Genomic DNA, 143,536 nt, shown 5'->3' with positions numbered 1-143,536 from the left:
AATTATGCTACATAAAACATCTGCAGGAAACAAAAACAGCAGAAAGGCTGAATGAGAACGCAAATTGACTCTCAGAAGGTGGCGCTTATGGAACAGCAACGATAAAGTGTTTCCTGTACACAAAGCAGCACTGCGCTTGTAAACACTTTGCATCTTTGTTTGGTTGGAAGGTGTATTAAAACTAAAATCAATCACGAATTTGAAAACAAATTGTGCAAATTGTGCTGAAGGAGCACAATAAGTGTGGTTGTGTGAAATGACCCTGCAAAATTCCATAATTATTTGATTCCATAATTTATACCTGATTTTCTTCTACAGTTCACAAAAGATGATATTCTGAAGAATGCTGGTAAAGCACTTTTGGTGCATACTTGACGCTCTACAGAAAAAAAAATATATAAAAAATTAATTCATATAGGTTTGGAATGATGTGAAGGTAATCTATGACAGAACTTTAATTTTTGTGTTAAACATCCAATTTTCTCAGTAACAAAATCAACCCTTTAAAGGGGGGGGGGGGGGTGAAATGCTCGTTTTCACTCAATATCTTGTTAATCTTGAGTACCTATAGAGTAGTACTGCATCCTTCATAACTCCAAAAAGTCTTTAGTTTTATTATATTCATAAGAGAAAGATAGTTTGTACCGATTTTTCCCGGAAAAACACGACCGACTGGAGGCGTGACGAGTGGGCGGAGCTAAAGAATCACGAGCGCCAGTAGGCTTTTGTTGAGAGCATGTGGAAGCTGTGACATTACCCAGAGCCGTTGAAAATCATATTTAACGGCTCTGACATTACCTTGAGGAAAAAACCATGGCTAACAGTCAGATTCAGCCATTTATTTATGATCCAGAATCAGATCCCGAGGCTGAAACTGAACGAGAGCAGCAGCAGCAACGACTCGCTCCGAGTGGGGCTCGAACCCGGGTCTCCGGCATGGGAGGGGACGCACTAACAAGGAGGCAGAGATATTTGAAGCAGTTTTACTCACCGCCTACGGTTCCAACACACGATCCTGACCCTTTTTCGTTGGGATTGCATCATCCTTAAGAAATAAACAATGTGCAAATCCGTCGTCAAACTGGGCCATGTTTGTAAAACAAGCATCTTCGAAATGCAGGGAACAAACACAAACACTTGCACAACTCCGTTGATGCTCTGTAAAATAAACTCCATCCACTGGTCCCTTAATGCTGTTTTTTCTTTGGTAATCTGTGCAGGGTTGTCTTGCCCTGGGAACCAAAAACACACTCCTTTTGTGACATTTCGATACGGGAGCGCGCGCTCTTCCGGCAGACGTGCCCTAGGACCCATATAAGGAAATTCCGCTCCATCTAACGTCACACAGACCCATACTCGAAAATATATATATGGGAGTCTGCTGTTTCTGTGCTTACCTTGTGAACCAGTTCTGAGATTCATGTTACAATATCAGGTTCTATCAAAAACTCTTTTAACACACACACACACTTCAGATGCAAAATCAAACAACAAACCCTGACAGAGACCAGGAACAATGTACTTTCTTATCGTTCTCCTCTGAGCTTTGGAAACATAGCAGCTAATCCACAATAGAAAGATGAATTCAGCACTTTCGTTTATCACAAGAAGCAAGAGAGGTGTGCTAGTTTAGCAAAGAAGAGAGAGGGGCATTATAGAATCATCTTCTCTTGTCAGCTCCAGTCCCTTCAACAGGCTCTTTAAAGCTAGCACTGCGCTAATTCAACAGCAGCTCAGTAAATCAAACAAACAAAAAACAAAAGCATGAGGGTGCTTTCTGTGGGCATGCACACAAAAAAAAGTCACCGGGGGCCTCTTCTGAGGTAGCAAATTCGGGTCCCACAAAAGTTTTGCCCATTTGGGCCCCATAACGGTTTTCTGTGGGCAATATCCCCCATGATAACAGCAGAGCAGAGGACAGTTAAAACTTGTTTTATTTGTCAAACTTATGTTTACTTTTATACATATACCATGCCCTCTGTAAGTACAGTTATGACAAAATTGCTGTCTAATTATGATTAAATATGATTAAAAGTGACAACACATACAGTAGATGTTTTACCAAATAAAAAGTAAAGCACTTTTAAAGTTTCATTCCCTAACCTGATATGAGCATAAGTACTGGGACAGTTGAGCTTAAAGCAAATGTAAAAGTTTAGAAGCTAATATTGTTGCAAATCCCTTGTGTGCAATCACAGCAGTGAGTCTGCCAGCCATATTTCCTGACTCTTGGTTTCATCCACTGAAATGCTTTTCCCAGCCTTTAATACAAGCATTTTCAACTATTCCTTGGTTTGGGGAGTTCCTGCCCTTAGTCTGCTCTTTAGCTGGTAAAATTCAAGTTCAATAGGATTTAAATCTGGAGACTGACTTTGGCTATCACCATCATTCGTTAAGTCATCAATAAAGTCGTGAGAGCCTGTTCCAGAAGCAGATGAAGTTGTATGCTTAGGTAGGGCTGGGCGATATGGAGCAAAAAATATATCTCGATATACGATATATATCTCGATATCTTTACAGGAAAAATAACCCCCCAAAAACTACTGCAAAAACAAATATGGCAAATATTACATGTTAAGGGGCCTATGAAACATTTTATTTTTTTCTTCACCATATGTTTTATTGTTACCTAATTCTGTGTTTTAGCATGTGCAATTATTTAAATGCATAAAAACAACTTAATTAGTTAAAAACAATTCTTAAAATAGCCTTATGTGAAATGTTTTTTTCCCTTCAGAAATTCTGTGTATTTACATTTTTCTGATTATCAAATGAAGGCATAAAACATTCATTTAATTTATCTTTTAATTATTTAAAATTAAGCAAACTTTATTTTTTGGTAAACAAAGTGGATTCACTATTAACAATAAAACATGGGAGAAATGTTGTGTGATTATTCCTTATAAAATTATGTTCGTTTCATTTTAATAGTAGTAGTAGTGGGCTATCTACATTCTGCTGTACAATAGTAATAGATTTCTGTCAAATACTTTTATTTTGACGGGTTTACCTTTACAGTTCTGTGTATGTGATACCACAGTCTATGATGTGATATGAGCTAGTCTTACTCAAATCAAACGGTTAGATGCTCATGAAGTGACTCTCAGTGCAGTTCTGGAGATGTTCCTCATGTGTTCACGTCTTTATTTAGAGAGAGGAAAGACAATGAAATCAGCGCGAGCGTTACGCGAGCTTCCGTGTTTAATGAATGAAGACGCGCTTCTGCTCCATTTGTTCACGCAGAACATGCAGGATTCATATTTAAATAGACTTTTCCGGGTTAATATTTGCAGATATTAGTCCATTTCGCGATTTGATGTAAGTGCATGACCAACTTTTGATTAATTCATTTAAAATTTGACCAATTCCGTGACATTCCGCGTTAAACTGTAAATTCCATTTTTATGACTGTATTCCGCGATTCCGTCCGCGTTTCATTGGGTCCTACAGTAGACATTTGCCTGCCGTTCGCCCTACGCCTTAAAACTGAAGTATGTCCATATAATGGAGCCAGTTGTCTTTTTTTTTTTTTTGACTAGTTCTCTACACGCGAGGTGAGAGGGGACAAAAGCAAGGAGGCGGGGGGCGAGCGAGCGGGGGCGAGCACAGCACAGGGAAGGCAAACAAGCAAAGTGACGGAATGTGGATGTCTCCTGTGGACAGTTGATTGTCAGACCATCACTCCAGCTTTCTGGAGGTTGTTGGTGATTTTACAGACACTTATTTCAGGGTTCTTTTCACAGCTTTTATAATTTGTCCGTAATCAAATGCAAGACTCAGAATGCAGAAGCAATGGCTATAACTGATACAGCACACTTTTCCCTGCTTTTAATATCGACCCGTGAGTCAACTGTCCCAATACTTGTGCTCATGAATTTATTTGGCACAATAAAAGCATGTGAATAAACGGATAACTGATTGGTTAATTTACTGTTGACATTCATTGTTATTACTGGTATTCATTACTGATGTAATAAATCATTAATATTTCTGCAAGGAAAAAGTAATACTTAATACATTACATGGTGCGTCAGCTCTTCAGAACGGGATTAATTCTAGCCAATGAGACTGCTGGAACTCTGCATAAATCATACCCATTTTATTGGCTATTTTGATTATGAGTGCATAACTTGTCACTGGTTTAAATGACAAACTATTATAATGGCCAACGGGCTCCTTCAGATCCTTTTCTGGGGTATTATGTAATTTAAAATTGCATAGGAAATAATTTGGCTAGATTTTCGGCCCTAAGTGGGGCCACACGGGCCTCAAAGGGGCATGTTTGCTGGGTAGTACACATGAAGTAAATCTGGTGTGTTAGCATTTTTTGAGTGGTAAATCTATTGTAAGAGTTTTGTGTGACACTGTGTCCAAACCAAATGCAATGTGCTAAGATTATATTGATAAGAAATGTATCGGTCTACATCAGGTACAACATGGCTACAAGACGCTACAAAATCAATCACAATTTACAGCCAAGCAGAAGAGTGTGTGGGTGGGTTCTCTCTGCAAACGAGGTCTCTCTTTCTCTAACAAATCAGATAAGTACATAATCAAATTCATGAAAATGTAATCATTTTAATATTATTCAAAACACATACTGACTGACACAATTGTTTTTCCATCTAATACTTATTTACACAGGGTTCACAGTTTGAAGTTCTTTTCAACAACTGAGGGAAATTATCCATTGTTTCTTTAATTATGCATATTAAAAGTCATGCAGAAATGATATTCAAACTCAAACTAAACAGTTTTAATATTGTACAAAACAAACTTAAGATAATCACTGAGCCATCAAATGCTGTTTTGGCTAGTCAAGACAACTCGATCATGAAAAATTTACCTTTTACCCAATGATGTAGTGACACTTCTTGTCAGGACACAGTCAAGTAAATCTAGTTTGTTAGCATTAAATAAGTGAAACTACTGTAAAAGCATTATGCGTGGGAAACTGTATTAGCATTTTTTATGAGGTAATTATTTAAATACTGTGCTGTGAACTAGTGCATGTGTGGGTGAGCATAAAAGTAAAAAAAATGAGAGAAATTCACGAATGTGATGAGCAAGGCACCGTCCTAGACTCACACATACTTCTAATACTGGACTGAGCTGCGATTAAACCGTAACAGCTCTTTAGTCAAACACAAACACAGCTGCTAGCATTTAAAACAAGAAATGAGAACTGTGTGGAAATAAATGGTCATCAGGACACTTCTAGTGTCTAGTTTATCATAATCCACTGACAGAAACGAGAGAGTCTGTTTTTATTTTTTTGTTTTTTGCGAGAAGTGTCATCAGCAGCCAGTGCGCTACTCACTCACTCTGAGAAAGAAGAGAAAATGGCCAATGATGCGAACTGAAGGCTATGGAAAGGTGAGTTTAGGAAGTGGAAGTAAAGTGCATCAAGGTAACAAAGTGCATTTAAATTAAGACAGGACACGCACACCCAGAGAGTAAAAAAAACGTTAAGGCGCCAAAGTAAGCAGCAGATAGCCCCGCTGTGAGCAGTCTGCTGAGAGACGTTGGGATGCTGGATTTCATCCTGCAGGATATTCATACAAATATATGCATCTATGCGAGTGTGAGGAAAATAAAATAAAATAAAACAAAAGGTGGAAGATGAATGGCAGATGTCTCCTCTATAGCCAGCACAGTGCATAAATATTCCATATTCCCAATCTTAAACCCATAACACACAGATAGAGCAGATGGCAATGCCCTGTATTCCCTCATCCACATCACTCTGCAGACCTCTCATTACGGCTAATTATGGACTTTTCACAACTCATTCTTTACCGTGGGTGAACAATCTTGTTCCTTGTTCCATGTATTATAATGCTCCCACATTACCCTCGGTCAGTAGCTATTTAAAGAGCCAGTAAAATGAAAATTCTAAGCTTCCTATCACTGTTTATAAGTCCTGTACATTAGGTTTAAATCCATCCAAGGTTAAAAAACCACTGTCATTTTGTCAAAATATCATTTTAAAATGACCTCAATTCTCAGAGATCCCCAAACGGTTCGCGCGAAGCTGTTCAAAAGATTCAGTTTCCTTAAACCCCACCTTTCGGTAGCATACTGTGTTCTGATTGGTCAACTAACATAGTCAGGTTTGATTGGTTGTTCCGCCCACACCTCCACGGTAAACTATGCGTTAGCATCTGTTTGGGGTGAATTATGTCTTATTCCTCTCATCGCGAAGCAAACAGTAAAATAAAAAAACTTGAACAGTCTCGCTGCTTTTTCTTCTGTGTGGGTGTATTCAAACCGCGCGCTTCAGTTTGAATCTGAATAGCGATTTCAGCGCGGGGGCGTGGTCACAATAGATATAATGAAGGGAGACATGAAAAACAGACATCGTTTTGTTTTCATATGGATTACTTTCTCACAGAATATCTGTTTTCGGCAGCACTTGTTTAGTTTTAAAGTAGACATGTCAAGCTTTCTATAGATCTCTCTATCATGTCTCTTCGTTGAGTATTCACGGAGTTACACTTCATTTTAATGACGTGTTTGTACATGACGATCAGCGCAGACAGGCTGCAGACAGCACACATACTGATAAGATGCTCGGGAGAAAACAAACACATAACTTCATAATCATACTTCGCGTTGTGATTCGGAGATGCTCGTTGTTCTAAATAAAGTTGGTAATGAACCCTCTTTTATGGCCAAACGCTTTGAAAATCCCGCCTTGTACTCACTGAGATTAGAAAAGCAGTCATCAGTGAAATGTTGTGAACACAACAAAAGGGATTTGTTGTACTGCTCTGGTATTGTGGTGAAAATGGATTTTAGCCATTGGTTCTTCTGATTTTCATTCTTTGGCAGTGAAAATAAAACAAACTTTCCTTTACAATTAAAAACACACCGTCTCCTCGACATGATGCTCTCACACCAACCAGAGCGTGTGTGTGGGGGGGTGGTGCAGGTCAGAGTTCCGTTTCTCCCAGGACGGTAGGTCGTTTCAGCGATTCAGAGTCGACTCCTTACTTTAGAAGCCAATAACTTTATAAATCGTGTACTTTTTGGTTTAATTACTTTGCACATTGTTTACACTGATGGACTGCTACATCATACACTGTAATACAGCTCATTTTTGATTTCCCATCTGTGTGGCTCTTTAAAGGTAGTCATGTTTTTCATACTAAATGTGTGACCTCTGAGTTATTCGCATATTTACTACTACTAGTCATGTCACTTTTACTTAAAGCACTTTATACAATACAGATTGTTTTAAAGTAGTAATAAACTGGAAAAAATAATCAACTACGCAAAATTTAATAAACGAGGAAAATTGGTTCGTGGTTGTTAACAAGTGCCTAAATGTGGCTATGTGTAAGGATAAATACATTTTTGTTGGTCGCAGAGCTTATTTTCTGCAACAATCTAAATGCCAATAGAAAAATACGTCATCACTGCAGCATTTTATAATGTTCAGCAGGGGTGTCCAATCCTGCTCCTGGAGGGCCAACGAGCCAACAAAGTTTAGTTCCAGCCAACTTCAACACACAAAGCTGGAAGTTTCTAGTGAGTCTCAAGACCTTGATTAGCCGATTCAAGTGACTTCAATCAGGGCGATGCTAGCTAAAGAGCTACTGAATGAGTCATTTAACTAATCAACAAGCAATCCTGGTATTGCACTGTGTTTTTGATCAGGAACTGAGGAAGGATAGCAGCTTGGATGACACCAGAGCAGTTTTTGAAAACAGGTTAAAATTGGTTTGTTTCTTTAAAAACTACATGGTGTTAAAAGTGACTTAAACCTGGGGTTTACTCAAGACATTAGGCAGAGTTTAGCTGCAAGGTGAAAAGCTCTACTGCAACAATCATCTCAGTTCACACTAGGGATGGGCGATATATCGCATGCGATTGTCATGCACATTTCGTCAGTAAAGCCGGTTCCCTGATTAGCGGTAATTGTCCATCACCTGCTTTCAAATGGAACGTCATTTAATAGACAGAGCCCGTAGATCACTGACAAGCTACGCAATATCACGTTTATTATCAAAGGCAATTCATCTGGTATAATGAACGTGATATTGCGTAGCTTGTCAGTGATCTACGGCGATTTACCGCTAATCAGGGAACCGGCTTTACTGACAAAATACGCGTGACTATCGCATGCGATTTATCGCCCATCCCTAGTTCACACCAATTACTCCTGGAACATAACCATCATTACCAACACACACATTTATGTGGGGACAAAAAGTACGAAACAAAAGAAAAACATTTATTTCCAGGTTTATGGGCTCATTAGAGAGAAGCAGCTACTGTATTTGAACATGAAAATAATGGCATTTGCTGCAAGCAGTGCTGACTCATCATCCCCAGCCCACAGGCTGTTGAGCTTTATGTAAGAGGTCTTAAAGTGTCACCGCCAACTAAAACACATTAAACTTGATCAATATTAAAAGTCAAGTAGCTTTAAATATTATCTGTGTCAGTAAAAAAAAACAGTAATGCCTGCCTTAGCAAACAACTCTAATAGACATTTTCCAACTCCAATAGACACCTGTTCATTTAGGAACAGATCTCACACAGTAAGACAAATTTTGTGGTACATCAGGAAGAGTGAAAATCAAACTCTGCATTACATCAGTGGAAATCTGTAAAACCATTCTAAATAAATCAGCCAGTGACTATAACTCTCTAGAAATTATTATCATCCAAGATTGCAACCCATTGTAAGAAGATAATTATACCTGTGGAGAGCCTGGTTTGATTAAATATGCAACAGATTAAATGGACCAAAACTTTTCAATTTAAAAACAAACAATACAAAACCATTTCTGTTCATCTCCAACCGATGCACTACCATGAGAGAATACATCGGCAGAAGTAGCAAACATTAGAAGGTAGAGTATGTTTGCAAGTTTAAAGCATGAACACACACACACACACACACACACACACTCCTCTCACCTCTCTGATTTTGTCCCTCTTTTCCTTGGTGTCAGGATCCCCAGGGTCACCGTCACTGACCCCTACCAGTTTGGGCATAGGTACTGGAGGCAATGGTTTGGGTCCATCTTTCTTCTTCAGGTCCTCAGCTACCTTGGTCTTCTCTGTCTGGATCTCTGCCTTCAGCTCCTCTTTGGATTTGCGGAGCTTTTCCTTCGCTTCCTGCAGTGCACGCTCATGATCTGCACGGATCTTGTCACGAAGGCTCTCCTCTTCTTCCCTGCAGGCAAACAGTGAAATATATCAGTAAAGAGTAAATTTAATTGTTTTGTTTTTTTGCACGGACAATAATCACAGACTTTTACACTGCTCACAGCTTCTTTGATGAGGCAAACAATCTACAGCAAATGAAAAACAGAGCATCTCAACATCAGCTTACATAATGCCGCTGGACCTGTGTTTCTGCACCGCTGCTAAATCTACAGCACCAAAGCAAAGGAGATTATATTCATACATTATAAGCTTGCAGTCTAAATCAAATGTGATGGGTTAAAAAAGCCGGAGGCTGTGAAATAAAACAAGAGACAATAAACAGACATATACGTCTTTCAATTGCATTGACTTTGCTGACAGAAAACGTAAAAACAAACATGCAGATAACAAGTCAGGAAGTCATACAGTCAGAAAGACTCGAGATTTATTGGTTTAGATCATTCTAATGAACTGTATACGGAATCAGTAGTTTTTGAATAAACATTTGAACGCAAATCATTACATACATTCGTGTTCGACTTATAATGAACTAAGAGTACTTACCATACGTAATTGGGCTGTGTGACTTAATTACTAGCTTTTTTTCATAACTGTGTAGGTTATTCAGGAATCATTCCCAGAGTGCTTCGTAATAAATGCGACTAAAATGGGAGTAAAAGAATGCGTTTCAACAATATTTTCTTTAGTATGCGTGTAGTTAAGAGCAATTAAGTTGGCAGAGTGTGGGAGAAGGCACAAGAGACTCATCATATAACGCAAGCCACAAAGAAACATAATCTGATGCCAAACACAAATAAAGAAGAATAAGGGTGGGGACAGAAGATTTTTAGGTCCTGTGAATCAATGAAGCACACCAGACTAAAGAGAGAGCAGGAGGGGATTGTAAGGAAAAGAGGTCAGGTGGATACAGTGACACAGAGAGTGATATGCTGGGGCGACACGGGTTATCTCAGACTGGTTCTCTCATTGTTAGATACGGCCTGGAAACGTTCGCCAGGTGACAGTGAGGCTGAGTGTGGAAGACCGACAAAATACCTGCTAACCTATGCTGTCTTAACATCTATTTCAATGCATTACTTAATATTTAGCCACTATTTTGCATTATAGTGCTTCATTAGCTTAAAAGATATATGCGCCGGACACTAGTGTCATTGTATCGGAGGATAAGAGCTGTAATTACAGTAAAGCATTACTAAGTGCTGATGTGTGCATTTTTGATGTGCGGGGACGTGCATGAACTGGAAAAGTGTGGCACTAATGGCTCCTTGCGAGGGACATGAGAGCAAAGGACCTCGCTAATGAAAGTAAACACCAATAACACTCTGCATTGCATTAGAGACATCTAATGTCTATGGTAATGCTCCACTATAATGGATTTACCTACAAATCTCAGCCTGCAACCACTCGCCCCCTCTCACATAATTCTTCTGGATTTTTTATTTTTTTGGCTGCATCATCTCTCCCTCTTTGAAAGGCTTCTCAAAGCTACGTTAAGAGTCTAGGTGATTTGATGGAAGGCTTATGATGTCAAACATGCAATTAGGAGCATGTCAACATTTGTCTGAATCAATAACCCCAACTGAGACGAAATCAGTCCAGGGCAAATCAAAGTGGGGCTGCATTAACATGTTTAGCTCAATCCATTGTGCACGGTCTACTTTCCATGACAAATTCCATCATTTCCAGGCATTTATGTAAAACCACCTACAACGGTTCTCAACAAGCACTAGGGGGAATATTCTTAGTTTGGAACGTAAAGTTGTTATTATATGAGCTCCTTATAAAAGTGCTCCATGTATAAACATTTTGGTCCTGTTTGATAAATATAGTAAGCACATTTTACAATAATAGCTATTTGCTCTGAAATGACTTAAATGAAAAGGACCATAATTTCAACCATCGCAGTCAAGTAAATACTAAAATACAGAAAAATTATAGTTTTACGTACCCACCAATCGAGCTTCAAACCTCAACCGCTTCACTAGTGAGGGTACTTAAGGTAACATTCATTCACATACAGCACACTAATATGACAGTGGGCGAATGGATAAAGCACAGTATAGTTTGAAATCACGAGTTTAAAGTTTGTCGATCGTGCATTCTCCAGTCAAGCTGAACTCTCCTTCTGTCCGCATTAGATTTGCATGGACCGAATGTCAGTACACGCTATCGCAAGATCTCACAGCTTGATTCGATTAAGTCTGCAGGGTTTGTGAAATTAAATATTTATTAGACATTCAAAGATTTGTTTAAATTATATAAATGCGTATTTGCTGAATGCTGTCAGTAAACGAAAGTATTACAATGTTTGCTTTTCTTATACTATTAATATAAAAACAATAATTAAAATACTTTTATATACCTTTTAATTCCTTTGTTTAAGAGTTCTATGATTAATAGACAGACTTCTATCCGCATTAGACAGAACTGTTAAATGGCGACAGCAAACAATGAAGAGGGAGAATATGAGCTCTGTGTGCGCTCAGGTGCTGCAGTTATCAGCACAGTCAAAATAAAAGGCCTTTGAACACATTGGCCAAATAGAAAAACTAATCAGCTCATGCCGATATTTGAAAAATGACATATCCAATATATTGGCCTTGGCAAGATATCGGTCGACCACTAATCAGGATAAATTTTCTGAATTGCTCACATATTGAAATGGATACGAGTTAAATAAATATGTATCATCAAGGAGAGCTTGAAGTATTCAGCACGGTTATAAAAGGAACAAGAGGAACACATTGCTTAACTCGCCCACTGATGAACCAGCTGACTGTATGTGCTTTCCTTTAGTATTTAGTTTAGTACAGATCCACAGTGCCAGCAAATGTTTATGTGAAGGTACTTGCATGGAATCCCTTAGAGAATCCTCTAGAGATCGTCTCCAACAAAATATCACCTACACCTGCGGAGCCACGTGGCTACTGGCCCATTTCACAGAAATGAGAAAATAAGGTCAGCAACTCATATTTCCAATATCTAGTTCAGGAAGGGCTTTCTTCCACCATACCTCGCTTCCACGGCTTGTCTTGCCTTTCAAGAGTTCAAAAACACAACACTGTGTGGCGGTTTCTTAATGTATCAGTCTCAGCCTGAAGCTGCTCTGGGGAATAACAGCCTCCTGGTATCAAATGATGCATAGAGGTCCGACTACAAACTTTAAGTGGACAGCAATTGAGCGAAGCGGAGCTTCTCTTTATTCCTTCCTACATTTTTCATGTCTCTTTTTAAAAACAAATCTTCTTTCAGACTTCCATGTCTTCCGTTCCGGTCCTGTTTGATGTAAAGCTTCCTCATGAGGAAAGACAGCTGTGCACCGTGGACTCTCAGTCATTTTTAATCACTTTAAATGGAAAACCAAACCGGAAGCAAATGGGTGCGTCTTAATTAGCCTAGTTCAGTAGTCAGAGCATAAAATAATGCCACTCGAAATAAACACAGTGAGGTCATGTGACAATGTAACATTCTAGTGTTTGAAATATTCATCTTGGCATAATGTAGGCAGTATAATACAGATTTTGCCCTGCCAGCATTTTCAGTAGCCCATCACAAAAAAAAAGATACAATTGACTTTTAGCAATATATTGAGCTAGAATATATAGCTCATCACCCAAAGTATAGATTTGCACCGATTTATTGTGTAGGTTACATTTTGTTCCTTTGTGCAGTAGCTCTTTGTGAAGTTTTTTTTTTTTTTTTTTTTTAAGTATCAGCACATCTAGAGAACTGAAACTGAAAAATAAACCGTCAGGTTTTGGAGAAAGGGTCTGGTTTAGCTCAAGCCGAGCCCTGTCTTGCTTTCAGATGTTAGGTTGGACTCAATTAGTGCGAGTGACACACTTCGAGTACATGAGTCACGTCTACTAATCTTCCACAATGGCACAGGTCAACCGCATGGGGAAGTTCACACACTGATCAAGAGAGGATTCCTTGAGAGACCAAATTAAATGACAGACTCAAAACCGGAACACTTTCTGGAGGACATATGTACCAACCAGTAGTTTAGTTTCAGTTTCCCTGAGGAGGAGGTTTAGTAAACTTGTCTTTTGCAGATGTTCTTCATGTTTTCAATTTCGTCTGAACCAAATCTGGCTCTGTTTCTTCTTGCACAAAGCTCTGTAAATATTACAGAGTTGTTTGGTTAACTCGCTCCATCCTTTGAGAAATCTAATCCCATATGGTTATGAGGATCTTTTTCACAATGCTTCTCATTTCTTTTGAACTTTGTTGGATACCATGTCTAAAGCTAATTTTCCATTGTGCATAAATCTGCCTTATGCCCCTTCATTATGGATTCTGACATTTTTGCCAGCTTTATGGGTAAAATAGCTGTTGGTGGTTCATGAACTGCCTGCTGGCATCCCATCTGATGTTAAAGAGCATGATGTTGATGGTAAAAAAAAGAAGAAGAAAATGGCCACTGCACCAACAGGCAATATATTTATAATAACTAAAAATCAGCATATTAGAATGACTTCTGAAGGATCATGTGAAACTGAAAACTGGAGCAGTGGCTGCTGAATATATTGAAAGCTTTGCCATAGCAGGAAAAATTACTTTTATACAATATATTCAAATAGAAAATAGTTTGTTTAAATTGCAATAATATTTCCCAGTGTTTTTTTATCAAATAAATGCAGCCTTGGTGAGCATGATAGACTTTCAATATTCTTTCAAAAGCATTAAAATATCTTATTTTATTACATAATCATATGTGCATAAACAAATTTTTATTTCAATTGGGTTATTCATGCACTCAACCATAGGAAATGACTTTCTGCAACACCCACGTCCAAATCACTGCATTCGCAATAACAAAAAAATAAATAAATCACAATTCCACCACAAGCAGTGAATGAAATCACAGATGTTAGTAATTGTACTTTTCTAAACAAATGTTTGAGTTGCCCCAATTTAAACAGCATCAAAGACAAAGAATAAATGCCAACTACCAAAGAATAACTTCCAGTCTGCTACCAATTACACTGGTGGACTGGTGAAAACCAACAATGAGCAGGCCCAGGTTAACAAGGGTAAATATAGGCTGTTCTAGCATGGCAGACTGACAGGGATAACAGGACACTGGCTGACACAGATCACAGTGCCCCCGGGTGTAACAGACAGAGAGCTTGTGTTTGGCTTCAGTGCTCATGGCCAGGATGAACTCTTTGGGTCATGGGTGAAAGAAGTTGGGCCGCAGGTTCAAGAAGCATGAATAATTGTTCAGGTACAACTGTGAGCTTTTCAGATTTAGCAAGACTTAATTCGAGTTTAGCCCAATACAGATGGAGCATTACATAGAGTTTCTGGAATGATGATGTGTTTGCCAACTTCATGAGAGAAAGTAATGGCCGAACACAAACAGAACCCACTGTTAAATTCATGAAATCAAAGGGATCTATCTGAATATTTGCTTTAATATTCAAATCAAAAAGTTTAAGAACACAGCACTCCACTAATTGACTACAGTGTCAAACTGCTATTGTATGTGCCTGTGTAAAGGTCAAGCTGAATTGAAGTTTCATGATAACAGTACAGGGAATATGAACATACCTGTATGCAAGCATGAATTTATTACCATCACACTTGCCTGATGTCATCCAAGGATTTGCTAAGCATGATAAATAAATTCACCTAACTTTATATTGCCAGGTCCATCTACAATTCAGGCCAGGGAACACACAAAGCTAAATATATACTGTCATGATGAGATATGCCACACACATATGTACACAGCATCACATTAATCAGCACAGCAATCACGTGATCATCCTGAAGACTGAAAAACTGTGGCTGATCATGTGGTCCTGTGTATCTAGCCATTTGGACTACTGTCTGAGGACTAAAGCATGGAATACACTACACAATTTTTGCCCAGATTTTCCGCCGATGTACAGTCCGGAGAATTTGACGGTAGACTGAAAGTCAGAGCTAATCTGCAGATTTGAGTTGACACAATTCTATAGAAAATGGCATAGTTCATGATGGTAGTAACAGACTCAGATTTTTGCCATAATATGAATAATATGAATCCATAATATGATTACATCCAGTTGAGGGGGATACCGAACACGTTTGATATTTTCAGCCAATTTTAGAATACATGTTTTCATTTTACATGAATCTAGCAACAATTATTAATATTAATAAACTACAGTAAATAATTCATGTTGGATTCTTTATAGAATATGTAATCATGTAAAATGAATGTACGACAGACAGCTAGATAGAGATACAGTCAGAAATTAGGGCTGGGCGATATGGGAAGAAAAAAAAATCTATTTTTGGCTGATTTGGCTGATATATCTAATACATATCTGTAATTTAGATTTTGTATTTGGATTTAAAAGTCTGCATTTAATATCTATTTCACTTACATCCCAATGTTGCCCAACAAAACAATACATATTAAAGGCTATGAAAACAAAAAGTTAATGTAACCATGTTATTTATATTTTAATATAATATTTATATTATATTTATATATTATGTGCAAAAAAGGTTAAAAATAGAAAGGTTTCATTCTAATATTGTAACATTACAATCTAAAAACAAAAATAAGGATTTTAAAGCAGAAGTTAAATTCAGTAAACTAAAAATGAAAAGAAAACAAAACAAAAGCACAGAGGTGTGTTAGGCTGTTTTGATCATTCCATTGCAGTCTCTTTACAGTCAGTGCTATCATAAAAATAGACTTACTTGTGTGATTATAATTATAGCACTCATTTAACTGAGCTCTGTCTGTTTGGCGCGCATGCGCGAGACTGAGCTCGTTCACTTAAGTTTATTATTTATTATTATTTGTGACAAAATAACTTTATAATTGTATTAGTCTTACACACATTTAATCTGAGTCCTGCATTAATTTGAGTGCTGACAGCTATTATGGGAGTGGCTTGACGGAGCGCAGGAGAGGCAGATAACTTGATCTTGACCCTTAAAGGTGCTGTAGGGAACTTTTGTAAAAAATTTTTTTTTACATATTTATTAAACCTGTCATTATGTCCTGACAGTAGAATATGAGACAGATAATCTGTGAAAAAAAAAAATCAAGCTCCTCTGGCTCCTCCCAGTGGTCCTATTGCCATTTGCAGAAAGCCATGCGCTCCCAGTAAAAAACAACCAATCAGAGGTCCGGTAACTTTGTTTGTGTTCAAAATTTAGAAAAATGAAAATAATAAGCGAGTACACCATGAATCCATTTTCCAAACCGTGTTTTTAGCTTGTCCTGAATCACTAGGGTACACCTATAATAAGTGTTTATATTCGGACTATTTTAGATTGCTTCGGGGGTACCGCGGCGGAGTAACCCAGTGCCTTTGTGACTCTTCATAGACATAAACAGAGAGAAGTAGCTCCGGCTACAATGTTCTTCCGCAAGACGCAAAAGTTCCCTACCGCAGCTTTAAGTAACTTAATAATTATATATAAAAAAAATAAAATAAATACACATTATGTTGCCGTCTTGCCGCCAGCCAATCGCTGCACTGCTGATCCTGGTTTTGAGTATCGATACATCTGCCCTTTACAGGGAACACAGGAACGTGCAGTAATCTTAGACAACTTAATCCAGATATTTTAATCAAAAACCCAAGAACTGTAGGAACGGTAAAACGGAAAATGTTAGTGGTTGTGAAATCTTCAAATCACAGTATACTTTGAAAACAGTTATCGGCCCGTGCCTACTCATAAAAAAAGTATAAAGATCTGTTTTCTCTCTATTTTCTTAGAAAACTGTGAAGGGAGTGTCTGTTTGTGTGTAGGAGTACTGAGGTTCTTTTCCAAAGTGATCTTGGAGCACTTTTGGAGTGGTTTTATGCCTAATAAAAAAAATTGATATTCCTAAAGATTTCAGGCTCAGAGTCACTGTTCGCTGTCATGGATTGGGCATGAAAAAGCTTTCAGAGGTCACAGGGCAATTAAGAACATCTCAGACAATCTGTGAAGAGCCCATTCACACAGCTCACACCTACACGTGTGCTTGCTCTGAATAGAACATTTCTTCAATAGAACATTCCATGAAATTGCCATGAAACACTTTATGGTATGCGACTTTCCAATTACATGGTAAGATTAATAGTATTGACAGAAAGACAACATTTCACAATCTTTAAATGACCTCACCGCCTCTGATGTAACATTGGACACACAGGCTATTGGATGATGTTTACCAAAAAGCAATGATTTTAAGCATTTATTGTGCAACCCACATTCAGTTCTCACTCCAATGTGGTTTGTAAAACTCACTTTATATGGTCCAAGTATTTCCTGATGGATTCAAATCAAGACCTACAATTTTTGTTCTTTGAATAACCTCTTCCACTAGAAAACGTAAAAGTATTGAAGCAAAATTGTTTACCAGTAACAAGTCAATTTGACTTTAATGTGGCTGGTAAGTTAATCTTAACATATCAATTATACTGTGTACCATAATGTTAAATTGTTTGTAAAACCATGATGAACATTTAAACTATATGGGAAAGCAGTTCAGTTTGTTTTCTGAATAAATCATCACAGTAAAGACAATATACCATCTATTCCAGGGGTTCTCAGCTGTAGCCCTTAAGGTCCACCTCCCTGCAGAGTTTATGCTGCGCTCCATTTGCCTCGGATGTCGGAGCTGGGAATGATGTCACAACCAAGTTGACAATGTTCCAGTTCACAAGTTGGAAAACCAAGATGGACGTGCTCATTAATAACAATACCAGTCGATAAAAACACAAGAAAAGATGGCATTTTGTACAGAAAGCATCAGAGTATCATGTCCACAGATAGAGGTTGGACAGTACAGTAACTGAACTGCAGTATATTAGTACCGTTTCACTTCTGTTAATGCTCCGAGAAGCCATACTGGATTCTAAAGTCAGAATTGTTGCAAAAAAACCCAACTTGAGGGGGCATTTCAGTTAAAAGTTCCCACTGGGAACATGAAATTTCCAACTTTCCGAGTACAAATGGAATGCACTATTAGCTCCGACCTTGACTAACTTTTTAATAATCCTAAAGACCATGTTCAGATGTGTTTGGTTAGAATTGTACAGTTAGCTAAACACTGCAGGACAGTGGACCCCGAGGCCCGTGGTTGAGAAGCCCTGACCTATACACACAAACATGAAAACACAGGAAGTTTTTTATGAGATGAAGCCATCTCTGAGCTCTCACCTGTGCCGATGCTCGTCATGACCTCCCACGCCATGTATGACCTGTCTGCTGCTGTGCCTCGACTCCTTCTCTGATTCGATGTGCGGTATCAACACGTCCTCCAAACCAAAGTCAAAGCGCTTGTGTTTGGAATTGTCCGGGAGGAAAAAAAACGCTCCGAAGCACAAGGTGATGAAGGCACTGAGGATGAGGAGGAGGATGAACTTCTCTGAGAGCCTTAAGGTGGCTCTGTGATGGGGGAATGAGGAGGCACCTGGCGAGAGGGTAGGTATCCTACGTCCCGATAGCGGCAATAGAGCCGGCGTGGTCATATTTTAATAAAGAACTGAAATATGGTGGGATAAGGGTCAAGGTCGTTTTTTGCGTAAGCCGCACTATTATCTCATTGTGGAGCTTTACTGCCGAATGTCTGCTTATCTCTTAGAAATGGAGTTGTCCCGTAGATCACAGCTGATTCCACTTGCTCTGAAAACAAAGAAAGACATTTTCAGAGGTTCCTCTCACTAGCAAGCCAAAAAAAGAAAACGCAGAGCTGGATTCCAGCGATTACAGTAGCAGTTTTTGAAATTGTATACTGTCTAGTATGTGCTACAGTTGCTTTGAATGAAGGTTAATTTACAAACGTTAAAAAAAGCATGTTCTATATAGCACGAACGAATAAGGGTAGTATTAATGAAATACAAACACATTACATTCTCTACATTACAGTCACATGACCTACCAGCGACCGTTGTGTCACTTCACTGCCATTCACAACTCCTCTCCTGTGGCCTTATGGGATCATAGTGTTTATAAAATACACATTTTGAATCGCACCAGAAGTAGCAGTTCATATGGGTACTTTTCTTCTACCGTTAAATAAATAGTATGATTTCGGCAATACTCCTCTGTTCACATACTGCTTCTCACCTCTTATATAGCAGGGAACCCAGACAGAGCAAGTACGTCTACAAGATGTCTCCAGTGTACAAACATCTGACAGACGTCTCTTAGATGTCAGCTTTACATACATTCTAAATCATTCTAAATCTTAAAGACATCCTCTAAATGTCTATTGCAGATGTGCAAACACTCCAAAAAATACGTCTTGCTGACGTCAAACCGTGTTATATGTGTGTTAACAGGGAAATAGGCATATTCAGACACAGGGAGAGGCTTTGAGCCAGGAGGGGAAATCTGTGCCTCTCCGTTCCACTAAATATACCGACCCAGTCATCTGTGTTTTGCTTGATGACAGTTTGGTACTATTGTTTCATTGCTGGAAAATAAACACACTAATTGGTCAAACTTTGTATGAAACGGTTACTTTATACTTTAGTATAAAAACAACACTGCTAATGGTTCTGTTTGACAGAATATTATCAATGCGGTGATTCCTGCAGTATGGTGTAGCACTCCAGCTTGAGTGAAAAATTAGAGACTGAAAGAGGAATCTTAGCCTTATTCCATACCACACCACCACCCATAATATATATATATATATATATATATATATATATATATATATATATATATATATATATATATATATATATATATATATATATATATATAAATTGATAGCCTGAATGCACTGTAAGTCGCTTTGGATAAAGGCGTCCGCTAAATGCATTGTTTTGTTTTGTTTTTTTTATAGATTGATTGATTTAGCCTTACAAATGGTCTACACTTGAAGAACATTATAACGAGGACGTATGGTCCAAAACCATTTAAATGTTGTTTATTTGATGGTCTTAGATTTGGACTCGCGCTGGTAAAACACAGATAACGTTAGACTAGAGTGAAAGAAAATGCTGCTAAAACATGCATCGTCGCAGAGTGTCTAAGAGAGACTTTTAGCTTCGAGTATGACAATGTGACACCTGTACAAGTGTTTGCTCTTGATTACAGAGCCTCGTCAAGCGCTTCATGCTCAAAACGCCGGTCTTATCTTTAGCACCACGCAGTCTTTTTCACCAATATATATTGATGAAACAAATGTGTGCACATACCGTGAGGGTCTTGTCATCATTCTGATACATGATCCTCGCTTTGATCCGAAAGCTTCTCTGGGTCAGAACGGGTTGGGTCGAGTCGTTATCTTCACGTCCACCCTAACCTCCCGTTAGGCGAACTGTTTATCTTAAAATAGCAATACAATGATCTCTTATCGACAGGGGAAAGCAGTTTGATAAGAAAACAATATATGTAGACGTAAAGAAATATGGCCAAGCGGATGGTAAACACAATGTTACAGCACGAGGTGTGCTTTCGTTATCAGTGTTAACGATAAAAGTTCCCGTCTCATTAGTGCTCTTTGAACGGTAAATAATATCGCGAAGCTCGCCCGGAGGTTCAGCCCAGGCCTGATCCGCTTGATGCCGTGGCAGCGACTCTGAACCGGAGAGCCGATACAATAATGAAAGTAAACCACGGGTGTTTTCCAGCCGCTAGATGATCCTCTCTACATACTGTCTTATTTTAATAAAGGATCAAGCAGGCCCGCGCTGGACGTGTGCTGCGCCTTTTTCCTCCAGTAACGTAAAGGCATTCAGCTGGCAGCCGTGTAGCGGACTGATCCCGTCCTGCCGCTGCTGCATCACCTTGTCAGTGCCTCGGGATAAATCGGCGCCATAGACTATAAATCCACAATTAGTGCCAGAAAGTTGCCAAGTTCACGTTCATGTCTGTGAATCGTTTGCGACTACCACCGCCGCCTCCCTTACGTCTTGGGTCCTCCTTTATTTCTGCAGCCGTGTGCGCCGCCAGGCTCCAATATCCAGGATGTTGTTACTGCACCAGCTACTCCTCCTCTCAGTCCTCCAGCGTCCAGTCAGCAGCCGTTTGGTAAAACCAGGGAGCGTCGCGCAAGTACCAGTATTAACAGACAACGCAAAATGAATGGCAATCAGTAGAGAAATAAAAAAAAAAAACTTTAGTAGTTCCTACTATTATTGTACCTTCTCCCCTTTTTGTTTTTTGTTTTTCTGTTTGTGATTTCTTTTCTCAATCTGTGCTCATTTGATGTTTTTGAAATTTTGATTAGCCATTAATTGTTTATATATCTGAACGTTACTAGTTAACTAAAACTGTATCAAAAATGAGAAAATATGACAAAACATAATAACAATAAGAAAATAAAAATGACAAAAACACACAAATACAATTAGCCTACTTTGAGTAAAATCTAAATGAAAACTGACAATAAAAAATGTAATTTTATTCAAAATAAAAACTATTGTAGTAGGCCTATATCAATGATACTAAAATAACATTGCTTCAAAATAAGGTTTTTTAATTTAATTTACATACAATTAAATTTAAGTAAATTTTTGGTGAAGCAAACTTAGGGATGATTTACGTAATCAAATGTTAAACCTAAGATGGGATCATCGTAGGAATCATTTACATATAATCAAATATACTTTAAAATTTAGAGGACGCAGTCCTGGGGTTAAATTTATAAAATAGTTTACACACTTACACATCATGGATCTATCAAAGGACATGTCGACATTGTGCTGAGCAGCCAAAAAAATAAATAAATAAATGAGGCCATCTAGATCAACCTGTGCATTAGTCCTTGAGCTGCCAAAAGTCTAGTTGTTTTCTCTTGATTTAGGGATGATTTACCAGAAATACCTACAGCGAGTGTCGTGGTGTTGAAGGTTGTGGAAAAAAAATAATCTATGTGTGAGTCATACGGCAGTGGCCAAGGGAATGAATTTGCTTTCATTCAGTTTCAGAGGCACACATTTGACACCCTGACAGAAGTCACTCGCTCTGCTGAGTCTCTCAGTTTTCTGTGAGAATATGGCACAAATCCCCAGCCAAAAGAAGAATCGCCTTAAACCTCAGACCATACACAAGAAAAAAGACTGGATTAAGAGAAAATAATTCACCATAAACCTCTGTGAAGGCGAAACGAGGACAAAGATACAGGAAAAAGTAAAGGGAACGGGTGACTGAAACATTTATCTGTTAATTTAAGAGCAGTAGAGGTGAGAGCATCCTCCAGCGGGCCTGTATAATGAGTCAGGATGTGCTCTGAGCCTTTTAACTCAGCAACGGTGAAAGATGACAGTTTAAACTCAGCAAGCAAATACATGGGATACAGTTTCAACCTTGAGAAGTCCAGGGAAGGGCGAGCTGATTGGCTCCACAAGACAAAAGTCTGTCAATTGCATATCCTGTCACCAATAAATGTAGATAAGGGTGACTGTATCTGACATTCCAGTTAATGGGGCGACACAGCACTCCAAAGAAAAGAGGGAGTGTGGGGGGCAAATTCGGTCTCAGTAACAGAATGGAGAAATTTAGGTTAAACTAATTAAACAATTCTTACATTAATCAATCCCATCTGAGCATTATTAAACCAAGTAGCCTAATACAATTAGTTTAAGCCAGAATATATATATATATATATATATATATATATATATATATATATATATATATATATATATATATATATATAAATTAAACCTGTTTAATTTACCTGTACATATAATCAAATGTTCTAAAAATGTGCACAACAGTAGCATGTATCTTATTATTTTTATAGAATAGTAAATTAAACAAGAGGATAATTTAACTTAGGTGTTGAATACAATATTGCCAGTGTGTATCCAATGAAAATAGCTCTAAACCAAGCAAAAACAGAACCTTTGTGCATTGATGAATCCTTGAATGAATCAGCATTTTGAAACAAATTAGTTGAGTGAATGAATCAGTTAACAGGAATGTGATCAGTAAAAAAAGAAAAAGAAAAGCAGGATATTTGACCATGCCCCCAGCACTTATTTATTTATTTATTTATTTTTATAAGATATATCTTAAATTGTAATTGTGACGATCACCAGCTGGAGTGGCCATGAACTCCACCAGAGGGCACTCCATGCCTGGCTCTTGCCACTCTCAATAACTATATTCCCCATAATCCTTTGCCAGACTCATCAGTGATTGCATTCACCTGTGTCTTGTTACCTTACACTCTCACCATATTTATAGCCTGGTTATAATCCATTCATTCATTGCTCAGTATTGTCTAACTTGTAGCGTTCCTGTGTTTCCAGTGTTCCTGGTTTCTTCTTGCCTTTCCTTGCCTTGTTTTGACCCTGGGCAACTTGTTGTTGATGTTGCCTGCCCTGACCTTTCCTGTTTATTGGAGTAATGAGTCATATCTTTCCTAGAGAATATTTCTCTGCTAAATTACTACTGTAACATTACAATAGATAATAATAATGATGTTCTTCAGCATACCGTGTTTTGAGTGATAAGTAACAGGATGCTACTGCTAACAGGTGCTAGCAGATTAATACTAAAAGACAAAACTATAATAGCTTATTTACAGATGAACCTGACCTGTACTTTAAATCCTGAACAGATCACTAGTTTTGACCCTCTGCTCTACCGCACTTACACTCCCTTCTCTTGCATTGATTTGTCTGATCGAAACCATTTGGTGGAGGCGTGGAGCTAACAAAAGAAGAAGTAACATTGCCATTGATTCACGACTACTATTTTCATTGAAGAATTTTTATCAAATGGTGAATTTGGAAATAATAGCTTTAGTACAGGGGTGTCAAACTCTGGAGGCCTGGAGCCCTGCAGGGTTTTGTTTCAACCCTGCTCCGACACTCATACCATGTACAGTTGCATCTCAATAAATTAGAATGTTGTGGAAAAGTTAATTTATTTCAGTAATTCAACTCAAATAGTGAAACTCGTGTATTAAATAAATTCAATGCACACAAACTGAAGTAGTTTAAGCCTTTGGTTCTTTTAACTGTGATGATTTTGGCTCACATTTAACAACTTTTCCACAACATACTAATTTATTGAGATGAATCTTTAGTTTTCAAATAAGCCTGAAGGACTTGATTAGTTGGATCAGGTGTGTTTAATTAGGGTTTAATCTAAACTGTGCAGAGCTTTGGCCCTCCAGGAATTGAATTTGACTACCATGCTTTAGTTCATTCGGCAGGCAATTATATAAATACAGTATACATATCAAAGGGGTCAGGTGACCTTGCAAAGAAATTACATTATTTTGTGTATTTGGTGTAATGAAATGTGTTTATGACATTTATGAAGGTTAAAATACACATGTACATTTCCACACACTGTACATTATTGTTTCTCCTCTGTGCTCTGCTTCGGAAACGCATTGAATTTTTTGCATTTGGGTGATGTTATGCAAATCTTCCCACATTGTCATGATTCTGCCTTCATGTCCTGACTTTTCTCTAGTCTTGAGGCAGGATCATGACCCGTGTTTTGTGTACAAGCACATGGCCTTGTCTTTGGGCCATGTGCTTGTGTTGTCTCGTCCCCTTGCCCCGCCCCCTTGTTATCCTAGTCTTGTCGTGATTGCCTTATCTGTGCCACCTGTTGTTTCTTAATTAGTTCCCCTATTTAGATCCCCTAGTGTGCTCTGTCTTTTGTCGGTTCATTGTCTCCTTACATGTGTTTCTACTTGTCAGCCCTTTGAGAAGTCTTTGTAGATCCGTGAGTGTTTATTTGTAGTTAGTGTTCTAGTGTTTTGAGTCTTTGTTTATCCTGTTAACTCAGTCCAGTTCAGTTATTTTGTATCTACCCTAGTCAGTGTTTTCCCCCTCGTGGGTTTTGTTTTCACGTTTCGTGTAAATAAATCCTGTGTTTGGTACTTCCTGTCTGCATTTGAGTTCATCCCAACCCCTCCACATAACACACATAGTAAAGTAGACATGTAGGGGCAACTTTAAACAAGGTGTTTTAGGAGGATGTGGATGAGTCTTAACTTTTATAAAGAATATCTCTTGAGGTTTGAGACTTTATTTAGTCTTTCCAAATTTAGGGATCTTATCTGTTTACGAACAGCTTGTAACACTCCAAAGAGAAAGGAAAACTTAATCGCATCATATGACTTATGACCCTTTAAAAAAAAAAAGTGCAGTGGGGCAAATCAGTTTCTCCCGGTTCTCCCGATGGCCAGTCCGCGCCTTAGAGTAATGGTTTTCAAACCTGTGTGTGTGTGTCTTCCCCTGCCCTGCACTTTTTGTGTCTCCCTTATCAGACACCTGATTCAGGTCTTGCAGTCTCAGCTGAGCTGTTGAGTTGAATCTGATGTGTTAAATGAGGGTGACATACAAAATGTTCACGGCTGTGGGTCCCTGCTGAAAAAAAAAAAAAAATGTTCAAAAGCCAACTAAGGTTTAAGCTGGAAGTAGGTGGTTTTAGCTGGTTGTTCCAGCTGGTCTTCCAGCCAGATATGCTTCCCAAAGCCATCATTCGCTAACTATGGTAATTAGTTCTATTGAAATCTATTGGTAATGACGGAACTTGTGACCTAGTTGCTTTTGGGAAACACACCAAAGCAGCTAAGGAAGTGGCCAAAGCCACTCCAAAACCATCCTGCTGACCAGCCAAAACCAGCTATGACCAGGCTGGATGACCAGCTAAAACCAGCCAAACAGCTTCAGCAGGACATGTTTGAAAAGAGTATACTTGAATTTGCTTGAACAGCGCTCTCAGGACCATTCGGTCCATGAAGTATAAGAAAACATTACCTTGTCACATCACGCATAGCATCACTCTGAACTACACATTTTTTCTTATTACAGATCTGCATGATTTACATTGTGGGCAGTGATGTGATTAATCACAGCCCTGAATTCATTCATAAACACAGTCACTTGTCGACACCAATTGGTGTAACGATGTTGCCTGCAGTAAAAGTTACTAAAGAATCCTTACCAAAGCCTAACACTAAGAAATGAATTATAACTAGTATGTTGGTGTTTTGTCCAGTAGTAATACAGAACTGTAAATAAATAAATGGTTTTTGGTGATGCGCCATTAGGGATAATTATGTCTTTGGTGTTTAATGAAAGTGTGTATATAATTGGTGGACACATTAATAAATTTTATGTGAGAAACCCTCCACTGAATATTCTCTGCTCGTTAATTGCTCATTTGTCCTGGGTCATTTGTGAATTGTCACTATGTTCAAATACATTATTAATTTAAATACACGATGACAGAGTTTCTAAAGGATCTATGCCTGTTTGAGTCTGCTGTTGATGCCATGTGGATATACAGTACAGTATAGTATCCTCTGGCCATTGGTTGTAGGCTACTCATTATTGTGGTGCATTATGGCACTGAACAAGTGCACTAGATAATGTCCATTGTGGTTTTGGACAATACTACATATGGCTTCTCCCTGAAGTAGTGCACAGTGCACTATATAAGGGGCCGATTTCAGAGAAAAGTCTCAGCATTGTTTTATAATGCAGACATGCATACAGGTAAGGAGAAGAGAGACATTTTGCATGACAAATAAACACACTGCCTAAAGTTAAAAAACACTGCAGATTTTCATCTCTCATGATAAAATTTGTTACAGTGTAGCTTTGCCAAATTAATTTACCTTATATAACTGTATTACCATACAAATGACTTGCTAAATGGGATATGCAGTACATAAGAGTATTAATCAGTTTTTATAGCTGACTTGCTCTCATAAAATTTTATTTATTTGCAAACATTTGGTCATAACCGCATCATAGTTCGGATCTTATGCAGTTTGTGTAAGAGAACACTGCCTTAAAGGGATATGTCACCCAAAAATGAAAGTCATCATTTACTAACCTTCCGATTGTCCCAAACCTATATTATTTTTATTATTCTGCTGAATATAAAAGAAGATATTTTGAAGAATGTGTATGCAAACAGTTGATAGTCCCCATTGACTTACATAGTATTTCTTCCATACAGAAGCCCATAGGGACCAGCGATTGTTTTTTATCCACACTAACATCATATTTTATGTTCAACAGAAAAAGAAAATTGATATAGGATTGCAACAACTTGAGGGAGTAACGAATGACAAAATGTATATTATTGGGTGAACTCCTATAGGAACTTAAAGTCATGGATTTATAGTTGACATATTAAACACAATTATATGATGAATGGGTAATAATGTAGAATAAGTATGAACATCCCCTTCATAAGGTTTTTTATTTTTTAACTCCCATCTATTTAATTGCGCAAGTGAGCATCTCTGGCTCTGTTACTAAAAATATCTGTGGTGCCCAAAAGGGACTAAACGCCATGTTATGCAAGTTCTCCTGGAAACCACATTTCTCTTGGTGAATGAATTATTGAAAAAAACTGCTAGTGTTAACTAATCCAACTGAATAATTCAGCCACAACACAGTCCCAGATTCAAAACTCTCTGGCATATGCGCTATTCTTCTCTTCAGAGCTTTTGCAGTGTGATAAAGAAGCTTTTCAGCCCTGGGTTGTCAAGCATTGTCACAACAATCTGGTCTCGGCACTGTGACATGACATGTTGCTGACAGGTGAGGAAGAGTTCTCACCTTGCGAAGGATTGATGGGAGATTAGAGATCTGAGGCAGAATGTAGTCACATACTAATGGATACTGCAAAAAAACAGAGCGTGTACATCAGACAGAGCAATTTACAAAAGGGCATGTGGAGAAAACATAACAAAGAGAAAGAGAATATGCATTAGACCTCAAGTGTGAATGATAAATGAAGTGTAGATAAAGAGAAGAGCTCGGTAAACACTGCCAAACAAGACAATGTGTTTTAGACCAAGAGATGACAAATGTAATGAGAAGAGGCAGATGTATGACTGAGTGGATCCAGTATCAACAGATATGATAGCGAGCAGCTCTCGAACCCATGAGGATTACATAAAACCGTTCACTGAAGAAGTGCACACCAAGGAATACAAGGTCTCTGGAAAACAGGCAACAAGCTTAATGATGTCCACCATTAGTGACGTCTTCTGGATGACAAACAAGTAAACACAAGTGTGCACACAAGCACACATATGCTTTATTTTATGATCTGCACTTTCTTCCATCCATGCCCCATCCCTATAGTCATTTAGATTCTATTCAGGTCATAGCATCAGTGAAACAGAACCCTCCCCCCTAAAAGAGACTTGAATCTTTCATGTGATCTAAGATATGTGCCATTAAACCCTATGAATTCAAATTAAAGGGGTCATTTGATGCGAATTCAGTTTTTCCTTTCTCTTTGGAGTGTTTCAAGCACTTGGTGCATAAAGAACATCTGTAAAGTTGCAAAGACTAAAATCTTAAACCCAAAGAGATATTAATGTTAATCAATGGTAAGACTCTGCCATACCCCACTAAAACGGCTCGTTCTAACACTGTCATGCTGTCTGGTCTCTGTTTCCCTGAGTCTCCACTAGTGGTCTCACTTCCCCATAGGCACCTCACCGCTGGCACTACAATTCCCACATAGCCTTGTCCCTTCATCACAGTAATTGCACTCCTGTAAATTGCACTCACGTGTCTTCACTTGATAGTCATTACCCTGCCTATATTAACCGGTCTTTTTCTGTTTGTCTGGATGGAGTCCTTTCATTCCGTCACCCAGTTTCCTCGCCTTCCAAGTTTCCTGTTCCAGTTCCTGTTCCTTCCCTGTTTGTTTATTGTTTGGATGGATTTATGGTTTTGACCCCTGCTTGTTGGATTCTGATTTGGATTACCCATTAAATACCACACTGCGTTTGGCTGTCTCGTCTCCTGTGTTTCTCTGGGTTCCGAGCGTAACAAACACACCCCCACATCTTTATATCACTATGTGGAAATATTTGCATAATGCTGCCCAAATGTTCATGCAAAGATGGCTCAGTTTCAGTAACCACAGTTAGTGTTGAAGCAGCCATGTCAGGGAGATGATGTGTGTGTCTATGAGAATGCAAAAGCACTTTATTTGACCTTCCGAAAGTAGATGCATTTAGGAATCTTTAAGATTACTGACAACTGAACAGCAATGCATTTTATGGAGGATTTTTTTCGTGAACCTTGGAGAGGAGATAATTCTGACTTTGCTACGACAATCTGGCACTTCTGAATCAGCTACTGTAAGTGTGTTTTGTTATTAGTTTAAGTTAGTGGTGTTCAACCTGTGGGTTGCAATGGATTTGCAAGTGGGCTGCCAATTAAGAAATAATAATATTGTTCATATATGTAAAAATGTCGAAGTCATAACATGATAACATCATTCCATATATATATAATTAAATAAGAAAAAATAATTATTAAACTGTAAATATGCTTCCACTTCCACTCGCAGATTGGTTTAAGAAAAAAACGCCAATTTATCTTAGACATTTTTGCTGCATATGTTACAGAACAACAGCAGTTGTGCCAAGCAGTGCCACCCCGAGTTATTTTCTGTTCATTGCCAGTTCATTTAATAAATACAGTTAACAATCTAGCCTCTGAGCACTAAGTTATTAACCCAACAGTAGCGGGGTCAGTTAATTTTATTTATTTTTTTTGCAGTGGGCCACGCAAACATATGTGTTTGGTTGTGTGGGCCGCGAGTTGAAAAAGGTTGGGAACCACTGGTTTAAGTATATGCTATTTAATGTTCCATTGTGGAGTTTTGTGTCATGTGTAAAAGAAAGAGAGAGAGAGAGAGAGAGAGAGAGAGAGAGAGAGAGAGAGAGAGAGAGAGAGAGAGAGACTGGGTCACACAGTGGAGTCAGCTGTCTTAACCGTCTGTGGCTTGTGTACTACAAACACATACGAGCTTCATCACTGTGTCTGTAACACGACTCTGTTCCCCTTTTTGGCTTGAACTGATGTTAAAAGGACATTATTAACTGTCTTTACATTTATTTTGAAAGATGAAGTTCACAAAAATGGAAAGTGGCGTTACATTTCCGACGAGTGCTTGTGGTGTTCGGCCAATCACAATGCACTGGATCATTTGGCCAATCAGAGCAGAGTGCGCTTTTCAGAAGGAGGGACTTTGTAGAAAGTAACAGGTTTGAGAGAGGCGGGGCATAGAGGACCTACAATATAGTACAGTATTTGAAAAATAATGTGTTTCGTGAACATTAAAGCATATCAACATATTCTGTTACACCAAATAATTATCTTAAAAAAAAAAAAGAATCATATGAGCCATTTAAATAATGCATAGCTAGTATAGCCCCCATTACATTTGAGATTTTACTCTTAAATGCAAATTAGATAAAACACTATATATATATATATATATATATATATATTTTTTTTTTTTTTTTTATTGATCATTTTGTTTGTGTGATTTTTGCAAAGTAGGACATGTTCTTGGTTCAACTTTTTCCTACTTTAGGAATAGCAAAGGGAAAGAAAATAAACTTTTCATTCCGTCACCCAGTTTCCTCGTCTTCCGAGTTTCCTGTTCCAGTTCCTGTTCCTTCCCTGTTTGTTTATTGTTTAGATGGATTTATGGTTTTGACCCCTGCTTGTTGGATTCTGATTTGGATTACCCATTAAATACCACACTGCGTTTGGCTCTCTCGTCTCCTGTGTTTTTAATGAAAACATACATATGTCGATCAGTTCTATCATTCCTTAAGTTTGGGCTATGTGAATAGAAGCTGTTTTATAAATAGGAAAAAATATAGGGTTATGCAAAATCCATACATATAGGCCTAGCATTAATATAAAAAAATAGATGAAAACTGATTTTTGATATGTAAACTAGGGGTATTAACTAAAAAATTCATTTTAATAAACACAAAATAATTAACTATAAAAATGAGCAAGGGCATCTTAGTAATGAAATAACCACATCATATGAATAATATATCAGATAATTAGTAGATTATAATGAATAGATACATTTATTGAACAGTTCTGATAAAAACCCATTTGCTTGCAGGCTTACAGAACTCCTCATATCCTTTGACTGTGTGACTCAGAGATTTCAAAGAGAAAACTGAGGGTTCAAAGCATGTGTGGTGTCCTTCTGAATCAGACTGACTGCTACATTAATCCACTGCTTTGTATGTGCATGGCATAGTGGAAAAATATTAGAGGTCACTGTTTGATATCTTTCTTTGGATTAATCACAGGCTTCTTTTTGCAAGTGGAGCTAAACACTGTATATAATGTATACATTTTATATAGACTAATAAATATAGATTTTTACATTATTAAAAAAAGGTCACATTTACACAAAATCTTTTTATTTAGCATCCTTTCAAGTAAACTGCATGATGTAGAAATATTAGAATTGTGAAAAATAATATTACTGATTATGTATTTTAAGAAGTGTTAGTGTTGTTTTCAAGCCAGACAAAGTCTTTACACGTCTCTGGTAGACTTGTTAATACAGACTGATGGAGAGAGAGAGAGACTTTAAAGGGACAGTTCACCCAAAAATGAAAATGTGATGTTTATCTGCTTACCCCCAGGGCATCCAAGATGTAGGTGACTTTGTTTCTTCAGTAGAATACAAACTGACATATTTAACTCAAACCATTGCAGTCTGTCAGTCTTATAAACAAACAGTCTGTAATAACATGAAATAAATGTTGCTGTTTCTCATTTGTCTGTGATGATGCATGCTATTAACTGTGCATTGTGTGCGGCGCATCTTAATTCTCACAAAGATGCTTTCTGCACATGTGTTCTCGAGTCCTTCCGGGTTCGTTCTTTAAAAGTAGCCTGACAAGATCGGTCTCAATGTGAAAACAAGTCCTTTTTTTTGCGTTCTTGGACTTGAGAAACAGCAAGCTCCTCATCACTGAAATTTAGCCAAGCAAAGTAACTTCGGCACAAAGCACTGCTGCCATCTAGTGTTAGACAGAGGAATCCAGTGTGTTGATTAAAACAGATCCACTGTTAAAACAGATTGAGCTGTTATAGAAAAATTTGCTTAAAATGTACTCCACTTTGGCCAAACAACACAATGAGTTTATTTCTTCTCTAAAGAAATTGAGACAAATGGAACATTAAATCACTTTTATTTTTACCCAAGTCCCAAAAGTTGATAAAAAACATCCCAATAATACAAAAGTAATCCACATGACTCCAGTCTGTCAGTTAATATCTTGTGAAGTGAAAACAGAAAATCCATCAAGAGAATCAAGTTTAAACCTGATCTGTGCTTAAAATCAGCAAGAGAAAAGTGGCAAATATAATGTTTCTAAAAAGACCCAAAGAACCAAAAAATAATTGCACAGATTAAAAATTTATTGCTCAATAAACAAGGCAAACAACATGATGGTGATACCCACATAAACACTTATATATTTTTACACAGTATATATTATTTGTATATATTTGTAATGTGTGTTGTATAGTATAGACCATACTACATGGCTTATGCAAAACATATTACATTAACAATCAAAATTACAATGTAGGCTGGTTGAGAAGATTCAAGTATGTGCATGAGTTTATGGTTATGCTGATCAGATAGAGTGTATATTTGCTGTTTGTCTCAGAGCTCCACGGTCCTGAGGTGTCCACGAGGAAAAACACTCCACAGGTTATGAAGTATACACTCTGAGGCCTCCACTACACCCCCACTACATGACCAGTGGGGATTTCTGGTCCTTTATGACCATGTCCACAACCCTGAAACCGTCCTGAGCATGCACATGCAGAAAATTCATATTAGGTGAAAACAAACTTTTAAGAAAAAATACATTTCAAAATAACAGGGAATAACATTAGAATGTGCCATGGTGACGTCTGAGCTTCCTTTTCACATTTAGCACAAATGCTGAACCCTAGAAACCTTATATACTTATAAACCTTTCTACTGGCCAGTAAAAGAATATTATTATTAGATGCAGCTGCACAGGTTTAATTGGACACTTACCTGGACGTGATGTGCTTTCACACAGACCCGAACAGAGCAGAGACCTGCTTCAGCTGGGGTGTAAGACGCATCAGGGACCATCAGCCTTATCCACCACAGAAGCTTCCACAGAGCTGTAATGTGACAGACACACTCAGGGAAAGTCACAGTCTGAATAATGATAAGTTCTGATATCAGATACTGATTATGTGTAGTATTTTATACATTTCTTCTTTTCTTTTCTAGGACTTCAGTTTCTTATTTTTACTACTACAGAAAACTCATCCTTGTTTCATTTAAGCATGGCTGACAAATATGCATCACATTATTAGTTTATTAATACTGTGTGATCCAAATAGATCAACATTTTAGATGTAATTAAAATACAGAAATCTTACATTCAGGCCTAAAAAAAAAAATCTAATTGTAAAAAGGCCTACAATATTTATCCACTCATGAACAAGAAGAATTTCAGAATAAATTCAAACAAAATATGTTAAATGTAATAAAATGACATGTGCATTGATATTTTGCCAATGCTTTAATTAAGTTTGTGACACACACCCGCCCTTCCTCTCCTTGTGCACTATGCTGACCAGCACGGGGTGTCCACCTCGGCCTATCTGCTCTTCAGAGGAGTCCCTGCACACAAGATACGTAACGGAAGTAGCGACAGGTCTTTTCTTTTGAATTAAGACATGCATCTAAGTGAGACGGATTATCAAAAAAGAAAAAATATAGAACGAAGAATTGGTGCTATCCGTCAGTTGTTAATTAGATGGAGGCAGATCTGAATGTGAGCTTGCAGTCGATTGCATTAAAGGGACGGGTTTATGCAGATTAAATGTGTGGAGAAGTCCGGCATTCATAACCAGAAACAAATCGTTTCACAGGAAGAACACATTCAGTGTTATAACATTTGTATTGAAAATTATGAAGTAAAAAAAAACATGCACAAGGTTAATTAAAATTGCATTCTAATTTATAGTGTTTTTTTTTATTTGTATTTTTTGTAAAGGAGTAAAAAGATCTGCTGAAATCAATTCAGAAATGTATTGTGTGTTGTTCACATTAGCGCTTTACACAAGCTCCTACAAATGACAGTTTCTTGTTTCCTGTTACTGTGGGAACCCTGACACTGGCAAACAGCAGTGTATTCTCTTCCTGCTGTGAACCTACATGTGGCATGCTGGGACAGAGCTGGGTAAGTGTCCCTAGAGATATTACTTATTGGTTTAAAAACAGTACACAGAATCTAGTAGACTACAGTTGGCAACTACACGGATGTACTGTTACTTCTTCTACAGTCAAAAATCTGGGTGTTATATTAGACAGCAACTTGTCTTTTGAAAATACAAAAACTGCATTCTTCCATCTTAGAAACATTGCCAAGCTACAAAACATGTTATCGGTTTCTGATGCAGAAAAGGTCTGTTTAAATCTAGATTAAAAACACATCTCTTTCGCCAAGTATTCAAATAATGTATTTCTTAAATTGTGACTGCAGTTGCATCTGATCAAATGCGCAGTCTTATTCTTTAGCTTGGGTTAAACTAATGAATTTTACTTTGTTGGATCAGCAGTTATGCTAATGATGTCTCTATTTGTTCCTCTGTTTTGTCACGGGATTTACATACCGTGGTATCTAGGATTTACAAAAGCTCCAGTCTGGATCCAGAACACCTGAGAAGAGATGATGCTGACCCTCAGAGGACCTGAAATAGTGTTTATCGTCTGGATGACTATTTCTTGTATTAATTTTTCTGAAAAATCCTGCCATATGCACATAAACTGACAGTCACCACTGACAGGCTACTATTAAATATTGTAGAAACCTAATTTTCTGTAAAGTTGCTTTGCAATGATTTGTATCGTAAAAAGCACTATACAAATAAACTTGAATTGAATTTACAATACAATTTATTTATACTCTAGGAACACCAATACATAAAAAAGTTAGGTTGTCATGGTAGCCAGGAATGTTGTTTTTGCTGTTTATCCAAGTTTAATGCCCTATGGCTTAAGCCTTTGGGTGTGTGCACTTGTATATGTATTTATGTCTTTATGGGTGTGTGTGTGTGTGTGTGTGTGTTGAGGCGAAGGGGTGTTATAAAAGGTGTCACTTTCAGACTGAAGATCTTGTCAAAATCTGAACTCAGAAAAATTCAAATATCCAGTTTCATCTGAGCTGTTCTGTTTCTCGGGAATGTGCATTGAGCCATCGTGTATTTGACAAACAGAGCTTAAAATTCCACAGTAAAAATCCCCATGCCAAACACTTCTACTGTGTGTGACCACATAGTTTCATGAGTAACTAATAAGTACATTCAAAGGGAGAAAGGCTAATGAATGTATAAAACAACTGCCAGATTTTTGCCAGAAAAAAACTGCCAGAACTGTCCCTTTAAGACCGAGGTGTTTCTCTAAGTCGTAGGCTCTAAGAAAATGTTGAAATTAACCTAACCCTAATACCACATTGCAAAAACAATATTTAAGCTCATCCATGCATGTCGATTACAGTACTCTACTCTCACCTTCTCCCTGGTTTGTGCATTTGCTGGGATCCACAGTATTGGCATGTACGATTCCCACCACAGAAAATCCCTGCATCTCCCCAGCACTCTCTTGGGGAACGAAACAGATGCTGTTGGCATTATCAAGGGTGACCATTGTTGGATGTGGATCGACTCTACAAGGCTCCTCATATTAACTCCTTTGGCACTGAGGATTTCAGCGGCAGAACCACATGTGAGAAGGCGATCTATGAAGTCCACCCCACCACAGACATCAGACAGGGCCTGCTGCAGCGGAGCTTTCTGATGGCATTGGTTCCTATGCTGCAAACTTAATTCCTCTAGTGACCACAACAGTGAACAGCAACGTGCCTCCACTCTGCTATCATAGCTTTGAGCGAACGACCTAATCTCACTTACCAACATATCAGTCCTTGCCTGCAGTGCCTCTTGGGAAGTGTCCACGCATCTTAGAGAGACCTCCAGATGAGCAAGACAGGCCTTAAGCTCCTGACGACCAGATCCCTGATACAATCGCCATGATAACTGATGACTTCATGGCTAGAGTTACAGTAGTGGTCGAGGTGAAAGGTGGCCGCACACTCCAGGCACACGGTGAGGTCACATGACTCACAGAAGTGTCGTAACTCCTGGCCAGGATACAGGGAGCACAGAACGGGTCTAGTGAGATGACCCTGAGATTTCAGCTCCTGTAGGCTTTGGATAGAATGAGAGGTGGTCCTCTTGTTTCCTGCAGTGAAGACACATTTCAGGAGTTCAAGTCGTGTCGCAAATGTGAACACTACCACAAAGTTAGAATTTAGAGTGGGAAACTCTGGATTTTCATTAAGGTCCAAACACCATGGTGGAATCATGATGGATTCAAGATAAAATGAGTTGGATTTCCTTTTCTTGCATGAACAAAATATTATAGTATCATACAATAACAATAGCATGTATAAAAATCCAGTTCACAACACCTTCACAGAATGCATAAGAACACACCTGTTGCACATTCTTTATCATTTTGTAGAAGTAGAGTTAAATAATCTTGGTTTATTAAGACAAGACTTCCAACTTGTGCAAACCTGTCTGGATCACTTGTATGTGGCAATATGCAATGCCTGTTTGTATGACAAAACTGAGAATGCATAAAGTCCAAAAATAGTCCAAAATGAATCAACTAGAGTCCTTACCAGGTCAAGAAATTATGATCATATTACCCCAATTTTACAGTCTCTGCACTGGCTACCTATTAGAGCTGCAGTAGGTAACTTTTGTAAAAAAATATTTTTTACATATTTGTTAAACCTGTCATTATGTCCTGACAGTACAACAAGCTCCTCTGGCTTCCCCTAGTGGTCCTATTGCCATTTGCAGTTATGGACTGCTCCCGGTAAGAAAACAACCAATCAGAGCTGCGGTCCGTAACTTTGTTTGTGTTCAAAATTTAGAAAAATGTATTTAATAAGCGAATACACCATGAATCCATTTTCCAAACCGTGTTTTTAGCTTGTTCTGAATCACTAGGGTGCACCTATAATAAGTGTTTATATTCGGACTATTTTAGATTGCTTTGGGGGTACCACGGTGGAGTAACCAAGTACCTTTGTGATTCTTCATAGACATAATCAGAGAGAAGTAGTTCCGGCTACAATGTTCTTCCGCAAGATGCAAGCAGTTCTGTTTATTAACCGCTAGAGCGTCAAAAGTTTTCAACTGCAGCTTTAAGTTCTGTATCAGTTACAAATGATTATTACTTGCCTATAAGGCCCTGGTTTAGCTCCTGCTAAATCCACTAACATCCACTAAATCAGGTAGAGCTTTTTCACATTTGGCTCCCAAACTCTGGAATAGTCTTCCTGATAATGTTTGGGGTTCAGACACACTCTCTCTGTTTAAATCTAGATTAAAAACAGATCTCTTTCAGACACGATAATTAACAGGTAGTTCCAGCTGGTATGTAACTTCATTAACCTATTTTACAATTTTAAATGGCCCAACATACCTTGGGCTGATTTTTTCTGCTTGGGAGCCGCAGCTTGGGATGCAGTGTGAAGAGGACATACCTTCTGTCCAGGTTGGTAGGGAGGGTGTGGGCGACGTCGTTTATTGGCCTGGATCTCCTGGTTCTGAGCAGCCCTTTGGAGATGCATATGAGCACTGTCCCACACCCTCTCACTATGACGAATCCAGTCATTGACTGAAGGTATTATAGACGGTTCTCCTGACCAATGGAACATGGGGGGTTGATATCCAAGCACACACTGAAATGGGGTGAGACTAGTTGAAGAATGTCTTAAAGAGTTCTGTGCGTACTCTGCCCATGGTAAAAACTCTGTCCAACGATATTGTTCCAGACCACAGTATAACTGTTGAGTACCTGCCAGTTTCTTGGTTCAATCTCTCCACTTGACCGTTAGACTAAGGATTATATCCAGAAGTTAAGCTTAAGTTGATGTCCAGTTGTCTGCAAAAGGCCCTCCATATCTGTGAGTTGTACTGGGTTCCTCTGTCTGAGACAATATGCCATAAACTCAGAAAACATGTTTGAACAGTGCTAGAGTGGTTTCCATGGCTGTAGGGAGGCCTTTCATAGGTATGAGAAGGCAGGATCAGAAGTGAATTAATTTGACAGAGGTAGATCAGTGATGAACTTGAGAGGTGTGACAACGGGCATTGGGGCTTGGCCAAAGATTGTAGCAAACCAGAGGGTAATTCTTTTGGGGTTTTAGACTGGTCACTGACTGAGCAAGACTTTATATAGTTAGCCATGTTCTTAATCATTGATGGCCACCTGAATTAATTTTGTATGAGATGGAGCATTCTTGAGATACCTGGATGGCCAGAACAAAGTGAGGTATGGACCCATTGCATGACCCTTAAATGAGGATTTCCAGGTATGTAGTGCTTATTAGGGGGATAATCTTGTGGTGCGGGTTCATTCTGTTGTTCTCTTTGGATCTCTATAATTCTATAAATATAATCTATAAATGATACTATAACTGTGGATAAAGCGTTGATAGAGTTTGGCTCTAGAAAGCGCTGAAGCTCCTTGATTGTGGTTGGTTGGCGCCATTCAGTAACTGCAGAAATTTTGGAACTATTCATTTCCACACCTTGATGGCTGATGTTATACCCCAGGAAAGATGTCTGTTTAACGTGAAATTCACACTTTTCCACTTTCACACACAGTTGGTTCTCCATCAGTCTGGATAGCACAGTCATGACATGATCCCTGTGTTCACTTTCTGTCTTAGAATAGATAAGGATGTCATCAATATAGGCAATTTTGTACTTGTTTAAGAGATCCCTGAAGATTTTGTTGATAAGTGACTGAAAGACTGCTGGTGCATTAGCTAGCCCAAATGGCATAACCTGGTATTCATAGTGCTGCCCCCTGGTTGTCAAAAATGCTGTTTTCCATTCATCACCCTTCGTAATTCTTATGATGCTGTAGGCACTGTGCACATCTAAATCGGTGTAAATGGTTGCTTCTCTGAGTTGTTACAGAGCTGCAAGCACTAAAGTTATTGGATAACAAAATTTTACTGTGACATTGTTCAAACCACGGTAATCAATGCAAGGCCGAAGTCCTCCATCCTTCTTTTCCACAAAGATGAAGCCTGCCGACGCTGGGGAAGTGGATGGATGAATAAAACCTGAACTGAAGGCTTCCTCAATGTATTCCTCCATTGCTTGGGTTTCCGGATGAGATAGGAGATAGATCTTACTTTTGGGAGGCATTGCATTGGATAGAAGGTCTATGGAACAATCCTAGGAACGGTAAGGGGTTAGCTAAGTAGCTTTAGTCTTACTGAAGACCTCCTGATACTTCTGGTAGCATGATGGGGTGGTGACTTGAGTCGGTGCTTTCAATACTTTGGATAGACGAGACTTGGTAACTATGGGGTGCAGACAGCAGGAATAGCAAAACTTTAACCATTGTGCAATCTCACCATGATGCCAGGAGGTGAACCGGTCGCGAACAGATAACCAGGGGTATCCTAGGTATAACTTCATGGCGGGGAGAATCAATCACATCGAATGAAATGGTTTATAGGTGAAATAATCTTATTGTTGCGTGGGCAGAGTTTGTTGAGTGATTCCATTTCCAATTTATAGTCAACAGTGTTAACTTTGAGAGGTGGATCACATGGTTGCGTGGGGATATTGAATTTCCTGATCTTGATGGATCAGGTTCATTGCAGACCCAGTGTCAATCAACTCTGTGACATCAATAGAATTACCTTCAGTAGTAATCTTGACATTGACAGTCAGAGATTTTGTGATATGGAGAGAAAGGGTATTAACACTCACCCAGGTGGTATTTTTGGTGGTTCTCCAGGCCTTTAGTGGACACATGGCGCTAACGGGGCCTGACTCCCCACAGTTAAATCACAGGTTGTGTATCATCCGGCATGATCTTTCTTCCATGGAGAGGTTTGTGATTGCCAACTGCATGGGTTCTAGGATGGAATGAACAGTAAGTAATGCTGGATCACATACTGGAGACGTTTAATTGGTTGGAATAGATCTCAGTGATGATGACTTTGATTTAGTGGGATTCCTTCACATGAGGTTGTCAATCTTTATAGCAAGAGTCACATATTCTGAGGATGACTGGTTTTCAACTTTGCACGTGAGCTCTGCCTGTAATCCCACATCCAGTCTCCATTGGAACATGGCCTTGAGCACAATATAATTCCAACCACTCTGAGCTGTGAGCGTTCTGAATTCAATACCATAATCTGCGGCCTTGTGACATCTGCAGAAGTTGCATCGAGACATCCCTGTCCCCTGCTGGATGTTCAAACATGTCTCTGAGTTGTTGAATAAAGTGTGCCTATGACCTTTGAAAGAAACTATATGTTTCCCAGAACGCCGCGGCCCACTCAAACGCTTTACCGGTCAGCAGTGTCATGAGGAAAGCACATTTCTTGTCATCAGACTCAAAACCATCTTCTTGGTGCTTGAAAATTTCTACCTGCTTTGAGAAATCCTTTGCACTGCTCAGCTGTACCGTCTAATTTATCGGGTAAAGCAAAGCTTATCTTCTTAGGCATAGCAGGTGGCAGCGATCGGATATACTGCACAAGATAGTCGTTAGCAGCTCCCAGATTACCCAGCAGTTGCTGGTGTCCCTTGAGAATATTGCTCTGGTAAGCGAATGTCGCTTGCGGATTAGAACTTTTGCTGGATCCATTGGAGGTGAAGTATTATGTAATGAGGCAGATGCCGAGTTAGGATCCATGTGCAGTAGTTTAATATAATCCTTGGTAGACAAGTCAAAAACAGTATGCAGATAGCATTAATGCGAGACAGTCAAAGTTCGTAACCAGAAAGGCAGTCCAGTCCAAACAACTATGTAAGGGAAAATCCAAAAACATAAACGGGGAAAAGGGCAGGCAATGGTCATACTAAAGGTAGACAAAACAGTGGAATAAGAATATTCAGTAAGGCCGGTATACTGGCAATGCTTCATACTGGCCTGTTAGCCTGGCCCTGCTAAATACCACACAAACCGGAAGTAACCAGAGAAGCAGAGAGAGCGGATCACTCAGGCATACTCAGGCGAGGGCTCCCTCTGCTGGCTAGGCATTACATAAAGTTGCATTTTAGTGATTTGTACAGTAAAAAGTGCTATAAAAAACTTTCATTTAATTAAATTGAACGGTGTAAAAAGTATAATAGAAATTCTAAACTTGTTGACATATTGTGTTCTTATTTATTGGTACAGCAGATAATTTACATGAACAGTTTGAGATAATAGCAGGTTAAACAGTCTATAGTAAATTATATCAGATGTATCAAGAGCAGCTGATAAATCGTCAATAACAGATTTAAATTAAAAGATTGAAATTGAAAAGATTCATATGTAGCTGAATTTATGTCCATTACATCTGGGATAAAGAAGATGGTGCAATATATATATATATATATATATATATATATATATATATATATATATATATATATATATATATATATATATATATACATACATATATACACATACATACATTTTCTTTATGATGGAAATGTCATTATGGTTTAGGATGACAAACATAATTGGCTTGAGAGAACCATGATTTCTTGGGCATCACCAATTATAGCCAAATATAATATCCTAATAGAGATTATATTTTTGGCTTACACTTTATTTTACAGTGTAATTATACATATAAGTATGAGTAATATTAATTATCTACATGTACTTATATGGTCAGGGTAAGGATTTGTTTTAAGATTACTTGCATGTCATTATGCATAATTAATTATTATTATAATAGCAAGTACATGTAAATGGCATGGAAACCATAACGTGCTATCTCTTGCTTTAATCTAAAAATACCTTTTGCATTAGTTTCTGCTTAGAAGCAGGCTACAACTTTTTTAAACTGGATACGGCATCTACTGGTTTGCAGAGAGAACAAAGATGACTGTGAACAGAAGTTGTAAGGATGGCACTTTTGTAGATGCAGAACTGAATATGAAGTATGTCCTCCCAGTCACTCTGTTTGCTGAGGATAAAGAAAAGCAACATTTACTTTATAACTAAAACATAGTATGTTAATGCTGCGTTAGTAACTAATTATTTGCTCTACATAGTCTACTGCATGTGTCATGATATTTAATGTCAAATCCAGTTTGTTTGTCCTCAGTGTCCAATTAGTCATCAAATTTGTTTTAACAAATTTGATTTGATATGCAATGCTCTGGGTGAATGTTACGATTAAGGGTTATGATTATGACTTCTGCTAAATAATTAGCTTTAGTCTTTTTTTTCTGTCAACATCAGTATTTTACCTGATACAGTTGCCTCTGAGATAGCTTTCACAAGACGGTTCTGGATAAGAAAGGTGTAGGTGTCATCTTCCTTTACTGGTTGTTCGAGGACACTAAAAACTTGATTCATGATTCCTGCATTGTTGATAATCTGGGTGCTGTTCAAAAGCTGTCCACTCTGACTCAACCAGCTAACCTCAGGTCGGGGAAACCATTTGTTAGCCTGAGCAGATAGAGACCCATTTGACTGTAGATTAAATGTGGGAGCTGAGAAAGCTGCAAATAACATACAGATTCGAGTGAAAATCTAAATTCAGATATGATCATTTACACACAAAAATATGTGTAAAATATATCATTTTAAATCTGCATGTGTGTGTGATACACAAATTCACGCACACACACCCACAGACATTTCAAAGTACACTACTGATTCAGTCATCTTATATCATATTTAGTTATAATATTAATGTAATAATAATTATTATTAATAATTACTTTGATAATATTTCACTTAATTTAATATTATAACATTACTTTCAGCTCTGTCAATGAAAAGCCAAAGTAGTAATAACCTTTGCATATCACTGAGAAATAGACAATAGTTTAATGTTTTATTCCAGAATGAATCTGTTTTAAACAAACCATGTAAGTCAATGATTCAGTGACTCGCTCATAAACACAGTCAAGTGTTTAGTTCCTGAAGGAACCAGAGATAATAAATCATTTGATTGATTGATTCAGAGAATAATTTGTACAGACAGTGGCTGAAATCACATTCTCCTGAGTACTATTTTTTTTATATAGATAATTACTTTATAACTATTAAGAAAATATGTTCTTTATAGAATGAATAAGGACATATAGGTGTAAAGAAAAATGGTATAAGCTATCTAAAATCAAAACAATTATGGTAACAAAATATTACACATAATATTTTGAGTAGTTTTTAAGACTTGATTGTAAATGTAAAATCTCCTAAATTATTTAATCTATGACACAATGATGTGCTCGTTTATTTTAAGTTGATTCCCCAAAGTCTGTGATTGTGAGTAAGGCCTGTTTGTTTTTGACTTTGGGTTATTTTGGGTTATTCAGTCAAATAGCTTAAGTAGGAAAACACTACTGCAGTATCATTAGCAAAGCTACTGCTGATTGAACAAAGCATCATGACTCACAGTGCAGTTATTCATAACCACGAATAAGCTCTACTCTTCTCAGTAACGACAGAAACTTCAACTTAACAGAAACTCTTTCCAATGTCAGACATAACTAAACATTAATAGATGTTTCCCTTTACTCAAAGACACACAAAGCAGCACTTAATTTCAATATTTACTCTCCATATCCAGCCAAATGCAAATCATGCGGAGAACTAACAATCAGCACTAACATGAAACTGCATAATTAAGCTAATTTTCTTAAAATAAATAGGTAGCCTTCTTTCCTTCTTTTTTTTCAGTTTCTCAATTCAAGCCTCAAAGCTGCTTTAGTTTCCTTAAAAAATAACGAAAACATAATCTCTTGGTTTTAATATTTTCAACATTTTCACTGAACCACAATTTATTTAATAGAATATATGCACTATTTTTAATTCTCACCTTTTTTAATGAAAATGACAAGACCCAAGATTATTATTTTTTTACAGTGTACCTGCCTCATTCACTTCACTGTAAATCATATATATTCTCTTGTGGCCTCATAGGATAAAAAAGCCTCCACTGGATGCACACTTCAGAATCTAGCAAGAAGTAGTAGTCATCCAGTGGCTTATATTGTAAATTCAGACATACTATCATGTTCACATGCTGTTTTTCACCCACTATATAAAAGGGAAGTATGCAATATAGGTGTAACCAGTAATTTGTGTAGATCCTGAATGAATCAGGGTTTTGAATTAATCAAATAACGAGTGAAAGTTTCAGTGACTCACTCATAAAAAAAGAGCCATTTGTCGCCATCTACTGGCGTGTATGAGGTACAAAGTAGAATTATATTCTCTGATTTGAAATAAATGAATAAAGAATGGATTTACCAGCCACTCGGAGGTTAACACTGGTAGTCCCTGAGACTTTTGGTGCATTGACAGAGCAGCGGTAAACACCCTCATCCTCCAGCTTCACATTTCTCAGCATTAGGGACGCGTTGCCCATTGATATAGCATCTGAGAACAGTTGAACCCTGTTTTGGAACTGTGCGTTCTGCCCCTGAAGCTGGGCTGCTTTTTTCTTGTATTCATAGACCACCCCACTGAGAGAGTCTTTCAGCCAAGTGATTGACACATCGCTGAACTGTGCATTGCCACTGTTGCTAAGGAACCTGCAATCCAGGACCACATCCTCCGCAAGGTTCCCCACAGTAGAGGGACTTCTGCTCTCAACTGTACCTTGGGACACTTGGAAACAAACATGCACACAGGTGTTTAGATTATACATCAAAAGTCCAAATGCACTTTTAGAACAGAATGCTTAACTAACCTGAAAATGCAATAGCCAATATGAAAATGATGAGTCCAGATATTACGACTATGAGAAAAATCATACTGCAAAGACAAAGACAATTATGATCAACATTCAGTATTGACTACTTATACATACTATAATTTTCTGCCTGAAATGGTTTGAAAAAGTATTTTACCTTCCAAAGATTATTTGTCCAATAGAAGCCATTCTGGTGACCTGTTCCTAGTTTTCAGCAGTATCTTTGATGAATCGATGTATCACTCTGCTGAGCATCTCTGTAGACAGCATAATAAATCAACAGGCTAAGACGGATAAGTGCTTTCTAATCCTCAGACTAGTCTAAACTTTACTTCCAGGGAAAGAGATCAGCACCTCCTCCCTGTGTCAATATTACCTCGGAGAGGTGTGTTCTGGCACTCTTAACACACAGCTTGACAGAATTGACCTTTTCACCTAAATAATATAGGGAACACTAAACACAACATTTTTTAATTTCTTCTGCTAAACACAAAAGAGGATATTTTGAATAATGTCAGTAAACAAAAAGATGATTTTTGGCCATTGAATTCCATAGTAAATGGAAGTCAATCATCAACTGTTTGGTTACCAATATTTCTTTAATAGATTGTCTTTTGGGTTTTAACAGAAGAGATACAGATTTTATGACTTGAGGGTGCATAAATGACAATTTTTGGTGAACAATCTGTTCATGGGTGAAAGATTTACAGACGCCTGTATGGGTCTTGATTTGTTAAAAAAAAAAAAAAAAAGAATAATATAATAATAATAATAACTAGAATTAAAAGTTAGTGAACTAACTTTGATGTTGGCTTGGCCATCTTGGCCATGGAGCAAAAGAGCCAAAGTACTTGTGTGCCCAACATTGAGTTGCCCCGCTGCAAAATTAATACAAATAATAATGCCATAAAAAAAATACACCTGCAACAGTCTTTTTCCATGCTCCCTTGCTGTTTTCTTTTTTTAATAAAAAGCCTGGGCTATGATAACAGCTATGACAGGGTTGTCTAGCTGGATGTGAAATAAGTCATGCCTATTTTTCTCGTGTATGTATTTCACAGTCCTGCCACCGTCACGTTGTGGGCAACGACACACAAGATTACTGAAACAATGCATTTTAAATCAAGGAGATCATAAGGGGTCCAAGCACAATGGTTTGTATAGATGATGCAGTTACACACTGTTTAAAATTGTTTAATTTGTACTGTATGTTCATTCTATTTATTTATTTGTGCTATTTACATAATGTTTACATTTTTTTAAGTTTGTTTATGTTAATTTAAAATAGCACTGCATAGTCTTCACTGTAAGATAAAATACACAATCAAACCAAAATGTATTCAGACACCTTCAACATTTCTCACATAATCACAGTTTATTTGCTGTAGTTTAGAAACTGGTAATAATATATGACAATAACTCAGAACAAATTCATATTGATAATTTCGGATAACTTTGATAAAAAGATATGTAATGGAATCAACCAAAACTTCAGACAGCTGTCAGTATGACAATATTTACACAACTATCAATACTTTGTTGAACAGTTACCAAGCAAGAAATGCTTAATTTGGTTCAGTCTGTGGTGTGAAAAGGTTGCATTAACAATTAAAGAAAGAAACACTTAAGCAAAACATGGGCAGGTCCTTAATTATTATTTTTTTAATCAATTTCACTGGTAGCCTACAGTATTAAGAATTTGTGGGTATAATATTTCACAGATCACTATTTTGCCATACTCACTTACATAAATGAACTAGTGGCCTGCACCCACTAGTAAAACAATTCTATCTGATTTTTGGATTGACTTTGGATAAATTCTTGTACTACAAGGTAAATCAGTCAAGAGCAGCATACATTAAAGACTCTGACAGCAGAGCTAGTAAATTAGGCGCGGTCCCTTTAAGAGACAAACGCATCCATTATGATGATACACATCCGATTTTTTTTTGCAACTCTTTACTTTCACTTAAGACATAACCACATACTTATTCGAACACACTTTCCAACACGGGTATTTCGACATATTTTGTATGTATTTGTTGTCGGTACAAAAGCAAGAAGACTTTGAGACGCGTCTCTGCTTGCCCTGAACAACACCGCGCTGCTGAATTGAGCTCTTTCGCTTTTCGCTCTTTTTTCTGTTTATTTAAACTGCGATTTGAATTTGTTCGTTCAGGTCCAGGAGGAAGTGAACGTCCTGAACGAGAGCTCGGTTCAGTGTTGACGCGCGGCTCTCTCTCGTGCACACGCGCCATCAGCTGCTCAGTCCAGTTTCCCGCAGTGCGGGGCTGAAGCGCGAGTTTACTGTGACGTTCCGCCTGATGATTCAGTTAGAAACCAGCTAAGACCAGCGTGACAGTGGCCAAAACTACTTTAAAACCATTTAATATATTATTCAAATTGTTTTGTGCCGTTTCGCTGCAGTGTTTTAATGTGAAAGGCTGTAAATGTGTACTTCAAGTGTTCAGAGGAATACGTCGCGAGCTCGCTGTGATGTTCAGCCTGATGATTCAGTTAGAAACCAGCTAAGACCAGCGTGACAGTGGCCAAAACTACTTTAAAGCCATTTAATATATTATTCTAATTGTTTTGTGCCGTTTCGCTGCAGTGTTTTAATGTGAAAGGCTGTAAATGTGTACTTCAAGTGTTCAGAGGAATACGTCGCGAGCTCGCTGTGATGTTCAGCCTGATGATTCAGTTAGAAACCAGCTAAGACCAGCGTGACAGTGGCCAAAACTACTTTAAAACCATTTAATATATTATTCTAATTGTTTTGTGCCGTTTCGCTGCAGTGTTTTAATGTGAAAGGCTGTAAATTCTCTGTGGACTTCAAGTGTTCAGAGAAATACATTGCCAGCTCGCGAGCAGTTGGCTGCCGCGAATATATCATGTTATTACTTTAAACAGTTCAGAAACATCTCAATTTAGCTCTTGGTGTGTTCTAACGTGTGGATTGCGTGCAATAGCGTTTTTAAAATGTCTTAAATAGGAATGAATTCGCTTGTTGTCGGCTCCGTGTAGACAGCCTGAGCTGAGCAGCAGTGATTCTTCTCTCGTCTGACTGCTCCCCTCCCCTAAATGTCATTGCAACTGTAGGGGCGCAATTTTTCTCAGACAATGTAAGTCTATGGGTAATGAATTTTGACATTTAAAAATTAATAAAAAAAAAACTTTAAGTCTGATCAGTCTGAAAAGATATAGCACACACCACCGCTCTATCCCGCAGGTGTCTGCCGAGTTTGGGGCTTGTGGCTTTAAAGCCCTAGGAGGAGTAGCGTTCAGAATTTCTGTCAGAAAAATAATAATAAGAAAAAGAAGAAGTTTAAATAGCATAACAGTATGTTGGCTTGTTGCCAAGCCAACTACACGAGAATGCTTGTTTCATTTAAACCTGTTCCCATGGCCTTACTATCAGCGTGTCCTCAGAGCGATTACATTCTCTAGACTGCGTGTTGCTATAAACACAGATGCGTAAATGCTGCTGCAAATATGCTTAATATTTACCTCCTGCAATTGATGCATATCTGTTAACATCATTTTATTTTTACATTTTTTTTTACAACGAGCTGACCAGGCAACATACACACACAGCAATATGGATTAAAAGAGCATTCACTTATCTTATATGTGGATTTCAGATGTTCTGAAACATGCTGCAACAGTTTGATTTGCAAGCAGCAATGCGATGGAAGAGATGCTGAAGAATGGAAATTTTAATTGACCGCTTGTGGTGGGTGTCAAAACTGGATTGGTACACGTCAGGAACAGCTGTCTGTCGGCTGATGTGAGCTTGACTGACGTGGCCTGCCTGAACTAATGCAATGCTCAATTCATAGGGTTAGTTCACATGAAAATGAAAATTAGACCATGAATTACTCACCCTCAAGTCATCCTAGGTGTGTCATGATTCTGCCCTCGTGTCCTTGATTTTTCCTAGTCTTGAGGCAGGATCATGACAGACCCGTGTTTTGTGTACAAGCGCATGGCCTTGTCTTTGGGCCATGTGCTTGTGTTGTCTCGTTCCCTTGCCCCGCCCCCCTTGTTATCCTAGTCGTGTCGTGATTGTCCCATCTGTAACACCTGTCGTGTCTTAATTGTTCCCCCTATTTAGATCTCCTAGTGTGCTCTGTCCTGCGTCGGTTCATTGTGTTTCTCAGATGTGTACTACTTATGTGTTCTACACTTGTGATTGTACCTCTGAAGTCCCTGTATAACCGTGAGTGTTATTTGTAGTTAGTGTTCTCTAGTTTTGAGTCTTTGTTTACCTTGTCTGATCAGTCCTGTTTAGTATTTGTTGTATCTGCCCTAGTCCTGTTTTCCCCCTCGTGGGTTTTTATTTTCCCCTTTTTGTAAATAAACCCCTTGTTTGAGAATCCCTGTCTGCACCTGAGTTCCTCCCTTACCAAGAACCTGACAGAATGAACCGACCACCAAGGAACTCAGCAGACAGGAGGCAATGCTGGATGGCATCAGCCAGCCAGCGAGATTGTTTTGAGGGCTCTCGCCTTGTGGTGTTCCGGGGGACCAGGGGAGGTCGTTCCGGAGTGAGCGGGCGAGAGGAGGAGCCCCAGAGGTCCCCACCTACCCAGCTGCCGGCGATCCCGGAGGGTCGTGTCCTGGCCGTGGCAACCCTGGTGGGTCAGGCAAGCCCCTCCCAGAGTCCTGAGGTGCCCTCCTCAGCCAGCAGTCTCCCCATGAAACGAGGGAGACGGTTTTCATGGGAGTCGGCTTCAGAGTCTTCGGCGTCCGAGTCTGCCCTGTCCGAGACCAAACTCCCCCAACCCGCCTCTGACCCAGCTGTAGCCTCTGCACCGCGCCCGAGGAGGAAGAGGAAGAAGAAGGAGCCTGCCGGTCCTGTGACCCTGTCTCCTCCCGAGTCAGCAGCGGTGAGCGTGCCTGAGTCAGCAGCGGTGAGCGCTGGCGTGCCCGTGCCAGCAGCGGAGAGAGCTGGCGTGCCCGTGCCAGCAGCGGTGAGCGCTGGCGTGCCCGTGCCAGCAGCGGAGAGAGCTGGCGTGCCCGTGCCAGCAGCGGTGAGCGCTGGCGTGCCCGTGCCAGCAGCGGTGGGCGTGCCCGAGCCAGCAGCGGTGGGCGTGCCCGAGCCAGCAGCGGTGGGCGTGCCCGAGCCAGCAGCGGTGAGCGCTGGCGTGCCCGTGCCAGCAGCGGTGGGCGTGCCCGAGCCAGCAGCGGTGGGCGTGCCCGAGCCAGCAGCGGTGGGCGTGCCCGAGCCAGCAGCGGTGAGCGTGCCCGAGCCAGCAACAGTGAGCGTGCCCGAGCCGGCAAAGAAGAGAGCTGCAGTCGTGAGAGCGGAGGAGAGAGCCGCGGCCGACTCTGCAGCAAAGACTCTTGTACAGTCGGTCTCATCCCATAAGGAGCTGCCTATTATCCTAGCTGCTAAAGCATTTTCTGATTATTTGTCCCGTCTTGTCCAAATTTTAGAAGTCCCCGTCAGTCCTGTTTTGTCCCCTGACCCTGTCCCCAGAAGTCCTAAGTGTCCAGCCGTTGTCTCCCCGTGTCCAGCCGTTGTCTCCCCGTGTCCAGCCGTTGTCTCCCCGTGTCCCATTGATGTGGCCCCGTGTCCCGTTGATGTGGCCCCGTGTCCCGTTGATGTGGCCCCGTGTCCCGTTGATGTGGCCCCGTGTCCCGTTGATGTGGCCCCGTGTCCCGTTGATGTGGCCCCGTGTCCCGTTGATGTTGTATCCCCGTGTCCTGTCGTCTCCCCGTGCCCTGTAGATGTAGTCGCCCCTCGTCCTGTAGATGTAGTCGCCCCTCGTCCTGTTGATGTTGCCCCGCGTCCCGTAAGTGTTGCCCCGCGTCCTGTGTCTGCTCCTGTCAGTTATCCCGAGAACCCTCCCCGCCCCTCACCACCCAGACCTGCCCGTACCCCCCGTCGTCAGCCTTCGTCCTGTCCTCCTAGGATTCCTACCCCACCCACCCGCCCTGGTCTGTCCCCCATGAACTTTGTGGTCCCGCCCCCTCCCCTTCCCTGTTTGTTTTTTTGATTTGTCACCCCAACCCTGCTGTTGTGTACTCATGTTTGCCTTTGTTGTTATTTGTCATGTCCTGTTGGTTTGTGTCTGTGTCCCAGTCTGTCATGTCAGTCGTGTCCCGTGTTTGATGTTCCCTTGAGGAGCGTCTGGAAGCCGCTCCTTAAGGGAGGGGTTCTGTCATGATTCTGCCCTCGTGTCCTTGATTTTTCCTAGTCTTGAGGCAGGATCATGACAGACCCGTGTTTTGTGTACAAGCGCATGGCCTTGTCTTTGGGCCATGTGCTTGTGTTGTCTCGTTCCCTTGCCCCGCCCCCCTTGTTATCCTAGTCGTGTCGTGATTGTCCCATCTGTAACACCTGTCGTGTCTTAATTGTTCCCCCTATTTAGATCTCCTAGTGTGCTCTGTCCTGCGTCGGTTCATTGTGTTTCTCAGATGTGTACTACTTATGTGTTCTACACTTGTGATTGTACCTCTGAAGTCCCTGTATAACCGTGAGTGTTATTTGTAGTTAGTGTTCTCTAGTTTTGAGTCTTTGTTTACCTTGTCTGATCAGTCCTGTTTAGTATTTGTTGTATCTGCCCTAGTCCTGTTTTCCCCCTCGTGGGTTTTTATTTTCCCCTTTTTGTAAATAAACCCCTTGTTTGAGAATCCCTGTCTGCACCTGAGTTCCTCCCTTACCAAGAACCTGACAAGGTGTATATGACTTTCTTCTTACAAACGAATATTAGGTCGGCTTTGCACATGCACTGCTGAGAAATGACAAATGTGGAAGTGCAGGAGAGAGATCAAAACAACTGTCACTAATTAGAAGTACAAAAGAGGATTTGTAAAGAAGAATGTCGGAGGATTTTGATTTAGGCCAAGAGGAGACTGTTTTTTTTTTTTTTGCCAAAGTAAGGCAAAGTAATGCTTCCTTTGCTTTACTTAATTACTTACTTACTTACTAAGAGGGTGTGGACAAGTCTGAACTTTTATAAGGAATATCTCTTTGGTTTTGAGACTTTAGTCTTTGCAACTATAGGAATTTTTAACACTTCAAAGTGAAAGGACATTGCATCATATGACTCGTTTAAAAGCAAATGAGACAGATATGTAAAATTTCTCTCGAGCTCACAGATTTTTCCTATACTTTTTTTATCAGCTGTTTATCAGCATGATAATGTCCAAATGAAATTTTTTTTTCTAAAAATGCAGAAAGTTAAAAATTAAAAATTATATGGTCTTAACTTTTTGAGTTTCCTTGCCACAGTCTTGAAGTTTTGTTTATGTAACTCAGAAAAAAAAAAACATCTAAAGGGAGGCAAAAATGCCTTAATGGCTAAAGGGTTAAGATTTTGAGAAAGTGCTAATTGATAATGGGCTATTTCATTAGGTTACTATTTGGAAATTGGTTTGATTCTGTGAAATTATATACCAGCTGGAAAACACATGCTGGCACAGTAATGTATGTGGGTAAAAAATAAACATATGCTGCAATTGTGGTCTTGGACTTAGACATCAGGTGACTTACTCATACTGTTTTACTTCACTTTTCACAAAAATGTACAGAGGAGCCTGAACATGTGTATGTAGGCTCATGCAACTGGTTTATCAAGAGTTCAGGCTATGATTAAATCATTCTGATCAAAAGCAGATTTTTAGAATAGATGAAGATTGTGTCGGTGAATTCATTTAGCACAGTGATGTTCTGTGGAAAAAAATATCTAATTGAAAACATAAAAAAAAAAATAGAAGGATTTATAAAACAGTGAACACAAAGGACCATGAAGTGATTGGTTTAAGAGCATGATATTAAGATTTTACACAGCATCCTGAAATGCTAATGACAGTGTTTTTTAATTTGGACAACTAAATGGTTAAGGCTTTGTAAGATGTGCAATGAAAAAGGGACACATTTGATGATTATTTGATTATTTTGGAAGTTGTAAATAAAGCAACGCTTATTAGGTTTTACAAGAAAATTTGTTCTGCTTCCTTTGGACCAATAAGTTATTTGCCTTTCTTTGTAATTGTCAAATGTACTAACAATTTCTGTGTGAAAATTGTTTGAAAGTAAGTCTTACACCCTTTTTTCAGGGTAGTATCAAAATCATTTTACAAATATCTGTTCATTTACAGCAAACGTATCTGCAAAAGATAAATGAAAGAGGAAGTTTGAATAAGTCAATATCCCTTTTGATGCAAATAATAAATCAGATTGTACTGAATAACTGGACCAATTTATGAAATACTCCAGGACATTTATGTTGTGAAATTGTATAATATTCACAAAAACTGGGAGATTGACCTGGATGCATAATGGAAATTTTAAGTATTTATTTCGGAACATTCTGGCATAAATATATATTTATAGGTATTTCATCTCCTTTTTATTTTCATTATGTTAATAAAAGAAAGAAAGACAGAAAGAAAGAGAAAGAAAGAAAGAATACACTGTCATTGAAGTTGCATACATATCATGAGCTGTCCATGAAATCCTTCAAAAGCTCATACTGAAACCATAACACGCTGCATTTTTTGGAACAAATTCCCACATCTATGCCACTTTCAAATTTCCAAAGAGGAACCAATTGTTGTGGTAAAACTAGACCATTTAAAACCATCCTGAGAAAGGACAAATTGAGGACTCAGTCAAGACTTCACGAGAGAGGAAACAGCTGTGTTGAACCTCTGCATCTGAGCTTCAGCTGATCTACAATGCCGCATCTTTTTTCCGATATTCCAGACAAAATGCGTGTGATGCTGTCACAGGCTGCGAATGTATTTCTAGTTTTTATAATGATTTACATTTTTCAGTACATCTTTAATTCTCAGTTTTCGTGCTCCTGCACACCTGAGATTCATGTTAATGTGATATTTTACCTTGCGCTCGTTCCTCTGATATTGTTCTTTATTTTAAAAATAATGAAACAAACCAAAACAAAAGTTTGTGCAGCCTGTCTCCACGGTCTTTGTCCACAAATCCTCCAGCTTCTTGGAATCGCTCTCTTCTGGGGGGGATTTGTTCTCTTAGATGGAGACTTGTTTCTCTGTATGATAACCAAACATAATGACACACTGCGTGAAATTCCATGCAAGAAGGACTCAGATCTCACTCTTCAAGAAAAGAGCACTATTACAATCTACAAAAACTGGTCACAGGTAAGGAGCCTACTTTGTTCCGTTCTTAGACTGCTTTCTAGTAGCTGATGTAAAAAATTATCATGTTTGGACTGTTGCAGTTTGTTTTAACTGATGATTGCCATATTTAATTATATTATATGATTTATTTTATTATTATTTTGTTTAAATTTAATGGTTATTTAAATTATATACCAAAAGCGAGCAAAGAATCACGTACGTAGCTACATTATGCACTTTGCTGTTTATGAAGAGAAAACAAAAACAGTCTCATCAGAACAGTTCTGATTGGTCATTGCATTCATAAACTCAACAGAATCATGTGTGATTGTTTATAATGAGCCACGCTGTAAAACGCCTAAAAAGAAATATGAAGCTTTATAATAGCCTATCTAAATGTAATTTCCGCAGTCAACACTTCATTTTCACTTTTTTTTGCAACAGTCGTAATAGATTTGGTTTAATTGTGGACTACCGGATCATTTTTGTCCAATTTGGTGGTATTTTTTCCTAAAGCCCCCGTTAATTTCAGACCCGTGACAGGTGTAGAGATTTAGTTCAAGATTTAAGCATAATTATTATAACTGATTTATCAAATATATTTTGCAGTTTTGCGGTTACATCTGCATAGCTGTTGGATTCTTTGGATGGTGGCTGACATCAAACACCAAGATTGGGATATGCTGTGAAAGTATTTCTTGTAGGTGTTTAAAGAAATGCTGTTGCGAGATCTGTAGCTCTGAATGTCGGAAGAACTGCTATAACAAGATCTGCAAAGTAAAACCATACTACGAGATGCGCTACGAGGAGCTCCTGTCTGAGGAAACAGATAAACATTTGGATGAAAGATTGCGACAAATAGCCAAAAAGAGAGCAGAAAGAATATGCTCGAATCATATTTGTGATATTGAAAATAATGAGCTTAGACACAAAGAAAACGAACAAATAAAGGAAAAGGCTACTGAAGCTTGGTCTAAAATATCTCGATCAAATTTCTATGATGAAAAGCTTCTTAATGACATAAACGATGAACAGAACTATATCACTTGAATGCCAGTCTGAATTCAATTCTCATGAAGATCATCTTCTCAATCCAAAAAAAAATTAGTATTCTGAATTTTGTGGTACTAATAAATACAAATTACAGTTTTCTTTAATCACTACCAGTTTTTAAAGATGTAGGTCACGTTTTCAGAATTCTCACACAACATCAGTTTATGTTGGTTAAATGGTGGATCATTTTCCATTGCTTTTGCACAAAATGCTTTAAGTGAATTCTAATGGAAAAGTTCATATCATGAAAATAGCACATGACTGCTTCATCTGGAAAGCATCTGCTGTGAATAAACATCTCACAGACATCTCTAAGATGTGTTTTACATTCTAAATCAAAAATATTTTAAAGACATCTGATATATATGATGTAAACGTAGACATCAAATAGACTTGTCCGTGTGATGTACTGTATGTGTGCTCTCAGTCACTTACAGATTTAACATATGTAAAAAATGTTTTGATAGTTTTAGTGTATTTTGATTGTTAATTTAAGTGCTGTGCCAACTAAAAGTTGGTTAGGAGAACTGTGTGAAGAGTTTTCAAAAAGTGACCCAAGCATTGAGAACGGTTCTGTCTGAACGTACGCTGATATTTTCTGTTTCAGTGGCAGGGCACAGATGCTGAATAAGTGATTGCAAGTGTCTCTACAAAGTAATTCCTACTGTATAATTGTGAAGATGTACTGTAGGATATTATGTGATTAATAACTGTCTGTTTATGTCCATGAGTCACTGTATATTTACTGTAAAAATGTACAATACTTGTGAATGTCATTTTTTTTACTTTTTTTGTTCAATGAAAAGTTCATACAATCAATATATACAACAATCCAAATCCAAATGCATGTTCATTTATTACCATCAGGGTTATTATATAGATAACTAAAACCAAAACTGAAACTAAAATTCAAATAAAAAATTCAAATAAACTGTAATGAAGTAAAACATAAAAGACTTTGTATTTTGGCTGTTTTTTCCAAAGCAACATTTCTCCTTTACATTTAGTTTAACTTTGTATACTGAAATAACTAAAACACAAAAATAAAGCTAATAAAAACAGTGATCAGGCCTACTTGGTGTATGGTTATACAGTTATACTGTTACAAAATAATAATAATGTAAACTTCAGAAAAATTGCTTTATTAAACTCTACAAAGACCATTAAATTACAGTCTGCATCAGATCATATAGCCATGAATGCATTTCAAGAAGTTTACCAGCAAGTCTGAAAGTAATTTTTACGTCTCCAAACTTAATGACTGAACGTCTATACATATACTTAAAAAACACACACAGTTTAAACATAAAAGGATTTATCTTTCTATTTCATTAAGTTCATAGTGTGTAATAATGTGGTGAACTACAGCTGTTAATTGTTCTTCTACAATATCTGTGTGAACCTTCCAGAAAAGTTAAGTTAGTTTTGCATCATTTATTTGTAAATGACACTTGGATTTGTATTTTGCAAAGAAATTCAGACATTTTAAGTGTGACTGAAGTGTCCGAATATATATTTGAGCCAATTTAAGGCTATAAAGTTTTTATTTTCTTCTTAGGCAAACAGCAAAGTGAAGCAGAAACTTGCAGTGTCTGTCCAGTTTCTACATGACTGATACACCTGTACGTCTCTCCAGAATAGGTCTGAGTGGGGAATATGGGTGTGGAGAATCACAGCCCAGTAGTTGACGTGTAGATGATTCCCAATCCCAGCCGATCTCCAGCCTGCTACACACACACGGATACTGTCTGTCTGTCCGGCAGGCCCAGTCCACGGCCCTCTTCACTGCTTCCCAGTACATCGGTCTGAATGGAGAAGAGTACAAAGTCATGGATCCAAAAATACAAGAGTAAATCACTGCGCTGCATGAGGACGTGAGCTGGTACCTGGGCTCCTGGGACTCTTTCAGCCGGAGGAGAGACTCGAGCAGCTGTCCCACTGCCAGCTTCTTCACCCGGATCAGCTGCAGCACCAGCAGAGTCGCCACCAGCCTCAGAATGTCAGCATGAGCCTTCACACCTGACACACAAAACATCTGACTGATTAACTGATTCACACTGACAAACTGAGCCCCGAAAATAAAGATTAGATTATTTGAAACTATATTCAGGTTCAGCCTGATGCATATTGCACTTTAAACAGGAAAGCACTTTCTCAGTCTAGAGAGCTTTACTATGATTGGATGGTGTTACACAGTAAAGGCACAGATGTTTTTCTCAGTCTGTCTGGAAACAGTTGTGCTCACAAGGTACATATGGCACCTACATGCCACATATGAACAAACTGTGATTGGTTGCTTTACGTGTCAGTCAGTATGGACCAGACCAGAAACAAGCATGAAAAAAATCTCACCAAAAGAACGGATGCCTTTCTCCTTAAGGAAGACATTGGCAAAAAAGTCTATGTCCAGGTTGAGGAAGCTGCTCAGCCTGTCAGTGCACTCCCAGTATCCATCCTGTATCCAAACACAACGCATATGTTTAAATCCCCTAAAACATTGACATACTGTATATAATCTAGTGTTTTAAATCATGTGTAAACACCTCATGCTGAAGGTCAAACAGCTCATTCCAGGCCACTGTGTCAGATTTCCTTCTCAGTTTTGACAAAGTGTCTTGAGGTTGTGAAAAACGTTGTGCCCAGCAAGTCATTGTTTTTTTTTTCCAATATCGAGAAGTGTCAAACTCGAGAGAGAAACTGTCTGCAGCTTCATGAGAAATGGCACAAAGAATGGAAAATGTTTTAATCCATCTGAACAATGATCACAGAGGAAACCCCATCAGCCTCATCAATCAGAGTCAACTTACCAGGCGCAGAACTCAGAGAATTAATACATATCAGTTTCTTCCTTAGTTCCGCCTCTAGCATCACTTCTTGTTGCTGTTGTGCTTGTTGTTGAGGAGGTGCTTCAAAGAAATCTTCATCTGATGAGCAACACCAATTCAGAGACTCACTCAAAAGACTGGGGGTTCTTCTGGAGTCTCTAAATGTAGGGGGAAAGTGCAACTGAGAAGAATTTGAGCGGACAGCAGCTATCAAGCTTGGAGGAGGAGGAGGAGAAGGTGACGGGGGGGTCCTGAACATGGACCGTGTGAAATCAAGAGGAGTAGAATCAGGAGAACCTGCAAACTGTATGACATGTGCACTGCTGGCATTTAAAATGGGACGACTTTCACATATGGATCTAGTACTTTGCACACTGGGACCAACAGGAGGAACGCTGTCATCTCTGGACAAATAATCTGATGATGCAGATATATGAGAATACTGATGGAAATTAGGCACCGAGGCAGTTTCGTAAAAGGGACGCTCGTCACTCATGGAGGAATAACAAGCAGGCATTACGGCAGCGTGAAGGGGAGGCCTGTCACTCATGGAGGAAGAAATGGACTTAAAGGTCGGAGTGGCAGCCCAGCTATAGGGAGGCTCTGGAGCAGTTAAACAACAGAGATCACCTGCGATGGCAAGGCCACTGTAAGGCTCTGCCGACCCTTCTAGAAAATAATCACTAGATCCCACAGCCTCCTCCATTTCACAATAATCAATTTCATAAGATATTTCATTCAAAATGCATTCTTCCATGTAATCCCCATGCAAATAATTATAGGAGGAGCTACTACTGGACAATTCCTCTGATTCCATCTGAAAAAAAAAAATAATAATAATAATAATTTAATGCATTGTTGTGAATACATTACATGGTGCTACATTTATATGACAAAAGTTGTAAAAGACCATTTTGTTGTTACCCTTACATCTTTCGGCTTCTCTTCAGTCCAGCCCATGTATGGTAAAATATCCACATCCTCTTCTGATATGATTTTAGGAATATCTGTGAATCCAGTGTCAAGCTCATTCTGGTCCTGCAAAGAGCAACTGAGGTTACAGAAGTCATTCAGTTTGATTTTTATATTTCACACTTTAGTAGAAGTTGAGTGACATCGTCAAGGCCAAAACAATATTGGTATTTTTTATTTATCAGCATTGGTAATACATTTCCCCCTCTTGGCCATTTAGTGTCATAAGTCAGAAAATGCAATTCTCATTGTGCACGGATCTTTTTATTCTGTTTTAATTTTAAATTATTTATTTATAAACAACATTTTCATTAACATTTTGTTGAAATAATATATTTTGATTATAAATATTTAATTGGATTGTGCATAAACCTTTTTTGGGTGAATTTCTAAATAAATATGTAAAAATATTGTTGTCGTTCATTTTTAGATTGTATACTGTATATGTTCAAGGAATGATCTGAACACATAATCCTTAAATTAGCAGTAATCGTACCCTCTCTTCAATGGCGACAAAACTTGTGAACTGGGACAAGATGGAGAACTCTTTACTGAGCTCAATGATGTAGGACTTCAGCTCTGCTTTCTTCCCCTGATAGAAAAGAGAAAAAAGACAGCAAGTCAAGTTCTTCTGTTAGAAAATCTGACAGTTATAAAAAAAATGACCATTATGTAGCCAAATATTGTACCTCGTGTTCTGCCTCACTGTTGCCTAGTATGCCATCTTCATAGTCTCTGATGATCGCTCTTGCTGTTAACTTGTGAAGGAACTACACACACACACACACACACACACACACACACACACACACTTCTAACTCCTGATAAATAACTGATGATGTTTTCAGATTATATGAAGTATTAAATGCTGACTCACAGTTCCTTTTGTCTTTTGTAGTTCTGTGGTGGAAACCATGGTTTTGATCTCTTGTCCACTCAAATCACCAAACAGTGTGGCCTAAACGAGTAAATATTACACAATTCAAAGCAATGAATGAACACACAAATAGCTGTTTAAATCAGTCTTTATAGTGTATTACATACAGTATATTGATTGAAATGACAATTGAGATTTAGATTTAAGATTTTATTATTTATACAGCTGTACATTATTTCTAATTTAAATAATCAAGGTGTTTCCATACTGCTTGTCCATAAATTAACACAAAGAAGAATATTTAATCATCTTTACTTATATGCACTAATATAACAGTACAGTCTGTGTACCTGAGTGCAGTGTGGCACAAAGCCGTACACCAGAGAGTGACAGTCACTGAAGAGGGCGTGAAGCTGTGAAGGGGCTTGAACAGGACGGGGCGCTGTGGGACTAAACTGCTGCCACTTCACTGCCACTGATCTGCAGCCTGGAGACTCCATACGCTCAACCTGAGCACGCACCTGAAATTACCCACAAATCTCTTCAATTCAAGCCTCAGACTGGCCCATATTGCAAAGTTTATCTTTCCTTTTAAGTTATAAGAAAACTAAACAAATAAAGAGCGTTACTCACCTTCTCTGTCCAAGTGTGTTTCATCTTTGTGTCAAAAAATTCATATGTTCCTCCACCTGCCTGAGCCAAAGCTCTGAGCATATGACGATTGGCTGTCAAGCTAGACAAACACAAACACAATCAAACTGCAGGTTCAGAAATTCATTGGAAGTGAAGGAGAAAAATAAAGGGATTTGTTTAAAGGCAGACCTGAGTCCGCAGGTGAAGAGGCGCGTGTGGCAGGAGTTTTCTCGGACCAGCTGTAGGGTCAGAGGCTGGTTCTGAACATGTCCATCAGAGAGCAGCAGGATGTTCCTCACGCCCCGGCAGGGAGGCAGCAGACTCAGGATCCGGAGAGGCCGCCACAGATCAGTGCTGCCACCAGAGCCGCTACACGACTGAAGAGAGGGAAAATGCAATGAGACGCAAAGGAACTGAGATTCAGAACCATCTTTAACCATTTTTAAACATTCCTCACCATAATAAATTTTCTGGCTGCTTCAGATGCCTCAAATAAAGGCAATGGTGCAGGAAACGCTTCCTTGTAATCTGTAAAAACACACATTTACCCACAATGCTTCACTCTGATCACAAGAATAATAGAGAAATGAAAATGTCAATGTGATGCTTGATAAAACAAAATCAGATAGTTTCAGTGAGCACTAACCAGTGCTGAAAGAGATGATGTTGATCTTCAGTGAGTGATCCAGAGATTTGAGGACTTGAAGGGCAATCCTGCGAGCGTTTAGCATGGCGTCTCCCCGCATGGACTTGGAGGAGTCCAGTAGAATGACCACATCGCTCACACTGGACGGACCTCCAGAGCTGGACACCCCGATTGACTTAAAGTCAGGATAAAACACCAGCATGCAGGCCTGCAGAGATCAGATCAGAATCAGTCTTCATTATTGTCACGCTGCGTAAGATTTTTGTCTGCAATATGCTGATAAATATCCAAGACACAGAAAAACAGATTAAAATCATATTTCTTTACCTGACTCTCTTTATCCGGATGGTTCTCGACCCACATCCTGGGCATGTGGATATTAGAAAGACTGAAGGACACCTGTAACCCTTCAGATCCCAGAGTCTGTCCCGGTAACGTGCTGATCACTGCCTTACAGTCTGTCCTCTGAGTGGAGAAAACACTAAAACTGTTAATATGGGTCACAAATGATTGTTTCTTTTACTTCAGAAAATACAGTATTTAGTCAAATTAATAACCTTGGTTTTGATGCGGTGTGAAGAGCTCAAGTTGATGATCTCATAAGGCATTTCAATCGACATAGACAGAGAAAACTCTCTGAAGAAAGAGAGAGGGAACAAATCAAAGAGAGTTACAACAACCCTGTGCCTTATTTAGTGACCATCCACAGTTCAACTAGACCAGGTGCTACTGTATATAAAGCATGATGTTATAAATGTTAAAGGTTAAGTGTTAAATTATGTTAAATGATGTGACATGCTACATTAAATAATTGTCTTCTATGTTGTTACTCCTCAGCAGATGCAGTTTTAGTGAATCTTTAGTGAATTTCTCTGTGATTTCTCCAGCGTTTGAGATTCTCACCCCTCTGACTGAAGCTCCGTCACACCAATCTTTTCAACAGTTGCCTGAAATGCAACACAACTGTCAGTCAAAACACTGCAACAATCATCAGGCCAAACAGGATTTTAAACAGAGTGACAAAGGCCCATCATACCTGAGTTGTCTGATTAAGGGCGGCGCTCTGTTGCCATGGTGCCACGCTGCCGGACAGTGAGAAGATTATAGAGCCTGATCTGACCAGCAGCTCAGTGATGAACGTCACTTTGATCAGAACTGTGGCTCCAGGAGGAAGATTCCCCACACTGATAGTAAATACATCCTGTCTCACAGAAACACATGACCTTAAAGAAACTTTCTGATACATTTTCACACATACGTCAGCTCCGGATCAGTTACAGTAACTCACAGGTGCATCCTGGTCCATCAGGTAGGCTCCATGGCCTTTCTCTATGGCTTGCTTGTACTCCTTACGAGCCTGCTCTTTTTCCTTTACCTACAGGAAAAAAAAGATCCATAAAAAATTGATGAGAAAGAGGTTAAAAAGCAGAGAATTTATTTGATAAATTCTGAATGATTTGCACCTTTCCAATGACGTGTTTTCCATTGATAAAGGCTTCAAATCCACACACTGCTGCCGTCTCCTCCAGTGGAAAGACATACTTTGCTTCAATGGGAACAGCACTCTGGTTTGTGTAGGTCTGAAAAATGATGACCTGGTAAAAGTGGAGACAAAGTTAGGGTTGTGATTTGAAATTATAATTCATTGTTCTGGTCTACATGGAATTTCATTATCTGTCTTTTAGTTTGTTAATTCTGTTGCTTCTTATTTCTTCCCATGTCTTTTTTTTCCAGTAGTCCCTGCCTTGTTCTAGTTTCAGTTTATTAGGCTTGATTACCCATTTTGTACTTCTATATGTGAAAGAAGTCCTTTATCTCGCTCATTTCTCAACATTTCTTTTAAATTCCACACCGCAGTCCACTGCTGTAGCATCATACCTGACACAGCAGGTCCATCAGCTTGCACTTCACATTGACAGCCTGCAGAGGAAGTTTCTGACCACTGCTGTCCAGCAAACCTGCGTTCATCTCCTCTAGAGGATTCTTAGTGGACTCCAAACCCTCACCATCACTGGACACTAAAAACACACAATCACACAAAACTACTGCTTTTATCCAAAGCGACTTAGTTACTTTTATCCAAAGTGTAGAGCACAGGAGGGCATTACAATAGTGCAGTCTGGAGAGAACAAGAGCTTGGACAAGAAGTTGTGTAGCTTGCTCTGACAGGAAGGGTCTAATCTTCCTAATGTTATATAGGGCAAATTTGCAGGACCGGGTCGTTGTAGCAATATGGTCTGTTAAGCTTAATGATTGATTACAACTAGGTTTCTGGCTGTCCTGGAGTTATGGTTAACGAACCCAGCTGTATAGAGTAGTTGTGATGAAACGATGAGTTTGCTAGAACCACCAGCAGTTCTGTCTTAGTAAGGTTAAGCTGAAGTTGATGGTCTTTCATCCAGCTAAAAATGTCACTCAGACAGGCTGCAATGTGAGCAGCTACCGTCGGATCATCTGGTTGAAATGAGAAGTACAGTTAAGTGTCATCAGCTTAGCAGTGATAGGAAAAGCCATTCTTCTAAATGACAGATCATGATGACGTCATGTAGATGGAGAAGAGAAGTGGTCCAAGTACTGAGCCTTGAGGAACCCCAGTAGCAAGAAGTTGTGACTTAGAAACTTCACCCCTCCAAGACACCCTGAAGGATCTATCTGAGAGGTAGGACTTAATATAGCAACAAATATTACAGCATTCACTTTTACAGAGCAGCAGTTAAATGTTATTATTTAATACTCTTTTCTAAAATAGTTTGCTTTCCTTTAGCAAATATCAAGCAAATATATTGTAATTTATTAATTTGATCCTGGCACCATGCTGGCACCAAGGAGTCCTAATTCCTCCAAATATAAAAGCTGGTCTCTCTCAGCATGTCCTGTTCACGGATGTTACTCACAGATATCAGCGGTTGTGTCCGTGATCTGCATGAGCTGAGTGTTAATATGAGGCTGGAACTCTTTTAACTCGTCCCCCTCCAGACTGTACTGGACCACATACTTCATTCTGATCTGCTCTGTGTTATAGACGACAAACTCATCATCCTGTCAAATATAAAAACACAAACGCAAGGGTCACATCAGATCCCAAAACACAAGCAGAATATTTAAGTTCACAGAAAATGAGTAAGAAAAGCACCTCAAAGTCAGAGAGTCTGCTGGGAGAGCGGCGGACTCCGTGTACACTGTGACAGCCGTCAGGAGCGCAAGTCAAAGTGGTGTCTTTCTTCAGCAGGTCCTTACACCGACCCAACGCCACTTCACACACCAACAGCAGCCGAGAGCCGTCAGTTACACTGGGCTTGGAGTATTTCACACTAGTCCTTTAACACAGAGAACAAACTTACTGACTGGATAAAATCTCCAGCTGTCATTAAAGTGATTCATATTATTTATTAATCTGTTACATGAAGAGATGAGTAATGCTAAAGATAACTGACTTTAGAGAGTCACTGAAGTAGATTCCTCCTCCAAGATTACCGATATCCGTTCTCTCGATCCCATGCTGTTCAACTCCAACCCTGGGCAGCAGCAGACCTCTATAAAGAAGGTTTGAAAATATATATTCAATTAATTACACCATATGCTGATCAAATGACAATTAATCATATTTATATCAACCGTTTTCTCAGAAAAGCTAAAAAATGAAAAAATAAAAGACTTTAAAAGAAAAAACTGAATAGACTTTACAAAAAGTAACTTTGTAAATTAGTAACTTAGTAACTTTCGCTCAATGTATAATCAAATATTATATTTTATTAATATTTTTTTTTCATGATTGGTCTATTGTATTATTTATTTTTTTGTATTCCTCATTTTCTTGATTGTTAAATTGAGATTAACTTGCCAAAATTCAGTGAAGTTAATATATAAAAAAAAATAATAATAACGATTTAATAACACTGGTTAACGTCATCTTTAGCAAATCTCAAAATGTATGACCATTCATTTGTACATTACGTTCAGTTGTACATAAGTGTGTGGGACACTTAAATTCATCTAGAGCATTAATTATAATTTATTTAGTTTTTAATATTAGCCAGAAGAAACATGGTTCAACCACAAGCACTGTCTGTCTTCACTTACAGCTCCACATATATAAAGTATGTGACAGACACATTGCAGGTGTGTGTTGTTTTGTCACTGCATGTAAATAAAGTTTTTTATTTTTAAGAATGTGCTCTTACCGTGACAGTATTCCAACAAAGCTGCTGGAACTAGTGGAGTGGAGGAGGGGTTTAATGTTGCCTAAATCCTCCCTAAACATCTGAAGCTCCACCCCTCTGCTGACACGCAGTATCTGCTGAATCTGAACAGGCCTGTAGTGGATACAAGATTAACACCATCATTTAAAGATGTGTTTTGACATATATTCATGTTTGAAATTCAGACCACAATCATCACAATCAAGCTGACCTGTCCTGAAGCAGTTGAGAGACAACATGAAACTCAGGGTTTTGTGGTGGAACAACCTCAATGCTGCACCTCAGAGCTCGATACTTTCCCAAAGACGAGACCGAGGGGATTCCCAGAGTGGCCTCACTGACATTCACAATATCTCTGATCAGCTGGAGACCACAGAAGAGATAAAAGAGGAAAAAGGTCAAATCTGCACTGCTTTTTAAAAATCCAAATTCATCTACCAAAATCTTCAAGTATATAGGAATTTCATTCAGTATTTGACTATTATTAAAACTAGATAATCATTGTATTAGTTATTTCTTTTTCTTTTAAATCTGTGTGTTAATCAGTAATGATTTATCTATTTTTCAACTGGCTTGGCGTACATCATTACACTCTGATCCTAAAGTATATATAATAATTGATACTATAATTGATGTATGTGATACCTGACAAAGGTCTAGTTTCTGAGACACAAGCTTGTGTTTGGAAGGAGGGTCGATCATTCTGAGGGGTAGAAGAGTGTTGACCTCCTCCAGCAGGGCTTTGACTTCATCCTCTTTCTCCGTCTTTTGTGCCTGCAGTAACAATCCCTCCACCCTGCTCACCTGCAACAGCACAGAGCCAATAAACACAGCAGGAGCCATTAGACATACACCACTCCTGACAGCGTCTTTACTGAGCTGTGTGTGGTTATCTAAGCTCATTCTCACATCATTGAGGCTGATTCTGGAGACAGGGACTGTCAGGATGTTATTAAGGGACCCGAGAGCTTCAGTCCAAACCAGCTCCACAAAGACACCAACTTCCTGTGATAATGTGCTGCAGTTCAGCTTCTCCTCCAACAGCAGCTGCAATCAAAAGAGTGAGCAATTATTTCACATTAGACACACGTTATACACATATCAAATGAATAAAATCAGATCTGCGTTGTGTTTATTTAACCTGCTGCAGGCTGTAGGATGCCAAGCGCTCAACCTCAGAGGGAAGTGTGTGTGTCTTTGTGAATCCCTCTGTCTCCATCTCCTTCATCAGCTGCAGATATGCTTCCACTGCATCTTCAGACGTCACGCAGAACACAAGCTTGTCTTGAACCACGGCAGTCTATAGTGAGAGAAACCCATCACAGTCATCACAAGACAAATTCAGCATCTCCAGCACCATCTGTGACTCCAATCATAACAAGGTGAATTTTAAACAACATTCAGGATCACCAAACCTCAGCTTCACGCAAGACTGAACACAACACACGATACTGCTGGCCTGCTCGGCCTTTGGCACTCTGCAGCTCCAAAACAGACAAAGCCTTGGGTTTGACCTGCAACACACAATCCAACACTTGCAGACATGAAAACACTTTCAAACAGTGGTGCAGTGCTGAAGGCTCATCATACCTTTTATTTATTTATGTTATTTTCTCCCCTGATGTCCACTAATAATGTTAATGTGACTGATGCTCACTCACCCTCTCAAAAACCGAATACTTGGCTACTTGAAAATAAGAAGGAAATTCAGGCAGGCCATGGTCGCCTTCTTTATAAACTCTGCATTGAGTAAATAAAAAGATACAGTCAGGTAAAAAAGCACATCTTAACAGGACAAGTGCTGTTGAAACTGATAAAAAAGTTGAATGAACTCTGAGACTGACAAAAAAACAAGAGCGCACCTGAACCTGTCAGGACGGGGTCCACCCTTCTCAAGCTCAGTCTTTGTGATTTCAGTGTGACCTTTGAACTTCTCTTTTTCTAGTTTGTTTGTCGACTCTTTTACCTCTTTATAGTGAAAAAAAACATTAGCTCAACCTTGCAATAGAGATAAATTGTTAAATCTCACTTTTATAACCCAAATATAACATCAAATACATTTCTCAACAAAAATGCACTGCAACACAAGCAGAAACATACACAAATACAGAAAAACACACACCCACTGTGAGCAAATAAATCTAATCTGGTTGTGACACTCCCATCTGTCAATCCACCTCTTTTAACATCTGATGTAAGTAAATCTTACAGTATCACTCGAGACAAACATCTGTTTTAACAAAGAAAGAAGAGAATTACTTAAACGAGGAAAAAGAAAGTCCTACCTGAACGGGGAAGGAATTGAGAGCCGGGATACGCCAGCTGTGGGGCCAAATCATGCACCGTCAAAGGCAGGAGATGCCCTTGGTCCAGACAGCTCCACACATACTGCGTCCCGACCACTGGGATCTGGAGCTTCTGGATGCTGCGCTGCCGGTTACTGCTCAGGTCATTCACACTGCTAGTGATTACAAAAGAGCACTGGAGGAGATAAACGTAGGTCAGAAGATTCACTAAAGCTCTTTAGTGACTCAATAGGACCAAAGAACACTTGTTACATACTTTACGCATTATACAGTAAAGCATAAAATTCAGCTACATCTACATTACAACATAAAATTAGTCAAGCATTAGAGTAGTTAATTCATCACTTTACTTCACCAGAAGTAAAAAAAACAATTGTTCTCAGCGGCTGGCAATAATATGCATCTAGTCTCTGGATTTTAAATGTTGCTGTTGTATTTTTAACTATTTTTATTGAATAGTATCAGAGGGTTCAACAAACCAAATGTTTGTAAATAGTGTAAATGTCATTTAAAACCCAACTCTTTATCTACGCGTAAACAAACTCTCAGAGTAGCTGCTCTTTTAGTTTTGATAACACAAAAAAAAGAAAGATGTTGCGTAACAGTAAAAATGAACAGACACCTCTTTGTTGATGACATATGAGATGTTTCCTCCATTCTCCAGAAGAGCTAGTCTCAGTTTATTCTTCTCTTTAAAAGGCAGATTTTTGACATCTAACACCACAGTACAGTTTTCAAACACTGTCATGGTGCCAGCAGTATCTGCAGATGTAGAGAAAAGCGATAGAAAGACAAAAAAAAAAAAAAAAAACTGCAATGAATCCTACAGTAAACATAGATCACTGGAAAACTACAAAAATAATATGTTTTCTATTAGTAAGTATCAACAGAAACACTCGAGTAAACTCATGGACTATTCATTAAACAAATCAGATTTATGCACATTATTTATACTGACACACGCTTAAAACATGTTACATTTCTCAAGTTACAATCTTTCTGCTGATAGAAAGTAGTTAAACAGACAATAATAATCCAAATCCAGCTGCAGTATTTCTCTCGCTAATGTTGTCATGTCATTATCAGACAGAAGAACATCTTACCGAGGACAAAGTCAGAGTCGAGTGAAAAGTTTAGATTTGAAGAAAATACTGTTAAAGAAGGCGTAAATAATCTGCACTGAAGAGTTTAAGGAGTTCTTCCTGACTCATGTTTACAGTAAAGACACGCCTCCATTCCTCCCTGAGATACAAACATTAGACGGGCTCCATCCAGTGGACCAAACTGTCCTCACGTGGGGGAAAAAAACCTGGAGAGAATTTGATTGGAGAAACAATTATTGATTAAATCCGGTGACCAAAGTCTGATGTCTTTTTCACATTGTGAGAGTTGAATAAAAGAAAAATACAACCGCGTTTGATGGAGCTCTTGCTCCAATCACAGTTTTGTTATCACCGACTCACCGTGACATTTTTATGACTGATGAAATAGTCAGAAAATGTGCAGCCCAGTCCATAAAGTTTTTTTTACGCATATTTATTTGAAATATATTTGAAACTGTGCCAATCTCTAATACAAAACCATAAATGTCACCAATATTTAAAATATAGAGTAGTTTCGATATATTTGATAACTGCTCTCATCTGCAACAGTGTGTGTGTGTGTGTGTGTGTGTGTGTGTGACGATTACAGAACAGAAGACATTCTGTGAACGGTTGTGCTTGAGATGCTAATATTTTTACTGTAACAATATATTTATCTTTATTTTATTTAGTTTATTTAAAAAAGACAGCACATGCAGTAAAACAGTAAAACATTTCACAACTAAAATTAAATTTTTATGATAAAACAACATACAGCATCATAATCATAGTTAATGTAATGAACATCAGTGTGAATTTGAGGAGAAATGACTTCAAATGGCCACTAAAAATCACATTGACAATTGTCTGAACAAAATAGTTCAGAAAAAAAGGTTCTAGCAAAAAGGGCACTTTTTTTTTAATATTTTCTTTTAAATGCAATGAAATTCAAGCATCTTATTAAGTTCAGGTGTCCAAATATAATTTTGAGTCTCATAAAGACATTTATTAAGCAAGCAATATTAGGCAAACTGCAAAGTGAAGCAGCAACTGTCAATGAAGAGGGAAGTGTCTGTCCAGTTTCTACATGACTGATACACCTGTACGTCTCTCCAGAACAGGTCTGAGTGGGGAATATGGGTGTGGAGAATCACAGCCCAGTAGTTGACGTGTAGATGATTCCCAATCCCAGCCGATCTCCAGCCTGCTGCACACACACGGATACTGTCTGTCTGTCCGGCAGGCCCAGTCCACGGCCCTCTTCACTGCTTCCCAGTACATCGGTCTGAATGGAGAAGAGTACAAAGTCATGGACACCAAAAATATAAGAGTAAATCACTGCGCTGCATGAGGACGTGAGCTGGTACCTGGGCTCCTGGGACTCTTTCAGCCGGAGGAGAGACTCGAGCAGCTGTCCCACTGCCAGCTTCTTCACCCGGATCAGCTGCAGCACCAGCAGAGTCGCCACCAGCCTCAGAATGTCAGCATGAGCCTTCACACCTGACACACAAAACATCTGACTGATTAACTGATTCACAATGACAAACTGAGCCTCGAAAATAAAGATTAGATTATTTGAAACTATATTCAGATTCAGCCTGATGCATACTGCACTTTAAACAGGAAAGCACTTTCTCAGTCTAGAGAGCTTTACTGTGATTGGATGGTGTTACACAGTAAAGGCACAGGTGTTTTTCTCAGTCTGTCTGGAAACAGTTGTGCTCACAAGGTACATATGGCACCTACATGCCACATATGAACAAACTGTGATTGGTTGCTTTACGTGTCAGTCAGATGTCTCTTCCTGTCTAAATGAGCGGTTCTTGTCAAGAATAATCTGCAATATGGACCAGACCAGAAACAAGCATGTAAAAAATCTCACCAAAAGAGCGGATGCCTTTCTCCTTAAGGAAGACATTGGCAAAAAAGTCTATGTCCAGGTTGAGGAAGCTGCTCAGCCTGTCAGTGCACTCCCAGTATCCATCCTGTATCCAAACACAACGCATATGTTTAAATCCCCTCAAACATTTACATACTGTATATAATCTAGTGTTTTAAATCATGTGTAAACACCTCATGCTGAAGTTCAAACAGCTCATTCCAAGCCACTGTGTGACGTCTGCTCATTCGTTTTAACAATTTGTTTTTTTTTAGACCAAGTTTCATTTGTAGTGCTACAGGGGCCGAGGAACCAAAATCTGCAAATTCAGGAGGAGCTGAGGGATAATGCGGGGTGGCAGAATAATTGATTTGAATTGCACTTATGGGAGAAGGCTCACAGGAGGCAAGCCGGGAGCGGAAGCGGGAAGGGGGAGTGGCACACTTTTTGCTCACGGAGCCACTTAAGGGCACACTGAAAACAGATACTTGAGGTTCCACTGAGTCATGTAGATGGACACCACGAATACGGTGAGGATGGGAAGCACCCATTGAAGAACCAACAGGAGTCATGCATGTCAGGGAATCAAGGTCGTAATATAAGGAACGATATATATCTGCCTCAAAGTTACAGGGAAGGTCCAGGAGAAGAGGCATTGAGGCATTATCCTGGCAGGCACCTGGTGGGGCAAGCCTGTTGCTCATGGAGGCACCACCAAGAGGAGGAGAAAGTTTTTTAGCCATACAGATATTTTCCACTGGTCTTTCCCATCGATGATAAGCTTTAGGTCTGGTGGCACGGCGACGGGGAAACATTGCACTCTTTCTGCATCTGATACCACGGGTGATATCTTCAAAAGAAGAACAATATGCTTCTTCTGTAAACTCAATCATTTCATTTTCATCCTTTGAATTATCACCATCATCATCATCAAAACAGTTTGCTACAAGAGCAGAAGTTGGGTAGAAGCTACTGTGACATTCCATTAAATCCATCTGAAAAAAAAGTAAACTCTTGTGAATAGTTTGGAGCTGAATACTGAATGATGCCAATTTTTTATGCTACATTAAATAACAGTTGTAAAAGACCATTTTGTTGTTACCCATACATCATCATCTTCAGCAGCAATAATATGCACAGCTTCAGTCTCCAGCTTCTCTTCAGTCCAGCCCATGTATGGTAAAATATCCACATCCTCTTCTGATATGATTTTAGGAATATCTGTGAATCCAGTGTCAAGCTCATTCTGGTCCTGCAAAGAGCAAATGAAGACATTAGTTGGTATCTTTAATTGTAACTCCGTTTACGATGATTCACAAAAAATGAAAATTACTTTGATTCTGCCTTTTTGTGAAAAAAAAAGAGATTTCCTGAGTGTATGGATTTTTCTTTATTATTTTTGAGTGAACTATTTATTATAATGGCAAAACTACAAGACATAGATAAAACATGAAAAACGTCTCGGTTACGTATGGTAACCCTCGTTCCCTGAAGGAGGGAACGGAGACGCCAAGTCGGATGACCGACGAATATGGGATATCGCTTCGATAGACCAATCTACTTTGAGTGTAAACTAAACGAGCCAATGCACATTGGCATGCAATTATTGCATCCAGCTGCCGCTGATCACTGCGTGAGTATAAGAGAGCAGCAAGTGCAATGCATACCAGTTTTTCGCTGAGGAGCCGAGCCAGGAACCCGGCAGCTCAGTGGCGGTACAGCAACCATGGCGACGGGACGTGGCGTCTCCGTTCCCTCCTTCAGGGAACGAGGGTTACCATACGTAACCGAGACGTTCCCTTTCAGTCGGTCACTCTCGACGCCACGTCGGATGACAGACGAATATGGGATCCCTATCAAAGCGCCATGGGTGCTGCCCCTTCCAGTGCCCTGTGCGAGCCGCCTGCGCCCCTATTAGGTGTAGGCCGGGGCTCAGAACAAGTAGCTCCACTCACCATTGTCAAAGCACTACCTCACTGGGTGAGATTGGATAACACTGGGAAAACGTACCCGGTCCGCTTGGAGCCGGGACGCTGCGGAAGCCCCATCCTTCCCGAAGGAGGTCTCGGAGGCAAATACACATATAGCATCCGTTTAGGAGTATACAGAGAAATTTGAGGTGATTAAAACCCTCTTGGGAAGGCAGAAGTCTGCCGGGGAAACACGGGCTCTAAGGCTATACCGTGGACTATACACATACGAGTACCGCTTAGGTCTCAATCTGGAGCCCAGCCTTCCATGGTTCTCACGGATTCATCATGAAGGCCTGGCGCCGGACGTTCCGCTGCGTCCAGCTGCCTAGGGGATGGAGGATCTCAACATGGTCTACAGTACGGACACTCTGGAGCAGTTTTAGCAAGCCGACACTAACCGGGGCCTCTCAGTGCCACTACCCGTTTGAGGTGAGAACACAGGAGGATACCGGCTCTACACGAAGGCTATAGAACCTAGCGAACGTGTTAGGGGTCGCCCAGTGCGCAGCTCTACAAATATCTGTCAGCGAGGCGCTACGAGCCAGCGCCCAGGAGGATGCAACACTTCTAGTTGAGTGAGCTCGCAACCTGAACGGCAGGGCACATCCTGAGCCTGATAAGCCAGGGTTATGGCATCCACAGTCCAGTGGGCCATCCTCTGCTTAGAGACGGCATTCCCCTTCTGCCGGCCTCCGTAACAGACAAAGAGCTGGTCTGAGGTCCTGAAGCTTTGCGTCCGGTCCACGTAGCACTGCTGTTGACCACTAATGTGGACATCGCACGACCCAGCGAACGCACGGTGACCTTCATCGCTCAAAACGCAAGGTCAATGGCGGTTCGGAGCTCTTCCAGAAGCGCTGGATCGTGACCACCCTCGTGCAGGTCTTTCAGTGCCTTAGCCTTGTGCACCTGCAGTAACGCCATAGCGTGTAAGGCGGAAGCAGCTTCCCCGCAAGCCAGATAGGCACTGCCGGTCAGACCAGACGAGTGCCTACAGGCCCGGGAAAGGAGCACCGAGTCTCCACGCCAGGAGGCGGCAGACTTAGGACACAATTGCATCACTACCGCCCGCTCCACCGACGGGATTCCTGAATACCCCTTCGCTGCACCGCCCTCGAGGGTGGTGAGGGAGGAGGAGCCCACCGGCTGGATTCTGGCAGTAAAAGATGCCATCCACGACTTGGTGAGCTCGTCATGCACTTCCGGAAAGAAAGGAACTGGGGTGGGGCGCTGAGAACCAGCGCGCACCACCCCGAGAAACCAATCATCCAGCCGTGAGGGCTCGGGACGCGGTGGGGGATTCCACTCGAGCCCTACCCTCTCGGCGGCCCGGGAAAGCATAGCTGCCACTTCGGAATCCGAATCAGGCTTTGTCACCATCCCAGAGGACTGTAGCGCAGCCGAACCGTGATCCGACAGCTCTCCCTCCGATGCTGAGATCGACATCTGGTCGGGGGGAGTCCCACTGGATACCGCTGGTACGCTCCTTGAAGAGGGCCCAGCGCGTTCCGTGGGTTGCTCCACTGGATCCGAGGTGCTAGAGGAGTGGTGGTCCCCAGAGGGTTGGTTCCCTGCGGGGTTTGCCACCACTGTGACACTCAAACCACTCGCGCTACTGCCGGAAGTGGTTCTCGTCTGTCGGCCGCCAGAACGAGTCCCAGATCGCGGCCGCGGCAACGGGACTCCGCCCCCTTAAAGGTATATATATATACACTGTATATTTATTTTATTTATACATACTGGTGTTGAAAAACTCTTATTAGTCAACCACCAGCCGAGATGTAAATGTTGTATTTTTGAGGACAACAATAAGATACTCAATAAAGACTTGGCATTAATTTTGAAACTGGATATTTTTCAATTTTAGATTATGATTAGCATCTGTCCCTACATTAGCAGTAATCGTACCCTCTCTTCAATGGCGACAAAACTTGTGAACTGGGACAAGATGGAGAACTCTTTACTGAGCTCAATGATGTAGGACTTCAGCTCTGCTTTCTTCCCCTGATAGAAAAGAGAAAAAAGACAGCAAGTCAAGTTCTTCTGTTAGAAAATCTGACAGTTATAAAAAAATGACCATTGTGTAGCCAAATATTGTACCTCGTGTTCTGCCTCACTGTTGCCTAGAATGCCATCTTCATAGTCTCTGATGATCGCTCTTGCTGTTAACTTGTGAAGGAACTACACACACACACACACACACACACACACACACACACACACTTCTAACTCCTGATGAATAACTGATGAGGTTTCAGATTATATGAAGTATTTAACGCTGACTCACAGTTCCTTTTGTCTTTTGTAGTTCTGTGGTGGAAACCATGGTTTTGATCTCTTGTCCACTCAAATCACCAAACAGTGTGGCCTAAACGAGTAAATATTACACAATTCAAAGCAATGAATGAACACACAAACAGCTGGGCAAATCAGCTAAAATATATTACAATACAATATTTTACAGCCTTGATTTACTTTAACACAGTGGTCCTGATAAATCATATGTTTTTAAACACTGTAGTTAAGTAGATTCAATGAAAATATTAATTTAAAACCTGCAAATCAGTAAAAATCTAGTTTAAAATAATTAAGGCATGTTTTGCACACTGCTGGTTACTTAATAAAAAAAACTATATGAAGAATGATATTTAATTATTTTCATTTATTATATGCACCAATCAGGGGACTAGAACTGGAACACAAATTTACATAAAAGATTTCCAAACCCCACCAAATGCCACTGGCAAATATAAAAGTAATCTCTAAAATATTTTTATGTATCAATACATACCTGATGCATCTAGATGCAGTCTGCATGATAATTTTTCAGTGATTATGTAAATGAATTGTTGATTTAATTTTACATCAATTCATTGAAACAAATTGAACTTATTAAAAAAAATGAATAATAAAAAAAAATACCAATTATAACTGTAACACTGAAGAAACACTAAAATTACCACTACATTCATGATGTTGCTTAATTTTATTGTGAATATTCAATATATGACCCATTCGTTCAAACAACTACAATAAGTTACAAAGCAGTTTAATAAAGTACAGTCTGTGTACCTGAGTGCAGTGTGGCACAAAGCCGTACACCAAAGAGTGACAGTCACTGAAGAGGGCGTGAAGCTGTGAAGGGGCTTGAACAGGACGGGGCGCTGTGGGACTAAACTGCTGCCACTTCACTGCCACTGATCTGCAGCCTGGAGACTCCATACGCTCAACCTGAGCACGCACCTGAAATTACCCACAAATCTCTTCAACTCAAGCCTCAGACTGGCCCATATTGCAAAGATTATCTTTCCCTTTTAAGTTATTAAAAAAACTAAACAAATAAAGAGCGTTACTCACTTTCTCTGTCCAAGTGTGTTTCATCTTTGTGTCAAAAAATTCATATGTTCCTCCACCTGCCTGAGCCAAAGCTCTGAGCATATGACGATTGGCTGTCAAGCTAGACAAACACAAACACAATCAAACTGCAGGTTCAGAAATTCATTGGAAGTGAAGGAGAAAAATAAAGGGATTTGTTTAAAGGCAGACCTGAGTCCGCAGGTGAAGAGGCGCGTGTGGCAGGAGTTTTCTCGGACCAGCTGTAGGGTCAGAGGCTGGTTCTGAACATGTCCATCAGAGAGCAGCAGGATGTTCCTCACACCCCGGCAGGGAGGCAGCAGACTCAGGATCCGGAGAGGCCGCCACAGATCAGTGCTGCCACCAGAGCCGCTACACGACTGAAGAGAGGGAAAATGCAATGAGACGCAAAGGAACTGAGATTCAGAACCATCTTTAATCATTTTTAAACATTCCTCACCATAATAAACTTTCTGGCTGCTTCAGATGCCTCAAATAAAGGCAATGGTGCAGGAAACGCTTCCTTGTAATCTGTAAAAACACACATTTACCCACAATGCTTCACTCTGATCACAAGAATAATAGAGAAATGAAAATGTCCACGTGATGCTCGATAAAACAAAATCAGATAGTTTCAGTGAGCACTAACCAGTGCTGAAAGAGATGATGTTGATCTTCAGTGAGTGATCCAGAGATTTGAGGACTTGAAGGGCAATCCTGCGAGCGTTTAGCATGGCGTCTCCCCGCATGGACTTGGAGGAGTCCAGTAGAATGACCACATCGCTCACACTGGACGGACCTCCAGAGCTGGACACCCCGATTGACTTAAAGTCAGGATAAAACACCAGCATGCAGGCCTGCAGAGATCAGATCAGAATCAGTCTTCATTATTGTCACGGTGCCTAAGATTTTTGTCTGCAATATGCTGATAAATATCCAGGACACAGAAAAACAGATTAAAATCATATTTCTTTACCTGACTATCTTTATCCGGATGGTTCTCGACCCACATCCTGGGCATGTGGATATTAGAAAGACTGAAGGACACCTGTAACCCTTCAGATCCCAGAGTCTGTCCCGGTAACGTGCTGATCACTGCCTTACAGTCTGTCCTCTGAGTGGAGAAAACACTAAGGCTGTTAATATGGGTCACAAACGATTGTTTCTTTTACTTCAGAAAATACAGTATTTAGTCAAATTAATAACCTTGGTTTTGATGCGGTGTGAAGAGCTCAAGTTGATGATCTCATAAGGCATTTCAATCGACATAGACAGAGAAAACTCTCTGAAGAAAGAGAGAGGGAACAAATCAAAGAGAGTTACAACAACCCTGTGCCTTATTTAGTGACCATCCACAGTTCAACTAGACCAGGTGCTACTGTATATAAAGCATGATGTTATAAAGGTTAAAGGTTAAGTGTTAAATTATGTTAAAAGATGTGACATGCTACATTAAATAATTGTCTTCTATATTGTTACTCATCAGCAGATGCAGTTTTAGTAAATCTTTAGTGAATTTCTCTGTGATTTCTCCAGCGTTTGAGATCTCACCCCTCTGACTGAAGCTCCGTCACACCAATCTTTTCAACAGTTGCCTGAAATGCAACACAACTGTCAGTCAAAACACTGCAACAATCATCAGGCCAAACAGGATTTTAAACAGAGTGACAAAGGCCCGTCATACCTGAGTTGTCTGATTAAGGGCTGCGCTCTGTTGCCATGGTGCCACGCTGCCGGACAGTGAGAAGATTATAGAGCCTGATCTGACCAGCAGCTCAGTGATGAACGTCACTTTGATCAGAACTGTGGCTCCAGGAGGAAGATTCCCCACACTGATAGTAAATACATCCTGTCTCACAGAAACACATGACCTTAAAGAAACTTTCTGATACATTTTCACACATACGTCAGCTCCGGATCAGTTACAGTAACTCACAGGAGCATCCTGGTCCATCAGGTATGCTCCATGGCCTTTCTCTATGGCTTGCTTGTACTCCTTACGAGCCTGCTCTTTTTCCTTTACCTACAGGACAAAAAGAGACATTGAAATTGATGAGAAAGAGGTTGAAAAGCAGAGATTTTATTTGATAAATTCTGAATGATTTGCACCTTTCCAATGACGTGTTTTCCATCGATAAAGGCTTCAAATCCACACACTGCTGCCGTCTCCTCCAGTGGAAAGACATACTTTGCTTCAATGGGAACAGCACTCTGGTTTGTGTAGGTCTGAAAAATGATGACCTGGTAAAAGTGGAGACAAAGTTAGGGTTGTGTTTTGAAATTATAATTAATTGTTCTGGTCTACATGGAATTTCATTATCTGTCTTTTAGTTTGTTAATTCTGTTGCTTCTTATTTCTTCCCATGTCTTTTTTTTCCAGTAGTCACTGCCTTGTTCTAGTTTCAGTTTATTAGGTTTGATTACCCATCTTGTACTTCTATATGTGAAGAAGTCCTTTATCTCGCTCATTTCTTTTAAATTCCACACCGCAGTCCACTGCTGTAGCATCATACCTGACACAGCAGGTCCATCAGTTTGCACTTCACATTGACAGCCTGTAGAGGAAGTTTCTGACCACTGCTGTCCAGCAAACCTGCGTTCATCTCCTCTAGAGGATTCTTAGTGGACTCCAAACCCTCACCGTCATCACTGGACACTAAAAATACACAATCACACAAAACCACTGAGGAATTTAAGAACAAAATTTATATCATTTAGTTTCATAGAAAAACAGATATCCCTGAGGAATCTGTCACATCTCCATGTCAAAGTGCACTATTATCATAAAGAGTTGTCCATTTAGGAATTTGTCCATTATTATATAAAAGTGGAGTGCTGCAAACAATGTTATGCTGGTCTCATATAAAAGCTGGTCTCTCTCAGCATGTCCTGTTCACGGATGTTACTCACAGACATCAGCAGTTGTGTCCGTGATCTGCATGAGCTGAGTGTTAATATGAGGCTGGAACTCTTTTAACTCGTCCCCCTCCAGACTGTACTGGACCACATACTTCATTCTGATCTGCTCTGTGTTATAGACGACAAACTCATCATCCTGTCAAATATAAAAACACAAACGCAAGAGTCACACCAGAGCCCAAAACACAAGCAGAAAATTTAAAGCTGCAGTTGGTAACTTTTGATGCTCTAGCGGTTAATAAACAGAACTGCTTGCGTGTTGCGAAGAACATTGTAGCCGGATCTACTTCTCTCTGTTTATGTCTATGACGAATCACAAAGGTACTGGGTTACTCCGCCGTGGTACCCCTGAAGCAATCTTAAATAGTCCTAATATAAACACTTATTATAGGTGTACCCTAGTGATTCAGGACAGGCTAAAAACATGGTTTGGAAAATGGATTCATGGTGTACTCGCTTATTATATACATTTTGTATACTTTGAACACAAAAAAAAGTTACGGACCGCAGCTCCGATTGGTTGTTTCTCTTACTGCTCCCGGTAAGAAACAACCAATCAGAGCTGCGGTCCGTAACTTTTTTGTGTTCAAAGTATACAAAATGTATATAATAAGCAAGTACACCATGAGTAAGAAAAGCACCTCAAAGTCAGAGAGTCTGCTGGGAGAGCGGCGGACTCCGTGTACACTGTGACAGCCGTCAGGAGCGCAAGTCAAAGTGGTGTCTTTCTTCAGCAGGTCCTTACACCGACCCAACGCCACTTCACACACCAACAGCAGCCGAGAGCCGTCAGTTACACTGGGCTTGGAGTATTTCACACTAGTCCTTTAACACAGAGAACAAACTTACTGACTGATCTCCAGCTGTCATTAAAATGGATTCATAGTATTTATTAATCTGTTACATGAAGAGATGAGTAATGCTAAAGATAACTGACTTTACAGAGTCACTGAAGTAGATTCCTCCTCCAAGATTCCCGATATCCGTTCTCTCGATCCCATGCTGTTCAACTCCAACCCTGGGCAGCAGCAGACCTCTTTAAAGAAAGTTTGAAAATATATAAATGTACATTAAAAATTAAATTTATGCATTTAGCAGATGCTTTTATCCAAAGCAACTTACAGTTCATTCAGGCTATCAATTTTTACCTATCATTTGTTCCAGGGGAATCAAACCCCCAACCAATAAGGCAATGCTCTACCAATTGATATATATATACAGTACAGACCAAAAGTTTGGACACACCTTCTCATTCAAAGAGTTTTCTTTATGTTTTCTTTATCTATTTTTCTTCATGACTATGAAAATTATAGATTCACACTGAGGGCATCAAAGCTATTAATTAACACATGTGGAATTATATACATAACAAAAAGTGTGAAACAACTGAAAATATGTCATATTGTAGGTTCTTCAAAGTAGCCAACTTTTGCTTTGATAACTGCTTTGCACACTCTTGGCATTCTCTTGATGAGCTTCAAGATGTAGTCACCTGAAATGGTCTTCAACAGTCTTGAAGGAGTTCCCCGAGAGATGCTTAGCACTTATTGGCCCTTTCGCCTTCTGTCTGCGGTCCAGCTCACCCCTAAACCATCTCGATTGGGTTCAGGTCCGGTGACTGTGGAGGCCAGGTCATCTGGCACAGCACCCCATCTGACCCCCGAGCGCAGGCTACCCAAAGATGACGGCCCATGATGACATCGAGACATTTCTTCAGATGTTCAAGGCGATCGCCGTCCGGGAGGCATGGCTCAGCGACGAGTGGGCGCGGATCGTGGTGCCGTTGCTGACGGGAGAAGCGAAACGGGCGTACTTCATGCTTACCCCCGAGCGGAGCGGCTCTTATGAAGAATTGAAAAAGGAAATCTTGGGGCGGGTTGGGCTGTCGCCCATCGGTGCCGCCCAACTATTCCACAACTGGTCCTATAACCCACGGCGGGCCACCCATGCGCAAGTGACCGACTTCTCACACCTCGCCCAACATTGGCTACTGGCAGGGGGTCCCACCGCACACCAGGTAGCGGAGCGCGTTGTAGTAGACCGCCTTCTACGGGACCTTCCCCGCCCTCTCCGGCAGGTGGCCGGTATGCGGAACCCCACCAACATCGATGAGCTGGTGGAGGCCATCGAGCTGGCGGACGCCACCCAACACCGGGAGGATGGGGAACGAGTGATGCCTTTTCCCTGGAGGGTGGTCCAGAAGCGCCGCGTGCCGGAGGGCACCCTGCGACCAGTCGGCAGGCCGCAGTTCCCAGGCCACAGGATGAGCCCATGCCCACCAAAGCTCCTCACTCCCCTGGACGTGCTTGGCTAGCAGGCTGTGCCGTCCACGCCGAAACCCCAAAGGGGGCCCCATGACAACAGTCGAAGATTCAACCAGACCCTGAAGCAGATGCTGCGGCGGGTGGCTGCTGAGGACAAGTGCGACTGGGACAAGATGCTGCCCAATGTCCTCTTTGGCATCTGGGAGGTACCCCAGGAGTCCACCGGGTTCACCCCTTTCAAGCTCCTTTTCAGCCAACAGCCCTGTGGCCTGCTTTATGTCACCCGAGAAGCCTGGGAACAGCAGCCAGACGTCCACCGCTCCACCATCGAGCACGTCTGGGAGATGCGGGAGAGGATTGACAGGGTCATGCCCATCGTCCGGGAGCACCTTGCAAAAGCCCAGCAGGCCCAGCAACGACATTACAACAGGGCTGCCCAGCCACGGGAGTTTCAGCATGGAGACCATATTATGGCTTGGCCCGAGCACTCATCAGCGTCGCCCTGGAAAAAGAGCAGACACACCTGCACCTACTCATTACGGGCTGAGCGGTCACACCTGCAGCCCATTGGAAACGGGCTTTGTAAGCAGCGTCGTCGAACACAGAGGTGAGAGATGTCTCCAGAAGACTCAGCTAACAATTCTCTGTGTTTCCCCTCCAGACAACAGCGTGTGACCGCCAGCCCGCTAAAGACACGAACCTCACAGACCCACACAGCACTGAGCACCAAAGGAGGAAGAGAAAGCACCGGAAACCCCTCACCTTGGCTATTTTTCCCTACACCACCTTAATAAAATCCACCTTTTTGGGGACTTGACCCTTGTGTCATGTGCTTCTTCACCCCGTCACAATATATATATAGAATATATGAATAGACTTTATAAAAAGTAACTTTGTTCAATGTATAATCAAGTATTATATTATATTATATTATATTATATTATATTATATTATATTATATTATATTATATTATATTATATTATATTATATTATATATAAAAAAATGTTTTCATGATTGGTCTATTGTATTTTTTTTTTCTTTTTTTCATTTTCTTGATTGTTAAATTGAGATTAACTTGCCATAATTCAGTGAAGTTAATATTAAATAATAATAATAATAACTATTTAATAACACTGTTCAACGTCATCTTTAGCAAATCTCAAAATGTATGACCATTCATTTGTACATTACGCTCAATTGTACATAAGTGTGTGGGACACTTAAATTCATATGGAGCATTAATTTTTTAAGTTTTTAATATTAGCCAGAAGAAACATGGTTCAACCACAAGCACTGTCTGTCTTCACTTACTGCTCTATGGTACAGTATATATGGTATGTGACAGACACACTGTAGATGTGCGTTGTTTTGTCACTGCATGTAAATAAAGTTTTTTATTTTTAAGAATGTGCTCTTACCGTGACAGTATTCCAACAAAGCTGCTGGAACTAGTGGAGTGGAGGAGGGGTTTAATGTTGCCTAAATCCTCCCTAAACATCTGAAGCTCCACCCCTCTGCTGACACGCAGTATCTGCTGAATCTGAACAGGCCTGTAGTGGATACAAGATTAACACCATCATTTAAAGATGTGTTTTGACATATATTCATGTTTGAACTTCAGACCACAATCATCACAATCAAGCTGACCTGTCCTGAAGCAGTTGAGAGACAACATGAAACTCAGGGTTTTGTGGTGGAACAACCTCAATGCTGCACCTCAGAGCTCGATACTTTCCCAAAGATGAGACCGAGGGGATTCCCAGAGTGGCCTCACTGACATTTACAATATCTCTGATCAGCTGGAGACCACAGAAGAGATAAAAGAGGAAAAAGGTCAAATCTGCACTGCTTTTTAAAAATCCAAATTCATCTACCAAAATCTTCAAGTATATAGGAATTTCATTCAGTATTTGACTATTATTAAAACTAGATAATCATTGTATTAGTTATTTCTTTTTCTTCTAAATCTGTGTGTTAATCAGTAATGATTTATCTATTTTTCAACTGGCTTGGCGTACATCATTACACTCTGATCCTAAAATATATATAATAATTGATATTATAATTGATGTATGTGATACCTGACAAAGGTCTAGTTTCTGAGACACAAGCTTGTGTTTGGAAGGAGGGTCGATCATTCTGAGGGGTAGAAGAGTGTTGACCTCCTCCAGCAGGGCTTTGACTTCATCCTCTTTCTCCGTCTTTTGTGCCTGCAGTAACAATCCCTCCACCCTGCTCACCTGCAACAGCACAGAGCCAATAAACACAGCAGGAGCCATTAGACATACACCACTCCTGACAGCGTCTTTACTGAGCTGTGTGTGGTTATCTAAGCTCCTTCTCACATCATTGAGGCTGATTCTGGAGACAGGGACTGTCAGGATGTTACTAAGGGACCCGAGAGCTTCAGTCCAAACCAGCTCCACGAAGACACCAACTTCCTGTGATAATGTGCTGCAGTTCAGCTTCTCCTCCAACAGCAGCTGCAATCAAAAGAGTGAGCAATTATTTCACATTAAACACACGTTATACACATATCAAATGAATAAAATCAGATCTGCGTTGTGTTTATTTAACCTGCTGCAGGCTGTAGGATGCCAAGCGCTCAACCTCAGGGGGAAGTGTGTGTGTCTTTGTGAATCCCTCTGTCTCCATCTCCTTCATCAGCTGCAGATATGCTTCCACTGCATCTTCAGACGTCACGCAGAACACAAGCTTGTCTTGAACCACAGCGGTCTATAGTGAGAGAAACCCATCACAGTCATCACAAGACAAATTCAGCATCTCCAGCACCATCTGTGACTCCAATCATAACAAGCTGAATTTTAAACAACATTCAGGATCACCAAACCTCAGCTTCACGCAAGACTGAACACAACACACGATACTGCTGGCCTGCTCGGCCTTTGGCACTCTGCAGCTCCAAAACAGACAAAGCCTTGGGTTTGACCTGCAACACACAATCCAACACTTGCAGACATGAAAACACTTTCAAACAGTGGTGCAGTGCTGAAGGCTCATCATACCTTTTATTTATTTATGTTATTTTCTCCCCTGATGTCCACTAATAATGTTAATGTGACTGATGCTCACTCACCCTCTCAAAAACCGAATACTTGGCTACTTGAAAATAAGAAGGAAATTCAGGCAGGCCATGGTCGCCTTCTTTATAAACTCTGCATTGAGTAAATAAAAAGATACAGTCAGGTAAAAAAGCACATCTAAACAAGGACAAGTGCTGTTGAAACTGATAAAAAAGTTGAATGAACTCTGAGACTGACAAAAAAACAAGAGCGCACCTGAACCTGTCAGGACGGGGTCCACCCTTCTCAAGCTCAGTCTTTGTGAGTTCAGTGTGACCTTTGAACTTCTCTTTTTCTAGTTTGTGTGTCGACTCTTTTACCTCTTTATAGGGAAAAAAAAAACATTAGGTCAACCACGCAATAGAAATAAATTGTTAAATCTCACTTTTATAACCCAAATATAACATCAAATACATTTCTCAACAAAAATGCACTGCAACACAAGCAGAAACATACACAAATACAGAAAAACACACACCCACTGTGAGCAAATAAATCTAATCTGGCTGTGACACTCCCATCTGTCAATCCACCTCTTTTAACATCTGATGTAAGTAAATCTTACAGTATCACTCGAGACAAACATCTGTTTTAACAAAGAAAGAAGAGAATTACTTAAACGAGGAACAAGAAAGTCCTACCTGAACAGGGAAGGAATTGAGAGCCGGGATACGCCAGCTGTGGGGCCAAATCATGCACCGTCAAAGGCAGGAGATGCCCTTGGTCCAGACAGCTCCACACATACTGCGTCCCGACCACTGGGATCTGGAGCTTCTGGATGCTGCGCTGCCGGTTACTGCTCAGGTCATTCACACTGCTAGTGACTACAAAAGAGCACTGGAGGAGATAAACGGAGGTCAGAAGATTCACTAAAGCTCTTTAGTGACTCAATAGGACCAAAGAACACTTGTTACATACTTTACGCATTATACAGTAAAGCATAAAATTCAGCTACATCTACATTACAACATAAAATTAGTCAAGCATTAGAGTAGTTACTTCATCACTTTACTTCACCAGAAGTAAAAAAAACAATTGTTCTCAGCGGCTGGCAATAATATGCATCTAGTCTCTGGATTTTAAATGTTGCTGTTGTATTTTTAACTATTTTTATTGAATAGTATCAGAGGGTTCAACAAACCAAATGTTTGTAAATAGTGTAAATGTCATTTAAAACCCAACTCTTTATCTACATGTAAACAAACACTCAGAGTAGCTGCTCTTTTAGTTTTGATAACACAAAAAAAGAAAGATGTTGCGTAACAGTAAAAATGAACAGACACCTCTTTGTTGATGACATATGAGATGTTTCCTCCATTCTCCAGAAGAGCTAGTCTCAGTTTATTCTTCTCTTTAAAAGGCAGATTTTTGACATCTAACACCACAGTACAGTTTTCAAACACTGTCATGGTGCCAGGAGTATCTGCAGGTGTAGAGAAAAGCGATAGAAAGACAAAAAAAAAAAAAAACTGCAATGAATCCTACAGTAAACATAGATCACTGGAAAACTACAAAAATAATATGTTTTCTATTAGTAAGTATCAACAGAAACACTCGAGTAAACTCATGGACTATTCATTAAACAAATCAGATTTATGCACATTATTTATACTGACACACGCTTAAACATGCTACATTTCTCAAGTTACAATCTTTCTGCTGATAGAAAGTAGTTAAACAGACAATAATAATCCAAATCCAGCCGCAGTATTTCTCTCGCTAATGTTGTCATGTCATTATCAGACAGAAGAACATCTTACCGAGGACAAAGTCAGAGTCGAGTGAAAAGTTTAGATTTGAAGAAAATACTGTTAAAGAAGGCGTAAATAATCTGCAGTGAAGAGTTTAGGGAGTTCTTCCTGACTCATGTTTACAGTAAAGACACGCCTCCATTCCTCCCTGAGATACAAACATTAGACGGGCTCCATCCAGTGGACCAAACTGTCCTCACGTGGGGGAAAAAAAACTGGAGAGAATTTGATTGGAGAAACAATTATTGATTAAATCCGGTGACCAAAGTCTGATGTCTTTTTCACATTGTGAGAGTTGAATAAAAGAAAAATACAACCGCGTTTGATGGAGCTCTTGCTCCAATCACAGTTTTGTTATCACCGACTCACCGTGACATTTTTATGAATGATGAAATAGTCAGAAAATGTACAGCCCAGTCCATAAAGTTTTTTTTACGCATATGTATTTGAAATATATTTGAAACTGTGCCAATCTCTAATACAAAACCATAAATGTCACCAATATTTAAAATATAGAGTAGTTTCGATATATTTGATAACTGCTCTCATCTGCAACAGTGTGTGTGTGTGTGTGTGTGACGATTACAGAACAGAAGACATTCTGTGAACGGTTGTCCTTGAGATGCTAATATTTTTACTGTAACAATATATTTATCTTTATTTTATTTAGTTTATTTAAAAAAGACAGCACATGCAGTAAAACAGTAAAACATTTCACAACTAAAATTCAATTTTTATGATAAACAACATACAGCATCATAATCATAGTTAATGTAATGAACATCAGTGTGAATTTGAGGAGAAATGACTTCAAATGGCCACTAAAAATCACATTGACAATTGTCTGAACAAAATAGTTCAGAAAAAAAGGTTCTAGCAAAAAGGGCACTTTTTTTAATATTTTCTTTTAAATGCAATGAAATTCAAGCATCTTATTAAGTTCAGGTGTCCAAATATAATTTTGAGTCTCATAAAGACATTTATTAAGCAAGCAATATTAGGCAAACTGCAAAGTGAAGCAGCAACTGTCAATGAAGAGGGAAGTGTCTGTCCAGTTTCTACATGACTGATACACCTGTACGTCTCTCCAGAACAGGTCTGAGTGGGGAATATGGGTGTGGAGAATCACAGCCCAGTAGTTGACGTGTAGATGATTCCCAATCCCAGCCGATCTCCAGCCTGCTGCACACACACGGATACTGTCTGTCTGTCCGGCAGGCCCAGTCCACGGCCCTCTTCACTGCTTCCCAGTACATCGGTCTGAATGGAGAAGAGTACAAAGTCATGGACACCAAAAATATAAGAGTAAATTACTGCGCTGCATGAGGACGTGAGCTGGTACCTGGGCTCCTGGGACTCTTTCAGCCGGAGGAGAGACTCGAGCAGCTGTCCCACTGCCAGCTTCTTCACCCGGATCAGCTGCAGCACCAGCAGAGTCGCCACCAGCCTCAGAATGTCAGCATGAGCCTTCACACCTGACACACAAAACATCTGACTGATTAACTGATTCACAATGACAAACTGAGCCTCGAAAATAAAGATTAGATTATTTGAAACTATATTCAGATTCAGCCTGATGCATACTGCACTTTAAACAGGAAAGCACTTTCTCAGTCTAGAGAGCTTTACTATGATTGGATGGTGTTACACAGTAAAGGCACAGATGTTTTTCTCAGTCTGTCTGGAAACAGTTGTGCTCACAAGGTACATATGGCACCTACATGCCACATATGAACAAACTGTGATTGGTTGCTTTACGTGTCAGTCAGGTGTCTCTTCCTGTCTAAATGAGTGGTTCTTGTCAAGAATAATCTGCAATATGGACCAGACCAGAAACAAGCATGTAAAACATCTTACCAAAAGAACGAATGCCTTTCTCCTTAAGGAAGACATTGGCAAAAAAGTCTATGTCCAGGTTGAGGAAGCTGCTCAGCCTGTCTGTGCACTCCCAGTATCCATCCTGTATCCAAACACAACGCATATGTTTAAATCCCCTCAAACATTTACATACTGTATATAATCTAGTGTTTTAAATCATGTGTAAACACCTCATGCTGAAGTTCAAACAGCTCATTCCAAGCCACTGTGTGACGTCTGCTCATTCGTTTTAACAATTTGTTTTTTTTTAGACCAAGTTTCATTTGTAGTGCTACAGGGGCCGAGGAACCAAAATCTGCAAATTCAGGAGGAGCTGAGGGATAATGTGGGGTGGCAGAATAATTGATTTGAATTGCACTTATGGGAGAAGGCTCACAGACGGCAAGCCGGGAGCGGAAGCGGGAAGGGGGAGTGGCACACTTTTTGCTCACGGAGCCACTTAAGGGCACACTGAAAACAGATACTTGAGGTTCCACTGAGTCATGTAGATGGACACCACGAATACGGTGAGGATGGGAAGCACCCATTGAAGAACCAACAGGAGTCATGCATGTCAGGGAATCAAGGTCGTAATATAAGGAACGATATATATCTGCCTCAAAGTTACAGGGAAGGTCCAGGAGAAGAGGCATTGAGGCATTATCCTGGCAGGCACCTGGTGGGGCAAGCCTGTTGCTCATGGAGGCACCACCAAGAGGAGGAGAAAGTTTTTTAGCCATACAGATATTTTCCACTGGTCTTTCCCATCGATGATAAGCTTTAGGTCTGGTGGCACGGCGACGGGGAAGCATTGCACTCTTTCTGCATCTGATACCACGGGTGATATCTTCAAAAGAAGAACAATATGCTTCTTCTGTAAACTCAATCATTTCATTTTCATCCTTTGAATTATCACCATCATCATCATCAAAACAGTTTGCTACAAGAGCAGAAGTTGGGTAGAAGCTACTGTGACATTCCATTAAATCCATCTGAAAAAAAAAAGTAAACTCTTGTGAATAGTTTGGAGCTGAATACTGAATGATGCCAATTTTTTATGCTACATTAAATAACAGTTGTAAAAGACCATTTTGTTGTTACCCATACATCATCATCTTCAGCAGCAATAATATGCACAGCTTCAGTCTCCAGCTTCTCTTCAGTCCAGCCCATGTATGGTAAAATATCCACATCCTCTTCTGATATGATTTTAGGAATATCTGTGAATCCAGTGTCAAGCTCATTCTGGTCCTGCAAAGAGCAAATGAAGACATTAGTTGGTATCTTTAATTGTAACTCCGTTTACGATGATTCACAAAAAATGAAAATTACTTTGATTCTGCCTTTTTGTGAAAAAAAAAGAGATTTCCTGAGTGTATGGATTTTTCTTTATTATTTTTGAGTGAACTATTTATTATAATGGCAAAACTACAAGACATAGATAAAACATGAAAAACGTCTCGGTTACGTATGGTAACCCTCGTTCCCTGAAGGAGGGAACGGAGACGCCACGTCGGATGACCGACGAATATGGGATATCGCTTCGATAGACCAATCTACTTTGAGTGTAAACTAAACGAGCCAATGCACATTGGCATGCAATTATTGCATCCAGCTGCCGCTGATCACTGCGTGAGTATAAGAGAGCAGCAAGTGCAATGCATACCAGTTTTTCGCTGAGGAGCCGAGCCGGGAACCCGGCAGCTCAGTGGCGGTACAGCAACCATGGCGACGGGACGTGGCGTCTCCGTTCCCTCCTTCAGGGAACGAGGGTTACCATACGTAACTGAGACGTTCCCTTTCAGTCGGTCACTCTCGACGCCACGTCGGATGACAGACGAATATGGGATCCCTATCAAAGCGCCATGGGTGCTGCCCCTTCCAGTGCCCTGTGCGAGCCGCCTGCGCCCCTATTAGCTGTAGGCCGGGGCTCAGAACAAGTAGCTCCACTCACCATTGTCAAAGCACTACCTCACTGGGTGAGATTGGATAACACTGGGAAAATGTACCCGGTCCGCTTGGAGCCGGGACGCTGCGGAAGCCCCATCCTTCCCGAAGGAGGTCTCGGAGGCAAATACACATATAGCATCCGTTTAGGAGTATACAGAGAAATTTGAGGTGATTAAAACCCTCTTGGGAAGGCAGAAGTCTGCCGGGGAAACACGGGCTCTAAGGCTATACCGTGGACTATACACATACGAGTACCGCTTAGGTCTCAATCTGGAGCCCAGCCTTCCATGGTTCTCACGGATTCATCATGAAGGCCTGGCGCCGGACGTTCCGCTGCGTCCAGCTGCCTAGGGGATGGAGGATCTCAACATGGTCTACAGTACGGACACTCTGGAGCAGTTTTAGCAAGCCGACACTAACCGGGGCCTCTCAGTGCCACTACCCGTTTGAGGTGAGAACACAGGAGGATACCGGCTCTACACGAAGGCTATAGAACCTAGCGAACGTGTTAGGGGTCGCCCAGCGCGCAGCTCTACAAATATCTGTCAGCGAGGCGCTACGAGCCAGCGCCCAGGAGGATGCAACACTTCTAGTTGAGTGAGCTCGCAACCTGAACGGCAGGGCACATCCTGAGCCTGATAAGCCAGGGTTATGGCATCCACAGTCCAGTGGGCCATCCTCTGCTTAGAGACGGCATTCCCCTTCTGCCGGCCTCCGTAACAGACAAAGAGCTGGTCTGAGGTCCTGAAGCTTTGCGTCCGGTCCACGTAGCACTGCTGTTGACCACTAATGTGGACATCGCACGACCCAGCGAACGCACGGTGACCTTCATCGCTCATCCAGCCGTGAGGGCTCGGGACGCGGTGGGGGATTCCACTCGAGCCCTACCCTCTCGGCGGCCCGGGAAAGCATAGCTGCCACTTCGGAATCCGAATCAGGCTTTGTCACCATCCCAGAGGACTGTAGCGCAGCCGAACCGTGATCCGACAGCTCTCCCTCCGATGCTGAGATCGACATCTGGTCGGGGGGAGTCCCACTGGATACCGCTGGTACGCTCCTTGAAGAGGGCCCAGCGCGTTCCGTGGGTTGCTCCACTGGATCCAAGGTGCTAGAGGAGTGGTGGTCCCCAGAGGGTTGGTTCCCTGCGGGGTTTGCCACCACTGTGACACTCAAACCACTCGTGCTACTGCCGGAAGTGGTTCTCGTCTGTCGGCCGCCAGAACGAGTCCCAGATCGCGGCCGCGGCAACGGGACTCCGCCCCCTTAAAGGTATATATATATACACTGTATATTTATTTTATTTATACATACTGGTGTTGAAAAACTCTTATTAGTCAACCACCAGCCGAGATGTAAATGTTGTATTTTTGAGGACAACAATAAGATACTCAATAAAGACTTGGCATTAATTTTGAAACTGGATATTTTTCAATTTTAGATTATGATTAGCATCTGTCCCTACATTAGCAGTAATCGTACCCTCTCTTCAATGGCGACAAAACTTGTGAACTGGGACAAGATGGAGAACTCTTTACTGAGCTCAATGATGTAGGACTTCAGCTCTGCTTTCTTCCCCTGATAGAAAAGAGAAAAAAGACAGCAAGTCAAGTTCTTCTGTTAGAAAATCTGACAGTTATAAAAAAATGACCATTGTGTAGCCAAATATTGTACCTCGTGTTCTGCCTCACTGTTGCCTAGTATGCCATCTTCATAGTCTCTGATGATCGCTCTTGCTGTTAACTTGTGAAGGAACTACACACACACACACACACACACACACACTTCTAACTCCTGATGAATAACTGATGAGGTTTCAGATTATATGAAGTATTTAATGCTGACTCACAGTTCCTTTTGTCTTTTGTAGTTCTGTGGTGGAAACCATGGTTTTGATCTCTTGTCCACTCAAATCACCAAACAGTGTTGCCTAAACGAGTAAATATTACACAATTCAAAGCAATGAATGAACACACAAACAGCTGGGCAAATCAGCTAAAATATATTACAATACAATATTTTACAGCCTTGATTTACTTTAACACAGTGGTCCTGATAAATCATATGTTTTTAAACACTGTAGTTAAGTAGATTCAATGAAAATATTAATTTAAAACCTGCAAATCAGTAAAAATCTAGTTTAAAATAATTAAGGCATGTTTTGCACACTGCTGGTTACTTAATAAAAAAAACTATATGAAGAATGATATTTAATTATTTTCATTTATTATATGCACCAATCAGGGGACTAGAACTGGAACACAAATTTACATAAAAGATTTCCAAACCCCACCAAATGCCACTGGCAAATATAAAAGTAATCTCTAAAATATTTTTATGTATCAATACATACCTGATGCATCTAGATGCAGTCTGCATGATAATTTTTCAGTGATTATGTAAATGAATTGTTGATTTAATTTTACATCAATTCATTGAAACAAATTGAACTTATTAAAAAAAATGAATAATAAAAAAAAATACCAATTATAACTGTAACACTGAAGAAACACTAAAATTACCACTACATTCATGATGTTGCTTAATTTTATTGTGAATATTCAATATATGACCCATTCGTTCAAACAACTACAATAAGTTACAAAGCAGTTTAATAAAGTACAGTCTGTGTACCTGAGTGCAGTGAGGCACAAAGCCGTACACCAGAGAGTGACAGTCACTGAAGAGGGCGTGAAGCTGTGAAGGGGCTTGAACAGGACGGGGCGCTGTGGGACTAAACTGCTGCCACTTCACTGCCACTGATCTGCAGCCTGGAGACTCCATACGCTCAACCTGAGCACGCACCTGAAATTACCCACAAATCTCTTCAACTCAAGCCTCAGACTGGCCCATATTGCAAAGATTATCTTTCCTTTTAAGTTATTAAAAAAACTAAACAAATAAAGAGCGTTACTCACCTTCTCTGTCCAAGTGTGTTTCATCTTTGTGTCAAAAAATTCATATGTTCCTCCACCTGCCTGAGCCAAAGCTCTGAGCATATGACGATTGGCTGTCAAGCTAGACAAACACAAACACAATCAAACTGCAGGTTCAGAAATTCATTGGAAGTGAAGGAGAAAAAATAAAGGGATTTGTTTAAAGGCAGACCTGAGTCCGCAGGTGAAGAGACGCGTGTGGCAGGAGTTTTCTCGGACCAGCTGTAGGGTCAGAGGCTGGTTCTGAACATGTCCATCAGAGAGCAGCAGGATGTTCCTCACGCCCCGGCAGGGAGGCAGCAGACTCAGGATCCGGAGAGGCCGCCACAGATCAGTGCTGCCACCAGAGCCGCTACACGACTGAAGAGAGGGAAAATGCAATGAGACGCAAAGGAACTGAGATTCAGAACCATCTTTAACCATTTTTAAACATTCCTCACCATAATAAACTTTCTGGCTGCTTCAGATGCCTCAAATAAAGGCAATGGTGCAGGAAACGCTTCCTTGTAATCTGTAAAAACACACATTTACCCACAATGCTTCACTCTGATCACAAGAATAATAGAGAAATGAAAATGTCCACTTGATGCTCGATAAAACAAAATCAGATAGTTTCAGTGAGCACTAACCAGTGCTGAAAGAGATGATGTTGATCTTCAGTGAGTGATCCAGAGATTTGAGGGCTTGAAGGGCAATCCTGCGAGCGTTTAGCATGGCGTCTCCCCGCATGGACTTGGAGGAGTCCAGTAGAATGACCACATCGCTCACACTGGACGGACCTCCAGAGCTGGACACCCCGATTGACTTAAAGTCAGGATAAAACACCAGCATGCAGGCCTGCAGAGATCAGATCAGAATCAGTCTTCATTATTGTCACGGTGCCTAAGATTTTTGTCTGCAAAATGCTGATAAATATCCAAGACACAGAAAAAAATCATATTTCTTTACCTGACTATCTTTATCCGGATGGTTCTCGACCCACATCCTGGGCATGTGGATATTAGAAAGACTGAAGGACACCTGTAACCCTTCAGATCCCAGAGTCTGTCCCGGTAACGTGCTGATCACTGCCTTACAGTCTGTCCTCTGAGTGGAGAAAACACTAAAACTATTAATATGGGTCACAAATGATTGTTTCTTTCACTTCAGAAAATACAGTATTTAGTCAAATTAATAACCTTGGTTTTGATGCGGTGTGAAGAGCTCAAGTTGATGATCTCATAAGGCATTTCAATCGACATAGACAGAGAAAACTCTCTGAAGAAAGAGAGAGGGAACAAATCAAAGAGAGTTACAACAACCCTGTGCCTTATTTAGTGACCATCCACAGTTCAACTAGACCAGGTGCTACTGTATATAAAGCATGATGTTATAAAGGTTAAAGGTTAAGTGTTAAATTATGTTAAAAGATGTGACATGCTACATTAAATAATTGTCTTCTATATTGTTACTCATCAGCAGATGCAGTTTTAATAAATCTTTAGTGAATTTCTCTGTGATTTCTCCAGCGTTTGAGATTCTCACCCCTCTGACTGAAGCTCCGTCACACCAATCTTTTCAACAGTTGCCTGAAATGCAACACAACTGTCAGTCAAAACACTGCAACAATCATCAGGCCAAACAGGATGTTAAACAGCGTGACAAAGGCCCATCATACCTGAGTTGTCTGATTAAGGGCGGCACTCTGTTGCCATGGTGCCACGCTGCCGGACAGTGAGAAGATTATAGAGCCTGATCTGACCAGCAGCTCAGTGATGAACGTCACTTTGATCAGAACTGTGGCTCCAGGAGGAAGATTCCCCACACTGATAGTAAATACATCCTGTCTCACAGAAACACATGACCTTAAAGAAGCTTTCTGATACATTTTCACACATACTTCAGCTCCGGATCAGTTACAGTAACTCACAGGTGCATCCTGGTCCATCAGGTAGGCTCCATGGCCTTTCTCTATGGCTTGCTTGTACTCCTTACGAGCCTGCTCTTTTTCCTTTACCTACAGGACAAAAAGAGACATTGAAATTGATGAGAAAGAGGTTGAAAAGCAGAGATTTTATTTGATAAATTCTGAATGATTTGCACCTTTCCAATGACGTGTTTTCCATTGATAAAGGCTTCAAATCCACACACTGCTGCCGTCTCCTCCAGTGGAAAGACATACTTTGCTTCAATGGGAACAGCACTCTGGTTTGTGTAGGTCTGAAAAATGATGACCTGGTAAAAGTGGAGACAAAGTTAGGGTTGTGTTTTGAAATTATAATTAATTGTTCTGGTCTACATAGAATTTCATTATCTGTCTTTTAGTTTGTTAATTCTGTTGCTTCTTATTTCTTCCCATGTCTTTTTTTTCCAGTAGTCACTGCCTTGTTCTAGTTTCAGTTTATTAGGTTTGATTACCCATCTTGTACTTCTATATGTGAAGAAGTCCTTTATCTCGCTCATTTCTCAACATTTCTTTTAAATTCCACACCGCAGTCCACTGCTGTAGCATCATACCTGACACAGCAGGTCCATCAGCTTGCACTTCACATTGACAGCCTGCAGAGGAAGTTTCTGACCACTGCTGTCCAGCAAACCTGCGTTCATCTCCTCTAGAGGATTCTTAGTGGACTCCAAACCCTCACCGTCATCACTGGACACTAAAAATACACAATCACACAAAACCACTGAGGAATTTAAGAACAAAATTTATATCATTTAGTTTCATAGAAAAACAGATATCCCTGAGGAATCTGTCACATCTCCATGTCAAAGTGCACTATTATCATAAAGAGTTGTCCATTTAGGAATTTGTCCATTATTATATAAAAGTGGAGTGCTGCAAACAATGTTATGCTGGTCTCATATAAAAGCTGGTCTCTCTCAGCATGTCCTGTTCACGGATGTTACTCACAGACATCAGCGGTTGTGTCCGTGATCTGCATGAGCTGAGTGTTAATATGAGGCTGGAACTCTTTTAACTCGTCCCCCTCCAGACTGTACTGGACCACATACTTCATTCTGATCTGCTCTGTGTTATAGACGACAAACTCATCATCCTGTCAAATATAAAAACACAAACGCAAGAGTCACACCAGAGCCCAAAACACAAGCAGAAAATGTAAAGCTGCAGTTGGTAACTTTTGATGCTCTAGCGGTTAATAAACAGAACTGCTTGCGTGTTGCGGAAGAACATTGTAGCCGGATCTACTTCTCTCTGTTTATGTCTATGACGAATCACAAAGGTACTGGGTTACTCTGCCGTGGTACCCCTGAAGCAATCTAAAATAGTCCTAATATAAACACTTATTATAGGTGTACCCTAGTGATTCAGGACAGGCTAAAAACATGGTTTGGAAAATGGATTCATGGTGTACTCGCTTATTATATACATTTTGTATACTTTGAACACAAAAAAAAGTTACGGACCGCAGCTCCGATTGGTTGTTTCTCTTACTGCTCCCGGTAAGAAACAACCAATCAGAGCTGCGGTCCGTAACTTTTTTGTGTTCAAAGTATACAAAATGTATATAATAAGCGAGTACACCATGAGTAAGAAAAGCACCTCAAAGTCAGAGAGTCTGCTGGGAGAGCGTCGGACTCCGTGAACACTGTGACAGCCGTCAGGAGCGCAAGTCAAAGTGGTGTCTTTCTTCAGCAGGTCCTTACACCGACCCAACGCCACTTCACACACCAACAGCAGCCGAGAGCCGTCAGTTACACTGGGCTTGGAGTATTTCACACTAGTCCTTTAACACAGAGAACAAACTTACTGACTGATCGCCAGCTGTCATTAAAATGGATTCATATTATTTATTAATCTGTTACATGAAGAGATGAGTAATGCTAAAGATAACTGACTTTACAGAGTTACTGAAGTAGATTCCTCCTCCAAGATTCCCGATATCCGTTCTCTCGATCCCATGCTGTTCAACTCCAACCCTGGGCAGCAGCAGACCTCTATAAAGAAAGTTTGAAAATATATAAATGTACATTAAAAATTAAATTTATGCATTTAGCAGATGCTTTTATCCAAAGCAACTTACAGTTCATTCAGGCTATCAATTTTTACCTATCATTTGTTCCAGGGGAATCAAACCCCCAACCAATAAGGCAATGCTCTACCAATTGATATATATATACAGTACAGACCAAAAGTTTGGACACACCTTCTCATTCAAAGAGTTTTCTTTATGTTTTCTTTATCTATTTTTCTTCATGACTATGAAAATTATAGATTCACACTGAGGGCATCAAAGCTATTAATTAACACATGTGGAATTATATACATAACAAAAAGTGTGAAACAACTGAAAATATGTCATATTGTAGGTTCTTCAAAGTAGCCAACTTTTGCTTTGATTACTGCTTTGCACACTCTTGGCATTCTCTTGATGAGCTTCAAGATGTAGTCACCTGAAATGGTCTTCAACAGTCTTGAAGGAGTTCCCCGAGAGATGCTTAGCACTTATTGGCCCTTTCGCCTTCTGTCTGCGGTCCAGCTCACCCCTAAACCATCTCGATTGGGTTCAGGTCCGGTGACTGTGGAGGCCAGGTCATCTGGCACAGCACCCCATCTGACCCCCGAGCGCAGGCTACCCAAAGATGACGGCCCATGATGACATCGAGACATTTCTTCAGATGTTCAAGGCGATCGCCGTCTGGGAGGCATGGCTCAGCGACGAGTGGGCGCGGATCGTGGTGCCGTTGCTGACGGGAGAAGCGAAACGGGCGTACTTCATGCTTACCCCCGAGCGGAGCGGCTCTTATGAAGAATTGAAAAAGGAAATCTTGGGGCGGGTTGGGCTGTCGGCCATCGGTGCCGCCCAACTATTCCACAACTGGTCCTATAACCCACGGCGGGCCACCCATGCGCAAGTGACCGACTTCTCACACCTCGCCCAACATTGGCTACTGGCAGGGGGTCCCACCGCACACCAGGTAGCGGAGCACGTTGTAGTAGACCGCCTTCTACGGGCCCTTCCCCGCCCTCTCCGGCAGGTGGCCGGTATGCGGAACCCCACCAACATCGATGAGCTGGTGGAGGCCATCGAGCTGGCGGACGCCACCCAACACCGGGAGGATGGGGAACGAGTGCTGCCTTTTCCCTGGAGGGTGGTCCAGAAGCGCCGCGTGCCGGAGGGCACCCTGCGACCAGTCGGCAGGCCGCAGTTCCCAGGCCACAGGATGAGCCCATGCCCACCAAAGCTCCTCACTCCCCTGGACGTGCTTGGCTAGCAGGCTGTGCCGTCCACGCCGAAACCCCAAAGGGGGCCCCATGACAACAGTCGAAGATTCAACCAGACCCTGAAGCAGATGCTGCGGCGGGTGGCTGCTGAGGACAAGTGCGACTGGGACAAGATGCTGCCCAATGTCCTCTTTGGCATCTGGGAGGTACCCCAGGAGTCCACCGGGTTCACCCCTTTCAAGCTCCTTTTCAGCCAACAGCCCTGTGGCCTGCTTTATGTCACCCGAGAAGCCTGGGAACAGCAGCCAGACGTCCACCGCTCCACCATCGAGCACGTCTGGGAGATGCGGGAGAGGATTGACAGGGTCATGCCCATCGTCCGGGAGCACCTTGCAAAAGCCCAGCAGGCCCAGCAACGACATTACAACAGGGCTGCCCAGCCACGGGAGTTTCAGCATGGAGACCATATTATGGCTTGGCCCGAGCACTCATCAGCGTCGCCCTGGAAAAAGAGCAGACACACCTGCACCTACTCATTACGGGCTGAGCGGTCACACCTGCAGCCCATTGGAAACGGGCTTTGTAAGCAGCGTCGTCGAACACAGAGGTGAGAGATGTCTCCAGAAGACTCAGCTAACAATTCTCTGTGTTTCCCCTCCAGACAACAGCGTGTGACCGCCAGCCCGCTAAAGACACGAACCTCACAGACCCACACAGCACTGAGCACCAAAGGAGGAAGAGAAAGCACCGGAAACCCCTCACCTTGGCTATTTTTCCCTACACCACCTTAATAAAATCCACCTTTTTGGGGACTTGACCCTTGTGTCATGTGCTTCTTCACCCCGTCACAATATATATATAGAATATATGAATAGACTTTATAAAAAGTAACTTTGTTCAATGTATAATCAAGTATTATATTATATTATATTATATTATATTATATTATATTATATTATATTATATTATATTATATTATATTATATTATATTATATATAAAAAAATGTTTTCATGATTGGTCTATTGTATTTTTTTTTTTCTTTTTTTCATTTTCTTGATTGTTAAATTGAGATTAACTTGCCATAATTCAGTGAAGTTAATATTAAATAATAATAATAATAACTATTTAATAACACTGTTCAACGTCATCTTTAGCAAATCTCAAAATGTATGACCATTCATTTGTACATTACGCTCAATTGTACATAAGTGTGTGGGACACTTAAATTCATATGGAGCATTAATTTTTTAAGTTTTTAATATTAGCCAGAAGAAACATGGTTCAACCACAAGCACTGTCTGTCTTCACTTACTGCTCTATGGTACAGTATATATGGTATGTGACAGACACACTGTAGATGTGCGTTGTTTTGTCACTGCATGTAAATAAAGTTTTTTATTTTTAAGAATGTGCTCTTACCGTGACAGTATTCCAACAAAGCTGCTGGAACTAGTGGAGTGGAGGAGGGGTTTAATGTTGCCTAAATCCTCCCTAAACATCTGAAGCTCCACCCCTCTGCTGACACGCAGTATCTGCTGAATCTGAACAGGCCTGTAGTGGATACAAGATTAACACCATCATTTAAAGATGTGTTTTGACATATATTCATGTTTGAACTTCAGACCACAATCATCACAATCAAGCTGACCTGTCCTGAAGCAGTTGAGAGACAACATGAAACTCAGGGTTTTGTGGTGGAACAACCTCAATGCTGCACCTCAGAGCTCGATACTTTCCCAAAGATGAGACCGAGGGGATTCCCAGAGTGGCCTCACTGACATTTACAATATCTCTGATCAGCTGGAGACCACAGAAGAGATAAAAGAGGAAAAAGGTCAAATCTGCACTGCTTTTTAAAAATCCAAATTCATCTACCAAAATCTTCAAGTATATAGGAATTTCATTCAGTATTTGACTATTATTAAAACTAGATAATCATTGTATTAGTTATTTCTTTTTCTTCTAAATCTGTGTGTTAATCAGTAATGATTTATCTATTTTTCAACTGGCTTGGCGTACATCATTACACTCTGATCCTAAAATATATATAATAATTGATATTATAATTGATGTATGTGATACCTGACAAAGGTCTAGTTTCTGAGACACAAGCTTGTGTTTGGAAGGAGGGTCGATCATTCTGAGGGGTAGAAGAGTGTTGACCTCCTCCAGCAGGGCTTTGACTTCATCCTCTTTCTCCGTCTTTTGTGCCTGCAGTAACAATCCCTCCACCCTGCTCACCTGCAACAGCACAGAGCCAATAAACACAGCAGGAGCCATTAGACATACACCACTCCTGTCAGCGTCTTTACTGAGCTGTGTGTGGTTATCTAAGCTCCTTCTCACATCATTGAGGCTGATTCTGGAGACAGGGACTGTCAGGATGTTACTAAGGGACCCGAGAGCTTCAGTCCAAACCAGCTCCACGAAGACACCAACTTCCTGTGATAATGTGCTGCAGTTCAGCTTCTCCTCCAACAGCAGCTGCAATCAAAAGAGTGAGCAATTATTTCACATTAAACACACGTTATACACATATCAAATGAATAAAATCAGATCTGCGTTGTGTTTATTTAACCTGCTGCAGGCTGTAGGATGCCAAGCGCTCAACCTCAGAGGGAAGTGTGTGTGTCTTTGTGAATCCCTCTGTCTCCATCTCCTTCATCAGCTGCAGATATGCTTCCACTGCATCTTCAGACGTCACGCAGAACACAAGCTTGTCTTGAACCACGGCGGTCTATAGCGAGAGAAACCCATCACAGTCATCACAAGACAAATTCAGCATCTCCAGCACCATCTGTGACTCCAATCATAACAAGCTGAATTTTAAACAACATTCAGGATCACCAAACCTCAGCTTCACGCAAGACTGAACACAACACACGATACTGCTGGCCTGCTCGGCCTTTGGCACTCTGCAGCTCCAAAACAGACAAAGCCTTGGGTTTGACCTGCAACACACAATCCAACACTTGCAGACATGAAAACACTTTCAAACAGTGGTGCAGTGCTGAAGGCTCATCATACCTTTTATTTATTTATGTTATTTTCTCCCCTGATGTCCACTAATAATGTTAATGTGACTGATGCTCACTCACCCTCTCAAAAACCGAATACTTGGCTACTTGAAAATAAGAAGGAAATTCAGGCAGCCCATGGTCGCCTTCTTTATAAACTCTGCATTGAGTAAATAAAAAGATACAGTCAGGTAAAAAAGCACATCTTAACAGGACAAGTGCTGTTGAAACTAATAAAAAAGTTGAATGAACTCTGAGATTGACAAAAAAACAAGAGCGCACCTGAACCTGTCAGGACGGGGTCCACCCTTCTCAAGCTCAGTCTTTGTGATTTCAGTGTGACCTTTGAACTTCTCTTTTTCTAGTTTGTGTGTCGACTCTTTTACCTCTTTACAGTGAAAAAAAAAACATTAGGTCAACCACGCAATAGAAATAAATGGTTACATCTCACTTTTATAACCCAAATATAACATCAAATACATTTCTCAACAAAAATGCACTGCAACACAAGCAGAAACATACACAAATACAGAAAAAACACACCCACTGTGAGCAAATAAATCTAATCTGGCTGTGACACTCCCATCTGTCAATCCACCTCTTTTAACATCTGATGTAAGTAAATCTTACAGTATCACTCGAGACAAACATCTGTTTTAACAAAGAAAGAAGAGAATTACTTAAACGAGGAACAAGAAAGTCCTACCTGAACGGGGAAGGAATTGAGAGCCGGGATACGCCAGCTGTGGGGCCAAATCATGCTCCGTCAAAGGCAGGAGATGCCCTTGGTCCAGACAGCTCCACACATACTGTGTCCCGACCACTGGGATCTGGAGCTTCTGGATGCTGCGCTGCCGGTTACTGCTCAGGTCATTCACACTGCTAGTGACTACAAAAGAGCACTGGAGGAGATAAACGGAGGTCAGAAGATTCACTAAAGCTCTTTAGTGACTCAATAGGACCAAAGAACACTTGTTACCTACTTTACGCATTATACAGTAAAGCATAAAATTCAGCTACATCTACATTACAACATAAAATTAGTCAAGCATTAGAGTAGTTAATTCATCACTTTACTTCACCAGAAGTACAAAAAAAAACAATTGTTCTCAGCGGCTGGCAATAATATGCATCTAGTCTCTGGATTTTAAATGTTGCTGTTGTATTTTTAACTATTTTTATTGAATAGTATCAGAGGGTTCAACAAACCAAATGTTTGTAAATAGTGTAAATGTCATTTAAAACCCAACTCTTTATCTACATGTAAACAAACACTCAGAGTAGCTGCTCTTTTAGTTTTGATAACACAAAAAAGAAAGATGTTGCGTAACAGTAAAAATGAACAGACACCTCTTTGTTGATGACATATGAGATGTTTCCTCCATTCTCCAGAAGAGCTAGTCTCAGTTTATTCTTCTCTTTAAAAGGCAGATTTTTGACATCTAACACCACAGTACAGTTTTCAAACACTGTCATGGTGCCAGCAGTATCTGCAGATGTAGAGAAAAGCGATAGAAAGACAAAAAAAAAAAAAAAAAACTGCAATGAATCCTACAGTAAACATAGATCACTGGAAAACTACAAAAATAATATGTTTTCTATTAGTATCAACAGAAACACGAGTAAACTCATCGACTATTCATTAAACAAATCAGATTTATGCACATTATTTATACTGACACACGCTTAAAACATGTTACATTTCTCAAGTTACAATCTTTCTGCTGATAGAAAGTAGTTAAACAGACAATAATAATCCAAATCCAGCTGCAGTATTTCTCTCGCTAATGTTGTCATGTCATTATCAGACAGAAGAACATCTTACCGAGGACAAAGTCAGAGTCGAGTGAAAAGTTTAGATTTGAAGAAAATACTGTTAAAGAAGGCGTAAATAATCTGCACTGAAGAGTTTAAGGAGTTCTTCCTGACTCATGTTTACAGTAAAGACACGCCTCCATTCCTCCCTGAGATACAAACATTAGACGGGCTCCATCCAGTGGACCAAACTGTCCTCACGTGGGGGAAAAAAACCTGGAGAGAATTTGATTGGAGAAACAATTATTGATTAAATCCGGTGACCAAAGTCTGATGTCGTTTTCACATTGTGAGAGTTGAATAAAAGAAAAATACAACCGCGTTTGATGGAGCTCTTGCTCCAAACATAGTTTTGTTATCACCGACTCACCGTGACATTTTTATGAATGATGAAATAGTCAGAAAATGTACAGCCCAGTCCATAAAGTTTTTTTTTACGCATATGTATTTGAAATATATTTGAAACTGTGCCAATCTCTAATACAAAACCATAAATGTCACCAATATTTAAAATATAGAGTAGTTTCGATATATTTGATAACTGCTCTCATCTGCAACAGTGTGTGTGTGTGTGTGTGTGTGTGTGTGTGTGACGATTACAGAACAGAAGACATTCTGTGAACGGTTGTCCTTGAGATGCTAATATTTTTACTGTAACAATATATTTATCTTTATTTTATTTAGTTTATTTAAAAAAGACAGCACATGCAGTAAAACAGTAAAACATTTCACAACTAAAATTCAATTTTTATGATAAACAACATACAGCATCATAATCATAGTTAATGTAATGAACATCAGTGTGAATTTGAGGAGAAATGACTTCAAATGGCCACTAAAAATCACATTGACAATTGTCTGAACAAAATAGTTCAGAAAAAAAGGTTCTAGCAAAAAGGGCACTTTTTTTAATATTTTCTTTTAAATGCAATGAAATTCAAGCATCTTATTAAGTTCAGGTGTCCAAATATAATTTTGAGTCTCATAAAGACATTTATTAAGCAAGCAATATTAGGCAAACTGCAAAGTGAAGCAGCAACTGTCAATGAAGAGGGAAGTGTCTGTCCAGTTTCTACATGACTGATACACCTGTACGTCTCTCCAGAACAGGTCTGAGTGGGGAATATGGGTGTGGAGAATCACAGCCCAGTAGTTGACGTGTAGATGATTCCCAATCCCAGCCGATCTCCAGCCTGCTGCACACACACGGATACTGTCTGTCTGTCCGGCAGGCCCAGTCCACGGCCCTCTTCACTGCTTCCCAGTACATCGGTCTGAATGGAGAAGAGTACAAAGTCATGGACACCAAAAATATAAGAGTAAATCACTGCGCTGCATGAGGACGTGAGCTGGTACCTGGGCTCCTGGGACTCTTTCAGCCGGAGGAGAGACTCGAGCAGCTGTCCCACTGCCAGCTTCTTCACCCGGATCAGCTGCAGCACCAGCAGAGTCGCCACCAGCCTCAGAATGTCAGCATGAGCCTTCACACCTGACACACAAAACATCTGACTGATTAACTGATTCACAATGACAAACTGAGCCTCGAAAATAAAGATTAGATTATTTGAAACTATATTCAGATTCAGCCTGATGCATACTGCACTTTAAACAGGAAAGCACTTTCTCAGTCTAGAGAGCTTTACTATGATTGGATGGTGTTACACAGTAAAGGCACAGATGTTTTTCTCAGTCTGTCTGGAAACAGTTGTGCTCACAAGGTACATATGGCACCTACATGCCACATATGAACAAACTGTGATTGGTTGCTTTACGTGTCAGTCAGGTGTCTCTTCCTGTCTAAATGAGTGGTTCTTGTCAAGAATAATCTGCAATATGGACCAGACCAGAAACAAGCATGTAAAACATCTTACCAAAAGAACGAATGCCTTTCTCCTTAAGGAAGACATTGGCAAAAAAGTCTATGTCCAGGTTGAGGAAGCTGCTCAGCCTATCAGTGCACTCCCAGTATCCATCCTGTATCCAAACACAACGCATATGTTTAAATCCCCTCAAACATTTACATACTGTATATAATCTAGTGTTTTAAATCATGTGTAAACACCTCATGCTGAAGTTCAAACAGCTCATTCCAAGCCACTGTGTGACGTCTGCTCATTCGTTTTAACAATTTGTTTTTTTTTAGACCAAGTTTCATTTGTAGTGCTACAGGGGCCGAGGAACCAAAATCTGCAAATTCAGGAGGAGCTGAGGGATAATGCGGGGTGGCAGAATAATTGATTTGAATTGCACTTATGGGAGAAGGCTCACAGGAGGCAAGCCGGGAGCGGAAGCGGGAAGGGGGAGTGGCACACTTTTTGCTCACGGAGCCACTTAAGGGCACACTGAAAACAGATACTTGAGGTTCCACTGAGTCATGTAGATGGACACCACGAATACGGTGAGGATGGGAAGCACCCATTGAAGAACCAACAGGAGTCATGCATGTCAGGGAATCAAGGTCGTAATATAAGGAACGATATATATCTGCCTCAAAGTTACAGGGAAGGTCCAGGAGAAGAGGCATTGAGGCATTATCCTGGCAGGCACCTGGTGGGGCAAGCCTGTTGCTCATGGAGGCACCACCAAGAGGAGGAGAAAGTTTTTTAGCCATACAGATATTTTCCACTGGTCTTTCCCATCGATGATAAGCTTTGGGTCTGGTGGCACGGCGACGGGGAAGCATTGCACTCTTTCTGCATCTGATACCACGGGTGATATCTTCAAAAGAAGAACAATATGCTTCTTCTGTAAACTCAATCATTTCATTTTCATCCTTTGAATTATCACCATCATCATCATCAAAACAGTTTGCTACAAGAGCAGAAGTTGGGTAGAAGCTACTGTGACATTCCATTAAATCCATCTGAAAAAAAAAGTAAACTCTTGTGAATAGTTTGGAGCTGAATACTGAATGATGCCAATTTTTTATGCTACATTAAATAACAGTTGTAAAAGACCATTTTGTTGTTACCCATACATCATCATCTTCAGCAGCAATACTATGCACAGCTTCAGTCTCCAGCTTCTCTTCAGTCCAGCCCATGTATGGTAAAATATCCACATCCTCTTCTGATATGATTTTAGGAATATCTGTGAATCCAGTGTCAAGCTCATTCTGGTCCTGCAAAGAGTAAATGAAGACATTAGTTGGTATCTTTAATTGTAACTCCGTTTACGATGATTCACAAAAAATGAAAATTACTTTGATTCTGCCTTTTTGTGAAAAAAAAAGAGATTTCCTGAGTGTATGGATTTTTCTTTATTATTTTTGAGTGAATTATTTATTATAATGGCAAAACTACAAGACATAGATAAAACATGAAAAACGTCTCGGTTACGTATGGTAACCCTCGTTCCCTGAAGGAGGGAACGGAGACGCCACGTCGGATGACCGACGAATATGGGATATCGCTTCGATAGACCAATCTACTTTGAGTGTAAACTAAACGAGCCAATGCACATTGGCATGCAATTATTGCATCCAGCTGCCGCTGATCACTGCGTGAGTATAAGAGAGCAGCAAGTGCAATGCATACCAGTTTTTCGCTGAGGAGCCGAGCCGGGAACCCGACAGCTCAGTGGCGGTACAGCAACCATGGCGACGGGACGTGGCGTCTCCGTTCCCTCCTTCAGGGAACGAGGGTTACCATACGTAACCGAGACGTTCCCTTTCAGTCGGTCACTCTCGACGCCACGTCGGATGACAGACGAATATGGGATCCCTATCAAAGCGCCATGGGTGCTGCCCCTTCCAGTGCCCTGTGCGAGCCGCCTGCGCCCCTATTAGGTGTAGGCCGGGGCTCAGAACAAGTAGCTCCACTCACCATTGTCAAAGCACTACCTCACTGGGTGAGATTGGATAACACTGGGAAAACGTACCCGGTCCGCTTGGAGCCGGGACGCTGCGGAAGCCCCATCCTTCCCGAAGGAGGTCTCGGAGGCAAATACACATATAGCATCCGTTTAGGAGTATACAGAGAAATTTGAGGTGATTAAAACCCTCTTGGGAAGGCAGAAGTCTGCCGGGGAAACATGGGCTCTAAGGCTATACCGTGGACTATACACATACGAGTACCGCTTAGGTCTCAATCTGGAGCCCAGCCTTCCATGGTTCTCACGGATTCATCATGAAGGCCTGGCGCCGGACGTTCCGCTGCGTCCAGCTGCCTAGGGGATGGAGGACCTCAACATGGTCTACAGTACGGACACTCTGGAGCAGTTTTAGCAAGCCGACACTAACCGGGGCCTCTCAGTGCCACTACCCGTTTGAGGTGAGAACACAGGAGGATACCGGCTCTACACGAAGGCTATAGAACCTAGCGAACGTGTTAGGGGTCGCCCAGCGCGCAGCTCTACAAATATCTGTCAGCGAGGCGCTACGAGCCAGCGCCCAGGAGGATGCAACACTTCTAGTTGAGTGAGCTCGCAACCTGAACGGCAGGGCACATCCTGAGCCTGATAAGCCAGGGTTATGGCATCCACAGTCCAGTGGGCCACCCTCTGCTTAGAGACGACATTCCCCTTCTGCCGGCCTCCGTAACAGACAAAGAGCTGGTCTGAGGTCCTGAAGCTTTGCGTCCGGTCCACGTAGCACCTTAATGCTCGAACAGGACAAAGCAAAGCCAGGGCTGGGTCTGCCTCCTCCAGGGGCAGCGCTTGCAGGTTCACCACTTGGTCTTTGAAGGGTGTAGTGGGAACCTTAGGCACGTAGCCAGGCCGGGGCCTCAGGATTACCTGGGAGTCAGCCGGCCCGAACTCTAGGCACGAATCGTCGACCGAGAATGCATGCAGGTCCCCTACCCTCTTGATGGAAGCCAGTGCAAGCAGGAGTACAGTTTTCAATGAAAGAAACTTTAGCTCAACTGAATGCAAAGGCTCGAATGGGGCCTGCTGTAGTGATTTAAGCACTAGAGACAGGTCCCAAGAGGGTATACAGGGGGGCCGGGATGGATTTAACCTCCTGGCCCCTCTAAGGAACCTGATGATGAGGTCATGCTTACCCAAAGACTTCCCATTCACAGGGTCATGGTACACAGCAATAGCGGCAACCTGGACTTTGAGGGTGGAGGGAGACAGCCTTCGCTCCAACCCTTGCTGCAGAAAGGATAGCACGACCGCAATCGGGCATCTTCGGGGGTCTTCTCGGCGAGAAGAACACCACTCAACGAACAGGTTCCACTTCAAGGCATAGGCGTGTCTCGTAGACGGTGCTCTTGCCGAAGTGATGGTGTTAACTACCTCTTGGGGTAGGTCACCTAGAACCTCCGCGTCCCGTCCAGGGACCAAACATGGAGTTTCCAAAGGTCTGGACGCGGGTGCCAAATGGTGCCCCATCTCTGAGTCAGTAAATCCCTCCTCAGAGGAACTGGCCAAGGAGGGGCTGTCAAGAGGAGCACTAGTTTGGGGAACCAGGTCCGAGTAGGCCAATATGGCACTACTAGCAAGACTTGCTCCTCGTCCTCCCGGACTTTGCACAATGTCTGTGCGAGAAGGCTCACTGGGGGAAACGCATACCTGCGTAGGCCCCGCGGCCAGCTGTGCCAGTGCGTCCGTGCCGAGAGTTCCCTCGGTCAGGGAGTAGAAAACCTGGCAGTGAGAGGTCTCTGGAGCAGCAAACAGGTCTACCTGAGTGGCTCTGAACCGCCTCCAAATCAGCTGGACCGTCAGGGGATGGAGTCGCCATTCTCCCCGGAGCATTGCTCAAGACAACTCGTCGGCTGTACGACTGAGCAGGCCTGGAATGTGAACGGCACGAAGTGACCTCAGAACCTTCTGACTCCAAAGGAGGAGGTGGCGGGCGAGTTGCGACGCGAGCGCAGACCACCTTGGCGGTTGATGCACGCAACAGTCGCAGTGTTGTCCAATCGGACCAGCACCGGCTTGCCTCGTAAGAAACCTTTGAGACGGTTCAAGGCAAGGTGCGTTGCTAACAACTCTAGGCAATTGATGTGCCACTGCAGCTGCGGGCCCGTCCAAACCCCTGAGACTGCATGCCCGTTGTACGTGGCCCCCCCGGTGGTGGTGGAGGCATGCGTGTAAACCACAGCATGCCTGGAGATCTGCTCTAGGGGCACCCCTGCCCAAAGGAATGTCAGATCTGACCACAGAGTGAGGGTTTGGCGACAGGCCGGTGTAACTTGGACCCGGTGAGTGCCGCGCTTCCACGCCCACCTCAGGACTCGGCCATAAAGCCAGTGCTGGAGCGGTCTCATATGTAATAGGCCGAGCGGTGTAAGTGCCGCTGTGGCCACCATATGCCCCAGGAGCCTCTGAAAGAGTTTCAGTGGGACCGCTGTCCTGCTCTTGAACGTATTCAAGCAGGCTAGCACCGACCGCGCACGTTCCTCTGTGAGGCATGCTGTCTGTTCGACCGAATCCAACTCCATACCGAGAAAAGAGATCCTCTGCAATGGTGAGAGTTTGCTCTTTTCCCAGCTGACCTGAAGGCGCCAGAGCACCACATCCCTGTGCTCGCACAACTGATCTCGAGACTGTGCTAGTATGTGCCGGGTGGGTGGAAACAGCAGCAGCTGCCCGCCGGGGCAGGATGTGTCGGATCGGCTCAGTCTGCTTCTGGGCAGTCGAGACTTGCTGGGCCAAGATCTCGACTGCGTCGCCGAAGAGGCCGGTCTGGGACACAGGGGCATTGAGAAACCGGACCTTGTCGGTGTCCCTCATGTCTGCCAGACCCAGCCACAGATGGCGCTCCTGGACCACTAATGTGGACATCGCACGACCCAGCGAACGCGCGGTGACCTTCATCGCTCGAAACGCAAGGTCAGTGGCGGTTCGGAGCTCTTCCAGAAGCGCTGGATCGTGACCACCCTCGTGCAGGTCTTTCAGTGCCTTAGCCTTGTGCACCTGCAGTAACGCCATAGCGTGTAAGGCGGAAGCAGCTTCCCCGCAAGCCACATAGGCACTGCCGGTCAGACCAGACGAGTGCCTACAGGCCCGGGAAAGGAGCTCCTTGAAGAGGGCCCAGCGCGTTCCGTGGGTTGCTCCACTGGATCCGAGGTGCTAGAGGAGTGGTGGTCCCCAGAGGGTTGGTTCCCTGCGGGGTTTGCCAACAGCGATCGTGACCATCACCCGTTGCCAGGTAACGACCGCATCCAGAAACGCACGGGTGAAACGGCATCCTTATAAGGACGATCCGTCATCTTTATAAAGACGCACCCGTGAAGCTCTTTTAGAGAAACTTGCTCTTTTAGGAAATGCTCTTTTAGTGCTGAGTCGCACAGGGGAATTGGCCACTTGCAACACGACAGGGGTAGTGCAACCTGAAGTGTGCAATCCACTCGACACAGGGCCGACCGCCGCTGAAGCGCCGTCTCGCCAACACACGAAGCTTCCGAGAGCGTGCTGAACTCGTAGTTCACAGCAGACACAGTTGAGCAGAGCGATACTAACGCTCGGCTCCGAAGCGAAAAGCTGGTATGCATTGCACCTGCTGCCCTCTTATACTCACGCAGTGATCAGCGGCAGCTGGATGCAATAATTGCATGCCAATGTGCATTGGCTCGTTTAGTTTACACTCGAAGTAGATTGGTCTATCGAAGCGATATCCCATATTCGTCGGTCATCCGACGTGGCGTCGAGAGTGACCGACTGAAAGGGAACACATGTTTACAGATTTATATATATTAGGGGTGTAACGATACGCGTATTCGTATTGAACCGTTCGGTACGACGCTTTCGGTTCGGTACGCGGTACGCATTATGTATACCGAACGGTTCGTTGGAGTAATTAATTATATTTGAAAAAAAAAAAAAAGAGAGAGAAAGAAATATAATGATATGCGTTCAACAAGGTAGCCCAATAACCCAAACAACGTAACAGGCAACGCCCCTGACACTCCCGAAGAAGAAAAAAACACCATCTTATATGTTTATGTTAGGCTACTCAGCAGGCGCTCGCTCACTCAGTACGCGCTGAAGGCTCGTTGCAAAATAGCCAATGCGTTTAACAGACTAGAAATGAGAAGATCCTCCAATAACCAACAGGTCTGGTGTTTGGGTGCACTTTGGATTCCCTTTAAGCTATAATGGTGATGGCAAGAGAGTGGTGGATAAAAAAACAACGGTATGTCGCATCTGCAACATGACAGGGTACACCAGCGGGATTACAAAAAAAAAACAAAAAAAACAGCGGGAATATCTGGGATATATGCGTCAGTACTATCTGGGAAAAGACGAAAAAAAGGAGAAACATGCACGCAGCAAACTATCCCTGCAGCATTTAGACACTATAGCTTACAGGGAATCCAACCCAAACACCAGACCTGTTGGTTATTTTAGGATCTTATATTTCTGGTCTGTTAAATGCATTAGACATTTTGCAACGAGCCTTCAGCGCGTGCTGAGTGAGCGAGCGCCTTAGGGGCCGTTCACATATCGTGCCTAAAAACGCATGGAAAACGCTAAGCGCGTCTTTCTCCTCCTTTCCAAAGCGCTCGGGCAGAAGCGCTCATGAGGCGTCTGTCTTTGCTAAGCAACAATGACGTGCTCTCTCCATGAGACGCGGAAATTTCAGCGAAGGATAAATGGATTTGCAGCTCTAAAAATCGCTTGCAGTAGCTCTGCTACTGAATTTATTTCAAAATTGCAATCCATATACAACTATGATCAGCTGTTCCTTCATCTTGGCTGAGCTCTCAACGTTGTTACGGGAAAGGATGAAGCTGATTGGTTGGTTCTTGTCACATGACCCGCGGTGCGCTTGCGGCATTCTGAAAAGTTGAGATGTTTTTACATTTTGCTGTATCTAAAACGTATCGAACCGAACCGAACCGAACCGTGACATCAGTGTATCGTATCGAACCGAACCGTGAATTTTGTGAACCGTTACACCCCTAATATATATATATATATATATATATATATATATATATATATATATATATATATATATACACTGTATATTTATTTTATTTATACATACTGGTGTTGAAAAACTCTTATTAGTCAACCACCAGCGGAGATGTAAATGTTGTATTTTTGAGGACAACAATAAGATACTCAATAAAGACTTGGCATTAATTTTGAAACTGGATATTTTTCAATTTTAGATTATGATTAGCATCTGTCCCTACATTAGCAGTAATCATACCCTCTCTTCAATGGCGACAAAACTTGTGAACTGGGACAAGATGGAGAACTCTTTACTGAGCTCAATGATGTAGGACTTCCTTTCTTCCCTTGATAGAAAAGAGAAAAAAGACAGCAAGTCAAGTTCTTCTGTTAGAAAATCTGACAGTTATAAAAAAATGACCATTGTGTAGCCAAATATTGTACCTCGTGTTCTGCCTCACTGTTGCCTAGTATGCCATCTTCATAGTCTCTGATGATCGCTCTTGCTGTTAACTTGTGAAGGAACTACACACACACACACACACACACACAGTTCTAACTCCTGATGAATAACTGATGAGGTTTCAGATTATATGAAGTATTTAATGCTGACTCACAGTTCCTTTTGTCTTTTGTAGTTCTGTGGTGGAAACCATGGTTTTGATCTCTTGTCCACTCAAATCACCAAACAGTGTGGCCTAAACGAGTAAATATTACACAATTCAAAGCAATGAATGAACACACAAACAGCTGGGCAAATCAGCTAAAACATATTACAATACAATATTTTACAGCCTTGATTTACTTTAACACAGTGGTCCTGATAAATGATATGTTTTTAAACACTGTAGTTAAGTAGATTCAATGAAAATATTAATTTAAAACCTGCAAATCAGTAAAAATCTAGTTTAAAATAATTAAGGCATGTTTTGCACACTGCTGGTTACTTAATAAAAAAAACTATATGAAGAATGATATTTAATTATTTTAATTTATTATATGCACCAATCAGGGGACTAGAACTGGAACACAAATTTACATAAAAGATTTCCAAACCCCACCAAATGCCACTGGCACAAATATAAAAGTAATCTCTAAAATATTTTTATGTATCAATACATACCTGATGCATCTAGATGCAGTCTGCATGATAATTTTTCAGTGATTATGTAAATGAATTGTTGATTTAATTTTACATCTATTCATTGAAACAAATTGAACTTATTAAAAAAAATGAATAATAAAAAAAATACCAATTATAACTGTAACACTGAAGAAACACTAAAATTACCACTACATTCATGATGTTGCTTAATTTTATTGTGAATATTCAATATATGACCCATTCGTTCAAACAACTACAATAAGTTACAAAGCAGTTTAATAAAGTACAGTCTGTGTACCTGAGTGCAGTGTGGCACAAAGCCGTACACCAGAGAGTGACAGTCACTGAAGAGGGCGTGAAGCTGTGAAGGGGCTTGAACAGGACGGGGCGCTGTGGGACTAAACTGCTGCCACTTCACTGCCACTGATCTGCAGCCTGGAGACTCCATACGCTCAACCTGAGTACGCACCTGAAATTACCCACAAATCTCTTCAACTCAAGCCTCAGACTGGCCCATATTGCAAAGATTATCTTTCCCTTTTAAGTTATAAAAAAAACTAAACAAATAAAGAGCGTTACTCACTTTCTCTGTCCAAGTGTGTTTCATCTTTGTGTCAAAAAATTCATATGTTCCTCCACCTGCCTGAGCCAAAGCTCTGAGCATATGACGATTGGCTGTCAAGCTAGACAAACACAAACACAATCAAACTGCAGGTTCAGAAATTCATTGGAAGTGAAGGAGAAAAATAAAGGGATTTGTTTAAAGGCAGACCTGAGTCCGCAGGTGAAGAGACGCGTGTGACAGGAGTTTTCTCGGACCAGCTGTAGGGTCAGAGGCTGGTTCTGAACATGTCCATCAGAGAGCAGCAGGATGTTCCTCACGCCCCGGCAGGGAGGCAGCAGACTCAGGATCCGGAGAGGCCGCCACAGATCAGTGCTGCCACCAGAGCCGCTACACGACTGAAGAGAGGGAAAATGCAATGAGACGCAAAGGAACTGAGATTCAGAACCATCTTTAACCATTTTTAAACATTCCTCACCATAATAAACTTTCTGGCTGCTTCAGATGCCTCAAATAAAGGCAATGGTGCAGGAAACGCTTCCTTGTAATCTGTAAAAACACACATTTACCCACAATGCTTCACTCTGATCACAAGAATAATAGAGAAATGAAAATGTCCACTTGATGCTCGATAAAACAAAATCAGATAGTTTCAGTGAGCACTAACCAGTGCTGAAAGAGAAGATGTTGATCTTCAGTGAGTGATCCAGAGATTTGAGGACTTGAAGGGCAATCCTGCGGGCGTTTAGCATGGCGTCTCCCCGCATGGACTTGGAGGAGTCCAGTAGAATGACCACATCGCTCACACTGGACGGACCTCCAGAGCTGGACACCCCGATTGACTTAAAGTCAGGATAAAACACCAGCATGCAGGCCTGCAGAGATCAGATCAGAATCAGTCTTCATTATTGTCACGCTACGTAAGATTTTTGTCTGCAATATGCTGATAAATATCCAAGACACAGAAAAACAGATTAAAATCAGATTTCTTTACCTGACTATCTTTATCCGGATGGTTCTCGACCCACATCCTGGGCATGTGGATATTAGAAAGACTGAAGGACACCTGTAACCCTTCAGATCCCAGAGTCTGTCCCGGTAACGTGCTGATCACTGCCTTACAGTCTGTCCTCTGAGTGGAGAAAACACTAAAACTGTTAATATGGGTCACAAATGATTGTTTCGTTCACTTCAGAAAATACAGTATTTAGTCAAATTAATAACCTTGGTTTTGATGCGGTGTGAAGAGCTCAAGTTGATGATCTCATAAGGCATTTCAATCGACATAGACAGAGAAAACTCTCTGAAGAAAGAGAGAGGGAACAAATCAAAGAGAGTTACAACAACCCTGTGCCTTATTTAGTGACCATCCACAGTTCAACTAGACCAGGTGCTACTGTATATAAAGCATGATGTTATAAATGTTAAAGGTTAAGTGTTAAATTATGTTAAATGATGTGACATGCTACATTAAATAATTGTCTTCTATGTTGTTACTCCTCAGCAGATGCAGTTTTAGTAAATCTTTAGTGAATTTCTCTGTGATTTCTCCAGCGTTTGAGATTCTCACCCCTCTGACTGAAGCTCCGTCACACCAATCTTTTCAACAGTTGCCTGAAATGCAACACAACTGTCAGTCAAAACACTGCAACAATCATCAGGCCAAACAGGATTTTAAACAGAGTGACAAAGGCCCATCATACCTGAGTTGTCTGATTAAGGGCGGCGCTCTGTTGCCATGGTGCCACGCTGCCGGACAGTGAGAAGATTATAGAGCCTGATCTGACCAGCAGCTCAGTGATGAACGTCACTTTGATCAGAACTGTGGCTCCAGGAGGAAGATTCCCCACACTGATAGTAAATACATCCTGTCTCACAGAAACACATGACCTTAAAGAAGCTTTCTGATACATTTTCACACATACGTCAGCTCCGGATCAGTTACAGTAACTCACAGGTGCATCCTGGTCCATCAGGTAGGCTCCATGGCCTTTCTCTATGGCTTGCTTGTACTCCTTACGAGCCTGCTCTTTTTCCTTTACCTACAGGACAAAAAGAGACATTGAAATTGATGAGAAAGAGGTTAAAAAGCAGATAATTTATTTGATAAATTCTGAATGATTTGCACCTTTCCAATGACGTGTTTTCCATTGATAAAGGCTTCAAATCCACACACTGCTGCCGTCTCCTCCAGTGGAAAGACATACTTTGCTTCAATGGGAACAGCACTCTGGTTTGTGTAGGTCTGAAAAATGATGACCTGGTAAAAGTGGAGACAAAGTTAGGGTTGTGATTTGAAATTATAATTCATTGTTCTGGTCTACATGGAATTTCATTATCCATCTTTTAGTTTGTTAATTCTGTTGCTTCTTATTTCTTCTCATGTCTTTTTTTTCCAGTAGTCACTGCCTTGTTCTAGTTTCAGTTTATTAGGTTTGATTACCCATCTTGTACTTCTATATGTGAAGAAGTCCTTTATCTCGCTCATTTCTCAACATTTCTTTTAAATTCCACACCGCAGTCCACTGCTGTAGCATCATACCTGACACAGCAGGTCCATCAGCTTGCACTTCACATTGACAGCCTGCAGAGGAAGTTTCTGACCACTGCTGTCCAGCAAACCTGCGTTCATCTCCTCTAGAGGATTCTTAGTGGACTCCAAACCTTCAACATCATCACTGGACACTAAAAATACACAATCACACAAAACCACTGAGGAATTTAAGAACAAAATTCATATCATTTAGTTTCATAGAAAAACAGATATCCCTGAGGAATCTGTCACATCTCCATGTCAAAGTGCACTATTATCATAAAGAGTTGTCCATTTAGGAATTTGTCCATTATTATATAAAAGTGGAGTGCTGCAAACAATGTTATGCTGGTCTCATATAAAAGCTGGTCTCTCTCAGCATGTCCTGTTCACGGATGTTACTCACAGACATCAGCGGTTGTGTCCGTGATCTGCATGAGCTGAGTGTTAATATGAGGCTGGAACTCTTTTAACTCGTCCCCCTCCAGACTGTACTGGACCACATACTTCATTCTGATCTGCTCTGTGTTATAGACGACAAACTCATCATCCTGTCAAATATAAAAACACAAACGCAAGGGTCACAACAGATCCCAAAACACAAGCAGAAAATTTAAAGCTGCAGTCGGTAACCTTTGATGCTCTAGCGGTTAATAAACAGAACTGCTTGCGTGTTGCGGAAGAACATTGTAGCCGGAACTACTTCTCTCTGTTTATGTCTATGAAGAATCACAAAGGTACTGGGTTATTTGGCCGTGGTACCCCTGAAGCAATCTAAAATAGTCCTAATATAAACACTTATTATAGGTGTACCCTTGTGATTCAGGACAGGCTAAAAACATGGTTTGGAAAATGGATTCATGGTGTACTCGCTTATTATATACATTTTGTATACTTTGAACACAAAAAAAAGTTACGGACCACAGCTCTGATTGGTTGTTTCTTACTTTTTTGTGTTCAAAGTATACAAAATGTATATAATAAGCGAGTACACCATGAGTAAGAAAAGCACCTCAAAGTCAGAGAGTCTGCTGGGAGAGCGGCGGACTCCGTGTACACTGTGACAGCCGTCAGGAGCGCAAGTCAAAGTGGTGTCTTTCTTCAGCAGGTCCTTACACCGACCCAACGCCACTTCACACACCAACAGCAGCCGAGAGCCGTCAGTTACACTGGGCTTGGAGTATTTCACACTAGTCCTTTAACACAGAGAACAAACTTACTGACTGGATAAAATCTCCAGCTGTCATTAAAGTGATTCATATTATTTATTAATCTGTTACATGAAGAGATGAGTAATGCTAAAGATAACTGACTTTAGAGAGTCACTGAAGTAGATTCCTCCTCCAAGATTACCGATATCCGTTCTCTCGATCCCATGCTGTTCAACTCCAACCCTGGGCAGCAGCAGACCTCTATAAAGAAGGTTTGAAAATATATATTCAATTAATTACACCATATGCTGATCAAATGACAATTAATCATATTTATATCAACCATTTTCTCAGAAAAGCTAAAAAAGGAAAAAATAAAAAAGACTTTAAAAGAAAAAACTGAATAGACTTTACAAAAAGTAACTTTGTAAATTAGTAACTTAGTAACCTTCGCTCAATGTATAATCAAATATTATATATAGTTTTTTTTTTTTTTCATGATTGGACTATTGTATTTTTTTTTTTTTGTATTCCTCATTTTCTTGATTGTTAAATTGAGATTAACTTGCCAAAATTCAGTGAAGTTAATATAAAAAAAAAAAAATAATAACGATTTAATAACACTGGTTAACGTCATCTTTAGCAAATCTCAAAATGTATGACCATTCATTTGTACATTACGCTCAATTGTACATAAGTGTGTGGGACACTTAAATTCATATGGAGCATTAATTTTTTAAGTTTTTAATATTAGCCAGAAGAAACATGGTTCAACCACAAGCACTGTCTGTCTTCACTTACTGCTCTATGGTACAGTATATATGGTATGTGACAGACACACTGTAGATGTGCGTTGTTTTGTCACTGCATGTAAATAAAGTTTTTTTATTTTTAAAAATGTGCTCTTACCGTGACAGTATTCCAACAAAGCTGCTGGAACTAGTGGAGTGGAGGAGGGGTTTAATTTTGCCTAAATCCTCCCTAAACATCTGAAGCTCCACCCCTCTGCTGACACGCAGTATCTGCTGAATCTGAACAGGCCTGTAATGGATACAAGATTAACACCATCATTTAAAGATGTGTTTTGACATATATTCATGTTTGAAATTCAGACCACAATCATCACAATCAAGCTGACCTGTCCTGAAGCAGTTGAGAGACAACATGAAACTCAGGGTTTTGTGGTGGAACAACCTCAATGCTGCACCTCAGAGCTCGATACTTTCCCAAAGACGAGACCGAGGGGATTCCCAGAGTGGCCTCACTGACATTTACAATATCTCTGATCAGCTGGAGACCACAGAAGAGATAAAAGAGGAAAAAGGTCAAATCTGCACTGCTTTTTAAAAATCCAAATTCATCTACCAAAATCTTCAAGTATATAGGAATTTCATTCAGTATTTGACTATTATTAAAACTAGATAATCATTGTATTAGTTATTTCTTTTTCTTTTAAATCTGTGTGTTAATCAGTAATGATTTATCTATTTTTCAACTGGCTTGGCGTGCATCATTACACTCTGATCCTAAAGTATATATAATAATTGATATTATAATTGATGTATGTGATACCTGACAAAGGTCTAGCTTCTGAGACACAAGCTTGTGTTTGGAAGGAGGGTCGATCATTCTGAGGGGTAGAAGAGTGTTGACCTCCTCCAGCAGGGCTTTGACTTCATCCTCTTTCTCCGTCTTTTGTGCCTGCAGTAACAATCCCTCCACCCTGCTCACCTGCAACAGCACAGAGCCAATAAACACAGCAGGAGCCATTAGACATACACCACTCCTGACAGCGTCTTTACTGAGCTGTGTGTGGTTATCTAAGCTCATTCTCACATCATTGAGGCTGATTCTGGAGACAGGGACTGTCAGGATGTTATTAAGGGACCCGAGAGCTTCAGTCCAAACCAGCTCCACGAAGACACCAACTTCCTGTGATAATGTGCTGCAGTTCAGCTTCTCCTCCAACAGCAGCTGCAATCAAAAGAGTGAGCAATTATTTCACATTAAACACGTTATACACATAACAAATGAATAAAATCAGATCTGCGTTGTGTTTATTTAACCTGCTGCAGGCTGTAGGATGCCAAGCGCTCAACCTCAGGGGGAAGTGTGTGTGTCTTTGTGAATCCGTCTGTCTCCATCTCCTTCATCAGCTGCAGATATGCTTCCACTGCATCTTCAGACGTCACGCAGAACACAAGCTTGTCTTGAACCACATCGGTCTATAGTGAGAGAAACCCATCACAGTCATCACAAGACAAATTCAGCATCTCCAGCACCATCTGTGACCCCAATCATAGCAAGGTGAATTTTAAACAACATTCAGGTTCACCAAACCTCAGCTTCACGCAAGACTGAACACAACACACGATACTGCTGGCCTGCTCGGCCTTTGGCACTCTGCAGCTCCAAAACAGACAAAGCCTTGGGTTTGACCTGCAACACACAATCCAACACTTGCAGACATGAAAACACTTTCAAACAGTGGTGCAGTGCTGAAGGCTCATCATACCTTTTATTTATTTATGTTATTTTCTCCCCTGATGTCCACTAATAATGTTAATGTGACTGATGCTCACTCACCCTCTCAAAAACCGAATACTTGGCTACTTGAAAATAAGAAGGAAATTCAGGCAGCCCATGGTCGCCTTCTTTATAAACTCTGCATTGAGTAAATAAAAAGATACAGTCAGGTAAAAAAGCACATCTTAACAGGACAAGTGCTGTTGAAACTGATAAAAAAGTTGAATAAACTCTGAGACTGACAAAAAAACAAGAGCGCACCTGAACCTGTCAGGACGGGGTGCACCCTTCTCAAGCTCAGTCTTTGTGATTTCAGTGTGACCTTTGAACTTCTCTTTTTCTAGTTTGTGTGTCGACTCTTTTACCTCTTTATAGTGAAAAAAAAAACATTAGGTCAACCTTGCAATAGAGATAAATTGTTAAATCTCACTTTTATAACCCAAATATAACATCAAATACATTTCTCAACAAAAATACACTGCAACACAAGTAGAAACATACACAAATACAGAAAAAACACACCCACTGTGAGCAAATAAATCTAATCTGGTTGTGACACTCCCATCTGTCAATCCACCTCTTTTAACATCTGATGTAAGTAAATCTTACAGTATCACTCGAGACAAACATCTGTTTTAACAAAGAAAGAAGAGAATTACTTAAACGAGGAACAAGAAAGTCCTACCTGAACGGGGAAGGAATTGAGAGCCGGGATACGCCAGCTGTGGGGCCAAATCATGCTCCGTCAAAGGCAGGAGATGCCCTTGGTCCAGACAGCTCCACACAAACTGCGTCCCGACCACTGGGATCTGGAGCTTCTGGATGCTGCGCTGCCGGTTACTGCTCAGGTCATTCACACTGCTAGTGACTACAAAAGAGCACTGGAGGAGATAAACGGAGGTCAGAAGATTCACTAAAGCTCTTTAGTGACTCAATAGGACCAAAGAACACTTGTTTCCTACTTCCTATCAGCTACATCTACATTACAACATAAAATTAGTCAAGCATTAGAGTAGTTAATTCATCACTTTACTTCACCAGAAGTAAAAAAAACAATTGTTCTCAGCGGCTAGCAATAATATGCATCTAGTCTCTGGATTATAAATGTTGCTGTTGTATTTTTAACTATTTTTATTGAATAGTATCAGAGGGTTCAACAAACCAAATGTTTGTATAAAAAAATGATTGTAAACTCTTTATCTACGTGTAAACAAACTCTCAGAGTAGCTGCTCTTTTAGTTTTGATAACACACAAAAAAAGAAAGATGTTGCGTAACAGTAAAAATGAACAGACACCTCTTTGTTGATGACATATGAGATGTTTCCTCCATTCTCCAGAAGAGCTAGTCTCAGTTTATTCTTCTCTTTAAAAGGCAGATTTTTGACATCTAACACCACAGTACAGTTTTCAAACACTGTCATGGTGCCAGGAGTATCTGCAGGTGTAGAGAAAAGCGATAGAAAGACAAAAAAAAAAAAAAACTGCAATGAATCCTACAGTAAACATAAATCACTGGAAAACTACAAAAATAATATGTTTTCTATTAGTAAGTATCAACAGAAACACTCGAGTAAACTCATCGACTATTCATTAAACAAATCAGATTTATGCACATTATTTATACTGACACACGCTTAAACATGTTACATTTCTCAAGTTACAATCTTTCTGCTGATAGAAAGTAGTTAAACAGACAATAATAATCCAAATCCAGCTGCAGTATTTCTCTCGCTAATGTTGTCATGTCATTATCAGACAGAAGAACATCTTACCGAGGACAAAGTCAGAGTCGAGTGAAAAGTTTAGATTTGAAGAAAATACTGTTAAAGAAGGCGTAAATAATCTGCACTGAAGAGTTTAGGGAGTTCTTCCTGACTCATGTTTACAGTAAAGACACGCCTCCATTCCTCCCTGAGATACAAACATTAGACGGGCTCCATCCAGTGGACCAAACTGTCCTCACGTGGGGGAAAAAAACCTGGAGAGAATTTGATTGGAGAAACAATTATTGATTAAATCCGGTGACCAAAGTCTGATGTCTTTTTCACATTGTGAGAGTTGAATAAAAGAAAAATACAACCGCGTTTGATGGAGCTCTTGCTCCAATCACAGTTTTGTTATCACCGACTCACCGTGACATTTTTATGACTGATGAAATAATCAGAAAATGTACAGCCCAGTCCATAAAGTTTTTTTTACGCATATTTATTTGAAATATATTTGAAACTGTGCCAATCTCTAATACAAAACCATAAATGTCACCAATATTTAAAATATAGAGTAGTTTCAATATATTTGATAACTGCTCTCATCTGCAACAGTGTGTGTGTGTGTGTGTGTGTGTGTGTGTGTGTGTGTGACGATTACAGAACAGAAGACATTCTGTGAACGGTTGTCCTTGAGATGCTAATATTTTTACTGTAACAATATATTTAACTTTATTTTATTTAGTTTATTTAAAAAAGACAGCACATGCAGTAAAACAGTAAAACATTTCACAACTAAAATTCAATTTTTATGATAAAACAACATACAGCATCATAATCATAGTTAATGTAATGAACATCAGTGTGAATTTGAGGAGAAATGACTTCAAATGGCCACTAAAAATCACATTGACAATTGTCTGAACAAAATAGTTCAGAAAAAAAGGTTCTAGCAAAAGTGGTTCTGGCACTTTTTAAAATATTTTCTTTTAAATGCAATGAAATTCAAGCATCTTATTAAGTTCAGGTGTCTCATAAAGACATTTATTAAGCAAGCAATATTAGGCAAACTGCAAAGTGAAGCAGCAACTGTCAATGAAGAGGGAAGTGTCTGTCCAGTTTCTACATGACTGATACACCTGTACGTCTCTCCAGAACAGGTCTGAGTGGGGAATATTGGTGTGGAGAATCACAGCCCAGTAGTTGACGTGTAGATGATTCCCAATCCCAGCCGATCTCCAGCCTGCTGCACACACACGGATACTGTCTGTCTGTCCGGCAGGCCCAGTCCACGGCCCTCTTCACTGCTTCCCAGTACATCGGTCTGAATGGAGAAGAGTACAAAGTCATGGACACCAAAAATATAAGAGTAAATCACTGCGCTGCATGAGGACGTGAGCTGGTACCTGGGCTCCTGGGACTCTTTCAGCCGGAGGAGAGACTCGAGCAGCTGTCCCACTGCCAGCTTCTTCACCCGGATCAGCTGCAGCACCAGCAGAGTCGCCACCAGCCTCAGAATGTCAGCATGAGCCTTCACACCTGACACACAAAACATCTGACTGATTCAGACACTGACAAACTGAGCCTCGAAAATAAAGATTAGATTATTTGAAACTATATTCAGATTCAGCCTGATGCATACTGCACTTTAAACAGGAAAGCACTTTCTCAGTCTAGAGAGCTTTACTATGATTGGATGGTGTTACACAGTAAAGGCACAGATGTTTTTCTCAGTCTGTCTGGAAACAGTTGTGCTCACAAGGTACATATGGCACCTACATGCCACATATGAACAAACTGTGATTGGTTGCTTTACGTGTCAGTCAGGTGTCTCTTCCTGTCTAAATGAGTGGTTCTTGTCGAGAATAATCTGCAATATGGACCAGACCAGAAACAAGCATGTAAAACATCTTACCAAAAGAGCGGATGCCTTTCTCCTTAAGGAAGACATTGGCAAAAAAGTCTATGTCCAGGTTGAGGAAGCTGCTCAGCCTGTCAGTGCACTCCCAGTATCCATCCTGTATCCAAACACAACGCATATGTTTAAATCCCCTCAAACATTTACATACTGTATATAATCTAGTGTTTTAAATCATGTGTAAACACCTCATGCTGAAGGTCAAACAGCTCATTCCAGGCCACTGTGTGACGTCTGCTCATTCGTTTTTCCCGAAATGACTGAGCCATCTTCCCTCTAATCTTAGGAATGGATTTAGCTCCAGCGTAATAAGATATGAGACATAGGTTTAAAAATGGTTTTAATCCATCTGAACATTGATCAGTTATAGAACCTCATCAATGTGCTTCAACTTACCAGGTGCAGAAAACACAAGGCACTTTTGTTGTTGCTGAGATGCTCCAAAGCTAGAGACTGACAAATCATAACACCGTTCAGGCTCAGTTCTCTTTTGCAGGACACTAGTAGTGCCACCACATGCAACCACATGTGACATGCCAACAGCTTGCTTGGGAACTGTAGGCTGACCAATGAGAACAGAGGGAGCAGGATGATGGGGAGCTGGGGGAGGAGCAGCACTGTGTATATCTTCATCAGAGAAAGGACAGAAAGAGGAGACAACGATTTAAAAAAACAGAAAGCTGTTTTTACTCCATCTCAACATTGATTGGATAAAACCTCATTGTGACTCAACTTACTAAATGACAGAGATGCTCCAAAGGGTCCAGAGTCTGAGGAACCAAAACCCAAAGACTGTTTGTAGGATTGTTGGAGGAAACCACCAAAGTGAGGGAGAGAGTGTGGTGCAGACCCTGAGAGTTGATGAGCATCCAAGCCCCTTCTGCAATAAGATGTGCCAAAAAGAGTAGGAGGAGGAGCAGGGCTGGAAGTCACGGACATCAATGACTGAGATACAAGATTAAGAGGAAGATCTGCACAGACAGGAGGAGTTGGTGGCATAAATCCGGTGGCGGACCCTATGGAAAAGGAAAGCTGGGTAGCAGGGGGAGGGAAACCCATGGAGGAAGATTTGGGTTGAGGACGCAGTGCATCCACTGAGGCACCTAAGGGAGTCATGCCTATTTGTGAATCAAGTCCGTAAGATGTCATTGCCTCAGATTCAAGGAGATCATGGAGAGGATGCATCAAGGCTGTAACCTGGGAGTCATCTGGAGGGGGAAGTCTGACACTCATGGGGGCACCACCAGAAGAAGTCTGATAAAGTCTGTTAGCCATGACGAGAGGTTCTACTGACTTTTTCTGTAGAAAAAAGGGACTGGGAGCATCCGTTAATGCACCATTCTTGATGGAAAGGTGATAAGGATGTGTTATAGCATGTTTAATTTTCGGATAGAAAGTGTCAGTGCTACCTTCATAATGTGAAGGACGCCAGAAGCTTTTGGAGTGAGGAAGAGCACGGCTAAATGCTGATCCATTTATAAAATTAACAGATTCATAGTTATCCTCTGAATCATTATCATCAAAATCATCTGCTTCACAAGTAGAAAACGGGATTTCTTCAGATGAGGAGCTACTGCTGAATCGATCTGATTCCATCTGAAAAACAAAATAAATTCAAAATCATTGTTGTGAATACTGAAGAGCTGAATACTGAATGATGCCAACTTTTATCACTTTACATGAACAGCTGTAAAAGAGCACTTTACTGTTACCGATATGTCATCTTCAGCAGCAATCATATGCACAGCTTCAGTCTTCGGCTTCTCTTCAGTCCAACCCATATATGGTAAAATATCCACATCCTCCTCTGATATAATTTGAGGAATATCTGTGAATCCAGTGTCAAGCTCATTCTGGTCCTAATGAAGACATTAGTTGCTATTTTTATTGTCACTCAGTTTAATACAATTGACAGAAAATAATTCATGACATATTTTACTTAGAAAAACTTTGATTCTGCCATTTTGTGGAAAAAAGTTTGTGTATAGATATTATTTTTATTTATTTATTATTAATATAAAAAATGTATGTGTAAACTATTTATTATTATGGCATGACTACCTAGATACATAAAAGCAACAGTAAAGCAGCACTGTTTTATCATACTAGATACATTTGAGAGTTCTGTTGTAATGCTACTCTATCAGGGTTTCTGCAGGTATCTTTAAATTTAATGCCTTTTTAATGCCATTTTTAACATTTTTAATGCCATACACGACCCATGACTAACCACGGATATTTTATATACGGATATAATTGTTTTTATTTTAAATAGACATATCGCAAATTATTAATTGCAACCATCCAGTTTGATGATGATGCAAATTATATAACTCAGAACTGAATTAGAACTTGGCTCAGGAGGCAGCTTAATTAATTGTCAATTTATTTGGAGATATTTCAAAATTACAAAAAAGAGAATTATTGTATTTATAATTTTATCATCACAAAAACAGCTCTTCAATAAGCTCAACTTTTTAAAGGTGGGGTGAAATGCTATTTCATGCATACTGAGTTTTTTTACACTGTTAAAGAGTTGGATTCCCATGCTAAACATGGACAAAGTTTCAAAAATTAAGTTGTTCTGTTCCAAAAATACTCCTTCCGGTTTGTCACAAGTTTCGGAAAGTTTTTTTTGAGTATGGCTTTGTGTGATGTTAGATGGAGCGGCATTTCCTTATATGGGTCCTAAGGGCACTTCTAAGAGCACAACAGGCATTCACTGATCAGAGCGAGAGCGTCACGAAATGTCACAAAAGGACTGTGTTTTTGGTTGCCAGGGCAAGACAACCCTGCACAGATTACCAAAGAACAAACAGCATTAAGGGACCAGTGGATGGAGTTTATTTTTACAGAGCATCAACGGAGTTGTGCAAGTGTTTGTGTTTGTTCCCTGCATTTCGAAGATGCTTGTTTTAAGGCCCAGTTTGATGACGGATTTGCGTATTGTTTATTTCTTAAGGATGATGCAATCCCAACGAAAAAGGGTCACGAACGTGTGTTGGAACCGCAGGCGGTGAGTAAAACTGCTTCAAATATCTCTGCCTCCTTGTTAGTGCGTCCGCCTCCCATCGGAGACCCCGGTTCGAGCCCCGCTCGGAGCGAGTCGTTGCTGCTGCTGCTCTCGTTCAGTTTCAGCCTTGGGATCTGATTCTGGATCTTAAATAAACGGCTGAATCTGACTGTTAGCCATGGTTTGTTTTGGATGATGGTATTTCAGACACCAGAGCACCTCCGCCTGCAAAGTTGCATTCGAGCCAAATGTTGATCGAATGTCGCTCGATTTTGCTGTGGTAATGTCAGCTGCTCCACAAACGGTGGGGAGAGCATCAGTTGTCGTCGTAACGTTATTACTTGTAGATTTGTCGGTCACGCCAAAGTAACTAGACATAGTAGTGTGCTGTTTTGCTCTTACCGTGGATTTGTGGCTGTAAAACACTGCATATGGGATTTTTGTCCCCAATTTAAATGCTTTTCTGCAAACACCGCAAAATCCTTCATCATTTTTACCAGTAACAGGCTACAACCATGTCTTGAAATTTTCGTTTTCCAGCCACTTCGGTTGGAATTTGCACTTTCCAATTTTTCCTCAGACCTCGTCCCCCGCTGTACAAAATGCCTGCCGCCCGCGTCACCTCTGTATCACGGCAATTTTGCTCCTGCCGAAACCAATTACCAAACTGGTTCCGTATTTATCACACGAACGTACATTTTGCGAAAGCAAATTAAATTATTAATGATGAAGGCTATATTCAAAGAAATTGATATATTCTCTTAAAAACTATAAAAAAAAATAATGTCTGTAGGAATCAAATTTAATGCTTTTTAATGCCTTTTAAGGCCTTATTTTTTGCAAAATCCATTTAAGGACTTTTAATGCTTTTTAATGCCCCGCGGAAACCCTGTCTATGCGGTCGTCACTTGTCTAATAAAACATAATATATTAAAGCATCTTTGGTGTTAACATGTTTTCCACAAAACAAAACCGGAAATCGAGGGTGTATGACGTCACTGGGAGGCAACACAATGAAACTATATTGACACGGTCCATATCACTAGATAAAATTGCTTATTTCTCTTGATTTAAACATTCTTCATAACATTTGGGTTAATGTAAATACACAAGTCAGCGAATATATATAACACTGTTCTACTGGTTTCTGGATATTTTAATAAAAAAATACTTACATATTGTGCCTTTAAGTCAAATTCTGAAACTAGATGTGTAATTTTAGATTATGATTAGCATCAGTCCCTACATTAGCAGTAATCGTACCCTCTCTTCAATGGCGACAAAACTTGTGAACTGGGACAAGATGGAGAACTCTTTACTGAGCTCAATGATGTAGGACTTCAGCTCTGCTTTCTTCCCCTGATAGAAAAGAGAAAAAAGACAGCAAGTCAAGTTATTCTGTTAGAAAATCTGACAGTTATAAAAAGATGACCATTGTTTAGCCAAAAATTGTACCTCGTGTTCTGCCTCACTGTTGCCTAGAATGCCATCTTCATAGTCTCTGATGATCGCTCTTGCTGTTAACTTGTGAAGGAACTACACACACACACACACACACACACACTTCTAACTCCTGATGAATAACTGATGAGGTATCAGATTATATGAAGTATTTAATGCTGACTCACAGTTCCTTTTGTCTTTTGTAGTTCTGTGGTGGAAACCATGGTTTTGATCTCTTGTCCACTCAAATCACCAAACAGTGTTGCCTAAACAAGTAAATAGTACACAATTCAAAACAATAAATATACAAATAACTGTTTAATTCAGTTTAAACATCTTAAAGGGTTTGTTCACCCAATAATCAAAATTATGTAATTAATGACTCACTCTCATGTCGTTCCAAACCCATGAGACCTCCGTTTATCTTTGGAACACAGTTTATGATATTTTAGATTTAAGGCTGGTTCACATGGCAGGATAATTAGGCCGATTTTAGCCCCGATTCAGCCCTTCCGACAATCTTAGGATGCTCCGATTATCGTAAAATAATCTGATTAAATAATCCTGCCGTGTGTGGTGTGTTAAGACTGCTCTCCTCTGCTCGGAAGAATGTCGGGACCGCTCCGATCTCAAATCGGGGATATCCAACATGTTGGATTTATTTGGCCCGATTTCTTCTTGTGTGTGGTGTCCCCCGAGGACAAACAATCACGCAGCCTGTGGACTGTGGCGTGTAGCCAATCAGAAAGCGAGGTGATGAGGCGGTGAGGAAGTACCGGGAAACAAAATCAAAACAGCCGGCGTATATAATATAACAAATATAACAAATACAAATAAAGTCGACGGGGCATAACTACATCCACAACTGCAGTCCACCAGAGTACATGGAAACTAATATATGAACGTTTATTTCAACGGTTATTAATCTGTGTAGTACGTAACAACATTTCTATGAGATAAAACAACAACTTATCTCCATATTATGATATAGCAAGTATAGTCCATGCTCGCGTTGTCTCCACCTCTTTGACCATCGCCTTTTCTTGTTTTTCTTATGTTTTTTTCCGTTAAAAACAAAGCACAAACTATGGCCACTGCATCCTCTTCGTCCGCCATGATTGTTTACTCTAAAGTCACGTTTGATCTCGAGGGATTTTGCGTCTGATTTCCCGTCTGACCTGGGAATGCTCAGGAGTCAAATTGGTTCGTGTGTGATGTGTTGATATTGCCGTGTGGCTGCACACCACACACGGAACGACCAACACTGTTAGACCCGTGATTTTTTATCGCTGTGTGTGGGGTCTCTCAGGTTTGGAAAATCGGCCGACAATTTTAAAATCGTCCCGTGTGAACCAGGCCTTAGTCCGAGAGCTTTCTGTCCTTCCATTGAAACTGTGTGTGCGGTATACTGTCCATGTCCAGAAAGGTAAGAAAAACATCATCAAAGTAGTCCATGTGACATCAGAGGGTCAGGTAGAATATTTTGATGCATCGAAAATACATTTTGGTCCAAAAATAGCAAATACTACGACTTTATTCAGCATTGTCTTCTCTTCCGATCTGTTGTGAGAGAGAGTTCAAAACAAAGCAGTTTGTGATATCCGGTTCGCGAACGAATAATTTGATGTAACCAGATCTTTTTGAACCAGTTCACCAAATCGAACTGAATCGTTTTAAACGGTTTGCGTCTGCAATAAGCATTAATCCACAAATGACTTAAGCTGTTAACTTTTTTAATGTGGCTGACACTCCCTCTGAGTTAAACAAACCAATATCCCGGAGTAATGCATGCACTCAAACAGTACATTGACTGAACTGCTGTGAAGAGAGAACACCAAGCCGAGCCAGAAAACGAACAATAGACTGACTCGTTCACGAGTCAAGAACCGGTTGCATCGGTTTTCGGATCACCAGTAGTTCTTTCGGACAGTTCGATTCAGTAAACCGTTTGAAGAAAACGGTTCACCAGTTCTTTTGCGCTCGACATAATGGCGTCATTGGCGATGATTGCCCTTGATTCAAGCCTTTGGTTTACCCGCGCTCATAACACTAGCACAGAATCAGTTCAGAATCCATCACCAAAAGAATCAGTTCAGTTCAGACGCTCTGTGTGTCATTCAGCTCCTCGGTTCTCGAATCGGACGCGTCTGACAGAAACGGTTCTTGACTCGTGAACGAGTCAGTCTTTTGTTCGTTATCTTGCTCAGCTTGGTGTTCATCTTCAGTTCTCTCTTCACAGCAGTTCAGTCAGTGTACTGTTTGAGTCAATGAATTACTCCGGGATATGGGTTTGTTTAACTCAGAGGGAGTGTCAGCCACATTAAAAAAGTTAATAGCTTAAGTCATTTGTGGATTAATACGTATTAGAGATGCGAACTGTTTAAAATGATTCAGTTCGATTTGGTGAACTGGTTCAAGAAGATCCGGTTACATCGAATGATTCGTTCAAGAACCGGATATCACTAAACTGCTTTGTTTTGAAATCTCTCAAACAGAAACTGAAGAGAAGACAATGCTGAATACAGTCGTAGTATTTGCTATTTTTGGACCAAAATGTATTTTCGATGCTTCCAAAAATTCTAATTGACCCTCTGATGTCACATGGACTACTTTGATGATGTTTTTCTTACCTTTCTGGACATAGAAAGTATACCATTCACACAGCTTCAATGGAGGGACAGAAGGCTCTCTGACTAAATCTAAAATATCTTAAACTGTGTTCAGAAGATAAACGGAGTTCTTACTGGTTTGGAACGACATGAGAGTGAGTTATTAATGACATAATTTAAATTATTGGGTTAAGTAACCCTTTAATGCTTTTTATAGTCTTATGATTAATATTTCATACAGTATATTGATTGAAATGACAATTGTGATCTAGATTATTTTTATGAAAAATAATCAATGTATGTTTTCCACACTGCTTGTCAATAAATGAACACAAAGAAGAATATTTAATCATCTTTACTTATATGCACTAATATAACAGTACAGTCTGTGTACCTGAGTGCAGTGAGGCACAAAGCCGTACACCAGAGAGTGACAGTCACTGAAGAGGGCGTGAAGCTGTGAAGGGGCTTGAACAGGACGGGGCCCTGTGGGACTAAACTGCTGCCACTTCACTGCCACTGATCTGCAGCCTGGAGACTCCATACGCTCAACCTGAGCACGCACCTGAAATTACCCACAAATCTCTTCAATTCAAGCCTCAGACTGGCCCATATTGCAAAGATTATCTTTCCTTTTAAGTTATAAAAAAAACTAAACAAATAAAGAGCGTTACTCACCTTCTCTGTCCAAGTGTGTTTCATCTTTGTGTCAAAAAATTCATATGTTCCTCCACCTGCCTGAGCCAAAGCTCTGAGCATATGACGATTGGCTGTCAAGCTAGACAAACACAAACACAATCAAACTGCAGGTTCAGAAATTCATTGGAAGTGAAGGAGAAAAATAAAGGGATTTGTTTAAAGGCAGACCTGAGTCCGCAGGTGAAGAGACGCGTGTGGCAGGAGTTTTCTCGGACCAGCTGTAGGGTCAGAGGCTGGTTCTGAACATGTCCATCAGAGAGCAGCAGGATGTTCCTCACGCCCCGGCAGGGAGGCAGCAGACTCAGGATCCGGAGAGGCCGCCACAGATCAGTGCTGCCACCAGAGCCGCTACACGACTGAAGAGAGGGAAAATGCAATGAGACGCAAAGGAACTGAGATTCAGAACCATCTTTAACCATTTTTAAACATTCCTCACCATAATAAACTTTCTGGCTGCTTCAGATGCCTCAAATAAAGGCACTGGTGCAGGAAACGCTTCCTTGTAATCTGTAAAAACACACATTTACCCACAATGCTTCACTATGATCACAAGAATAATAGAGAAATGAAAATGTCCACTTGATGCTCGATAAAACAAAATCAGATAGTTTCAGTGAGCACTAACCAGTGCTGAAAGAGATGATGTTGATCTTCAGTGAGTGGTCCAGAGATTTGAGGACTTGAAGGGCAATCCTGCGAGCGTTTAGCATGGCGTCTCCCCGCATGGACTTGGAGGAGTCCAGTAGAATGACCACATCGCTCACACTGGACGGACCTCCAGAGCTGGACACCCCGATTGACTTAAAGTCAGGATAAAACACCAGCATGCAGGCCTGCAGAGATCAGATCAGAATCAGTCTTCATTATTGTCACGCTGCGTAAGATTTTTGTCTGCAATATGCTGATAAATATCCAAGACACAGAAAAACAGATTAAAATCAGATTTCTTTACCTGACTATCTTTATCCGGATGGTTCTCGACCCACATCCTGGGCATGTGGATATTAGAAAGACTGAAGGACACCTGTAACCCTTCAGATCCCAGAGTCTGTCCCGGTAACGTGCTGATCACTGCCTTACAGTCTGTCCTCTGAGTGGAGAAAACACTAAAACTGTTAATATGGGTCACAAATGATTGTTTCTTTTACTTCAGAAAATACAGTATTTAGTCAAATTAATAACCTTGGTTTTGATGCGGTGTGAAGAGCTCAAGTTGATGATCTCATAAGGCATTTCAATCGACATAGACAGAGAAAACTCTCTGAAGAAAGAGAGAGGGAACAAATCAAAGAGAGTTACAACAACCCTGTGCCTTATTTAGTGACCATCCACAGTTCAACTAGACCAGGTGCTACTGTATATAAAGCATGATGTTATAAAGGTTAAAGGTTAAGTGTTAAATTATGTTAAAAATGGGATTTGCTACATTAAATAATTGTCTTCTATATTGTTACTCATCAGCAGATGCAGTTTTAGTGAATCTTTAGTGAATTTCTCTGTGATTTCTCCAGCGTTTGAGATTCTCACCCCTCTGACTGAAGCTCCGTCACACCAATCTTTTCAACAGTTGCCTGAAATGCAACACAACTGTCAGTCAAAACACTGCAACAATCATCAGGCCAAACAGGATTTTAAACGGAGTGACAAAGGCCCATCATACCTGAGTTGTCTGATTAAGGGCGGCGCTCTGTTGCCATGGTGCCACGCTGCCGGACAGTGAGAAGATTATAGAGCCTGATCTGACCAGCAGCTCAGTGATGAACGTCACTTTAATCAGAACTGTGGCTCCAGGAGGAAGATTCCCCACACTGATAGTAAATACATCCTGTCTCACAGAAACACATGACCTTAAAGAAACTTTCTGATACATTATCACACATACGTCAGCTCCGGATCAGTTACAGTAACTCACAGGTGCATCCTGGTCCATCAGGTATGCTCCATGGCCTTTCTCTATGGCTTGCTTGTACTCCTTACGAGCCTGCTCTTTTTCCTTTACCTACAGAAAAATTGATGAGAAAGAGGTTAAAAAGCAGAGACTTTATTTGATAAATTCTGAATGATTTGCACCTTTCCAATGACGTGTTTTCCATTGATAAAGGCTTCAAATCCACACACTGCTGCCGTCTCCTCCAGTGGAAAGACATACTTTGCTTCAATGGGAACAGCACTCTGGTTTGTGTAGGTCTGAAAAATGATTACCTGGTAAAAGTGGAGACAAAGTTACGGTTGTGATTTGAAATTATAATTCATTGTTCTGGTCTACTTGGAATTTCATTATCTGTCTTTTAGTTTGTTAATTCTGTTGCTTCTTATTTCTTCTCATGTCTTTTTTTTTCCAGTAGTCGCTGCCTTGTTCTAGTTTCAGTTTATTAGGTTTGATTACCCATCTTGTACTTCTATATGTGAAGAAGTCCTTTACATCGCTCATTTCTCAACATTTCTTTTAAATTCCACACCGCAGTCCACTGCTGTAGCATCATACCTGACACAGCAGGTCCATCAGCTTGCACTTCACATTGACAGCCTGTAGAGGAAGTTTCTGACCACTGCTGTCCAGCAAACCTGCGTTCATCTCCTCTAGAGGATTCTTAGTGGACTCCAAACCCTCACCGTCATCACTGGACACTAAAAACACACAATCACACAAAACCACTGCTTTTATCCAAAGCGACTTAGTTACTTTTATCCAAAGTGTTCCTGTAGTTCAAGTGGTAGAGCACAGGAGGGCGTTACAATAGTGCAGTCTGGAGAGAACAAGAGCTTGGACAAGAAGTTGTGTAGCTTGCTCTGACAGGAAGGGTCTAATCTTCCTAATGTTATATAGGGCAAATTTGCAGGACCGGGTCGTTGTAGCAATATGGTCTGTTAAGCTTAATGATCGATCAAAACTAGGTTTCTGGCTGTCCTGGAGTTATGGTTGACGAACCCAGCTGTATAAAGTAGTTGTGATGAAATGATGAGTTTGCTAGAACCACCAGCAGTTCGGTCTTAGTAAGGTTAAGCTGAAGGTGATGGTCTTTCATCCAGCTAAAAATGTCACTCAGACAGGCTGCAATGTGAGCAGCTACCGTCGGATCATCTGGTTGAAATGAGAAGTACAGTTAAGTGTCATCAGCTTAGCAGTGATAGGAAAAGCCATGCTTCTAAATGACAGATCATGATGACGTCATGTAGATGGAGAAGAGAAGTGGTCCAAGTACTGAGCCTTGAGGAACCCCAGTAGCAAGAAGTTGTGATTTAGAAACTTCACCCCTCCAAGACACCCTGAAGGATCTATCTGAGAGGTAGGACTTAATATAGCAACAAACATTACAGCATTCACTTTTACAGAGCAACAGTTAAATTTATTTAAATCTATTAAATAAAAAGTTATTATTTAATACTCTTTTCTAAAATAGTTTGCTTTCCTTTAGCAAATATCAAGCAAATATATTGTAATTTATTAATTTGATCCTGGCACCATGCTGGCACCAAGGAGTCCTAATTCCTCCAAATATAAAAGCTGGTCTCTCTCAGCATGTCCTGTTCACGGATGTTACTCACAGACATCAGCGGTTGTGTCCGTGATATGCATGAGCTGAGTGTTAATATGAGGCTGGAACTCTTTTAACTCGTCCCTCTCCAGACTGTACTGGACCACATACTTCATTCTGATCTGCTCTGTGTTATAGACGACAAACTCATCATCCTGTCAAATATAAAAACACAAACGCAAGGGTCACATCAGATCCCAAAACACAAGCAGAATATTTAAGTACACAGAAAATGAGTAAGAAAAGCACCTCAAAGTCAGAGAGTCTGCTGGGAGAGCGGCGGACTCCGTGTACACTGTGACAGCCGTCAGGAGCGCAAGTCAAAGTGGTGTTTTTCTTCAGCAGGTCCTTACACCGACCCAACGCCACTTCACACACCAACAGCAGCCGAGAGCCGTCAGTTACACTGGGCTTGGAGTATTTCACACTAGTCCTTTAACACAGAGAACAAACTTACTGACTGGATAAAATCTCCAGCTGTCATTAAAGTGATTCATATTATTTATTAATCTGTTACATGAAGAGATGAGTAATGCGAAAGATAACTGACTTTAGAGAGTCACTGAAGTAGATTCCTCCTCCAAGATTACCGATATCCGTTCTCTCGATCCCATGCTGTTCAACTCCAACCCTGGGCAGCAGCAGACCTCTATAAAGAAAGTTTGAAAATATATATTCAATTAATTACACCATATGCTGATCAAATGACAATTAATCATATTTATATCAACCGTTTTCTCAGAAAAGCTCAAAAATAAAAAAAATAAAAGACTTGATTATTGCAGAAGAGAAAAAACTGAATAGACTTTACAAAAAGTAACTTTGTAAATTAGTAACTTAGTAACTTTCGCTCAATGTATAATCAAATATTATATATAGTTTTTTTTTTTTTTCATGATTGGTCTATTGTATTTTTTATTTTTTTGTATTCCTCATTTTCTTGATTGTTAAATTGAGATTAACTTGCCAAAATTCAGTGAAGTTAATATTAAAAAATTATAATAATAATGATTTAATAACACTGGTTAATGTCATCTTTAGCAAATCTCAAAATGTATGACCATTCATTTGTACATTACGTTCAGTTGTACATAAGTGTGTGGGACACTTAAATTCATCTAGAGCATTAATTATAATTTATTTAGTTATTAATATTAGCCAGAAGAAACATGGTTCAACCACAAGCACTGTCTGTCTTCACTTACTGCCCAACTGTACAGTATATATGGTATGTGACACACACATTGCAGGTGTGTGTTGTTTTGTCACTGCATGTAAATAAAGTTTTTTATTTTTTAAGAATGTGCTCTTACCGTGACAGTATTCCAACAAAGCTACTGGAACTAGTGGAGTGGAGGAGGGGTTTAATGTTGCCTAAATCCTCCCTAAACATCTGAAGCTCCACCCCTCTGCTGACGCGCAGTATCTGCTGAATCTGAACAGGCCTGTAGTGGATACAAGATTAACACCATCATTTAAAGATGTGTTTTGACATATATTCATGTTTGAACTTCAGACCACAATCATCACAATCAAGCTGACCTGTCCTGAAGCAGTTGAGAGACAACATGAAACTCAGGGTTTTGTGGTGGAACAACCTCAATGCTGCACCTCAGAGCTCGATACTTTCCCAGAGAAGAGAGCGAGGGGATTCCCAGAGTGGCCTCGCTGACATTTACAATATCTCTGATTAGCTGGAGACCACAGAAGAGATAAAAGAGGAAGAAGGTAAAATCTGCACTGCTTTTTTAAAAAATCAAAATGAATCTACCAAAATATTCAAAAATATAGATATTTTATAGATATTATATAGATATTATATAGATAAATATTTCTTTTTCTTTTAAATCTGTGTGTTAATCAGTAATGATTTATCTATTTTTCAACTGGCTTGGCATACATCATTACACTCTGATCCTAAAGTATATATAATAATTGATATTATAATTGATGTATGTGGTACCTGACAAAGGTCTAGTTTCTGAGACACAAGCTTGTGTTTGGAAGGAGGGTCGATCATTCTGAGGGGTAGAAGAGTGTTGACCTCCTCCAGCAGGGCTTTGACTTCATCCTCTTTCTCCGTCTTTTGTGCCTGCAGTAACAATCCCTCCACCCTGCTCACCTGCAACAGCACAGAGCCAATAAACACAGCAGGAGCCATTAGACATACACCACTCCTGACAGCGTCTTTACTGAGCTGTGTGTGGTTATCTAAGCTCTTTCTCACATCATTGAGGCTGATTCTGGAGACAGGGACTGTCAGGATGTTATTAAGGGACCCGAGAGCTTCAGTCCAAACCAGCTCCACAAAGACACCAACTTCCTGTGATAATGTGCTGCAGTTCAGCTTCTCCTCCAACAGCAGCTGCAATCAAAAGAGTGAGCAATTATTTCACATTAGACACACGTTATACACATATCAAATGAATAAAATCAGATCTGCGTTGTGTTTATTTAACCTGCTGCAGGCTGTAGGATGCCAAGCGCTCAACCTCAGGGGGAAGTGTGTGTGTCTTTGTGAATCCCTCTGTCTCCATCTCCTTCATCAGCTGCAGATATGCTTCCACTGCATCTTCAGACGTCACGCAGAACACAAGCTTGTCTTGAACCACAGCGGTCTATAGTGAGAGAAAGCCATCACAGTCATCACAAGACAAATTCAGCATCTCCAGCACCATCTGTGACTCCAATCATAACAAGCTGAATTTTAAACAACATTCAGGATCACCAAACCTCAGCTTCACGCAAGACTGAACACAACACACGATACAGCTGGCCTGCTCGGCCTTTGGCACTCTGCAGCTCCAAAACAGACAAAGCCTTGGGTTTGACCTGCAACACACAATCAAACACTTGCAGACATGAAAACACTTTCAAACAGTGGTGCAGTGCTGAAGGCTCATCATACCTTTTATTTATTTATGTTATTTTCTCCCCTGATGTCCACTAATAATGTTAATGTGACTGATGCTCACTCACCCTCTCAAAAACCGAATACTTGGCTACTTGAAAATAAGAAGGAAATTCAGGCAGCCCATGGTCGCCTTCTTTATAAACTCTGCATTGAGTAAATAAAAAGATACAGTCAGGTAAAAAAGCACATCTTAACAGGACAAGTGCTGTTGAAACTGATAAAAAAGTTGAATGAACTCTGAGACTGAAAAAAAAACAAGAGCGCACCTGAACCTGTCAGGACGGGGTCCACCCTTCTCAAGCTCAGTCTTTGTGAGTTCAGTGTGACCTTTGAACTTCTCTTTTTCTAGTTTGTGTGTCGACACCTTAACTTCTTTATAGTGAAAAAAAAACATTAGCTCAACCTTGCAATAGAAATAAATTGTTAAATCTCACTTTTATAACCCAAATATAACATCATATACATTTCTCAACAAAAATGCACTGCAACACAAGCAGAAACATACACAAATACAGAAAAACACACCCACTGTGAGCAAATAAATCTAATCTGGCTGTGACACTCCCATCTGTCAATCCACCTCTTTTAACATCTGATGTAAGTAAATCTTACAGTATCACTCGAGACAAACATCTGTTTTAACAAAGAAAGAAGAGAATTACTTAAACGAGGAACAAGAAAGTCCTACCTGAACGGGGAAGGAATTGAGAGCCGGGATACGCCAGCTGTGGGGCCAAATCATGCTCCGTCAAAGGCAGGAGATGCCCTTGGTCCAGACAGCTCCACACATACTGCGTCCCGACCACTGGGATCTGGAGCTTCTGGATGCTGCGCTGCCGGTTACTGCTCAGGTCATTCACACTGCTAGTGACTACAAAAGAGCACTGGAGGAGATAAACGGAGGTCAGAAGATTCACTAAAGCTCTTTAGTGACTCAATACAATCATTCCACACATATAAATAGATCACTTTTAATGTTTTTTTTGTTTTTTTTGGGGGGGGGGGGGCGGGGGGGCTGTTTAAATCATTAGTGGTTATTCATTTGTTCCTAATGAACTTAATTTTGTACAAGAAGCCTGTATTTTATGTAACTTTGAATCTCAACTTCTATTTTATAAATTATAATTTACTTTATATGCATGACTACTCTTAGTTTTATAACAGCAAAAAACAGAAAGGTAGTTATTAAATTATATATATAAAAAAATACAAAACGAACCTCTTTGTTGATGAAATATGAGATGTTTCCTCCATTCTCCAGAAGAGCTAGTCTCAGTTTATTCTTCTCTTTAAAAGGCAGATTTTTGACATCTAACACCACAGTACAGTTTTCAAACACTGTCATGATGCCAGCAGTATCTAAACATGCCGAGAACAGCGACAGAAAGACAAAGAAAAACTGCAATGAATCCTACAGTAAATAGCAATCACGACAAACGATGTAAAAGACAAACTTGTATTTCCGCATCAACACAAACCCATGCATGTAAACACCTCGACTATACACTAAATACATTAAATCAAATTTTAAGCTTAATACAAATATCGATATACAAATTAAACAAATTAAATTATCTTTCTTTTGATATAAAATAATAATTGGATATCATCCAAATCCAGCCGCAGTATTTCTCTCGCTTATGTTATCATGTCATTATCAGACAGAAGAACATCTTACCGAGGACAAAGTCAGAGTCGAGTGACAAGTTTAGATTTGAAGAAAATACTGTTAAAGAAGGCGTAAATAATCTGCAGTGAAGAGTTTAGTAAGTTCTTCCTGACTCATGTTTACAGTCAAGACACGCCTCCTGAGATACAAACATTAGACGGGCTCCATCCAGTGGTTTCCTGTGAATAAACCGCACACCTTTAAACAGTTTCAAATGAACGTTCGATCTTTTTAAAACACATTAAACCAAAATTCATTTGATATTTATTATTCTCATTTCTACAACAGATTCTTTCTGTTTAAGGCTTAAACAACTAAAACACGGCGCATGATATGTGACCTAAACGCATCAAACACATTACAAGCATAGAGGGGCGCTGCATCTCTCCAAACTGTGGGATAATCCCAATTGTCCCTCCCTTTCCTCTGCCCCATCCACTGAGAACACGAAGCAGCGGATATCAGGAACATTGTGTCGTGCTCGCTGAACAGCGGAGATTTTTCTTAATGCGCGGTGCTTTATAGCAGCATCACTCCATTTGCATGTGTTCCGTTATGCGTGCATGCAGATATGGCTCGGCAAACAGTCTTTTCGACTTATGTACTCAGAAATGTGCCCATCAGGACAGCTGTCATAGTCATAGCCATGCTTATCTTCTTCAAATATGTGTTCACTTGCCCTTGCACAACTCCCGAGGAAACTCTCATGCACTGCTGGCTCTACCTGTGCCTGCCAATAGGCATCTTGTTCTTCATTCTGATCCTCATCGACGCTCGGCTCCTGAAGATGTGCAGATGTTACGTCTGCAGATGTTGCGTGAGCGGCCAAAGCAGATGCTGTAAGAGCGAGTGCTGCGATACTTTTGAATGCTGCTGTTGTGCTGGTGGGTACTGCTATCACCCGGAGCGTTGTGGACAGGAAGGCTGGTATTACTGTGGCATCATATGGAAACACCTGCTCAATGTCTTTTATGCGGCATCGCTGTGGATCGTCGTTGCATTTATTGACGGGGATTGGTACGTTTGCGTGCGGACCGTGAATGTGAACGGGACCGCGGAGCAAATTGCGTGCAAGGATCTACCAACTCCACGAGAAGCAGAGACTCTAAGAAAATATGATAGTGAATCACGGGTAAATTTTTTATGACGTAAATGCTTTTTTATCAGTATGTTTTGTTCATTCTATTGTTATTCCCACACCTTTCATCTCTTTTATGCGTTCTGCATTATTATCTGTCAAAAATAAAATGCATCAAGTCCCTCCAAAAGAAATCAGATGTGCCTAATTTAAAAAAAGTTGCAAGAGAGAAAAAACAACGAATTATAATGAATTAATGAATAAACAGCTATCGTTTGGTATAACGCAACTGCACTTGTTTATGGGTAATTTTCTTTACCGTAACCATAAAAGAGGATGTTTGTGTGTTATTTTAAATGTTAATAAAATTAAAGATTGAAATCATAATAATGTTATTAATATAATAATTTAGTATCGATTATAGTGTTGAACAGATTTTATTTTATATTTTCAGATTTCATTTTTGTCATTTTTATTGTATGTTTAATATTTTAGCCTTCTTTTAGTAACTTTTAGTTTGAAACCTATTTAGTTGGTAATCAAACAGTTCTATCAGAGAACGTCAAATATGGCGAGAAGTTTCACTCTCACTACACTTCCGGCGTCTGAACTGGTTGCAGTTCCACTCTGATTCCATATGAGGGCGCTCACAGGACGAGTGCAGAATGAATGGAGGTCAATGGCGGTATATACCTCAAAATCCACTTTTCTCAGGATATATTTTTTTGTCTAGTAATTTGAATGCTGTATTCGAAAGGAGATGCAAAGAAATTACACATTGCTGGGTGTTAGATTTCTTATAGTCACTTATTTGCTTTAAAAAGTCTTTTAAAATGTCAATGACGTCATAAACATCGTACGACCAGAGATATTGCTTTATGGCAATCCTTCAGTCACTTTGGTGCTTTCAGAGAATGTCTATGGTGCTTTCCAGAGCCGTTGAAAAATGTATTATTTAAAGGCTCTGGTGCTTTCGTGCTCTGCACTTTCTTTTGGACATTAGCCAACTTGGCATTTGGCCAACTTTCCCTCCCACGTGAACCATCGTAAATTCCGATAGGTTTTCACAATTAACATTTGTTATCTTTTTTTGTTCTTGGGAAATGAGTAATAGGACAACCCTTGCCCACTATTAGAACATTTTATCATTGCACACCTGCGAGGCACTTTTTTTCCTTTTTCAATTTTTATTGATATTTAGCACTATTGAGCGTGACATTTGTTTGTGTTTTTTTAAGGTGGCAATACTATACCATATGTATCCATTATTTCTTAACACAAGAATAACACAACAAGTACTCAACTTCAATTTATTTTCCATGTAAATTTCACAGTACATACATAACAATAGGCAGATAAAAGTGCCAGCAACCAAACAAAACGTTGCTGCGTTGAAAATAAAAACTTGTGTGAAAAAGTCCGCCTTAACATTCTGATCCCGCCGATTCTGATTCGGATGCCAACAAGCGGTATCTCTGGTCATAATCAGTCCTTCACTGACCAATCAGCGTTCATTAACAGAATGCAGAATGCTCTAGCGTGTTATGGGCAACAACAACTCAACCTGTAAGAAATCGAAAGGACATAATAAGTACTCGTTCATTCAACTTTCGACCTATAACCCATGTTGAACTTGCTAAACCTACAATCAGATCTGAGATTTCTCAACGGCCGTCGGGTGAAAGGGACAAATTTAGCCGTCTAGCCCCATAGACTCCCATTCATTTTGCACTCATGGCGATCGCCCCCAGTGGAACTCTGGTGGAACTGCAACCAGAATTGGTACAATTGGACTTAATAGGGAGTGGGAAGGCTCTCCGTAGACGGCCTCTGGTTCTAATATATATTTATAAAAAAATATTTTTTAGTTAATACATTTTTTGTTTTAGTTATAACAACACTGTATTGAAATACCATTTATACCATTAATATTAAGATTGAAATTACCATCAATGGACCTCTCTTTCAATTTGGTGAGCATTTCCCCCCATTTTTTAAACATATATAAATTTGATTGCATCAGTTCGCCATGCACTCTCAAATTATATTATATAAAAATGAAATTGTAAAATGAATGAAAAGGATCACGTTATGAATTATTTCTCTGCTGATTACATTCTGAAATGATGTTGGTGGAATGGTGTATTGTTGTAACATTATTTTTTACTTTTGTCTTCATTGTATACTAAACATGTCATGCATTGACCTATGCTATTTATTTATTTTTTCATTCTTTAGGTAATTGGCCTAATTCTTATTCTTGGCCTTTCATTTTTGTTGACGTTAAGCTCCTCACTCATGACCCGATGGAAGCCGTATTATAAATCACTCTATGAGGTTTATGTGGAGCGGGAGACTTCAGCCATTCTGGAGGACAAACTACATGAAAAAGCTGTGGAGAGAGCCAAGCATGTCAGCGAGCATTCACTGGGGAACATTCAAAATCCACACACGGACATGACTCAGAGTGATGCTCGACATGTTCAGTATCAACAGTTAGGGAACCCTGAAGAAGACATGTGGCACAAAATATCAGACCCAACCCTACATTTAACAGAGCTAGCATAGGCAATGTAAACTTTCTGCCTGCTACAGTATCTGCATCTTGCCAAAGGAATAGTGTACCACTTTTTTCACATTATTTACATATTCTAATGCAGTCTTATTTATTGTGGTTTATTTTCTGTATAATACTGAGATAGATACTGTTACAATATTGCATTCAATATAGAACAAATAAAGAGATGTTTATAATGTTGCAAATATTTCTATTTTAAATGCTGTAAGTACTGAGGTTTTGAACTTTCATCAAAGAATCCTTAACAAAATGTACCACGGTTTCCACAAAAATATAAAGCACCACAACAGTTTTCAACATTGAGGATAATAAGAAATGTTTCTCGAGCATCACATTAGCATACAATAATGATTTTTTTAAGGATCATGTGACACTGAAGACTGGAATAATGCTGCTGAAAATTCAGCTTTATATAACTGTTTTTTTTTTTTATTGTATGTTTGATCAAATAAATGTAGCTGTGTGTTGTTACAATAGGAATTTTAGATCCAATGTATGCACTAAAAGCTTTACAACTTACAAAAATAAATTTTCTATCCAAAAAATAAATCATGACTGTGACTTTTTTGTTGTTGTTGTTTTTTTGAACAATGTATGAGCAGCTCACATAGTAAAAGAACTACAAAAGGCCAAATAGTATGACATTCTTCTTCTTTAAAAAAGATTTGTAGAAATGTTTACATTTTTGATGCTTTTAAACAGTCCAGCTGACTGAAGTAGTAAACTGTGCTTGAATAAATGAGTTGAATTAGTGAGGCAAGTGTCCACTATAATTGAGTCTGTTAATAAAATGATCTGTTTAAAACAATCCCTTATGAAGCAATTAATATGAATATTAATTATTTGTAAACTTTATGGTTCACTTCCCCCTCTCTTGACAATAATATTGTTCATTTAAAAGCTTGAAATGTATTGGGCATATTATACTGTTGAAACACAAGTAATTTGGGATCAGTCAGTTCAGTCTCTTTTCTAAGTTCGTTAAAATATAGGTGGACAAATGTGATTGTTTGTGGGATTTATTGTTTTGGAACCAATTATGTACAGTATATCATGATTTTATAAAAAAAATTATGAATTACGTTTTATTTGGTTTGAAGGTTTTTCTGAAAAAGTGAATTATAGAGTACAGTAGGTGTAAAAACATGGGTTAAAAAATAAGAAACATAGAATGAAAAATAGTACAAATCACTATATTTATTTTACTAACTGCTCAATATTTCAGCTTGTTC

The 143,536-nt window shown here is 40.4% G+C and overlaps 7 protein-coding genes and 1 pseudogene across 13 annotated transcripts in view; 1 reads left to right on the top strand and 7 right to left on the bottom strand.

The window, feature by feature from the left end:
• The window catches only part of LOC128019693 (mannosyl-oligosaccharide 1,2-alpha-mannosidase IB), a 76,711-nt gene extending 55,545 nt beyond the window's left edge, over positions 1–21,166 (bottom strand). The window contains exons 1-4 of one of the 2 annotated variants that reach the window (XM_052605814.1): positions 21,054–21,166; positions 20,340–20,469; positions 18,349–18,813; positions 8,932–9,190 (exon numbers count right to left, since the gene is read on the bottom strand). In XM_052605814.1, the coding sequence (XP_052461774.1) occupies positions 8,932–9,190; positions 18,349–18,659 (570 nt within the window). In that variant the 5' untranslated portion in view covers positions 18,660–18,813; positions 20,340–20,469; positions 21,054–21,166. Of the gene's footprint in view, positions 1–8,931; positions 9,191–18,348; positions 18,814–20,339 lie in introns of both variants that reach the window. The other variant, XM_052605813.1, reaches the window with a different exon arrangement.
• Positions 21,167–31,988: 10,822 nt separating this feature from the next.
• LOC128019349 (tripartite motif-containing protein 45-like) lies at positions 31,989–36,352 on the bottom strand (annotated as a pseudogene).
• Positions 36,353–41,484: 5,132 nt separating this feature from the next.
• LOC128020319 (V-set domain-containing T-cell activation inhibitor 1-like) lies at positions 41,485–45,049 on the bottom strand. The gene is made up of 5 exons (XM_052607156.1): positions 44,904–45,049; positions 44,744–44,808; positions 44,302–44,661; positions 42,288–42,542; positions 41,485–42,001 (listed from the first exon to the last, which is right to left on the bottom strand). Exons 1-5 carry the CDS (start codon positions 44,933–44,935, stop codon positions 41,892–41,894), a joined length of 822 nt encoding a protein of 273 aa, XP_052463116.1. The 5' UTR covers positions 44,936–45,049; the 3' UTR covers positions 41,485–41,891.
• A 10,987-nt stretch (positions 45,050–56,036) lies between these two features.
• Positions 56,037–68,628, bottom strand: LOC128019684 (protein mono-ADP-ribosyltransferase PARP4). Of its 2 annotated transcripts, none has more exons than XM_052605803.1 (35): positions 68,472–68,628; positions 67,991–68,130; positions 67,348–67,543; positions 66,925–67,030; positions 66,724–66,802; positions 66,478–66,576; positions 66,204–66,362; positions 65,972–66,109; positions 65,708–65,866; positions 65,274–65,425; positions 65,045–65,176; positions 64,298–64,396; positions 63,997–64,180; positions 63,758–63,902; positions 62,742–62,881; positions 62,327–62,458; positions 62,152–62,238; positions 61,900–62,064; positions 61,767–61,810; positions 61,421–61,499; positions 61,191–61,328; positions 60,864–61,071; positions 60,675–60,745; positions 60,407–60,594; positions 60,218–60,317; positions 59,935–60,105; positions 59,585–59,665; positions 59,397–59,477; positions 59,204–59,299; positions 58,666–58,773; positions 57,718–58,552; positions 57,454–57,617; positions 57,263–57,365; positions 56,797–56,929; positions 56,037–56,715 (listed from the first exon to the last, which is right to left on the bottom strand). In XM_052605803.1, exons 2-35 carry the CDS (start codon positions 68,114–68,116, stop codon positions 56,514–56,516), a joined length of 5,100 nt encoding a protein of 1,699 aa, XP_052461763.1. In that variant the 5' UTR covers positions 68,117–68,130; positions 68,472–68,628; the 3' UTR covers positions 56,037–56,513. The 2 variants fall into 2 exon arrangements, with proteins under 2 accessions (XP_052461763.1, XP_052461762.1); XM_052605802.1 differs by having other exon boundaries at positions 58,660–58,773; positions 68,472–68,607.
• Positions 68,629–69,434: 806 nt separating this feature from the next.
• On the bottom strand, positions 69,435–85,799 carry LOC128019685 (protein mono-ADP-ribosyltransferase PARP4-like). Its single transcript, XM_052605804.1, has 34 exons — positions 85,685–85,799; positions 85,208–85,347; positions 84,566–84,761; positions 84,141–84,246; positions 83,939–84,017; positions 83,693–83,791; positions 83,419–83,577; positions 83,187–83,324; positions 82,923–83,081; positions 82,489–82,640; positions 82,260–82,391; positions 79,513–79,611; positions 79,217–79,400; positions 78,567–78,711; positions 78,170–78,312; positions 77,766–77,897; positions 77,593–77,679; positions 77,341–77,505; positions 77,208–77,251; positions 76,863–76,941; positions 76,633–76,770; positions 76,306–76,513; positions 76,117–76,187; positions 75,849–76,036; positions 75,660–75,759; positions 75,375–75,545; positions 74,590–74,670; positions 74,403–74,483; positions 74,211–74,306; positions 71,438–71,581; positions 70,524–71,324; positions 70,333–70,435; positions 69,818–69,950; positions 69,435–69,735 (listed from the first exon to the last, which is right to left on the bottom strand). The coding sequence occupies exons 2-34, from the start codon at positions 85,331–85,333 to the stop codon at positions 69,534–69,536; spliced, it is 4,941 nt and encodes a 1,646-aa protein (XP_052461764.1). The 5' UTR covers positions 85,334–85,347; positions 85,685–85,799; the 3' UTR covers positions 69,435–69,533.
• A 520-nt stretch (positions 85,800–86,319) lies between these two features.
• On the bottom strand, positions 86,320–121,067 carry LOC128019686 (protein mono-ADP-ribosyltransferase PARP4-like). 2 transcript variants are annotated; one of them, XM_052605805.1, is made up of 34 exons: positions 120,914–121,067; positions 101,952–102,091; positions 101,308–101,503; positions 100,884–100,989; positions 100,683–100,761; positions 100,437–100,535; positions 100,163–100,321; positions 99,931–100,068; positions 99,667–99,825; positions 99,233–99,384; positions 99,004–99,135; positions 96,256–96,354; positions 95,960–96,143; positions 95,309–95,453; positions 94,912–95,054; positions 94,498–94,629; positions 94,325–94,411; positions 94,073–94,237; positions 93,940–93,983; positions 93,594–93,672; positions 93,364–93,501; positions 93,045–93,252; positions 92,856–92,926; positions 92,588–92,775; positions 92,398–92,497; positions 92,114–92,284; positions 91,329–91,409; positions 91,154–91,234; positions 90,962–91,057; positions 88,640–88,783; positions 87,724–88,524; positions 87,533–87,635; positions 87,018–87,150; positions 86,320–86,935 (listed from the first exon to the last, which is right to left on the bottom strand). In XM_052605805.1, the coding sequence occupies exons 2-34, from the start codon at positions 102,075–102,077 to the stop codon at positions 86,734–86,736; spliced, it is 4,941 nt and encodes a 1,646-aa protein (XP_052461765.1). In that variant the 5' UTR covers positions 102,078–102,091; positions 120,914–121,067; the 3' UTR covers positions 86,320–86,733. The 2 variants fall into 2 exon arrangements, with proteins under 2 accessions (XP_052461765.1, XP_052461766.1); XM_052605806.1 differs by lacking the exon at positions 120,914–121,067 and adding an exon at positions 102,427–102,562.
• On the bottom strand, positions 103,077–138,813 carry LOC128019683 (protein mono-ADP-ribosyltransferase PARP4). 4 transcript variants are annotated; one of them, XM_052605801.1, is made up of 36 exons: positions 138,658–138,813; positions 138,199–138,338; positions 137,668–137,863; positions 137,246–137,351; positions 137,045–137,123; positions 136,799–136,897; positions 136,525–136,683; positions 136,293–136,430; positions 136,029–136,187; positions 135,608–135,759; positions 135,379–135,510; positions 134,616–134,714; positions 134,315–134,498; positions 134,076–134,220; positions 133,015–133,157; positions 132,600–132,731; positions 132,442–132,528; positions 132,190–132,354; positions 132,057–132,100; positions 131,712–131,790; positions 131,482–131,619; positions 131,155–131,362; positions 130,966–131,036; positions 130,698–130,885; positions 130,509–130,608; positions 130,225–130,395; positions 127,407–127,487; positions 127,234–127,314; positions 127,042–127,137; positions 124,478–124,624; positions 123,503–124,361; positions 123,162–123,392; positions 122,954–123,063; positions 104,288–104,390; positions 103,773–103,905; positions 103,077–103,690 (listed from the first exon to the last, which is right to left on the bottom strand). In XM_052605801.1, exons 2-36 carry the CDS (start codon positions 138,322–138,324, stop codon positions 103,489–103,491), a joined length of 5,343 nt encoding a protein of 1,780 aa, XP_052461761.1. In that variant the 5' UTR covers positions 138,325–138,338; positions 138,658–138,813; the 3' UTR covers positions 103,077–103,488. The 4 variants fall into 4 exon arrangements, with proteins under 4 accessions (XP_052461761.1, XP_052461759.1, XP_052461760.1 ...); XM_052605799.1 differs by having other exon boundaries at positions 122,954–123,069; positions 123,165–123,392; XM_052605800.1 differs by lacking the exons at positions 103,077–103,690; positions 103,773–103,905; positions 104,288–104,390 and adding exons at positions 121,573–122,171; positions 122,254–122,386; positions 122,763–122,865.
• Positions 138,814–139,015: 202 nt separating this feature from the next.
• On the top strand, positions 139,016–142,853 carry LOC128019692 (uncharacterized). Its single transcript, XM_052605812.1, has 2 exons — positions 139,016–139,780; positions 141,965–142,853. Exons 1-2 carry the CDS (start codon positions 139,220–139,222, stop codon positions 142,292–142,294), a joined length of 891 nt encoding a protein of 296 aa, XP_052461772.1. The 5' UTR covers positions 139,016–139,219; the 3' UTR covers positions 142,295–142,853.
• Positions 142,854–143,536: the final 683 nt, after the last annotated feature.

Source organism: Carassius gibelio, chromosome A9, assembly GCF_023724105.1.
Source record: "Carassius gibelio isolate Cgi1373 ecotype wild population from Czech Republic chromosome A9, carGib1.2-hapl.c, whole genome shotgun sequence".
NCBI classification, from domain to species: domain Eukaryota; kingdom Metazoa; phylum Chordata; class Actinopteri; order Cypriniformes; family Cyprinidae; genus Carassius; species Carassius gibelio.
Note: the sequence above shows the minus strand (reverse complement) of the source record. Positions and strands in the feature narration are given on the sequence as shown.

Excerpts from the sequence above, each read along its gene's own strand:
- LOC128020319 (XM_052607156.1), bottom strand. The coding sequence starts at position 44,935 with ATGGCTTCTATTGGACAAATAATCTTTGGAAG. Across the intron at positions 44,662-44,743 it reads ATTGGCTATTGCATTTTCAG|TGTCCCAAGGTACAGTTGAG; the intron begins GTTAGTTAAGCA and ends TTTGTTTCCAAG. Across the intron at positions 42,002-42,287 it reads CTCAGAGGCAACTGTATCAG|CAAACAGAGTGACTGGGAGG; the intron begins GTAAAATACTGA and ends CTTTATCCTCAG.
- LOC128019684 (XM_052605802.1), bottom strand. The coding sequence starts at position 68,116 with ATGACAGTGTTTGAAAACTGTACTGTGGTGTTAGATGTCAAAAATCTG. Across the intron at positions 65,426-65,707 it reads AGAAACTAGACCTTTGTCAG|CTGATCAGAGATATTGTGAA; the intron begins GTATCACATACA and ends TGTGGTCTCCAG. Across the intron at positions 62,065-62,151 it reads TGATGGACCAGGATGCACCT|GATGTATTTACTATCAGTGT; the intron begins GTGAGTTACTGT and ends TCTGTGAGACAG.
- LOC128019685 (XM_052605804.1), bottom strand. The coding sequence starts at position 85,333 with ATGACAGTGTTTGAAAACTGTACTGTGGTGTTAGATGTCAAAAATCTG. Across the intron at positions 76,942-77,207 it reads ACGGAGCTTCAGTCAGAGGG|AGAGTTTTCTCTGTCTATGT; the intron begins GTGAGATCTCAA and ends CTCTTTCTTCAG. Across the intron at positions 71,325-71,437 it reads TTGCTGCTGAAGATGATGAT|ATGGATTTAATGGAATGTCA; the intron begins GTATGGGTAACA and ends CTTTTTTTTCAG.
- LOC128019686 (XM_052605805.1), bottom strand. The coding sequence starts at position 102,077 with ATGACAGTGTTTGAAAACTGTACTGTGGTGTTAGATGTCAAAAATCTG. Across the intron at positions 101,504-101,951 it reads CATATGTCATCAACAAAGAG|TGCTCTTTTGTAGTCACTAG; the intron begins GTGTCTGTTCAT and ends TATCTCCTCCAG. Across the intron at positions 91,058-91,153 it reads ACAGTGAGGCAGAACACGAG|GGGAAGAAAGCAGAGCTGAA; the intron begins GTACAATATTTG and ends CTTTTCTATCAG.
- LOC128019683 (XM_052605799.1), bottom strand. The coding sequence starts at position 138,324 with ATGACAGTGTTTGAAAACTGTACTGTGGTGTTAGATGTCAAAAATCTG. Across the intron at positions 135,760-136,028 it reads AGAAACTAGACCTTTGTCAG|CTAATCAGAGATATTGTAAA; the intron begins GTACCACATACA and ends TGTGGTCTCCAG. Across the intron at positions 103,691-103,772 it reads AAAGAGTCCCAGGAGCCCAG|ACCGATGTACTGGGAAGCAG; the intron begins GTACCAGCTCAC and ends TTCTCCATTCAG.
- LOC128019692 (XM_052605812.1), top strand. The coding sequence starts at position 139,220 with ATGGCTCGGCAAACAGTCTTTTCGACTTATGTACTCAGAAATGTGCCC. Across the intron at positions 139,781-141,964 it reads AATATGATAGTGAATCACGG|GTAATTGGCCTAATTCTTAT; the intron begins GTAAATTTTTTA and ends TTCATTCTTTAG.